The following is a 144,179-nucleotide window of genomic DNA, read 5'->3' as shown; positions in this document are numbered from 1 at the left end:
CATGTCTTGATGAGACAGTGGTTGCTTTGACATGCATTGTGTTAACTTTAGTTTAGTTTAGTGAGAATTTGCAGAACATACACTATATGGACAAAAGTATTGAGACACCCCTTCAAATTATTGTATCTGTTTCAGCCACAACAAAACATAAAGGAAATTATATGCTTCCAACTTTGCAGCAACAATTTAGGGTAGGCCCTTTCCTGTTCCTGACTGTACCCCTGTGCATGAAGTAGGGTCTACTGTATAAAGACGTAAAGAAAAGCTTGGTTTGAAGAAATCTCAGCTCCACTAAACGGCTTTGGAATGAACTGGAATATCAATTGAGGCTTTCTTGACCAACTTCAGTGCCCAGCCATACAAATGCTCTTTTGACTGTCTTGTTAGGAGCATTCTCAGATGAGTGGTGGTTGTTATAGCTGAATATACACATAAAAGTTCATATATTAATGCCATTTGTTTTTGAAATAGGATGTCCAACAAGCTCATGGTTTTACCAAAGCTAGAGTTTTTGGGGTAGGTCTCCAGATGCTAAACTACAGAGAATACCCTACATTACTACGGCCATCAAGTGCTTGACCTTCTAAACTAAAATAAATCAGTTTAAAGCTTCTTTTTGGTGTTGGGTTAAAACATACTTTAGACCTTGTCTGTTTTGCTCTTGTCTAGACTGGGGGGGTTAAACTCAATGCCTAGGGTTGTTGTTTGTTTGTTAATTAGGATTTTAACATCATGTTTTACACTTCGGTTACATTCATGTCAGGAACTGTAGTTACTCATTACACAAGATTCATCAGGTCACAAGGTTATATCAAACAGTCATGGACAATTTAGTGTCTCCAATTCACCTCACTTGCATGTCTTTGCACTGTGGGAGGAAACCGGAGCTCGCATAGGAAACCCACACAGACACATGGAAAACATGCAAACTCCACACAGAAAGGACCTGGAGCGTTCCACCTGGGGATCAAACCCAGAACCTTCTTGCTGTGAGGCGACAGTGCTGCCGTACTTAGCCACCGTGCCGCCCGCCTAGGGTTGTTGAGGTGCACACATCAGGAAATGGCTACAAGACAATAGGTAAGAGGTTGACAATATCAGGAAAATGATGAAAGCAAGTAAAGATGGGACAGGATAGGTTTTTTGAAATTAACAAAGAGTCTTAAAGGACCTCATTCCCACTGTGAAGCATGGTGGTGTAGCTGATGAGAAGACTCACAAGCACGACCTGCATGATGGATTGGTTTCAGATGGCTTAATGAGATTAAGTCATTAAGCATTATGGAAGAAGACTGGGCTTAGCAAGGTAGGATGCACAGCCTAATTAATTGTGGCTGCCATATAATTATAGAAATTATTTTAATAAGATGTTTTTCTTTCAGTTAGTGTATTTGTAATAAGGCAGAACTCTTTTGCAAGAATATTTTGCATGAAAGATCAAAAGGATAAGCAATAAATAATATTTTGCAGCCCATATTGTTCACATGGGCTATTGTTATGTACTACAACTCAGTCACAGAATACGTACAGGCCATCAGAATGCTAAACAATGCATAATAATAACTCAGCCCTTTTCAGTTACTCATCAACACTCACATTTCATAACACTCACACTTTGGGCATGTGCAATATTAATATTAATATTAATACCACATTACTTCAAAACATGATGTGGCAATCTGGACTTCAATCTATCCTGCAATATTATTATTATTATCATCAGTATTTCTATTATTACTATTATTAGCATTATTAACAGCCATTATTAATCTTGTCTGTGAAATATCCATAACGCCTGCAATGTCTACTATGGTTCAATGGTTACATTTCCTGCAATGTCTACTATGGTTCAATGGTTACATTTCCTGCAATGTCTACTATGGTTCTACGTATGTATACATTTACTGCAATTTTCACTTTGTTTACAATGCAAATTTGCACTTTAACTGCAATTGTTGTTACATATATTTTTCTATATTTTTCTTCCTTGTTTATATTTTATATACTTTTAAAAGACTGTTTATTATATTGTTATCTTATTTGTAATTTTATTATAGCACACTGGTAGAGTTCCCGAGCCTCCCAACCAGGGCCGGCGCTAGGGGGGGACTGAGGGGGGCATTGCCCCCCCAAATTGTGTCTTTGCCCCCCCAAGCACAATGCAAGCAACGGCTATTTTTAAAATGATCTCTGAACCAATCACAAAAATGCATTTTGTTTTACAGTGTGAAGATATTTCCTTGCTTATTCCTGATTGGCTCTTTGAGTCATATAAAAATCGGCAGACTGCCCCAAACAGTTCAGTTCGGCAGTATATGTTCTGTTAGTGTGAGCGAGAGGCAGGTATACTGGTAAACACTCTTCTGAGTTTAAACTGACTTCCACATGGTAATATTTGCTTAACTGTGGTTTTTCGTTGCTTTAATGTTACTTACCTCTTACATAGGTGTTGCTTAAATTATTTTATTAGCCGTTAGCGGTTAGGCTAATGAACTAATGGCAATTTAATTAAGGGGGCGTATTAAAATGAAATACAATTAGATAATCTTTTTTCTCCATTTACATAATCAACATGTATTTTTTAATCATTGGGTTTTAAGTTTAAGTTCGAAAACATGCATTTTTATTTCTTTACCTCATACATCACTTTAAGCCAGTATCAATAGCTTGGCTGTCATCATTCATGCACAAATCAAGCCTTGAATATATTTCTGGCTTCAAAAACATGACTATCAACATGCCCCCTCATTAGGTTTTACTGCCCCCCCAAGCAAAGCAGTCCAGAACCGGGGCTGCTCCCAACACACATTTCAATGTACAACTGCTGCTAACATTTGTACAAATGACAAATAAACTTGAAACTTAAAAACGTGTATTTGGGTCGTAACTGACGGCGCGAGCCTAGGTGTGCAGCGTCAACCCACCTGCTGCGCAACACCGCGCGCGCATCCGTCAAATAAGCGCAACCTGCAGGCGCACAATGTCTCATCCGATGCAATGATCGTGCGTGATTGATGTCTGATTAATGTCACTACTTGTTGGCAATATCAGCTGTTATCTGAACGTCAGCCAAGAGGAAAATGCATGAGGTCAGAGAGGAAACTTTTGCAGGATTCTTTAGCGTCACTGCTGCTGTTTGAAAATTCGAACTATGTGACAATGAAAGAAAACAGTTTTCCTAAACAGGAAGTAGGCTAGCTCAGATAACAATTCCGACCAATTACATGGTCAACACTAAGAAAAAAAATAAGTGCGAACTCAGTTCCGTAAAAGCGCTTCGGTGGAAATTAATGGCCAATAGTCGGGACCGTGGGCGAAGACACGAGGAACCTGCCAGGGACTATGCTGATTCTGAGATGGAGACACCCCGTGAGTAAACTGAAGCACGTTGGCTTTTTGTGTGAGGGTTAACATTCCCTACAGATCACAGATTTGGATTCCTGGAGCTGTGCCACCGATGTGTAGCCGCCTGACCTAATGAGAGCTTTATCAGTGCTGGAGGTAAAGGTCAGTGCGCTGCTGCCAGCAGCAGCAGCAGCAGTAGTCACAGCAGGGTGATGAATAGATAGAACGAGCAGAAGCTCCTGCAGATCCGAGCAGTACTTGTTAGTGCTGCACGCTTCCCACTACTGTCTTACTGCACAGGAGCTGGAACAGTGATCGGCACCACACTTTTTTTTTTCCATGCAGTTAATATTTGCTGATGGTTTTACACGAGATTTGTTTTTCATCATGTATTTGAAAAATGCCGGGCCGCCTTTCGAATGTTTCACTGCACAGGTAAGATTGCGATACTGGCTATCATATAGGTTATTTATGTTTTATATACGTATTTTAAAATAGTACATCAGTGATGAACACGTGGCTAGTATCTTGTTCTGATTTTGAAGGTTATAGCAAACTTTCCTCTATATACGACATGAGTATATTATGATCTTGTGTGACTTTGAGCATGGTGAACATGTGGCCTGTGAGTTGTTCTGGAATATCGACTGTCTGGTTAACTCACATCATTTGCAATGCATGTGAGAATTCTTTTAAAGCTGAATTATAAAAGACTTTGTTTCAGTAAGAGTACATGCTGTGGTGTTCTTGTTTGCTGTCTATTAATTTAAAATCTGTAACTCTCAAAACTCTTGCAAATCTGAAAAATCTGTGTATTTGTGGCATTTAGCAGACACTTTTATCCAAAGCAACTTACAATAATGTGACAGTATACGTATTGTCTAAGCAATGGAGGGTTAAGGACCTTGCTCAAGGGCCCAACAGTGGCAACCTGGCAGAGGTGGGGCTTGAACCAGCAACCTTTCGATTACTAGTCCAGTACCTTAACCGCTAGGCTACAACTGCCCTTAGGCCTAAATGCAGACTAAATGCAATTCAAGCAGTTGAGGGTTAAGGGCTTTGCTCAGGTGCCCAACAGTGGCAACTTGGTGGCAGTGGGGATTAAACCAGTAACCAGCTACCTTAACCAGTAAGCTACCACAGCCACTGTTACTTGCAACCACAAGTTGGCACAACTGGCACTGCTGTACATTTTCCCCTTCTTTTTTTTTTACAAAGATTTCCTATATTTTCACTGATTAACTTCATTGTAGTTTGGTGCATATGAGAATTCTTTTAAAGCTGTAGTATAAAACGTTTTGTTTCAGTAAGAGTACATGCTGTGGTGTTCTTGTTTGCTGTCTACTAATTTAAAACCTGTAACTCTCAAATCTCAAAACTTGCAAATCTGAAAAATCTGTGTATTTGTGGCATTTAGCATACACTTTTATCCAAAGTGACTTACATTCAGGACTAAATGCAATTCAAACAGTTGAGGGTTAAGGGCTTTGCTCAGGTGCCCAACAGTGGCAGCTGGGTGGCAGTGGGGCTTGAACCAGCAACCAGCTACCTTAACCACTAAGCTACCACAGCCACTGTTACTTGCAACCACAAGTTGGCACAACTGGCACTGCTGTACATTTTCCCCATTTGTTTTACAAAGATTTCCTATATTTTCACTGATTAACATCATTGTAGTTTGTAATTATAAACACATTTAGAATTTGATCCCTGGAACACACTGAAAAATGCCTGGACAGGTGCAGTGATCCATCAGCTTTCCTGTTAATTAAAGGTTTTAATGATTTGGTTACTGAGGACACTAATTGTTGCAGTGGTTTTTTTTCTTCATTCTTTCTTGAAAAGAGACTTCAGTTGCTCAGCAGTCCATGGTTGCTGTTGTCTGATTCTCCACTTCATGATGCACCATATATTTTCTATAGGAAACAGAACTGGACTGCAGGCAGGCCAGTCAAGTACATGCACTCTGTGTCTGTGAAGCCACACTGTTGTCGAGCCTGCAGAATAAGACATGGTATTGTTTTGTTGAGATAATCACAGGCTTTCTGGGAAAATATGTCAACTTGATGGCAGCTCATCTCTCTAAAATCAGTATATATTGATATGTTGATATATTGATATACACTTTCACATCAATGGTTCATTCACACATATGCAAGTCACCTATGCCAGACTTTTAGGTTGCATTTCTTGATATAGTGTCAAAGTGTGTTAAGTGTCAACAGTTTTCTGAAGTATTCCAGAGCCCATGCAGCTATATTCATCACAGTAGCATCATGACATTGTCATGCAATGTCATCTGAGGACTTGAAGGTCACGCACATTCAGTAGTGGTTTTGTTCTTGCTTTACACAGACTGGGCTTTCTCCAAATTCCCAGAATCTTTTCACAATATTATGTAAGGTATATGATGAAAGATTTAAACCAATGTTCTTTTTGAACTGATTGTCAATTCTCTCCTGAACTATGGAACACATTGGTGAGCTTCGACTCATCATTTCCTGTACAGGCCTGGTGGATCCTCCTTTTATGTCCAATCATAAATACCCCACCTGTTACCAATTCACCTGCTTGTTGTGAAATGTTTTAAAACACTGTACCTTCAATATTCTATAAATTTTTTATGCGTATTTTGCCTCTTTACCAAATTTCTTGTAGTGTTGCAGACATCAAATTCTAAATGTGTTTTTATTTACAAAATACAATAAAGCTGATCAGTGAAAACATTGTTTTACTACATTTGTCAGTTAAATAGAAATTCAAGACAATGAAAAAATCACAGATTTTCACTTTATTGTACTGCATTTTACAAAATGTCTCAACTTTTCTGGACATGGGGTTTATAGCAGAGAATTGTGGACCACACCTCCATGTGTTATTGAATGAATCAAATCCAGAAGATGCTTGCAGTAACATATTTTTTTTATTAATAGGAAATTATCACTCAGTCATTTTAATACCCACATTAATGGCTAAAAGACCATTCATAAAATGGTTTCATGGGAAAAACTAATGGTTTTACTGAGGCATTACTCATTGAAAAGCACTGAACCAGTTCCACATTCCATTATTTCCAATTATATCAGTTAGCTTAATTTTTTCTGCATGTTCTGTGAATTCGTGTAAATGATGTAAGTTCATATCCTATAATATTTAAATATGCATTTGGTTGTGCTTCATAAAGCATGTTTTAGTTAAAAAAAAAAAACTGTTACTTCTTGTAGCCTGAAGGAGAATTACATAAGGTTTTACATAAAGATACTGTATAGCAGAACCTGAAATTCTTGAATGACTGGGCAATCTTTAAACATGATTTACTAGAAATAGAAACTGCTGACTCATGACTTCATATAGATTGCTAAATCATAAAAATTGCACAGATTAGAAGTTAAAGAGTGACTAAGCAGAAACTAAGTCAGATGGGTGATTGGGAGTTCACTCGCTTAATGGAAATGTGATGTGCACACTATATGATTCCCCTACAGAGGGTTGCATCATCTCTGCTCTAAGATCAGAATGTTATTTGTTTTTGTATCATGTTACATAGTATTATTCATTAATGAAGTGTTGACATTGTTTTATTATGTATTTTAGATAAATATAAATACTTTCCTAGCTTTGCTATCTCAAGGACTTTCAGATTGCTAATATTAGTACTTGTCAGTACTCCAGATATCACTCATCCAAGGGAGAAAATAGAAATTATGCTGGCACACTCTCTGTTACCTTTAACATTGGCTAAGGTACTAACTTTGCAAGTACAGGCACTCAGCATGTGGTTTGTCACTCTGCCTAACAATATTTATTGATAGGACTACTGCTGCTGCTCTGTCTTTCTGTTTCAGTCATTGATAAAGAAGCAGGTCAAGTGGGTGTGCGTGTCAGGAAGGGTATGAAGGAAAAGCTCATGCTCCATTGAAGATTAGGTGTTTCTAAAATGTTTTTGTTTAAAACATTTTAAGTTTCCTGCAAATAGCTACTTTAGGATTTTTTAACATGCTGGTTGGGATTCTAGATTGGTAGTTAGGAAGCAGAGGTGAATTCTGTGAAAATGACAGTGTTGTGACTTGAAAGGCATAAGAAAGAGATTTTAGTGGCTTTTAGTAGATCAAAATTGTCCCAGTACAATACTCTACCAGGGACAACAGAAGCTCAGCAGTAGTGGTATTTAATTAGAGGTAGCTCAGCAGTGGTAGCTCAACAATTACAGTAATGGACTTGAATTTCAAAAGGTCACTGGTTTAAGCATTATCAAATTGCGTTTATTAGGCCCTTGAACAAGGTCTCTAACCGTGATCTGCTTGTATTATATTTTATCACAATTATAATTCACTTTGTAAATAAAAATAACATGGTAATTAAATTGTACTTACATCCCAAACACCACTGAACCAACATCTGGTGTTACTAGGGTTTCCTTGGATGAATCATTCTGGGGAAAACATCCAATGGACTTAACAACAATAAAGTAGTTGTTCTCATATTCCATCTAACTTTGTTATTGATGTGCCCTTAAGTGTTTGCTGACATGCACCTCAGTATCAATAGAACTTGAATCTTAATGGAACGTGGCCTGATCAGTTGTGCTTGGTATCTTAAGTGCGTCATCATTTAGCTGGTGCTGAAAGAGCACATTGACAATGTAACAGCTTACAGAAGTTCCCATGACCAAGCTGGAGGGATCACTTATTCACAGCTTCCACATACATTTAAAGGAAGGAAAATATTCCTTATATTTAATATTCTTTGTGAGTGTTAATGTGTTTATCTGCAAAATATGCTCACATAAATGTATTTTCGTCCAAAAAGGATATTTTAGAAATTAATTAAAATGTTCTATTTCAACTTGTATAACTGTGTACTGTATTACTTGTATGTCAGTGGTTTGTTAAAGACATGCCGGTTTTTGGGCAAGTTTGAAAACTTAGAATTTACCTGAAGTTATTAGTAATCATAAGGTTAAGGTTGTATTGTTATTAATATACATTTACTGCCCACTTTGATAGGAACACTATACTTATGCTGGATAGGGTCCCATTTGCTATCAGAATAGCCAGTATTCTGTGTTTAATGTGTTGGAAAATTTTTGACTTTTGAGGTACACAGTGTAATGATTGCATCACATTATTGCAGCATATTTGTCATATACTCATTCATGCTGCAAATATACCATTTTACCACATCCCAGGTGTGTTTTAGAATTTAGATCCATTGACTGGGGAGGCAGTTGATCTACATTTTACTTACTGTCATGTCCATGGTTTTAGTTTAAGAAGACATGGTGCATTTCTATGCTGATCATAAATTGTGGCCATACAAAAGATGTAAATTATCAGCAACAATATTAAGATAGGTGTTGGCCTTTACTCAATTGATATTAGTGTGCCAAAAACATTACTCACACTATTACAAAATCACCAGCCTGATCTACTAATACAAAGCAGATATGTCAAATTCTTAGCCTACTATAAGAACTAAAAGTATATTTTACTTCTGTCTTGAATATTTAAAAGCTATTTAAACTTTAGCTTTGGAATCTTGTTTTAGACTGACAGTTATGGAAATCAAAGTGGCCCTTTTGTTTAATATGCTGTGCATTCTGAGATGCTATTCTGCTAACCCCATTGTGAAGACTCTTTTTTAAGTTTGATAGATAGATAGATAGATAGATAGATAGATAGATAGATAGATAGATAGATAGATAGATAGATAGATAGATAGACAGACAGACAGACAGACAGACAGACAGACAGACAGATACTTTATTTATCCAGAGGGAAATTATTGGTCTCCAGTAGTTTAACAACCAAAAGAAGAGAAACTAATACAAATAAAGTAAGTAAGTAGGGTGTGGCGAATGTACAACATGCATATATACAATATATGGTATGCAAAAAAACAGTATGTGCAAATTGTGCATCTGGTACATGTAATAGAAGCAGTAGTGTATCTCTTCTTATAAACAATATATACAGATATGTAAGAATAAATATAGAAATAAAGATATTGTTACAACCTTGGCAAACCAGCTTGGCAGTTTTTCTCTGGCCATTCTAATCAACAAGGCATTTTTGCCTGTGTAACTGCCACACACTGGAAGTATTTTGTGTAAACCTAGCTGCAACAGTGGCCAAAAGCCGCTTTTTTAGGCTGCACATATTAACATGCATTAACGTATGGGAATAGCTAGCTGATAGCATAGTGGTGCGGGCCGCACTACCGTGTGTTGTGGGCCGCAGAATGAGAACCCCTGCTCTTGAGACTGCTGTGTGTAAAATCCCAGTATATCAGACTGGCACCGGCAACCATACTACATTTACATTCATTCCCATTCAAATGTTTGATGTATACATAAACTGAAGCTCTTAACATGTGTCTCTATGATTTTTGCATTGTGCTGAAGTCACCTACTTCTGATTGATAAGGGGTTCATCGTGATTAGTGTTTTACCCGGGAACATTGGGTGCAAGGCAGAGTTACCTCCTGAACCAGGTGCCAATCTATCACAGGGCATTACAAGCCCAAGTTTATGTACTCCTACTACTGGCATTTATAGTAGCCAATTTACCTATCTGGCAGTTTTTTTCTGTATTGCTTGTCTTTATCTAGCCACTAAACATACCTCCTTTTTACTTTGTGTTAGGTTTGACATGTATGACCACAATAGTTGTTCATTTTCATCAACCTCTTTATCCTGGTCATGGTTGTGGCGAGTCCAGTTTCAGGAGCAAAAGAGTTGACAATGGTTTGACAATGGTTGCTGCATTCTTGAAAACATTGTTTAGCACTTTAGGTCAGAACGTGCAGATTTCTATTGGCTGATGTTGTGAAGTGGGACGTCATATAAATTAATAAATAAATAATAAACAAAAAATGAACATTAATAAACAATTAAAAGTACATATGTTAAACGTTTGGCTCTTGTGGTAACGAGGGATACTACAGCAGCAGTGCTTTTCCCCCCAACCAGAGTATCATAGATGCTAGCCATTTAGCATTAGATGTGTTCTTCTGATACTTCTGATATAAATTGAAAGATTGCTGTTATTAAATGTCACATTTTTTGTTGAATAATGAGACAGATTAGTGATAAGGTTAATATGATGTTTGGAACTCGGTAATTAAAAAAAAAAATTCTGTACAAAGTTATACTAGCGGAATTTCGTATAAGAATAGTTCAATGTAACGTTTAATTCAATGTAGCTGTATTACTCCCCCTGGTGGCTAGTCTCTGTTAATGTTGATTGACAAAACTTGTACACTATATTGCTCAACTGATGATATTTAGCAGACGCTTTAATCCAAAACGATTTACAGCTACGACTGAATACAATTTGAGCAATTGGGGATATAGGGCCTTGCTCAGGAGTCCAACAGTGGCTAATTGGTATTGGTAGGGCTTTTACCAACAACCTTTTAATTACAAGTCCAGTGACTTAACTGAGGAGCTACCACTGCCACAAATAAGTTAATAATTTGATTTGTGCCTATTTAGTCAAAATAGCATTTGCAAGGTTGGACAAACTCATACTGGACAAATGGTGGACAAATGGGGACAGTCATGCTGGAACAGGAAATTGTGGCATCATTTGTAAACAATGTAGTTTATGTATCTGTTAATAGTTGGCATGACTGAGCTCAATAATTAGTAAGGTTTTCCACATATGTATGTCTATATAGGGTATTTTACACCTTGTCATAAGTAAAGTCCCAGATAAAGGATGGATAAACTGTATAGTCTTTATCTTTGAATAAGTGAAAGCATGGGTCAGACCGAATGTCTTGTACTGTGTCTGTTTTAGGACTCTTTGCCTTGCTGCTAATTGTGCTGGAGTGGACTCGGCCTGGCCTGCCCTCCCCACTGCGGCCCATCTGTGACCTGCGTGTCCTCGACCACTTTATTAAACATGCGCGGGATGCTGAGGCTGCAATGGTAAGATACATTTCCACAACTCAAAAACACAATATTAAAGTTTAATGTCCTAATATATTTGCCCAACCTTTAATCACAGCAAGGAGTTATTTAACTTTTTCAGCGGCAATGACTCATAATTGCTGATTAAATACTCAGATAAGATAAAAAAAAATAGCCAGTTGTGTCTGTTGGATGCCTAGCCAGGTCAGGAGCGCAGCTGAGATTTGAACTATAAGTTTCAGCAGTGGTGGGCTGTCACATTAGACCACTGTGCCACACAAGCACTTCTGGAATGAGATTAACATTGCTAGCAAGCTGACTTTTAAACACTAGCTGGTAGGTTACATACTGGGAGCAAATATGTAATACCCCAATGCCCACACTGGCCACCTCTCTGGTTTATAACGATATTTTTAGAAAAACAGACAACACAGCTGCCTGATCATGTACAAGACATTATATTTATAGCATATTTATAATTTAAGCCATTACTGTCCAATAAAATATGTCTTGGTATATTTCTGTGTAGTCGGTGCTTACTGGGATACACTAAAATCTGTATAGGTATATAAAGGTGCCTTTAGATATTTTGGACCTTCCAAATGAGACTTTAACTTGCATCTACAGTGGGGCCAAAAAGTATTTAGTCAGCCACTGATTGTGCAAGTTCTCCTACTTAGAAAGATGAGAGAGGTCTGTAATTTTCATCATAGGTACACTTCAACTATGAGAGACAAAATGAGAAAAAAAAAAAAAATGGAAATCACATTGTAGGATTTTTAAAGAATTTATTTGTAAATTATGGTGGAAAATAAGTATTTGGTCAATAACAAACAAGCAAGATTTCTGGCTCTCACAGACCTGTAACTTCTTCTTTAAGAAGCTCTTCTGTCCTCCACTCGTTACCTGTATTAATGGCACCTGTTTGACCTCGTTATCTGTATAAAAGACACCTGTCCACAGCCTCAAATAGTCAGACTCCAAACTCAACCATGGCCAAGACCAAAGAGCTGTCGAAGGACACCAGGAAGAAAATTGTAGACCTGCACCAGGCTGGGAAGAGTGAATCTACAATAGGCAAGCAGGTTGGTGTGAATAAATCAACTGTGGGAGCAATTTAAGAAAATCTGTGTTAAGGGAAGAATGAACGGGGCCATGTACCGTGAGATTTTAAGCCAAAACCTCCTTTCATCAGTGAGAGCATTGAAGATGGAACGTGGCTGGGTCTTCCAGCATGACAATGATCCCAAACACACCGCTCGGGCAACGAAGGAGTGGCTCCGTAAAAAGCATTTCAAGGTCCTGGAGTGGCCTAGCCAGTCTCCAGACCTCAACCCCATAGAAAATTTGTGGAGGGAGTTGAAAGTCCGTGTTGCCCAGCGACAGCCCCAAAACATCACTGCTCTAGAGGAGGAATGGGCCAAAATACCAGCTACAGTGTGTGCAAACCTGGTGAAGACTTACAGGAAACGTTTGACCTCTGTCATTGCCAACAAAGGTTATGTTACAGAGTATTGAGTTAAACTTTTGTTATGACCAAATACTTATTTTACACCATAATGTACAAATAAATTCTTTAAAAATCCTACAATGTGATTTCCTGGATTTTTTTTTCTCATTTTGTCTCTCATAGTTGAAGTGTACCTATGATGAAAATTACAGACCTCTCTCATCTTTCTAAGTAGGAGAACTTGCACAATCAGTGGCTGACTAAATACTTTTTGGCCCCACTGTATTTATGGCCATGCTGTCACAGTCAACCTAGGTAGTTGGAAACAGGTGCAGTAATGGCATTTTGTAATCTGCATGTAAAAAAATATGTGCATAATTGGCATGTTTTTGCTAAACATATGGACAATTAAACACCTTTACTAAACTGATTTCCTGTCTTGGTATTTTAGAGGGTTTGTAAAGAGGAATGCAACACTGGTGTACCTCTGACAGTTCCTCTGACCAGAGTGGATTTTGTTGTGTGGGAAAAGAAAAACGTGAGTAATTTACTTTTCCTTCCTTGGGTTGTAGACTATATTTTTTCCTTGTTTAATTGTCCACGCTCAGAATTTGTTTATGAAAAACTTAAAAACAACAACAACAACTTGTTTTCACAGTTAGAGGAGCAGGCTCGGGAGGTCCAGATGGGACTATGGCTGCTAAACATGGCCATCAGCTCATTAAGTTCATCAATCAGCAACTCTGCACTGCACTCACACATAGATGCCAGCATCAGAAACATTGCCAGCATTAGACAGGTTCTGCGCAGCCTTAGCATACAGGTGAGTCAGATTGGATTCCACACGGTCAATCATGGCATTATGGCCTAGGTATCTCATTAATGTCACAATATTTTAGCAAACCACTATTCCTAGCCATTGGGGGAACACATAGCCTGGATAAGTAGGAGGGTTGTGTCAGGACAGGGCATCCAGCATAAACAATGTGCCAAATTAAATATGCGGACGAATGATCCGCTGTGGCGACCGATCGTTCATTTTAACAAACCATCATTACACCATTACAACGACTGAGGAAAATCCTTGTTGCCAATTGGCTGACAGCTGTAAATCAATTCTGCTTAACAAGCCAACTTTAAAAAATTTAATCACAGTTTAAAAACAATGCTTTGAAAAGAACTATGATGTGGTGTTATAGTATACTTTATAGTAAAAATTGTAAAGTGTCAAAATAGCTGGTACATGCCAGTGAAGCCAGGAATCAGCTAGGTATCAAGTATCAGTAATATGCCGGTTATACTAGACCTGTAATTACATATGCAACCATACCCCGAAGTTACAAATTAATTTAAATAAGCTAGTTTGACCAGCTCTGAGACCTCAGCCCTTTTGTTCTTGCAACCATGAGGTGTGTCTCATGATCATGACAGATGAGTCAGGTTGAACAAAGTTCAGAAAAGTTTAACAAAACTAGACTTTTTGCGTACAGGAATTTTGCTTAAAAGTTTATTAATCATCTTAAATTTTAAGTTTTACCAGCAAAAAAACGCTCAGATTAACTATACAGACTATACAAAGATTTCAAATCAATAATACAATTATTGATGTTGATAATCGGTCTGATTATCAACATCAATAATTGTATTATTGATTTGAAATCTTTGTATAGTCTGATTTTAATAAATCACTTTACCAAGATTTAAATATTCTTTGCTATAATTTTATACATTTATATAAAAATGTAATGTGTAAAATGCCAACTTGGCTGTGTTCGATGATCAAGAGAGATCAAGTCAGAAAGGTCGTAAAAGTTCAGGAAAGTTGACATTACCTTTAAATAAAGTTCAGCCTGCAATTTCTTGTGCAAATCACTGCAGTTTAGTTACAGTTATTTTAATTTAGCTTGCCAAATGTTAGTGCATGTGAAATTTTGCTTCGTTTTGTATGGTAGTGTATGTGCAATTTTGCCCCATGAGTATGAGAGATGAGACAGAAAAGTCTACAAAATTTAACTTTACATTAAGTTTCACTTGCAAGGTCCTTTCCACTGGAAATTTACTCATTAAAACTAGTAATTCAGGAGTATTCTGTTAAAATAAGTGTAATATTTCTTGAAAATTTGCACTGACAAAAGAACTGTGTGACTGTGGTTAAATGATACGAAAGACAAATATTTTATGCACTTTAAAACTTAAACCCTTAGCCCTTTTCTATATTTTTAAATGTCACACGTATTAAATCATTTGAATCACACCTATATTTGTATAAACCCAATTCAAAAGAAATGTCTAGGCGGCCAAGACGTATAGTCTATAATCATGAGGGACGAGTCAGAAAGGTCATGTAGTGCAGTGCACCTAAGTTTGAAGAATAAATATCTACTAATTACCATTCAACTTCAACAGCTACAGTTCTGTTTCTGTGCATTAATAATGGTAACTAGAATAAAACAGTGTGTGTACAAACTTTCACAAACTGGGGTTCATCGGGTTGGTATGCGTACGTGTAAAGGAAAGGGTAAAGACAAGCATGTTGGATTCCACTGTATCAACGACTGATATGTTTGTGAGGAACACACATTCACAGAGTTCCTGGAAAGTCTGTGTTGTATCAGCATATTCAGGGAATGCCATAAGACAGTCTAAGTTTGCAGTCATTCAGTTACTAAAGCAAATATTAAATAAGCGTAACCTTTCATATCCCATGCCAGTGCTGATAATGTGCTTTAAAAATACAGCTGCCCCAGAATTATTGACAGCCTGGGTAAAAAATGCCCCTGTGTTTAATTAACCACCGATTATCCTATTCACGGTTGCGGTGGGTACAATTCACTGGACGAATGATTGGAAACACGCCAGAAAGGTCAACAGTTCACAGGGTTTATACACACACACACACACACACCAATTAACCTGACTGCATGTCTTTCGACTGTGGGAATAAACCAGAGCACCCGGAGGAAACCCACACAAACATGGGAAGAACATACAAACTCCACACAAAAAGAGACAGACCGCTCCACCTGGGAATCAAATCCAGGACCTTCTTTTATTATTATAATTAGTTATTTAATTTAATTTTTAATTTGTGTTTCTATCTGTATCATTTCTGTCTTTCAGGATTATGTTCCTACAGCTGGTAGTATAGATGTCCAGGATACATGGAGAGTGTCCTCTGCGTCAGAACTCTTCCAGGTCCATGTCAACTTCCTGCGTGGAAAAGTGCGTCTTTTGTTGGCCAACGCACCCGTATGCCAGCATAACACCAGCTGATTGGAGCACTACATACAAGGACCCATTCGTTTTGTCTGGTCTATGATAGATGGCAGAGCACTGTACCATGGGCACTTATTAGGACTGTTAAGGACTGAAGGATGTCAGGACTTATAGCACTTTGAAAGTTCTCATGACGGGGGACAAGAGGGGCAAAATATTTAACTTTATTGACTAGCTGCCCTTAGGGTGTAGTTCTCTTCACTGCTGCCACGGCCAGCACTGTACACTTTCTGTATGTGACGCAGCTAGTCACTCTCGTCTTCCCAACTGACTGACACGGTTTTATCACAGATGTGTTCGAGGCATGCCTTATCTGTCACCACTCTTGCTTTGTCAAGGTTTTTTAGGATTTCACTGTATTTGTATACATTTTATGATGTTTAGTATTTATATTGACGTGTATTACTATTCGGTCTTTGGCAGGTTTCTTGCTAAAAGTTGGATAAATTATGAGGAAGCCACCTGCTTTCTGTCTGAGCCTTTTTAGTAATGCACTGCTGCTTTTATATGGTATATATTGTGTGTGAATGAGTGAGTGAATGTGTGAGCGGTTTGTGGAAAGTTTGCGTGTAAGAGAGAAGATATCAGTGGACACACTGTTTACAGGTCATTTCTGATGATAAGAAGAGAGACCAAAAAGTTGTATTTTTTGGTTGTGGGGGAATGTTGGGGGAGGGGGGTATTGTAAGGACTAAAGAGAGTATAAGTGTCTGCGCTGGACTCACGTGTGAACGAGCAGCTCTGTACAGATAACTAGCAGAAAAATGTTGCGTCACTGCCAGGAAAAATATTGATTGGATGCATGAAGAACATCCTGTCTGACTCATGTTCTGTTCACAGTCCGGTGTTATGGCCTGGGAAACTTTAGTTTCTCTCTTTTGTGCCAGGCTCAGACTGGTCTTTTTTTATTTGTTTTTTGACATTGTTTTTGTTATGGTGTTCTTTTTGGGGATTTGTCACTCAATGTGTAAGTCTAAAGAAGGATGTTTGTCCATGAGTTTTCCTGTTTGTTAATTTGTTTGCTTGTTTTTACCTTTTCTTATTAAAATGCTAAATATTACGCTGAGGAAAAATAGATGAGAGAAAACAAGGATGCAGTATGTCATCTGTTTGTGTGACAAAGACTTCGTCATCCGTTCATCTTAGTGCTTTCCTCACCTTCTTGAAGCATGTTTGGGCACAATAAATTAGCCATGGTCCACTAAACTGCAGAACAACGTGTCCAAAGTTAAGAATTTTTATGATTTTAGCAACTGTTCTTTATCTGTGACTACATGATTGAAACTCATTTATTTGCCTAAAGATTTATACATTTATTGTGCATTTCTTGAAAAATATATGTTAGATTATGAATTGCGTGGCAGCAAATGTTTTCTCATGTCATGTAACTTTATGGCATGGCATCATTACATTCTGTTAGTGTTTTTAATCACCTTCAAATGGTGAGCTCTGTGTACCCATATGAATGGTGCTATGCACCCAATAAGGAAGTACATGGAACAGTGCTCATAACAAACTTAAGAAGAAACGGAGGAAAATTGTCTGGATGGTCAGAGATTACAAGACAAAAAGCCCCAGTTATTTTGTTTGTTTTATTTATTTGTGTGTTGTCTAATCCCATGGCAATGTTAAGCTGGCTTGACTGTGGACATTGTCATTCATGTGCCAGTGAATTCTAATAACAGACCAGTTACGATGGTTACGACTGCTTTTAGCATGAGATGACAATTTGTGTTTTCTTCCTAAAGTTGAAATGAATAATTTCACCATGCAACAAAGTTTAGTAACATTGTAAAACTTTCTACACCAATATTTTCAGCAAAAAACCAACAATACTGTATACTGAGTATGAACAGTATGTTCCTGTTATTCAGTCACATAAAAAACAGTTGCAAAAATCACTGGAATTCCAACACTGTCTTGACATGCATGCATTCTTTACACATGTGTGTAAACTTGTAATGTTAATTTAAAATAAAAATAAAAAAACTTTTAACAGACTGACCACATTCTTCTGACTGCTCATCTAAAGTTAATCCCCTTGCTGCTTGATCATAGAAAATAACTGTCATAAATTGTCTTAATGTTACAAATGCACTTGTTGCAAATACTATGCATCATTATGCAAATATTATGTTTTTTTTACTAACCATATTTCTGGTTAAGGTCACAATGGGTTCAGCTCCACACAAAAACATTATTATACAACATTAATTAAAGCTGCAATCCATTTTTTAATGTTTTAGGTGACACAGGGGTTAGCACTTTAATGTCACAGCAAGAAAGGCCCGTGTTTGATTCCGGGGTCCTTTCTGTGTGAATTTTGTATGTTCTCCTTGTGTCTCAGTGGGTTTCCTCCTGGTGCTTAGGATTCCTCCTACAAGTCCAAAGACATGCAGTCAGGCCAATTGAAGGTACTAGAAATTGCCTTAAGTATGAGTATGTGTGTTTGTTCGCCTTGTGATGGATTGGCGACCTGTTTGGGGTGTTTCCTACCATTCGTCCAGTGATTTAGACAGTAAATTATTATTAAAATCTTAAAACTTTAAAAACTTCTAAATAAACAATCATTCTTAACAGAAACTAACACAGCGAAGTACTAGTACTTAGTCTTGTTTTTTTAGGTTTACTTCGGCTGTCATTGTCTGATGTAAGTGTGTAAGTGATAAGTGGTACATTTAGTTTGAATACCTGTATTAAACAATTGTAACATTTTAATTGGAAAAATAGAACAAAGGGCACGGTGAATACTTGTTTTCTTTCATTGGGTGTCACAAATACAGGTGACCCTGAATTTACTGTTGCGCAGCCACTCGTTAATTGTTCAGGGTCTACTCATATAATGCTAGATGGGATTGGAAAATACAGACCAACAATTGTAAAAGTGCATAATCTTTATTGTGGACTCAGCCAATAGGGTTTGGTTTTAGTTTCTTGACAGCCATGGACTCGGTCATAGGCGGCAAGGTGGCTAAGTGGGTAGCACTGTTGCCTCACAGCAAGACGTTAAAATCCTAATAAACAAACTCATAGTCATAGTCAAGTTAAAACGCGTTTTCATGCCAACATTAAAAAATGTAACGCTTCAATGCAATTTTAATTAAGCTTACTGTATTTTTAAGTCTTGTGACCATGCAGATCACATGTGATACAATTAAGGACATCAGTGAACTTCACAGAACATTAAATCTAAGGTCAGTGAGAATAGCCTTCACAGCTCCAGACAGGTCAGACATGACTAGAAAATTATATACAGTACATGGTATAAAAAATGGTATACACTGCCCTCAAGTGGACGCCTGGGCTTACTAACAAGGTTTCATCCAAAGCAGTTAACAGCAGTCAATATGCAATCAAGGCAGCTAAATTGCTCAAAAGCCAGTTGATGCTTGTTTGGTAGTAGTAAAAGTAAAAGAGCAGTTGTAGCCTAGCGGTTAAAGTACTGGACTAGTAATCAAAGAGTCGCTGGTTCAAGCCTCACCACTGCCAGGTTGCCACTGTTGGGCCCTTGAGCAAGGCCCTTAACCCTCAATTACTAATACAATATACTGTTACAGTACTGTACGTTGCTTTGGGAAAAAAGCATCTGCTAAATACAGAAAATGGAAATGAGTAAGACTTAACCATCACCTTAACCATCGAGACACCACTAACCAGAAAAACATCAGCAGGGGAAGAAAAATAGCTCGCAAACAAATAGTAATATTTAATAACGTTTGCACAAATATACAACACAAATGTCTTCAACAACAATATCAAAAACATGCACACTAATATGCAGAACGCTGGTGACATACATAAATGCACAGCAAATAAAATATATAACTCAGAAGTACAAACAAGTGTTTTATATACATGTTTTACAGACAAATTGCTGTTTATTCTTCCATAATTTATCCAAACTAAAAAGTGAGTGGACAACTTGCACTCTAATCAAAAATAAATGACACTTTCTCTGCCACTTTCACCTGTAAACAACCAAGCTGTGTAGATGCAGTAGTACCATTCATATAATACAGTTCTATCAGCACAACGTCATCTGTTGGCACTGTAAAGTAATGGTCACAATAGAAGCTTACTCTATCAGTTGTGTGAGAAATGGGCCTGGCCAAGCTAGATCTGAGATGGAAGTAGTCCACCATTGTGGTGCGGTTACCAATTAAGAAGTGATTGAGACTAATTACTAAGTAATTTAAATAATTTGGCTGTTTTTTTCCGTGCAAACCTGTCCGAGCTGGTTGACATTTGAACCATTCAGTCCGGCCTCCTCATTGGCTGAATGAAATAATTAAGTCTCGTTAGGTCATAATGTTAAGAATAATCTGTTCAAAATGTGTTAATTACATCATTGTATTTCCATTCAGCAATGAAACTCAGGAATACATTTTCAGCTCAAATTAAAAAAAATTGAACATTACACAATATTTCTGGGGCAATATTATTCAGTAGCCAACGTTTTCCCACCACATTGCACATTTGCTTCTGTATGTGCTGTTTGTTTGGACAGACTGCATCCATCTGAATAAATTCAATGCATCAAGGCCACTAATCTATATACAGCTGGGTTTGCTCAACTTTCGCTGTGGAAGGTTTAGCGCATCCAAATGAACACATACAGCAAATTCCATTAATTATTGTTGATTTGCTTTCAAAACAAAACAAGTGACCACAACTTAACATGTTTCAACTTATCCAACACCAGTCAGCTTATCCTTGTATCATAGATGTACCATGTGGACAAAGGACAGTAGGATATTTTAATCTTTGTAGTGGAATTGGGACTGATTTTTCTTCACACACTGGGGTAAAACACTTTGATGTGGATGGCCGAGTTGTTGCGTGTGCGTGTCAGGGACTCTCCTGCTTCATCCGGGTCCTCAGGTTCCAAGTCATCTACCAGCTCTACAGTGGAGGTGTTGGCTGACAGTTGCAGTGCCCCCTGGCTAAAGGCCTGCAGCTGCAAAGCGATGTTGATGGCTCGATTGATTGCTAGTCCCAGGCCGTGAATGCAGATCTCCCTGTGACCTGCACCACTGTCCAGCAGCTTCTGACACCTGGCCAGCTGAGCCTTAAAGTCGGTCTTCATGTTGATGTACACGTCATTACGTCGCTTGGGCAGCTTTCTCGGCAGGCGTTTGCGAAGGGTGTATTCCACCGGGTCCATCTCAGTCACTGCAGCCTCCGAGGATGAAAACCCCAATGGCTTCTGGGATATGGATGATGAGACCTGATTTCGCTGCTCTGCCATGTCAGAGCTTTTGATGAGTAAGAGTGTGTAGATGTTCTGAGGACTGAAACATACACTTATTAATTCTTCTGTACTGTCACCCTGGTGCAACTAAAATACAGGGGTATGACAGAGAACTTTTGAGAGTATTAAATCCAATATTATATGACCCAGTCTAGATCATTTGAAAAACACACACCAAAAGGCACACATACATAGAGAATGTAAATACGGGGGTTCATCAAAAACTTCAGCACTTTTTTTAACTCTATTTATTAAGAAACAAACACAAATTACATCATTTTTCTACAGTCACCTTCCTTTGGTGGAAAAGGTGGAAATCATATGGTGCTAAATCCGGACTATAAACATCTCTCAGACATGACCAATTACTACTCCTCCCGCCCACACCATTTCAAACCAAAATAGAAAAGTGCGGAATCTTTTTGAAGATCCCTCATATATGTGTAGAAGAAGGTAAAAATTTATCCAATGAGTCTTATAGAACATTCTGTGGTACATCTACATATAACAATCCTCCTTATTCTCAAAAGGTGTGTTATTTTTGCAAGATAATTACTAATATAATCATTTTTGTCTATGACGAAAATGATCAGTTGCCAAATTGTACAAAAAATGAAAGGAGTGCGACACCCTGATTATAGACAAAGGCGCAGAGCTTGGTGGTTCTAGGTCATAGAAACTTGTGGTAATCAGGGATGTTGGGTTGCTGTCGTTCTGCCTCTCGTGTTTGATCACTCAGGTTTGATGACGGTGGGGGAGGTGGGCGCTGACGTCTTGTGAAAGCCTTAATGACTTTGTTAGCTGTTCGCTCTCCCTTTTAGTTATGTTGTTTTAATTAGGGGTGCCGGAGTGTCATGCTACTCTCTGCAAAACTGACATTTTACTCTTAACGATTTCACATTTTAACTACATTTTCTGTTCTTTTACTTTGAGGTGGTTCTGACGGAAACCTGTTTACCCACCCGAGGTTGAAGTCTGCAAGTTGATACTGCCGTGCCAACAATGCTGCTCCTGCTAGATGTGACAGTCCCTGGCAAGTTGGCACCACAAATGTCCAGAACTCACTACAGACTTTATCACAGACTGGACTGAACAATGAAGAACTCCAATTATTCTTTTGCTAGTTATAACGTTTAGTTAAATTTAATTTTGTGTTTGTATGATTTGTGTAAATCCTATTTATTCAAATTATCCACCAGGCCACCCAATGAGGATGGAGGTCCCTACTGAGTCTGATTCCTTCAGGTAATTTTATGGGAGTTTTTCCTTGCCACCAGTGTTGCCAACTTATATTTAGCGAGTTTTCAGACCCATCTAGCGACTTTTTCTGGTGATATCGGAGACTTTTGGAGACTCTGACGTGAAAGCACATATCGCTCTGCAGTTACTGTCCTCAGCGAGCAGCGGGTGCTGCCGTGAGCTCCTCCCTCGCCCCAAAGCACTCACAAGGCGGTCAGCCTCACAGGCGTTTCCACCAGTGTTTGGAAACCAAGCCTGTGTCATCAACGTTGGGCGTTACACAACGAAAGTAAAGAGCAGTGATGTGATGGTGGAGCGTGTAGATTACCTGTGGGGATTTGTGCTGTTCTTACAGATGTTCATTTTGATGCAAAAAGCATCGAGCTATAATATCAGTGATGAGAAGACGTGTTTGTCTCAGTTGTTGTTTTCTTTAGTTCATGGACGTGAGAAGCGATTACTGTGTGATATGAGACAGTAAAAGGGACCCAGACAGAACAAAAAACGCTTAACGTGAAAAATAAAGCGTAACGTGGCTTGTCGTCATTTAGCGACTTCTAGCGACTTTTAGGACAGCCAATAGCTACTTTCCTTACTAAGGAGTTGGCAACATTGCTTGCCACTGTTGCCCTCAGCTTGCTCAACAGGGGTTTTTGGTCTGTTGGTCCTGGATTCTGTAAAGTCTGTAATAAATTTGACTTGACTTAGGAATGTAGTTAAGTACATGGTTTACATAGAATGAACAGTATGTGTAATAAACCCTACACACATTTTCATTCCATTATAAGTATAAATAAAACTTTTCGGTATATATTTAAGATTAAAAAAGTACAAACATATAATTCAAGCTATTCAGAATTAATTTAGTAATGTGACTTTCGGTAACTAGTCCACCACAGTACCACAGTTCTGAAACCACTGCTCTGTTTTTATTTGAGTAACTGCTGAAGACTGGAAGCACTAACCACTGGAGCAGATTATATGTTTTAACCAGTTAAATTACAACACAGAACGGATTTATTTGAGCTATCAAAGAAACTGTGGTCATTTCTAAAGAAAATACACACAAGTAACTATTATTAACAGTCTTTATATGCAACATTGAACACAACAGTGCTGGCTAACGCGAGTATAAATTATATCTTAAAAAACGTAAATGCAGATAAAGCTCTTCATATGTTATATAATATTTGTGAGGAGTATTTATTAATGTAAAGTATGGTGTTAAATTAATTTAAATATTATATACCAGCATTACCTGTTTAAATTCTGAAGCACCGTCACCTCTCTTCTCTGCAACCGGGCTGCAATAACAAAACCGACTTCCTGTCACGTCAGGCCACATTTCACAATAAAAGTCCATATAAACATTAAACATTAAATAAAACCGTGGAGACAAAAACGTCAAACATGGCCCGTGTAACAAATTCTATAACAGAATTTGACTGTGGGTGGTATTGACTAGAAGCATACTGGTTGAAGTTACACCAGTACCAAGTTCTCACTGTTGGGCCCCTAAACAAGGCCCTTAACTCTTAGCTGCTTGTACTGTATTCATTCACAATTGTAATTCGTCTGCTAAATGTCATATATGTAAATGTAATGCATGACAAAAAATAAAATACACTCTGCAGTTTTTAATATAGGGCGGCTCGGTGGGTAGCACTGTCGCCTTACAGCAAGAAGGTCCTGGGTTCGATCCCCAGGCGGGGCCGTCTGGGTCCTTTCTGTGCGGAGTTTGCATGTTCTCCCCGTGTCTACGTGGGTTTCCTCTGGGAGCTCCGGTTTCCTCCTTGTGTGTGTGTGTGTGTGTGTGTGTGTGTGTGTGTGTGTGTGTGTGTGTGTGTGTGTGTGTGTGTGTGTGTGTGTGTGTGTGTGTCTGCAATGGACCCTGGTGTTACTGTGTGCCTTGTGCCCATTAAAAAGCTGGTATAGGCTCCAGCACCCCTGCGACCCTAATTGGATAAGCGGTTAAGAAAGTGAGTGAGTTTTTAATATATCCATTAGTTGCCAGCTGCTTCTTGCAGCTAGTAACTAACTAACTACTGTTATAAAACGGATAGTTCCGGTCCTAAAATCTGATTGGCTGAGCCGCGTTCGAAGCCGTTGTAAAATCCCCGATATACGCACACCTATGACCACCTCACATCCCATATTAATACGCCACTGAAAAGAAAAAGTACAAACTTAGTTAAACACTATTTTAAGTCATGTACTATACATGGAAATGTCCAGATTAATATAAACAGTAATCCTAATCATTAAGCGGGTGTTTCGTCCAAGAAATAGTGTAATAGTGTTTGTGGAGGAATCTTTATCGTGAATGTTATGTTCGCCCTCATGTTGCCTAGCAACACTGTTAACGGACTACCTGATTTCACGGAAGAATGCTTTTTGTAAGTGTTTTTGTAAATAAAAACATTTATAAATTGAACATTGTTGTATTCTATTATATTTTATGTTGACCGCCGTTTTATAAAAGCAATAAGCCACTCAAGACCGTGCGTTACTGCTATGATTTTATCACAGGGAAAGACGTTTATGCCAAGTTCACACTACACGATTTCTGGCCAGATTTCGCTCGGCGACTGGTCGGGTCGGGAGCAACTCGGCGTTCGCTCTGCGATCAAAACTCGGCACTCAGTCGCCATGTGTGAACTACTCAACAACTCCATCCGACCGGCTCGCCGAGCGCTCGGCGACCGGATTGAGATTTCTAGCATGTCAGATATTTGATCTCAGTTGCACGTCTGGCAATGAGTGCTGTGTCGAACAGCCAATGAGAATGCAAGATACGGTGTGAGGGGAAACGCAGGAGAGGAGTGTAAACAGGTAGGACAGGGGGATAATATAGTTTATATCAGAATACATCGGCACACACACGTTTTACAGTATTTCTGACTTGATCGTTCTCTACAAAACACCAACGTTGCATTGCAAAAATATTTATTAACCTCCAACTTACTATAGAACAATCCATACTGTACGTGTTGCCAAAACCCCCTATCGCCGATCAGTCGTGTAGTGTGAAAAATACACCGACTGAAAGACTCCCGAGTGCAAAAGATTCAGTCGTGTAGTGTGAACTGTACAGCGACCCGGCAAATCAGAAAGTCGTGTAGTGTCCATTTGGCATTAGGTACTCCGCTTCGCGTCGTGCCAAAACAACCTTCCCCGTGATAAAATCGCAGTAACGCACAGTCTCTCGTGGCTTATTGCTTTATTTTAGGATAGTGGAAAATTACAATTTTGTAGGGTACCAGTTCTTTTTTTGTAGATACTGCACTGTCCTTATATATTTCATACAAATAAACGCCCAATGTGTTAATATACAGATAACACTAATATAAAGATACTACAGTTTCTTTTTTACGTTTTGTAAGAAACAAATTTGAACCTCAGAAAATAATTTTGGACCAGATTCTCTGTGGCGACTCCTACCTCAAAAACAAAGCAACCGAACATGTTTTCAATTCTTAAATTTAATCAGTTATCTATGGTTTCCATTCAGGCTCATTTGGCGCCTCCACGTGGTAATATTTGGTACTGCGGGTCTTTCATTTCTATGTGTCAAATAAAGCAATAAGCCACGAGAGAACTGTGCCAGGTCTGATATTTGGACCAGATTCTCTGTGACGACCCCTAAAAAAACAAAGCAACTGAAAGAAAAAAAAATGTTTTTAAATTATTGAATTCTGAGAACGTTACCTATGTTTCCCATTTAGGCTTATTTGGCGCCTCTACGTGGTGATATTGGGTACTGCGGGTCTTTCATTTCTATGTGGCAAATAATCTTTTTTAGTTTGATGGCTGTAATCATGGCTCGCCTTCGGCTCGTGCCTGCCACCAAATCACAGCCGTGATGTTATTCGCGATAACACACTCCCTCTCGTGTTCTATTGCTTAATTATTATACAAATAACACTAATATAAAGATACTACAGTATCTTTTTTCTTTTATTTTTTTGATTGGTTTTTTCCCCTATTCAGGTTATTTGGCGCCACCGCGTGGTAATATTGGGTACTGCGGGTCTTTAATTTCAGCGTGGCAAGTCATCTTTTTCAGTTTGTTTCAGTTTGTTTCAGTTTGTTTCAGTTTGTTTCAGTTTGTTTCAGTTTGTTTCAGTTTGTTTCAGTTTGTTTCAGTTTGTTTCAGTTGTCCTTGAGGCAAGTTGCAGTGTGCATGATTTTACACAGTCCTCTATTTGCGTTCAAGTCTGGGGGAAAATATACATGTTTGTTCATAAAATATTAAAACTGAAGTGAAGTTTATAGTCTGTAGAGATATAAAAATTAAGATTTACATTGTTAGGGTAGCAGTTATTTTAGTTTTAGGCTGTAATTCAAAGGTAACTTTATTGGCATGACAAATATGGACATTCGTATTGCCAAAGCTTAGTTACAGATTTAATAAACAGAATAAAAAGTAAACAATACTACTAATAATAATACAATATATAAAAATAGGTACTGATATATTAAAAACAGTGCAAATAGTAACAATAAAATAATAATGACAGTAACATTAATAAGACTATATGTAATAGTAATCAATATATAAAATGTTGTGTGTGCATGTCTGTACACTGTATAGATATGCTCTCTCTGCTTCCCCAGTAGGTGGGGCAGTTTGTCAGGGTATAAGAGGAAGTTAAAAGTTGGGGATGATGGTGTTGCATCTGGGGAAGAATTGGGTCCAAATGTGGTGGCGTTTGGTGCATTTGGTGAGGACGTGCAGATCTGTCTCTGCTGTATTGAGAGTGCAGTGCTGTCCCAGACTCTCCTGTTAGGGTAGCCAGAAACAGGTCCAGTGTTTTATCAGAAACAGATCCAGTGTTTCCAAGCATGAACACAACACAACTAAATAGGAAAGAGGTTTTTTCAAGCATGACCAGAACCCAAATGAATTAGAAGAATTCAAAGTATTCAAAGCATGAACAGAACACAACTGAATCAGAAGTCTTGTGTGTGTCTGGCATGGTCACCCACTGTCTGTATACTGTAGATATGCTCTCTGTGTGCTTCCCCAATAGGTGGGCAGTTTGTCAGGATATGGGAGGGAGTTAAAAGTTGGAGATGATGGTGTTGAATCTGGGGAAGAATTGGGTCCAAATTTGGTGGTATTTGGTGCATTTGGTGAGGACGTGCAGCTCTGCCTCTGCTGTACTGAGAGTGCAGTGCTGTCCCAGACAGCCAGAAACAGGTCCAGTGTTTTATCAGAAACAGATCCAGTGTTTCCAAGTATGAACACAACACAACTAAACTTCAAGCATGACCAGAACCCAAATTAATTAATAGAAAAACAGTATTCAAAGCATGAACAGAACACAGCTAAATCTGTGTGTGTGTGTGTGAGAGAGAGAGAGGGAGAGAGGGAGAGAGAGAGAGAGACATAGTCACCCACTGTCTGTATACTGTAGATATGCTCTCTCTGTGCTTCCCCAGTAGGTATGTCCCCAGTCAGGGTATGGGAGGGAGTTAAAAGTTGAGGGACGATGGTGTTGAATCTGGGGAACAATTGGGTCCAAATGTGGTGGTATTTGGTGCATTTGCAGCTCTGTCTCTGCTGTACTGAGAGTGCAGTGATGTCCCAGACTCTCCTCTCAGAGCAGCCTGGATCGGGTGTGTTGCCCCGTCTCCATGGCCAGGTTGTGCGCTCCCAGTCTGTTCCTCGTCAAGGTGTTTCTTAATTTAGGGGAGGGTACTGTGCTCGGATAATCAAGCTGGTCCAGGTCTTGTGTGTATGTGGTCGTGTAATTGGCCTGTAACTTGTTGTAATTGTGTAGCTGGATTGTTATTTATTATTGTTTTTACAATAACTACAGCGAATTATTTACATGGATAAAACAACTCATAATCTAAAGATCAACAATGTTAACCCTTTGATGCACAAGCTAAGAAAACCCCTTTTTTTACTGTCTTAGCTAATAAAAGCTATCTATACTAGAATATGTAGCTTGCAAGCAAATAGTATTGGACATATTCAAGATTCAAGGGCCTAATCTTTGGTTGTCTTTCAAAAAATCAGTAAATATGTTTTGACTACAAACACTTACAAATGTCAGTAGTTCCTGTCAAATTCCATAGTAAATACATAAGGGTCATTTTTGACCCATGTTGTGCATTAGAAGGGTAGTGATACAAAAATGTTTTTTATTAAAAAAGTAAAAAATATAAAACTGAAATAAGGATTTGTGATGATCAAAAACAAGTTGATTGAGGAATTCATGGAAGCTTGAATGACAAAATTAATTTATTGCAAAGATATAGAAAATAAAAACTCAGTTGGGTCACTTTTGACCCAGGTTGTGCATCAAAGGGTTAAAGCAGTTATGTGTTTTCTTATTGCATGTACACATTGTGAAAATGCATTTGTTTTGTTTTGCAGTTTTAATAAGGAATAATCAAAGCAATGAACAGAGGTGTGGATACAATGATTTTACTGTTAGCTATCTAGATTTACTCAAACACGCATCTAACAGTGCATTACATTACTACTGTCCATATGGCGACATTTTTCCACACTCATATTCATACAAATCCCACCGTTTGTGCTGATTGGCTAGACACACGAGGCGAGATCCTTCTAGCGAATCCAAGCACGAGGGGCGCGACACTGTCGGCCAATCTCAGCGCAGGATAGGTGATTTGTTAAAACGGGTGGGATCAATAAAGACCGTGGTAAAGAAGCAAGTATTTCTAGCGGTACTGAGGTCGCATGGTGGAGACTGTTACAGGTACTAAGTTTTCAAGCATAAACAGAGCACAGGTGTAACAGAAACAGAACCAGTGTTTTTAAGCATAAACATGACACTAATGTATCAGAAACAGATCCAGTGTTTCCAAGCACAAACAGAACACTACTGTATCAGAAACAGATCCAGTTATTTATCAGATCCAGTGTTTCCAAGCACAAATAAAACTAAACTATCAGAAACAGATCCAGTGTTTCCAAGCACACACAGAACACAGATTTAATAAACAGTTTTGGTGTTTTTTTTTTCACAAAACACTCCTGTATTATTTTATTTATTTTATCAGAAACAGATCCAGTGTCCCCAAGCATGAACAGAACACTACTGTATCAGAAACAGATCCAGTTATTTATCAGATCCAGTGTTTCCAAGCACAAATAAAACTAAACTATCAGAAACAGATCCAGTGTTTCCAAGCACACACAGAACACAGATTTAATAAACAGTTTTGGTGGTTTTTTTTCACAAAACACTCCTGTATTATTTTATTTATTTTATCAGAAACAGATCCAGTGTCCCCAAGCATGAACAGAACACTACTGTATCAGAAACAGATCCAGTTATTTATCAGATCCAGTGTTTCCAAGCACAAATAAAACTGAACTGTATCAGAAACAGATCCAGTGTTTTATCAGAAACAGATCCAGTGTCCCCAAGCATGAACAGAACACTACTGTATCAGAAACAGATCCAGTGATGTATCAGAATCAGGTCCAGTGTTTCCAAGCACAAGTACAACTCAACTGTATCAGAAACAGATCCAGTGTTTCCAAGCATGAACAAAACACATATGTAGCAGAAACAGAACCAGTGTTTTTAAGCATAAACACAACACTACTGTATCAGAAACAGATCCAGTTATTTATCAGATCCAGTGTTTCCAAGCACAGATCCAGTGTTTTATCAGAAACAGATCCAGTGTCCCCAAGCATGAACAGAACACTACTGTATCAGAAACAGATCCAGTGATGTATCAGAATCAGATCCAGTGTTTCCAAGCACGAATAAAACTCAACTGTATCAGAAACAGATCCAGTGTTTTCAAGCATTAACAGAACACAGATGTAACAAACAGTTTCAGTGTTTTCAAGCATGTACAAAACACTACTGTATCAGAAATAGATCAAGTGTTTTATCTGAAACAGATCCAGTGTTTCCAAGCATGATCAGAACACAACTGTTAGAAATACATCCAGTGTTTCCAGGCTTTAACAAAACAGAACTAAATCAGAAACACATGCAATGTCTCTAAGCATAATCAAGACATAACTGTATTAGAAACTTATCCAGTGTTTCCAAGCATAAACACAACACAACTAAAAAAGAAAAAGATACAGTGTTTTAAGTATGACCAGAACACAACTTAATTAGAAGAAAAACAGTATTTAAAGCATAAACAGAACACAACTGAAGCAGATCCAGTGTTTTAAACATGATCAGAATGCAAGCTTATCAGAAAATGATCCAGTGTTACTTGTGAGGCATAAACAGAACACAGCTGTATCAAAAAAGATCCAGAATTGCAAACATCAATAAAACATAGCTGTATCAGAAAATGACTTAGTGTTTCAAGCATTTACACAGCTGTATCAAAAGCATATTCAAGCATTAACTGATCACAACTGAATCAGAAACAGATACACCTATAGACCAACTGTATCTGAAATAGATTCAGAGTTTCGAAGCATTAACAGAACATCACTGTTACAAAAAATACTGTTTTAAAGCATTAAAAGAATACAATTGTATTAGAAACATATTTGACACAGAACATATTTAAAAAGCGCGGGGGGGGGGGGGGGCGCGCAAGGTGGCTCAGTGGGTAGCACTGTCGCCTCACAGCAAGAAGGTCCTGGGTTCGATCCCCAGGTGGAGCGGTCCGGGTCCTTTCTGTGTGGAGTTTGCATGTTCTCCCCGTGTCTGTGTCGGTTTCCTCCCACAGTCCAAAGACGTGCAAATGAGGTAAATTGGAGATACAAAAGTGTCCATGACTGTGTTTGACATTGAACTTGTTGTGAACGGATGAATATTGTATAACCAGTAACTACCGCTTCTGTCATGAATGTAAACAAAGAGTGTAAAACACGACGTTAAAATACTAACACATAAAAATTGTGCGTTTCAGGACTTGGAAATTATTTTTTTAATTTTAAGATCAGGTGATCAGTAGTTTCCGACATACTTAATCTAGCGTAAATGGCACGACTGAGTTAAAGCTCTTTTGGGGTCGTTTTGGCTCGTTCGACACATGACCGGCATGTTGAACGTTGAAATAAACGAGCAGGTGTGCAGTTGTTCCTAATAAAGTGGACAGTAAGTGTGTTTAAAAGCGCACGCGCCTGGATTGGTATTTAACACTAGAGGCAGTGCGCACTGTTTTTGTATTTGAATTCCCCCAGTCGGTGGCCCCGGAGTCACGTGGTACAGCGGCCATCTTCCTCAAACACAAACAAGAGCAGCGAGCAGACAAGAGCTGTTAACGCACAGCGACAGTCGGACAGAGCAAACGTCATTTATGTACTTATTAGCCACAATTTCATGAGGATTATAACGCCGTTTTAAGGACATACACGTTGGCAGCCTGACACCGCAGTCTAATGCAGGAAATACGAGGCGTGTCGGAGTAAAAGGCATTTGTAGCTACAGAGACACGGTGAGCAAACAGCGTCTCCTTCAGTGTTGTGGTGGCGTGATCTGAATGTACTTACAAACATCAATTAGAATGGTTTTGTTTGCGTTATAATATGACATTTAAGTCTCATTGTGTTTTAACAAGGCTTTAAAGGTATTGGGTTAATGAAAAAGTAGCACATTAAGTGGGTCGGGGGTTTATTTATATTTTGGGGAGAATGTTGTGGCCATATTAGAAGGCCACGGTCAAAGGAGGAGGAGGTGCCCTGTGTACATGCATCTGCCATTAAAACAGCACACTACCGTACTAATGAGTATGCAGCCAATAGACACAACAAACAAACAATACTATTTACTATGTAGTGTTTTAGTATGTAGTACGCAAGTTAGAGCTAAACGCACACGAACGGTTTTTTACCTGATATGCTTTGCTTAATGTCCTCACTTTTTCATGAACTTACGTACTAACGACTTTGTTTTTGTGTATAATGTAATAAGAATCTATTTTCTTTAGTAATTGGTTAAGCCTGCAAATAACTTTATTTTAGTAATGATTTTATCATTTTCTTTAGTAATGAGAATGTCATCAGCTAGATGTACACTTTATTTTTAGTTTAATAATACTGCCATTAAATACATGTAAATAACATAACTGACTGAATGATTGGAACGTATTTCTCTGCCAAAAATGCTTTTATGAATGTGTGACTGACATATAAGCTTTCTTCAGTAATTGTTTAAGCCTACAAATAACTATGGAATTTGAAAATATGGTTATCTTTACTGTTGAGAATGGCATCAGTTAGCTGTACACTTCATTAATAGTACTGCATTTTATGGCAGTGACTGAATGATTGGAACATGTATTTCTCTGTCCAAAATGCTATTATGAATATGAGACTTACACTTACAAGTTTGGTTTATATATGAGGTTTTTTAAAAATTATACCAGCAGGAAAACTTGGGTTATTTATTTTTCTTGATTTGGCGGTTTATGTAGAAAGTTGTATAATGTCATTTTACTTTGTGGCATGGCTTCCTAATTTATTCTTAATGTACATCAGCTGTTGACCTAAATGTGCTCATATAAATAAGACTAGTTTGGCTAAACTCATTAGAAAAATTACATTTACATTTACATTTTCAGCATTTGGCCGACGCTTTTATCCAAAGCGACTTACAGTTATGACTGAACACAATTTTTGAGCAATTGAGGGTTAAGGGCCTTGCTCAGGGGCCCAACAGTGGCAACTTGGCGGTGGCGGGGCTTGAACCGGCAACCTTTAGATTACAAGTCCAGTACCTTAACCACTGAGCTATCACTGCCCTACATTAAATTACATTAATTACATTAAACAGAGGACATTTTTTTTTATCTCCAAAAAAACAGATGGTCTGACTATGAGGAGATTTGTCTGAATGTCCACTTGCGTTTTAAAAACCATGAAACGTACCTGACTTGACTCGTTAAAATTGACTTCTTAAGGCTTAACTAAATGTTAGTGCTTATTGCATAAACAAAATAAAAGTAGGGCAAGGGTAAACCCCACCCCCCAAAAAAACTGGTCAAGTCTTGCAACGCCCCCCTAACCTACTGATTTGACAGCATTCTGTCATGGCTAACCTCTTTCAAGCAGTAACTACACCACATAATGGAGAACAGAAGCTAAGACTTTATTTTTGACAAGAAGTGCAATGCAACAATAAAAAGAAATATAGACTTTAGAGCAGCCAATGTGTGTAGGGATTGAAAGGGTAAGGGGAGGAAATGTGTGCATCCACACATTTTTGCATCTTCTATGCAAGACGTTCAGGTTTCTTTCACTGAAATAACGGATGTCTTGTTTCAAGATGCCTCTTTATTTCAACTGGTTTTAAACTCTTATTTGCCAGAACATCACAGCAAAGAATACATTGTTGGGTGGTCCATTCCATTATAACGTTGCAGTGTTGATTTGTCATATGTAATCATCATAGAATCGTGAGACATAGTTTTTAAGAAGTTTAGTGATATACTTTAAAAACAAAAAATATTGAGCTGCTTTTGGTCAGCTGGTGAGGTAAAAGCTGTCTACATTATGTGATCATAAGAGGAAGTGCAAAGTGCAGAGTCCAGCATTAAAAATGAGAATGTTTTAAACAATTTTGCACATAATCCAATACATGAAGCACCAGAGTTCAGCAAAATGCTGCCATGAAGCAACCAAAAACCCTGTTGACACTATGCATAAATTGCATTGTTCTTGTCATAGATTTCTGTAGCTATGTCACCGTCAGATAATTATCTGTATTGATGCTTGTTAATGGGGTCAGATTTAAAAGAGCAGTCTCCCTATCCAGGAAATGTAAGTGTGGGTTATTTTTAGGGTCACTGTGATAGAAGACGGTGCCCTTCATGCATGTAGGCTGCCTCCAAAACATTGCACCAGCATAATAACATGTATGAATGCACTGTAAAAAAGGCAGATTTTCTCCAAACATACAGTTTATTGTGGCTTGTCTGTGTTGCAGTTTTGTATTGTAAATAACTTGTGCTGCATTTGAATGTTGTTGGCACACCTGTTCCGAAACGCCATCTGTTTGGAAAATATATCAGGGTTTGTAAAGAGGATGCCAATCTGTAATGTCGTCTGCATTTAAAAATGACTATTGTAAAGATTTGATTAGAAAGGTAAAGGCTTGTCATTTTAGCCAACAATTTTAATTACTTTTAATATTCACTTGGTGCTTTAATATGCGGTCAGAAACACAGCACACATGCATTATTTTGTTGAGACTGCCCTCACTTCCTTATCAACTATGGTCTCTGAGCCTTGATTACATAAAGGCTGTCTCTATACGGAGGTTCTTATCATTTCAGTAAGCTTAAGGTTGTACGGCTTATGTCTCATAAATTACTTTTGCCTGATAGTCCGGAGTTTAAGTCGAAACTGATCTAATCAAACAGATTTAGTGCTTACTCCAAGTTTGTAAAAACTTCATCTAAAGCAGAAAAAACTGTCTACAAACTTCATTAATTTGTATGTGCAGATATATACTTGGGCAGTGTGCCAGAAAAGCAGGTAGCGGTTGCAATATGGAGCCACATCAGGACTAACACTTGAGCTGAGCTCTGTGAGAACCGTGTAAAGTTAGTTTAATATTCAACATTTGTTTGACATTTAGCATTGTTGTCTCTCATTCATAGAAATAACATGTAATACCTACTTATTTTACAATTGAATAGGCTGATGAAAATTGTCAACACGGTACAATCATAATTTTATGTAAAATCAAATTGAAAATGGCTGTTTAAGCTCCCATTGCTGCTAACAAGTTAGGTACAGCCATAAAATTAACAGAATCAATGCAGGACTATTCATAACCTGTGCAGTGCAAAGTGCAGCACAGAAAATTTCAGTCAGATAAGCCAGATAACCAAAGTGAGGCAGTTTTATGTTGAACACACAAGGAGATCTAATTAATTGGAAAAAAACAGTTATGCTTGAAGAGTTAAAAGAGAGAGGATGGCCAACATCCTTACATAATTTTCAGTTTGATTGAAAGTCCTCTATTTCTCTTAATGAATGTTTTTGTGCTCTGTTATTTAATCCCCAGGATCAGTACTTGGTGGAACATCATTTTGCCTTGATAATCTCTAATAAGTGATTCTGGCTTCTGACACCACTCCTGTGGAATCCTCACACATAATTCTCATGCAAAAGCTTCCAGCTCATTGAAGTTTCAATTATATGGCGCCATGGTTCCAAACTTGTTGGACATGCGCCTTCTTCTGTGTGCCGACCCTGAACTTGCCCCCCCCCCCCCCCCCCCCCCCATTAACCCTAGCCCAGAAACCATTGCGAAAGCTCTTGACAAGCTAAAATAATACAATTAATGTTGTGCACATCATACTTCTGATGCAATTTTGCTGATTTAAATAGTAGGTTTAGGTAGAGGCACAAAGTACATCAATTGCTAATTTTGCCAGTTCAGGATACTCTGCTTTGTCTGAGAGCCAAAACTATTGATGTAGATCGCTTATCGATGCTATCGGAATGGATGGCCTCGCTAGTGGTGTCCTCGGCTGAAACAGTGCAATCATTGTTTTGTCACCGAATTATCTTCACTGTTAGCCCTGGTTTTAAATTTTGCTAGCCAACGGTCCTTTTTTTCAGACTTAACTGGATAACATTAGATGAATAGTGGGTGTGGTCAGCGATACTAAATATGCCTCCTGTGGGTGAAAAATGAATTGCTTTAGTAATCTCTTAATGTCACGCCCCCCCTGGACAAGTACTCTGTGCGCCCCACAGGTTGAAAACCCCTGGTGTAGTCCAGCCATCCAAGTCATTAAGTGTTAAGTGATCTTTTGCTTTCTATTGACACATTTGTCCCAAACTTCACCACGTCATCCTGTAACTCTTTTGCTATAACGGGTTTTCTTCATTGTTTTGATGTGCTCATACTTCTGCTCCTTTTTTGTGATAAAAGCTTCTCCTGTGAGCTTTTTTGACAACAACTCAGTTCACCATGTTTGCAACACTTCTTGAACACTTGAATTTGGGTGTTCGGGTTAAATATTTTTAATTGCAACTGTGGGAAATTGGCAGTTTGGCAGATGCCACGTAGGGATGTGAATTTATCAAATTTCATTTTAAACTGGTAACTGTAGCCACAAGGCCTATGGATTGACCCCAACTCAATAAACTAAAAATAAACTGTAAAAGAAAGTATTGATCCCTAACTCAATAAAAGAAAATAAACTGTAACCTCAACCATCTATCTCAAGTCCACCAAAGCCCTGTCTCCACCTGGGACCTCCAAGACACCGATATCTATAAACAAAAAGGAAAATAATAATAATAACAACACTTTAAAGAAATCAGAAATAGACTAATCACATACATTCTTATGCTGCCACAGCAAATGGCCTGTATGGCATTGGAGATTAGATACCAAACCAATGCTCTGTTTTCACTGCAGAAGCACAAGCCATACAGCTAGCCTTGAAACACATACAGACTCAAAACCCTGCCTTCAGAACCATGCATCTCAATTCCACTTATTCATGTAATATTACTTGAAAGTTGAAGCAACTAAAACACATGGACACAAAATAAAGTTTTGCTGAGTTCCAGGTCACTGTGGCCTTAAAGGCAATGAGCAAGCAGATCTGGCAGCAAAACAAGCTATATCATCTAAAATTCTGCAATGCCATTACCCTACTTCTGACCTTATACCAGTCCCCAGAGCTTACACCACTGTAATGTGGTGGAAAGAATGGAAAATATACTTTACCAGTAAACCGTAGGAGATCCATCCCATCTTAGCAATAGAGACTCTACCATCTTAAAAACCACTGGAGATAATCCACATATCTGAGATGCCGTATTGTCTGCAATTAATGGGCACAGTGCGGTAACATTCCCTAGACTGAATGCCATTGTAGGGGCTTGGCCACAAACCCAGACATAGCCAATCGTTATTATTACAATAGACATTATTATAATTAATAAACATACAATTTGTATATTAAAAATTAGTTAGACGTTAGTGTCGTTATTATAAGCAGAGTTTTACTTTTACACTGAGACATGATGCAAAATATCATCATTTCTGAAAAAAAAACATTAATCGAAGGAATTTAAATGGTTTTTTAACCGAAAGCAATAATCAATCATTTTCAAGTGTTTAATCAGTGATCTCTACAGAGATCATGTACAGATATGCTCACTCACTCACTCACATTCATGTACAGATATGCTCACTCACTCACATTCATGTACAGATATGCTCACTCACTCACATTCATGTACAGATATGCTCACTCACTCACTCACTCACTCACATTCATGTACAGATATGCTCACTCACTCACATTCATGTACAGATATGCTCACTCACTCACTCACATTCATGTACAGATATGCTCACTCACTCACTCACTCACTCACTCACATTCATGTACAGATATGCTCACTCACTCACTCACTCACATTCATGTACAGATATGCTCACTCACTCACTCACATTCATGTACAGATATGCTCATTCACTCACTCACATTCATGTACAGATATACTCATTCACTCACTCACATTCATGTACAGATATGCTCACTCACTCACTCACATTCATGTACAGATATGCTCATTCACTCACTCACATTCATGTACAGATATACTCATTCACTCACTCACATTCATGTACAGATATGCTCACTCACTCACTTACATCCATGTACAGATATACTCATTCACTCACTCACATTCATGTACAGATATGCTCACTCACTCACTCACTCACATTCATGTACAGATATGCTCACTCACTCACTCACATTCATGTACAGATATGCTCATTCACTCACTCACATTCATATACAGATATACTCATTCACTCACTCACATTCATGTACAGATATGCTCACTCACTCACTCACATTCATGTACAGATATGCTCATTCACTCACTCACATTCATGTACAGATATACTCACTCACTCACTCACATGCATGTACAGATATGCTCACTCACTCACTCACATTCATGTACAGATATGCTCACTCACTCACTCACTCACATTCATGTACAGATATGCTCACTCACTCACTCACATTCATGTACAGATATACTCATTCACTCACTCACATTCATGTACAGATATGCTCACTCACTCACTCACATTCATGTACAGATATACTCATTCACTCACTCACATTCATGTACAGATATGCTCATTCACTCACTCACATTCATGTACAGATATGCTCACTCACTCACTCACATCCATGTACAGATATGCTCACTCACTCACTCACATTCATGTACAGATATGCTCACTCACTCACTCACATCCATGTACAGATATGCTCACTCACTCACTCACTCACATTCATGTACAGATATGCTCATTCACTCACTCACATTCATGTACAGATATGCTCACTCACTCACTCACTCACATTCATGTACAGATATGCTCGCTCACTCACTCACATTCATGTACAGATATACTCATTCACTCACTCACATTCATGTACAGATATGCTCACTCACTCACTCACATTCATGTACAGATATACTCATTCACTCACTCACATTCATGTACAGATATGCTCATTCACTCACTCACATTCATGTACAGATATGCTCACTCACTCACTCACATCCATGTACAGATATGCTCACTCACTCACTCACATTCATGTACAGATATGCTCACTCACTCACTCACATCCATGTACAGATATGCTCACTCACTCACTCACTCACATTCATGTACAGATATGCTCATTCACTCACTCACATTCATGTACAGATATGCTCACTCACTCACTCACATTCATGTACAGATATGCTCATTCACTCACTCACATTCATGTACAGATATGCTCACTCACTCACTCACATCCATGTACAGATATGCTCACTCACTCACTCACATTCATGTACAGATATGCTCACTCACTCACTCACATCCATGTACAGATATGCTCACTCACTCACTCACATTCATGTACAGATATGCTCACTCACTCACTCACATCCATGTACAGATATGCTCACTCACTCACTCACTCACATCCATGTACAGATATGCTCACTCACTCACATTCATGTACAGATATGCTCATTCACTCACTCACATTCATGTACAGATATGCTCACTCACTCACTCACTCACTCACATCCATGTACAGATATGCTCACTCACTCACTCACTCACATCCATGTACAGATATGCTCACTCACTCACTCACTCACATCCATGTACAGATATGCTCACTCACTTACTCACTCACATTCATGTACAGATATGCTCATTCACTCACTCACATTCATGTACAGATATGCTCACTCACTCACTCATATTCATGTACAGATATGCTCACTCACATTCATGTACAGATATGCTCACTCACATTCATGTACAGATATGCTCACTCACATTCATGTACAGATATGCTCACTCACTCACTCACATCCATGTACAGATATGCTCACTCACTCACTCACTCACATCCATGTACAGATATGCTCACTCACTCACATTCATGTACAGATATGCTCATTCACTCACTCACATTCATGTACAGATATGCTCACTCACTCACTCACTCACTCACATCCATGTACAGATATGCTCACTCACTCACTCACTCACATCCATGTACAGATATGCTCACTCACTCACTCACTCACATCCATGTACAGATATGCTCACTCACTTACTCACTCACATTCATGTACAGATATGCTCATTCACTCACTCACATTCATGTACAGATATGCTCACTCACTCACTCATATTCATGTACAGATATGCTCACTCACATTCATGTACAGATATGCTCACTCACATTCATGTACAGATATGCTCACTCACATTCATGTACAGATATGCTCATTCACTCACTCACATTCATGTACAGATATACTCACTCACTCACTCACATGGATGTACAGATATGCTCACTCACTCACTCACTCACATCCATGTACAGATATTCTCACTCACTCACTCACATTCATTTACAGATATACTCACTCACTCACTCACATGCATGTACAGATATGCTCACTCACTCACTCACATCCATGTACAGATATTCTCACTCACTCACTCACATTCATGTACAGATATGCTCACTCACATTCATGTACAGATATGCTCACTCACTCACTCACATCCATGTACAGATATGCTCACTCACTCACTCATATTCATGTACAGATATGCTCACTCACTCACTCACATCCATGTACAGATATGCTCACTCACTCACTCATATTCATGTACAGATATTCTCACTCACTCACTCACATTCATGTACAAATATGCTCACTCACTCACTCACATTCATGTACAGATATACTCATTCACTCACTCACATTCATGTACAGATATGCTCACTCACTCACTCATATTCATGTACAGATATTCTCACTCACTCACTCACATTCATGTACAAATATGCTCACTCATATCAGGGCTCTAGAGTGCGACCAATTTGGTCGCACATGCGACCTAATTTCTCAATGGTGCGACTAAAAAAAATCTCAGGTCGCACCGGTGCGACCAGGCGTCCGAGGGGAAAAAAAACCAGACACACATTAGGCCAATAACATGGTCTAAACCAGAGCGGTAGAGAGAACAGAGTGGCGACACTCCCATAGGGAACCGTTGGAAAGGGGGCGGGACATTTTTTCTGCCCAGCTTCCGGGTTGTGGAGCTCTGTATAGTTCCAAACAACCCATAGAGCCCCATTCATTTCCACTACTTATCAAACATTTTTAGCTGTATGTTGCTTTGTTTTAAAAAAATTATGAATTTAATGTCATTAATATACTTAATACTGTTATTGTTTAGCATTTGCTCAGCACTAAATGTTACATGTTTATCTTAATTAATAGGTATAACCCAATTTAGCTTAGTCAGTTAAGCTTAATTAATGACACACGAGTCTTTTCACCTAAAATGAGTTGATTAATCAAGAGTCTTGTTACAGAAATGATCATAAAACATTAGAACCACAATAAATCATTATACTTTTACTTTCATACTTAAGTACATTTGAAGGTAAATTTAGTTTAGTACTTTAGTGGAGGTAAAGAGTATTTTTACTTTTACTACTACTTTTACTGGAGTAATATGTTACCTTGGATATCTCTACTTTAACTCAACTACATGGTTTGTCTACCTTGTCCACCACTTACATTAGACAAAATGAACTAGTGCATATTCATAATGAATTCATTAATGTATTACATGTAGGAATCAATTATTAATCACTCATGAAATAAGAGATGAATGAATGCTTTTTCATGTACCTGCACTATAATGTTTTTGGTACGGTAATGTGTTTATCAATCTGTTCATTCAGTGCAGGTAAACCTTATGAATCCAGCACATGACTTAGTGTTTAGCAAAAATGATTATTATTATGAATCCTCAGGAAAGTGAAGGGAGATTAGTTTATGCAAAAAACAAAACATAAAAAACTTTAATGTCTATACTGTATATTGTCTCTACTACTTAAGGATATCGCATTATGTAATGTATGCTAATATAATGTACTGTGTGTTAACAAGAACGACCTATTAACAAGTCATTATAAACATCAATCTTCCACTTTATATACCAAATTGACATTAAAGCAGATGCAGTAAATGTAAACGCAGTTGAAAATACCCAGAAATTGTACAAATGTTTATTATTTGCCGTTTAATATTTCATTTACTGCTGCCTGTCCCATTTGAGAACATGACAGCGCCGGGTTTGTTTGGAACTATTGAGGGTTACATGAACCACGTGACCGCGTAGCGGCGAGATCAAGGAGTGTCGCAACTCTCTCTATCTACGGCTCTGGTCTAAACCAATCAGAGATAGCGAAGGGCGGGACAATATTGTAGCGGTGATATGTGAGCGACATTCAGCTCAGCCAATCAGAATGCAGCACCAGGTTTATACATGTTCGGATGTTCTGCAGTTAGTTTAGTTTTGTATATGAGACTCGCCGGATGTTCCAGAATGGAAGTTCGGGTTCTGGAGCTCGGCGGTGTAAAGTGTTGTAACGCTCACTTAAGTCCTGACTAAACAGTTAAAGTGACTCGACCCTGTCGTGTGCCTTTATTCCCACACCTCCACCACCGCACAGCAAAAGACCCGCAGCATCCCCACCGGACAGCGGCTAGGTGAGCCGACCCTCTACAGTAGCAAGGGGCTAATGCTAGCGGTAAAGTGCCGCGATAGTGAAAGTAAAAACACGACAATATTTTCGTTAAGTAAAATATAAAAATAACTAAAAGACCAAAATATATTACAATACATGTAGTCAAAATACGCAGTGAGTGCACCGCAAGCGATTTTGGGAATCTGTGTAAAAGATACAGTAAAGCCGATAATATAATGCACTGCATTTAAGATTACACTAACACTCTAGAGCCCCATACACACACACACACACACACACACACACACACACACACACACACAAACATATACATATCATTTTAAATATACACACACATATACATACACATTTACTCTATTATTATTTTTATAATTTTTATAAGTGTGCTATAATTAGTCTATAATACTATAATTAACTGTATTAACTGTATAATTACTACAGTATATTAACTGTAAAGAGCATGGGAAGACCATGGCCGGCAATAGTATATTTGTGACTGGTTCTAATACATTTCGAATTGAAAGGCTGAAAAAGCCCAATGCATCTATAAAACACATTACATGCCGCGATAAATGCACTGCCCGAGTGTCCCCCTCTCCCCACTGCCTTTCAGTGGCAGGCAGCAGCAAACAGATCATCAGACAAGGCCATGTTGACCAGATTGTTAGTTATTTACAAGTCAATATTGCCTGTGTGGACAGTGATTTAAAAAAAAAAAGTGAACCTGTAAAACTGCGGTGTTAAATGCGATGCGGTCGAAAATTTGGGTGCACCTAACTTTTGTGCTGGTGCACCTAAGAAAAAAAGTTAGGCGCACCAGTGCAACCAGTGCAAAAAGTTAGTCTAGAGCCCTGCATATTCATGTACAGATATGCTCACTCACTCACTCACATCCATGTACAGATATACTCACTCACATTCATGTACAAATATGCTCACTCACTCACTCACTCACATCCATGTACAGATATTCTCACTCACTCACTCACATTCATGTACAGATATGCTCACTCACTCACTCACTCACATCCATGTACAGATATACTCACTCACTCACTCACATTCATGTACAAATATGCTCACTCACTCACTCACTCATATTCATGTACAGATATGCTCACTCACTCACTCACATCCATGTACAGATATTCTCACTCACTCACTTACATTCATGTACAGATATGCTCACTCACATTCATGTACAGATATGCTCACTCACTCACTTACATTCATGTACAGATATGCTCACTCACATTCATGTACAGATATGCTCACTCACTCACTCACATCCATGTACAGATATTCTCACTCACTCACTTACATTCATGTACAGATATGCTCACTCACATTCATGTACAGATATGCTCACTCACTCACTCACATCCATGTACAGATATTCTCACTCACATTCATGTACAGATATGCTCACTCACTCACTCACATTCATGTACAGATATGCTCACTCACTCACTCACTCACTCATATTCATGTACAGATATGCTCACTCACTCACTCACATTCATGTACAGATATGCTCACTCACTCACATTCATGTACAGATATGCTCACTCACTCACTCACATTCATGTACAGATATGCTCATTCACTCACTCACATTCATGTACAGATATACTCATTCACTCACTCACATTCATGTACAGATATGCTCATTCACTCACTCACATTCATGTACAGATATGCTCACTCACTCACTCACATCCATGTACAGATATGCTCACTCACTCACTCACTCACATTCATGTACAGATATGCTCACTCACTCACTCACATCCATGTACAGATATGCTCACTCACTCACTCACATTCATGTACAGATATGCTCATTCACTCACTCACATCCATGTACAGATATGCTCACTCACTCACTCACATCCATGTACAGATATGCTCACTCACTCACTCACTCACATTCATGTACAGATATGCTCATTCACTCACTCACATTCATGTACAGATATGCTCATTCACTCACTCACATTCATGTACAGATATGCTCACTCACTCACTTACATCCATGTACAGATATGCTCACTCACTCACATTCATGTACAGATATGCTCATTCACTCACTCACATTCATGTACAGATATGCTCACTCACTCACTCACATCCATGTACAGATATGCTCACTCACTCACTCACTCACATTCATGTACAGATATGCTCACTCACTCACTCACATCCATGTACAGATATGCTCACTCACTCACTCACATTCATGTACAGATATGCTCATTCACTCACTCACATTCATGTACAGATATGCTCACTCACTCACTCACATCCATGTACAGATATGCTCACTCACTCACTCACTCACATTCATGTACAGATATGCTCACTCACTCACTCACTCACATCCATGTACAGATATGCTCATTCACTCACTCACATTCATGTACAGATATGCTCACTCACTCACTCACATCCATGTACAGATATGCTCACTCACTCACTCACTCACATCCATGTACAGATATGCTCACTCACTCACTCACATTCATGTACAGATATGCTCATTCACTCACTCACATTCATGTACAGATATGCTCACTCACTAGCTCACTCACTCACATCCATGTACAGATATGCTCACTCACTCACTCACTCACATCCATGTACAGATATGCTCACTCACTCACTCACATTCATGTACAGATATGCTCACTCACTCACTCATATTCATGTACAGATATGCTCACTCACATCCATGTACAGATATGCTCACTCACATTCATGTACAGATATGCTCACTCACTCACTCATATTCATGTACAGATATGCTCACTCACATCCATGTACAGATATGCTCACTCACATTCATGTACAGATATGCTCACTCACTCACTCATATTCATGTACAGATATGCTCACTCACATCCATGTACAGATATGCTCACTCACTCACTCACATTCATGTACAGATATGCTCATTCACTCACTCACATTCATGTACAGATATGCTCACTCACTCACTCACATTCATGTACAGATATGCTCACTCACATTCATGTACAGATATGCTCACTCACATTCATGTACAGATATGCTCACTCACTCATATTCATGTACAGATATGCTCACTCACTCACTCACATCCATGTACAGATATGCTCACTCACTCACTCACTCACATTCATGTACAGATATGCTCATTCACTCACTCACATGCATGTACAGATATGCTCACTCACTCACTCACATCCATGTACAGATATTCTCACTCACTCACTCACATTCATTTACAGATATGCTCACTCACATTCATGTACAGATATGCTCACTCACTCACTCACATCCATGTACAGATATTCTCACTCACTCACTCACATTCATGTACAAATATGCTCACTCACTCACTCATATTCATGTACAGATATGCTCACTCACTCACTCACATCCATGTACAAATATGCTCACTCACTCACTCACTCATATTCATGTACAGATATGCTCACTCACTCACTCACATCCATGTACAGATATTCTCACTCACTCACTTACATTCATGTACAGATATGCTCACTCACATTCATGTACAGATATGCTCACTCACTCACATCCATGTACAGATATTCTCACTCACTCACTTACATTCATGTACAGATATGCTCACTCACATTCATGTACAGATATGCTCACTCACTCACTCACATTCATGTACAGATATGCTCACTCACTCACTCACTCACTCATATTCATGTACAGATATGCTCACTCACTCACTCACTCACTCACATTCATGTACAGATATGCTCACTCACTCACTCACATTCATGTACAGATATGCTCACTCACTCACTCACATTCATGTACAGATATACTCATTCACTCACTCACATTCATGTACAGATATGCTCATTCACTCACTCACATTCATGTACAGATATGCTCACTCACTCACTCACATCCATGTACAGATATGCTCACTCACTCACTCACTCACATTCATGTACAGATATGCTCACTCACTCACTCACATCCATGTACAGATATGCTCACTCACTCACTCACTCACATCCATGTACAGATATGCTCACTCACTCACTCACTCACATCCATGTACAGATATGCTCACTCACTCACTCACTCACATTCATGTACAGATATGCTCATTCACTCACTCACATTCATGTACAGATATGCTCACTCACTCACTCACATCCATGTACAGATATGCTCACTCACTCACTCACTCACATTCATGTACAGATATGCTCATTCACTCACTCACATTCATGTACAGATATGCTCACTCACTCACATCCATGTACAGATATGCTCACTCACTCACTCACTCACATTCATGTACAGATATGCTCATTCACTCACTCACATTCATGTACAGATATGCTCATTCACTCACTCACATTCATGTACAGATATGCTCACTCACTCACATTCATGTACAGATATACTCATTCACTCACTCATATTCATGTACAGATATACTCATTCACTCACTCACATTCATGTACAGATATGCTCACTCACTCACTCACTCACTCACATCCATGTACAGATATGCTCACTCACTCATATTCATGTACAGATATGCTCACTCACATTCATGTACAGATATGCTCACTCACTCACTCATATTCATGTACAGATATGCTCACTCACTCACTCACATCCATGTACAGATATGCTCACTCACTCACTCACTCATATTCATGTACAGATATACTCATTCACTCACTCACATCCATGTACAGATATGCTCACTCACTCACTCACTCACATTCATGTACAGATATGCTCATTCACTCACATTCATGTACAGATATACTCACTCACTCACTCACATGCATGTACAGATATGCTCACTCACTCACTCACATCCATGTACAGATATTCTCACTTACTCACTCACATTCATTTACAGATATGCTCCCTCACATTCATGTACAGATATGCTCACTCACTCACTCACATCCATGTACAGATATTCTCACTCACTCACTCACATTCATGTACAGATATACTCACTCACTCACTCACATTCATGTACAAATATACTCACTCACTCACTCATATTCATGTACAGATATGCTCACTCACTCACTCACATCCATGTACAGATATTCTCACTCACTCACTTACATTCATGTACAGATATGCTCACTCACATTCATGTACAGATATCAGAGCTCTAGAGTGCGACCAATTTGGTCGCACATGCGACCTAATTTCTCAATGGTGCGACTAAAAAAAATCTCAGGTCGCACCGGTGCGACCAGGCTTCCGAAGGAAAAAACACAGACACACATTAGGCCAATAACATGGTCTAAACCAATCAGAGATAGTGAAGGGCGGGACAATATTCTAGCGGCGATATGTAAGCAACATTCAGCTCAGCCAATCAGAATGCAGCATCAGGTTTATACATGTGCGTTCGGATGTTCTGCAGTAAGTTTAGTTTTGTATATGAGACTCGCCGGATGTCCCCAGCATGGAAGTTCGGATTCTGGAGCTCGGCAGTCTAAAGTGTTGTAACGCTCACTTAAGTCCTGACTAAACAGTTAAAGTGACTCTACCCTGTTGTGTGCCTTTATTCCCACACCTCCACCACCGCACAGCAAAAGACCCGCAGCATCCCCACCGGACAGCGGCTAGGTGAGCCGACCCTCTAGTAGCAAGTGGCTAATGCTAGCGAGTAAAAGTAAAAACACAATATTTTCGTTAATAAAATATAAAAATAACTAAAAGACCATAATATATTAGAATACATGTAGTCAAAATACACAGTGAGTGCACCGCAAGCGATTTTGGGAATCTGTGTAAAAGATTCAGTAAAGCAGATAATATAATGCACTGCATTTAAGATTACACTAACACTCTAGAGCCCCATACACACACACACACACACAAACCCACACATATATATATATACATAAAATTTTAAATATACACTCGCACATAAATAGATATACTCACATACATACACATTTACTCTATTATTATAATTTTTATAAAAAATAATTGCTATAATTAGACTATAATACTATAATTAACTGTAAAGAGCATGGGAAGACCATGGCCGGCAATAGTGTATTTGTGACTGGTTCTAATACATTTTGAATTGAAAGGCTGAAAAAACCCAATGCATCTATAAAACACATTACATGCGGCGATAAATGCACTGCCCGAGTGTCCCCCTCTCCCCACTGCCTTTCAGCGGCAGGCAGCAGCAAACAGATCATCAGACGAGGCCATGTTGACCAGATTGTTAGTTAATTACAAGTCAATATTGCCTGTATGGACAGTGATTAAAAAAAAAAAAAAAAAAAAAAAGTGAACCTGTAAAACTGCGGTGTTAAATGCGATGCAGTCGAAAATTTGGGTGCACCTAACTTTTGTGCTGGTGCACCTAAGAAAAAAAGTTAGGCGCACCAGTGCAACCAGTGCAAAAAGTTAGTCTAGAGCCCTGAGATATGCTCACTCACTCACTCACATCCATGTACAGATATTCTCACTCACTCACTCACATTCATGTACAGATATGCTCACTTACTCATTCACTCACTCACATTCATGTACAGATATATTCTCACTCACTCACATTCATGTACAGATATGCTCACTCACTCACTCACATCCATGTACAGATATGCTCACTCACTCACATTCATGTACAGATATGCTCACTCACTCACTCACATTCATGTACAGATATGCTCACTCACTCACTCACATCCATGTACAGATATGCTCACTCACTCACTTGCATGTACAGATATGCTCACTCACTCACTTGCATGTACAGATATTCTCACTCACTCACATTCATGTACAGATATGCTCACTCACTCACTCACATTCATGTACAGATATGCTCATTCACTCACTCACATTCATGTACAGATATGCTCACTCACTCACTTACATCCATGTACAGATATGCTCACTCACTCACTCACATTCATGTACAGATATGCTCATTCACTCATTCACTCACTCACATTCATGTACAGATATACTCTCACTCACTCACTTTCATGTACAGATATGCTCACACATTCATTCACTCACTCACATCCATGTACAGATATATTCTCACTCACTCACATTCATGTACAGATATGCTCACTCACTCACTCACATCCATGTACAGATATGCTCACTCACTCACATTCATGTACAGATATGCTCACTCACTCACTCACTTGCATGTACAGATATGCTCACTCACTCACTTGCATGTACAGATATTCTCACTCACTCACATTCATGTACAGATATGCTCACTCACTCACTCACATTCATGTACAGATATTCACTCACTCACTTGCATGTACAGATATGCTCACTCACTCACTCACTCACTCACTCACTCACATGCATGTACAGATATGCTCATTCACTCACTCACATTCATGTACAGATATTCTCATTCACTCACTCACATTCATGTACAGATATGCTCACTCACTCACTCACATTCATGTACAGATATGCTCACTCACTCACTTACATCCATGTACATATATGCCAGATATATATATATATATATTTATATATATAAAGCTTCTTTTGAGTTTGAGTTTGAGATATGCTCACTCACTCACATTCATGTACAGATATGCTCACTCACTCACTCACTCACTCACATTCATGTACAGATATGCTCACTCAAACTCAAACTCAAAACTCAAAAGAAGCTTTGTTGGCATGACAAATAAGGACATTCGTATTGCCAAAGCAAGTTACAGGGAAATATAAAAATAAAAATAAGAAAAAACAAAAATATACAGAACAGTTACATGTGCAAAAAATATTATAAAATAGAATAAAATATTAATAAAAACAGTGCAAAAATAATAACAATAAAAATTATAATATTTACAATAATGAGGTAGAAAAACGATCAGTTTGTGTGTGCGTGTGTGTGTGTGTATGTGTGTATGAGACATGGTCACCCACTGTCCCTCACCTGGTGGCAGGTGTGTGTATAGAGTGCTGCTAGTGTGCAGCTCTCTCTGTGCTCCCCCAGTAGGTGGGGCAGTTTGTTGGGGTCCGGGAGGGAGGTAAAGTTGGGGATGATGTTATTAAATTTAGGGAAGAATTGGGAGCGGACGTGGTGGTACTTGGTACACCGGGTGAGGAAGTGCAGCTCCGTCTCTACTGTACTGAGAGTGCAGTACTGACACAACCTCTCCTCCCGGGGCAGCCAGGACCGGGTGTGTCGCCCCGTCTCCACGGCCAGGTCGTGTGCGCTCAGTCTGTACCTCGTCAGGTTGTTTCTTAATTTAGGGTCGGATACTGTGCTCAGATAATCTGCTGCACTGTAGTGTCTGTTTAGGGCCAAATAACACTGCATTTTACTTTGAGTTTTAGTTTCAGTTTCCCAATAATTCAGATATTTAGTTCTGAGTTTTTGTGTAATTTGGTTTATTCTAATTGGGTTTACAGATTTCTCCTGTTCCTGAGTCTTTATTGTGTCTGTGTGTGTTAGTGGTGTATCGGTGTGTGTTAGTGGTGTATCTGTGTGTGTTAGTAGTCACATTCATGTACAGATATGCTCACTCACTCACTTACATTCATGTACAGATATGCTCACTCACATTCATGTACGGAAATGCTCACTCACTCACTCACATTCATGTACAGATATGCTCACTCACTCACTCGCTCACATTCATGTACAGATATGCTCTTACTCACTCACACACACACATTCATGTACAAATATGCTCACTCACACACATGCACATACAAATATGCTCACTCACATAGATGTGCACATGTTTGTGTAGTTACACTCTTTCACCTACTCACACCCACTCACTCGACACACACATACAGTGTATCACAAAAGTGAGTACACCCCTCACATTTCTGCAAATATTTTATTATATCTTTTCATGGGACAACACTATAGACATGAAACTTGGATATAACTTAGAGTAGTCAGTGTACAACTTGTATAGCAGTGTAGATTTACTGTCTTCTGAAAATAACTCAACACACAGCCATTAATGTCTAAATAGCTGGCAACATAAGTGAGTACACCCCACAGTGAACATGTCCAAATTGTGCCCAAATGTGTCGTTGTCCCTCCCTGGTGTCATGTGTCAAGGTCCCAGGTGTAAATGGGGAGCAGGGCTGTTAAATTTGGTGTTTTGGGTACAATTCTCTCATACTGGCCACTGGATATTCAACATGGCACCTCATGGCAAAGAACTCTCTGAGGATGTGAGAAATAGAATTGTTGCTCTCCACAAAGATGGCCTGGGCTATAAGAAGATTGCCAACACCCTGAAACTGAGCTACAGCATGGTGGCCAAGGTCATACAGCGGTTTTCCAGGACAGGTTCCACTCGGAACAGGCTTCGCCAGGGTCGACCAAAGAAGTTGAGTCCACGTGTTCGGCGTCATATCCAGAGGTTGGCTTTAAAAAATAGACACATGAGTGCTGCCAGCGTTGCTGCAGAGGTTGAAGACGTGGGAGGTCAGCCTGTCAGTGCTCAGACCATACGCCGCACACTGCATCAACTCGGTCTGCATGGTCGTCATCCCAGAAGGAAGCTGACGCACAAGAAAGCCCGCAAACAGTTTGCTGAAAACAAGCAGTCCAAGAACATGGATTACTGGAATGCCCTGTGGTCTGATGAGACCAAGATAAACTTGTTTGGCTCAGATGGTGTCCAGCATGTGTGGCGGCGCCCTGGTGAGAAGTACCAAGACAACTGTATCTTGCCTACAGTCAAGCATGGTGGTGGTAGCATCATGGTCTTGGGCTGCATGAGTGTTGCTGGCACTGGGGAGCTGCAGTTCATTGAGGGAAACATGAATTCCAACATGTACTGTGACATTCTGAAACAGAGCATGATCCCCTCCCTTCGAAAACTGGGCCTCATGGCAGTTTTCCAACAGGATAACGACCCCAAACACAACCTCCAAGATGACAACTGCCTTGCTGAGGAAGCTGAAGGTGATGGACTAAACCCAATTGAGCACCTATGGCGCATCCTCAAGTGGAAGGTGGAGGAGTTCAAGGTGTCTAACATCCACCAGCTCCGTGATGTCATCATGGAGGAGTGGAAGAGGATTCCAGTAGCAACCTGTGCAGCTCTGGTGAATTCCATGCCCAGGAGGGTTAAGGCAGTGCTGGATAATAATGGTGGTCACACAAAATATTGACACTTTGGGCACAATTTGGACATGTTCACTGTGGGGTGTACTCACTTATGTTGCCAGCCATATATATATATATATATACAGTGTATCACAAAAGTGAGTACACCCCTCACATTTCTGCAAATATTTTATTATATCTTTTCATGGGACAACACTATAGACATGAAACTTGGATATAACTTAGAGTAGTCAGTGTACAACTTGTATAGCAGTGTAGATTTACTGTCTTCTGAAAATAACTCAACACACAGCCATTAATGTCTAAATGGCTGGCAACATAAGTGAGTACACCCCACAGTGAACATGTCCAAATTGTGCCCAAAGTGTCAATATTTTGTGTGACCACCATTATTATCCAGCACTGCCTTAACCCTCCTGGGCATGGAATTCACCAGAGCTGCACAGGTTGCTACTGGAATCCTCTTCCACTCCTCCATGATGACATCACGGAGCTGGTGGATGTTAGACACCTTGAACTCCTCCACCTTCCACTTGAGGATGCGCCACAGGTGCTCAATTGGGTTTAGTCCATCACCTTTACCTTCAGCTTCCTCAGCAAGGCAGTTGTCATCTTGGAGGTTGTGTTTGGGGTCGTTATCCTGTTGGAAAACTGCCATGAGGCCCAGTTTTCGAAGGGAGGGGATCATGCTCTGTTTCAGAATGTCACAGTACATGTTGGAATTCATGTTTCCCTCAATGAACTGCAGCTCCCCAGTGCCAGCAACACTCATGCAGCCCAAGACCATGATGCTACCACCACCATGCTTGACTGTAGGCAAGATACAGTTGTCTTGGTACTTCTCACCAGGGCGCCGCCACACATGCTGGACACCATCTGAGCCAAACAAGTTTATCTTGGTCACGTCAGACCACAGGGCATTCCAGTAATCCATGTTCTTGGACTGCTTGTCTTCAGCAAACTGTTTGCGGGCTTTCTTGTGCGTCAGCTTCCTTCTGGGATGACGACCATGCAGACCGAGTTGATGCAGTGTGCGGCGTATGGTCTGAGCACTGACAGGCTGACCTCCCACGTCTTCAACCTCTGCAGCAATGCTGGCAGCACTCATGTGTCTATTTTTTAAAGCCAACCTCTGGATTTGACGCCGAACACGTGGACTCAACTTCTTTGGTCAACCCTGGCGAAGCCTGTTCCGAGTGGAACCTGTCCTGGAAAACCGCTGTATGACCTTGGCCACCATGCTGTAGCTCAGTTTCAGGGTGTTAGCAATCTTCTTATAGCCCAGGCCATCTTTGTGGAGAGCAACAATTCTATTTCTCACATCCTCAGAGAGTTCTTTGCCATGAGGTGCCATGTTGAATATCCAGTGGCCAGTATGAGAGAATTGTACCCAAAACACCAAATTTAACAGCCCTGCTCCCCATTTACACCTGGGACCTTGACACATGACACCAGGGAGGGACAACGACACATTTGGGCACAATTTGGACATGTTCACTGTGGGGTGTACTCACTTATGTTGCCAGCTATTTAGACATTAATGGCTGTGTGTTGAGTTATTTTCAGAAGACAGTAAATCTACACTGCTATACAAGCTGTACACTGACTACTCTAAGTTATATCCAAGTTTCATGTCTATAGTGTTGTCCCATGAAAAGATATAATGAAATATTTGCAGAAATGTGAGGGGTGTACTCACTTTTGTGATACACTGTATATGTATATATATGTATATATATATGTATATATATATGTATGTATTTGTGTGTGTGTGTGTGAGATACATATGGGTTTTTCACTAAAGTGTAAAAGATGTTCTCACTTATGTTAATAAATGTTTATGCTGCAATTTCGCACAACACTCTGAGTCTCTTTCTGAATTCAACAAATATGTAAGAGACCTAAAGCTGAAAGAGGACACTAGTGCATTTGGCCCCCACACACAGTCAGGAACTTGTTCAGAAAAGCAAATATTTCCTCAGAGATTACGGCTGTAGGAATTTGAGGTCTCCAGTCTATTAAACACAAATCCCTTATTCTCTGTCCTAGCGCTACATATGCATATGTGTCATGTTTTCCAGTTTTTATGATCATAGTGAAACTGCATTAACAGAAATGTTCTGCAAATAGCTTATAAAGGTTTAAATGTTTTCACAAAAAAGTAAGAACCCTGACCTAAACTTTCAAAGGGTTCAGTCAAATCAGCATGTTTCTAGCTAAATACATGCAAAGTAAAAGGGCTTTGCGCCCTGCTAGATGGGTGTCGCACAGCAACATGGATGCGAAGAATCATACAATGCATACAATTGCCAATTTAATTTGAATAATTTTCATTTTATTTGGTAAAATATCTGTTTAATTGTATTGTAAAGCAAACCTAAACAATATACAATGGTACAAAATACAATAAATCAAATATAAATAGGTCAATTTAAAATCCTAAACATAAGGACCATCAGTCTAATACGCAGTCAAACAGTTTTTACCCACAGACAGTGACAGGGACTCCACAAGAGATACACTAAATGGCCAAAAGTATTTGGACACCTGACCATGAGCTTGTTGGACATCTCATATCAAAAACAAATGCTTGTAAAATAGATTGACATTTTTAGTTATAACATCCACTCTTCTGAGAAGGCTTTGCACATTACTTTGAAGTGTGTTTGTGGGATTTTGTATGGCTGATCACCGATGTTTATCAAGAAAGCCAATATTGATTCCAGTTTATTTAAAGCTGTTTAGTCAGGTTGAGGTCAGGGTTGTGTGCAGGCCACTAGAGGTTCTTTAAACCAAGATATTTTTCATGTCTTTATATTTTTTTTGTGCACAGGGGCGCAGTCATGCTGGAACAGGAAAGTGCCTTCACTAAACTGTTGCTGCGAAAATGGAAACTGTTGCTGCAAAAAATTCCTTTATATAACTGTTATATATTTTATTAAACTTGGAGCTGTCGCGCTAACCGCAATTTTGAAATATCGTGGTATAGTGCAGCCAACCGCAGGGCATGCCAAGCAACCGCATCACCGCAATATTCACGTTTTTTCTTTCTTCCTTCTCTTTTTTTTTTTTTGCAGGGTCCATCTTGTTTTACGCTTACATTCGGGCGTAATAAATGTTAAATAAATTCATAATGAAAATGAACGAAGAGCGTCATTTTCACGCAACCTGTTCTCATGCGTTGCTGCTGAGTGTCAGGCTTTGTGTTTTAAATTGTAAACAATGGCAACAGGAATTATAGGCAAGTTTATTAATGATTAAATTGAGTTCTCACTCAATAAAATACTTGTAATTTAGACTATATTCAAACAGCCTTGGTGTACTAAAACACTTAATGACGGTTAATATGGCATTGCAGCCTGCAAATATTCTCTTGCTCGTTTGCTGGAATGATTTAAATGTATTTTTTTGTTGAATAAAAATGTATTGAAACGAATAATAACTTAAAATGTAGTATATATTGTTATGTTAATTATACCTAATAAATAGATAGTTATAACCAGGCTAGATTTGCTCTGCTCTGTGTATTACTGTAACGTCGGGAACATCGCTACCCCACTCAGATCCTCTATAAACCACATCAGGTGAACATGTTGGTTCTTCTAGCGCGCACGATAACGCAGGTTTAAGGTCTTACAGACTTTATTCTTTATTCTATTTTTTTTTTTTTTTTTTTTTTTTTTTTTACCATTTTTTGATTAGATGTGCGTTTTTAGCTTAAACACTTTTTTTTTCGTTTCACAGTGTATATCTAGCCTAGGCTAGAAGCTTAATTTAAACCCTTTTTTAATAGAGAAAAGACGCACATTCCTGCTCTGTTCTGTATTTAACATTAAACACGCATTTCATTGGTCTTAAAGCTGTCTCATCTTTGTCATTATAAAGCAATAATATACCGAATTATAGCCTAACAATAAAGCTTGTTTATATAGCTCTAAAATCCAGATCAATTAAGTAATTTTCAAAAACAAAAAAAATGGCGATATTCAGTGAAGGTCAGTTACTCTAATCTGACTGCATTTTTCAGTAACGAGTAATCTAACGCGTTACTATTTCCAATCCAGTAATCAGATTAAAGTTACTTATCCAAGTTACTGTGCGTTACTATTTTTGTCATTTTCCTTAGTAAAAAGATATATATTTGCTTTCTTCTTGCGTCTCGGGGAGTGACGTCTGGCCTATGCGACAGTTAGAATAGAATAGAATAGAATGCCTTTATTGTCATTGCACAGTGCACAACGAAATTTTTTGAGCATCTCCTTGACGGTACATGTATGTACACACAGACATATATATACACATGTATTTACAAAATAAACATATACACATCTAGATACAGAAATAAACGTGTGGTTTTAAGAACTTTCCAGAAAAGAAAAGAAGAAGAAGGTTATTGCACGGTCTCTATAAATTGCACATTATTTCCTAGGATGTAAAGTTTGATAGTTTAGTGTTTTTATGGCGGAGGGGTAAAAGCTTTTCAGGAGTCTGGAAGTACGGGCCTTGATACTCCTATAGCGCCTACCAGAGGGCAACAAGGAGAACAGGTTGCAACAAGGGTGAAATGAGTCCTTTATGATGTTTGTGGCCCGACGCAGGCATCGGGTTTTGTAAATGTTCTCTAGTGAAGGCAGCTCAGTGTTGATGGTTCTCTGAGCTGATTTGATTACCCTCTGAAGAGCCTTCTTGTCAGCCTCAGAGCAGCTGGCATACCACACCAGAATGCCATGGGTGAGTATGCTTTCCACCGTGCTGCGATAGAAGGACACCAGTAGCTGCTTGGACAGGTTGGCCTTTCTTAGTGTCCTTAAAAAGTAGAGCCGCTTCTGTGCTTTTTTCACTAGAGAGGTGGTGTTGGTGGTCCATGTGAGGTCCTGGGAGATGTGTGTGCCTAGGAATTTGAAATTAGACACTCTCTCTACTGTGTTTCCTCCGATGTCTAAGGGTGTAGGTTCCTCTCTCTGTCTCCTGAAGCTGATGACCATTTCTTTTGTTTTAGAGGTGTTGAGTGCCAGGTTGTTAATGGAGCACCATTCAAACAGTTTGAGGACTTCTTCCCTGTAGGCAGACTCATCTCCATTCTGTATTAATCCAATTACAGTGGTGTCATCTGCAAACTTGATGATTGAGTTTGTGCTGTGGGTTGGTGTACAGTCATGGGTGTAGAGGGAAGTTAAGTTAAGTTAAGTTAAGTCACGGGCTGCGTCTGGAATCGGTTACTTACAGAGTGTGCACTACATTGGAGGAAGTGTGCACTACTCGGCCAACGCCGAGTGATGACGTAATATCACCATGGTTACAGACTCATTACAAATCCCACTCGCCAAAATGTAGGATATTTATCGTCTTTTTGTTATTTATTTGTCTTTAAAAATGTTATTTTATTTATCTTACTTACACTTGTGAACAGAGGACTCCTCTCCAGGACTCCAGAGGTTTTCCACGTCTTTCTTGTTTCTTATTCCGCTTCAATCGCAGCTCCAGTTGCATTATGGGATACATTAGCGGACCGCATTATATAACTAATAAAGTAACTTGTAATCTAACTTAGTTACTTTTAAAATCAAGTAATCCATAAAGTAACTAAGTTACTTTTTAAAGGAGTAATCAGTAATCAGATTACTTTTTCAAGGTAACTATGCCATCACTGGCGATATTACCGCATACCGTGATATTGAGACAGGCTGAATATTGCAAGGGGAAATTCTCTCACCGCGACAGCCCTACTAGCAACTGTTTTGTAAAAGTTTTGCTAAGTGCCCTTATATGGATAGATATCTGTAAAAATACAAATACAGAAAGTGCATTTGTAAATTGTTTTAAAAACGTGTGCGCATAAGAAAAATGTCAGTGACCTCTGGCTAACATTTGATGTGGCTCTTATGATCAATTATGCATGTCTGGTTGAAACACTGATAATTTTTAAGTTTTATAATGCAAATACCTGGATGACAACAAAGAATTGTGTCAATAAAACCCTTTTTTTTTTTTGTTGCTGGTCCTTTTCACCTGCAGACTAGGTACATATTTATATTTAATTATTTTTCTTTCCAAGCTCTGCTCTTTCTCTCTGTTGCTGGGAGATCTCTATTGCCATGACGTGTGTATGTGCTATATCTCAACCCCCAGGATATTTTTTCCCACATCTTTGTAATTGGTTTACTTCTCAATATTCAAGTCATTTTACTTAAAGCCAGTTTACTTCAATGGCCAATCCTGGAGCAAAATAAATCTAGTTCAGGATTTTAGCTTTTAATATTAAGCTGTACCCTGTGTCCTGGAGTCTTTAGCAGGACTAAATTTAACAGACCTGGGTATCTGTGTTGATCCATGTAGCAAGTGATAGACTAAGGTAATACTTGTTGGTAACCGTGCATACAAAAGGGTCGCTGCCATGTCTTTTCTAAATTTTATTTGACACTGTACATCACAGTACAGGCGGCACGGTGGCTAGGTGGGTAGCACTGTCGCCTCACAGCAAGAAGGTCCTGGGTTCGATCCCCAGGTGGGGTGGTCCAGGTCTTTTCTGTTTGGAGTTTGCATGTTCTCCCCATGTCTGCAAGTGTGGTGAATTGGAGACACTAAATTGTCCAAGACTGTGTTTGATGTAACTTTGTAAGCTGGTGAACCTTGTGTAATAAGTAACCGTTCATGTCATGATTGTAACCAGAGAGTCAAACATGATGTTAAAATCCTAATAAACAAACAAAACAAACTTCACAGTACCTAATTTTAAAAATTAGCTCCTACATCATTTAAGACTTTAACTATTTATAAGCTGGTCTTTTAAATTAAATAAACACGCCCTAAAGCACTTGGGTGGTGCAACAGTCTTATATGCTAACCCTTCGCATAGAAAGTTGGAGCCTCTGGCTTTTGGCCTGATGCTAAACAGACAACAAGCATGTCTGAAAGGCTGAAGGCCAGATAGATCTTTAAAATGATCAAATCTGTGCCAAAAATATGTAAACAATGATGGCACTTTACTGACTTTAATCTAATGCAGTTGTGTTCTTCCGGTGTGCATGCTATCATATATAAATCAGAAATAAGTATTAAGTATATACTAGAGATGCATGAGTACGGATACTAGTATTGGGTATTAGCCCGATACCGCGCTCATTAACTCGTACTCGTACTCGCAAACGAGGCTCCGATACTAAACATCCGATACCTTGTACCTAGTGCACGTTGCTGCGTTAACGCAGGGATTTTCAACCTGTGGGGCGCGAGTGCCTGACCGGGGGGCGTGACATTGCGAGATTTTTTTACTTCTAAAACTAAAGCAATTCATTTTTCACCCACGGGAGACAGATTTAATTATTCTCACTGACCACGCTCACACGCACGTTTAATGTTATTTAGTTCCGTTTGACAAAAAAAAACAAAAAACTTCAAAATAGAGCTAACAGCGAAGATAACCGGTTACAAAAGCAGCGACCGCTGTTATAGGACGTGTTTGTGTTCAATACTCTGTTCAGTGTCGATACAAGTGATTCAGGAGTCGACTCATTTTAAGCTTCTTTTCTCAGTCATCTCTCCGTGTTTACTGTTATAATGAATGATGCGGTTGTAAATAAACACCAACTACTACAGAACATTTTGTGTGACTCGCTTACATTATAAAGCTCAGGCTTAATTATACTGGTTATTACCACAGCGGGAGCCGACTCAGAGTCGTTTACGATTTACCGAGGTGAACCACGAATGTATGTGCTGATAGAATCGGCTCAGATGGGATCGGACTGTATTATCCTTTTAAAGTAAATATTTCAATCAGCAGAATCGCATCGCATGTATGATGTGCACAGCGTTAATTACGTGCGTTTATTAATGAACGTTAACGTTAGCTTGTCAGAAGCTTTCTCAATGATGTCTGTGCAGTGTTTTTTTTTTTTTTTTTTTTTTTTTTTTTTTTTTTTTTTTTTTTTTTTTTTTTTTAACAATTAGTGATGGCAACCCAAGCAACTGTTCCACTGCACTATTTTACACTAAAAACTACACTATTCCATAATGCTCCAGATTGCATCATTCTAAATAGGTGTCGGTATCGGTATCGGCGAGTACTAAAATACATGTACTTGTACTCGGTTGGGAAAAAATGGTATCGATGCATCCCTAGTATATACGTATTACTTATTCCTGATTTAAAAACTACACCCTGAAGTAGGGCTGGGCGATATATCGAGATTTTATAATATATCGATATATTTTCATACGCGATATAAGATAAGACAATATCGCGTATATCGATATAGATGTTGCGTTCCAGTTAGATCCGACAGTTCGTCTTTCTCTTCTCCCAGTTTGTCTCTGCACATGTTCACCTGCCCCGCCTCTCTCCCTCACTGAACACAACTCGCCCCTCCCTCCCCACCACGTGAGTCCCCCGCAGGGCATGTTCTAAACAGCTCTAGTGACTACAGAGCTCCGTCTAAAAATGATATTTTCGTTGTTGATCTCTTTGAATCTATAACACTTGCATTGATGTAGATTTGAAAATGACAATACTGAATATAACATTTCAAGAACAGAACTGTTTATATGAGCTTTAATCTGGTCTGGGTGCGGAGTTTTATATCGGGCGCAGAACGCTGAGACGAGCGAGCGCAGCTACTATGGGGAGCGAGATGCGGGTTTTACCCCGAAAAAATAATAATGAAAACACACACAAGAAAAGCAAAAGAGAACTTAATATTTTCACAATGATTGGGAGGAAAAGTGTTTCATTCGCGGGACGACGACAGAGAGCGGCACAATGTGGAGAGAGGCTTCAGTACGTGTCACAGAAACGTCCATTTAAATCGTAGCTTTTTAAAAATCTTACTTAACTGATAATTTGTACAAACATGGGACAGAGTTCGTGATTTGTCCTAAAACAAAAGTAGTGATCAGTACAAACGGGATCAGTACAAACGAGACATTATTTGAAGATGGGACTGTTAATGATTTCCTAAAAAAAATGCTACAGAAGTCATAATTTGTAAAAATACATAAATAAAAATTGTGTGATTTTGATTAAAATGCTACAAATGTGCTCATTCATACAAAACTGTCAGGAACAATATTTACAAAAATATCAGATGGGATCGCGCTGACTTTCAAATATTGAAACTGATTGAGATGAACAGAAATAATGTTACATGTTTAAATATGTCTGTGTTTCCTGCCATGGTAAATCATTGTTAATAATTATTGCAAGAAATAATTAACATGTTATCAGACAGTCTCTTCACATATGAATATTTATTATTATTATTATTATTATTAATCATAATATTATCATTAAAGGTGAACCATGCAACTTTGTTATTCAGGAAGTTTGTCCTTTGGCTTACTCAGCACCCTTAAAGTAGCCCTCTGTTTCAAAAAGGTTGGTGACCCCTGATTTAATATATGCCAATAGTTTATTTTTGAGGAATTTCTCATGTTTATCTACAGCTGAATGTTAAAAAAAGTGCCTGTATAACATTTGGAACATGTACTTTGTCTCAGAAGTGTCTTTTTGTTATTACCTTATGGGATGAAAAAATATCGAGATATATATCGTATATCGCCGTTCAGCTAAAATATATCGAGATATTATTTTTGATCCATATCGCCCAGCCCTACCCTGAAGCACTCTGGTGGCTCAGCAGTCTTATACGCTAATCGCCACAACGGGCCATGTCTGAAAGGGCTGAAGGCCAGATAGGATTTCTCAACATTGCCACTTTAACAAGACCATCTACTGACTGGTTGATGTGCCTGCATAAAAAGTGGAGAAACACACAGACAGGCCAAAGCGTAACTCTCCAAACATGGCCCAGAGCTTCAGTGACTTCAGACATGTCAGAAGGAACTGCAGCCAGTCTGGAGTTTAAACGGGGGTGTCCTAAAGTCTGTATATTGGGTATGCTTCTAATGATTGCTTTATTAAAGAAAGTAAAATGGTCATTTAGTAAGTCATTTTAGAAAGTTAGAAATATACACATTCTAATTACATAAATGACTTCCAAAAATATGAAAAAAATTAATTCTGAATTTGGAAATAAATATAATAATCTAGCCCTTCATCCAAGTTTAGATAATATCAGAACATTTTTTTTTGTTAACTGTGGTTGTTCTAAAATTTTCTCTGAATATTTGAGTTTGTCCCCAAGATTTATTTTGAAAATGTTTGGGAAAGAGATTACCATGTCTCATATGTCCATCACAGTGTACTGGTAGCTCAGCAGCCAAGCTACTGGCTTTGCAACCATAAGGTTGCTGGTTTAAGTAGCACCAGTGCCAAGGTGCCACTGTTGGGCTCCTGAGCAAGACATTTCACCCACAGTTGCTTTCTTTGTATTCAGTCTCAAAGTGTCTGCTATATTCCATAAATGTAAATGTACAACTCAAATGTGCAGGGAAGCTGCAATTTCCTTTGGGATCTATAAAGTCTTATCTTATCTTATCTTTGGAAAATAAGAGATGAGAGAAAGTTAAACCTCATATTTTATTACTGGTCATATTGTTGAATGATTGATTATTTATTTGGTGCTTTTTCACTTTGCTCACCACAGATCAGCTGTTCAGGTGAATCATTTCAGTTAAAGCTATGTGTTTTTATGTGTGAAACTACTGAGATGTAGTTACATTAGATTCATTTCGAGCTAATAACGTTACACTGTTCTCTGATCGTTTTCACACACTGCACTCAAGCTCGCAGTAATTGAAACCCAGATTAAGTGGACCCACATTGGGGAACAGAAATTAGTACCTGGAAACAGACCTGTGTCCAGAAACTGCTTTCTCACATGCCCAAATGTACTGGTCTCTGGCTCAAAACAAAAGCTCAGTTGTGAACGCTGTTAGGTCTGTATGTTTATGTTTAAGTGGAAGATTAACTGGGTGCACTTACATTTCTTGGCCTGAATGAGCAATGATGTAAAAATGGGCTTCATTCCTCATGTTGCATTTTCACAAGTGCCTTAAACGCTACATTTAATTTGAATTAATTTGCTTATGATGCTTTTATTTTTTAAATAAAAATGTATTACTGCCAAATAAATGGTTGTAGATCAACAATTAGCTTAACATAAACCTGTTACTGGGTGGTGATAATTTCTAAAAGATATTGATTTAGTACAAAAATACAACAAAACATGTAAACTTGCCATATTTGGCTCCTGAGCCAGCTTTATTTTTATTTTCCCTGTCACAATGGCCTTAATTTCTCTTATATATTTGTATTTGGGAAATTAGTTACAGTAGCTCTGCATGGTTTGGTTGAAAAGGAATTACTACAGTGCCTTACCTAAGTTGCTTCTGTCTATGTACAAATATTAACAATTTATAATAATAATAGTAAAATCATGAGGTAACTTAGTATACTGTTGTGCTTCCATGAGCCAGAAAAGAACTTCAGTCTTTGAAACTGTACTAGATAGATGAAACACTATTCTACCAACACTCATTACCTCAACTCGTGTCTAAATATTGATGACGCACCAACACGATATTTTAAAATAGTGGGTGAGATTTGTTTACTGTAAGCACCTTATTATTTACATAATAGTCCTCTAACCATGCCATGACATCTCAAGCCCTGTATATGAGGGCTGCTGTTCGTCAGGTGGTCATGTAACCTACTTTTAGGGGCGGCAGGGTGGCTAAGTGGGTAGCACTTTCGCCTCACAGCAAGAAGGTCCTGGGTTTGATCCCCAGGTGGAGTGGTCCGGGTCCTTTCTGTGTGGAGTTTGCATGTTCTCCCCGTGTCTGCGTGGGTTTCCCCCGGGTGCTCCGGTTTCCTCCCCCAGTCCAAAGACATGCAAGTGAGGTGAATTGGAGAAACTAAATTGTCCATGACTGTGTTCAATATAACCTTGAGAAGTGATGAACCTTGTGTAACGAGTAACTACCGTGTGTCTGTTATGAATGTAACCAAAGAGTGTAAAACATGACGTTAAAATCCAAATAAACAAACAAACCTACTTTTAAACAGTTAATTAACTGTGATTTAAACCCAAAACATTTCTGCGAGATGTTCCTCCGAAGCCTAACAGATCCACTGCCCCCAAACTTTTTGGTTCAAGCAGTTAGGCCTGTATCATTATTTTGGTGTATGCAACACATAAATTTACCCTTAAGTCAGAAATGTGTTGGAGTATGATTTATCTTAGCATATGTTTTTTTATAAGTATTATATAATAACTAGGGCTGTCGAAGTTAACGCGATAATAACGCATTAACGCATTCTCAATTTAACGCGATTAAAAAAAATTAGTGCCATTAACGCAAATTCTAGTTCATGTTGAGACTTGACTGGTAGAACAAACGTTTTAATGTCGGACTTGCCACCGTTTTTTATTTGCGGTTTGTTAACATAATGTTACCGAGCGTGGTAGTGTCGTAGTAATGCACTTGCATAATAAAGAAGCTGCCAGTCCTCCATTCACGTAACGCTAGGACGGACACTTCAAAATCCTCCTTTTGGAGTGAACTGGTTTCATTTTTGATCAATATTATTTACCATTGGCTCAGGTACATGTCAAAACAAATGCTTTGTATTTCATTGGTTTAACAGCCTCATTTCACTGCTTACAGCGCTACCACTGGCCAATCGGAGAAGGTCCGCCCTCTAAATGCTAGTCTGTGATTGGGTGGTTGAATTTCGCCCGCCCTCTCTGTTTTGTAAACACCGCGCTACCTGAGTCAATCACTCAGCTCTCATGATCAGGAACGCGGTGAAAATGCCAAAAAGTAAACTTTTGAGGCAGCGATGAACGGACCTAAATATGAAAAGACACAACATTTAGTGAGTAAAACAGTCATTTGTTATATAATTCTTGCTTAAATTGGTCAAAAACTCTGTTATATGGGTTCTGGATTCATTCTGTGTGTTGCAGTAGCATGTCCCCCTGTTCCTAATAAGATGTCCGGCTTTTTGGGGTGTAATGTCCTCCTTTTTGTTACTATGAATCTGGCCACCCTAGTCTAAACACACTCAGTTCGTGTAGAAACGTCCATTAAACCACTGGATAGTATTACTGCCTAGTATGTGAGTGAATAAAACAGTTTTCTCTTGTCCCAGCAGTTTTTAACATCAGTACATTTAGCATAAAATGTGTTCACCATTGTAATTGTAACATTTCACTTAAAAATCCTTGTTTTCTATAACATTTACACAGATTTTTTTTAATGCGATTAATCGCGATTAACTATATGAAATTCTGAGATTAATCGCGATTAAAAATTTTAATCGTTTGACAGCCCTAATAATAACTACACTAATGGTATCATGAAGAACATGAAGAGATATTTGAGCATCTCTCAGTTGTTCATCGTCTAGTATTGAATAATACTAAGCTGGTTCTACACGCTATGTTTAAGATGTTTTCATCATTCTTATTTTGTTCTTACTGGTTCTTTATTACTGCCATGTTCACCACGTATTGCTGTTTTCTGTAATTAATAAAGCATGAATAATATTTATGTTAATGACACTCACTGATGTGTTATATTTTAATAGGCTGCTCAGAGCTTGTTGAACTAATGACTGTCAGTTATCGTTGAAAGAAATTGGCAACATTTTCTTATTTATTTAGTTTTTGTTCCCTATATAATCTGACCTGTCTGAGTTAGTGAGTCTTCAACATTAGTCAGGCATAAATCCAGTATTTATTTTTGTCTTGCTCTCTTTTTTCCACAGAGGTGGGAGAAGAATCATCGGCCTGTGGGGTTGACTGGCGGGGCCTGGTCATAAGGAGTTTGAACTGGAGGGAGAGGGGGAAGAACGAGGGAGAGAAGAGGAGAAAAGACTGAAACAAAGTGTCACGTTCACCTGCTTTAGACTGCTGCAGTGCCAGCTGGTCTGATTTTGCTTTAGGTTCATTGCGTTCGATTTCTGCAGCTGTACTTCGATTTTTATCATCAGTATCAAAATTATCACAGAATTACTGTTAGTATTTTATTTTTTCAGCATTTTTCTGACTATATTTTGGTATGTTTTTATTTGTTTGAGTTTTTTTGGGCTGTAAACAGGTTTTCACATCAGATTTGAACTGACATTTTTTCCTCCTGTATTATAAGGATATATTATCCACGCCCATTATAAGGCAGCTACTACCTATTATTTTCAAGTTTGGAAATCTTAAAATACACACACAACTCACACACTCTTACACACCTCTCAGCCTTCTCATCCGAGCCTGGTCCAGCCTGGTCTTGCCTGCTCCACTCCCCTGGACAGGGTAAGAGCTCATAAAATTAAACACACATATTTTTGCAGAGCTTGGTTTATACACGCTGTAGAGCCACAGTCACACTTGTTTTTTCAACAAAATTATATTATTTTTAAATAAAATTTGCATGTTCTTTTCCGTTTTGGATAACCGTTCTCAGTCATAACCGAAACGTAAATCTTTAACTTCTGTAATCTTATTTTACAAATTTACATTTGCTAAGTTAAGTAATTATTAAGTAATTATTATTCAATTAACCAATTAATATGAATACTTACCCATAGGGCTGTCGCGGTGACAGAATTTCCCCTTGCGGTATTCAGCCTGTCTCAATATCGCGGTATGCGGTTATATCGCCATTTTTTTGTTGTTTTTGAAAATTACTTAATTGATCTGGATTTTAGAGCTATATAAACAAGCTTTATTGTTAGGCTATGATTCGATATATTATTGCTTTATAATGACAAAGATGAGACGGCTTTAAGACCAATGAAATGCGTGTTTAGGCTATTGTTAAATACAGAACAGAGCAGGGATGCGCGTCTTTTCTCTATTAAAAAAGGTTTAAATAAGCTTCTAGCCTAGGTTAGATATACACTGTGAAACAAAAAAAAAGTGTTTAGGCTAAATATTTTAAATGCACATCTAATCAAAATATGGTAAAAAAAATAGAATAAAGAATAAAGTCTGTAAGAGTTTAAACCTGCGTTATCATGCGCGCTAGACGAACCAACATGTTCACCTGATGTGTTTTAGAGAGGATCTGAGTGGGGTAGCGATGTTCCCCTCGGTACTAAAACCCTCTCTGATGGTGCTCGTTGCATTAATACACTGTAGATGTACTGAACCTGCATGCGACTTTAGAGATCAGAGAAAGTCTAGCCTGGTTATCGCGCCACTATTAACCATCTATTTAGTAGGTATAATTAACATAACAATATATACTACGTTTCAAGTTATTATTCGTTTCAATACATTTTTATTCAACGAAAAAATGCATTTAAATCATTCCAGCAAGCCAGCAAGAGAGAATCTGCAGGCTGCAATGCCATATTAACCGTCATTAAGTGTTTTAGTTCGCCAAGGCTGTTTAAATATAGTCTAAATAACAAGTATTTATTGAGTGTGAACTCAATTTAATCATTAATAAACTTGCCTATAATTCCTGTTGCGATTGTTTACATTTTAAAACACAAAGCCTGACACTCAGCAGCAACGCATGAGAACAGGTTGCGGGAAAATGTCGCTCCTAGCTCATTTTCATTATGAATTTATTTAACATTTATTACGCACGAATGTAAGCGTATAAAACAAGATGGACCCTGCAACAATAAAAAAAAGGAGAAGAAAGAAAGAAAAAACGTGAATATCGCGGTGTTGCGGTTGTCCAGCATGCCCTGCGGTTGGCTGGTCTATACCGCGATATTTCAAAATTGCGGTTAGCGCGACAGCCCTACTTACCCATTCATATGGGTAATTATTTTTGTGAGTTTACTCATTTGTAAGTAGTATGTAGGATAGTATGTAGACTAGTGGTTAAGGTGCTGGACTGGTAATCAAAAGTTTGCTGGTTCAAGCCCCACCACTGCCAGGTTGCTACTGTTGGGCCCTTGAGCAAGGCCCTTAACCCTCAATTGCTTAGACAAAATACTGTCACAGTACTGTTAGTGGCTTTGCGTAAGAGCGACTGCTAATTGCCGAAAATGTAAAGTGTTGAATTGATCACTGTGCAGACAAAAGGAAACATTAGTTACCTTATTCCATGTGTCACCTTGTTCTATATTGACGGTGAATTATTTACTGTAATATGTGTTTTATCTAATAATAAACAAGCTACATGGTGCACAGTATTATTTTGATTACAAATCCAAGATAAATTTACCACAACAAGATCAGTTATAGCTACAGCAAAACACTACAGCTGCGTCCGGAATCGCATACTTAGAGTACGTACTAGATTGGAGGAAGTATGCACTACTCGGCCGGTAAAAAAGTACATACTTTCAGTACAGAAGTATGCAGTATGCACACATGACCGCTACGTACTACATCCGCTATCTTACTAACATCGAGTGATGACGTAAGGACGTGGGGACGAAATATCACCATAGTTACAGACTCATTACAAACCCCACTCGACAAAATTTTGGGTATTTATCGTCTTTTTGTTATTTATTCGTCTTAAAATTTTTTTAGTTTATTTATCTCACTTACACTTTCCGTTTTCCGCTATCTTTATTGTTTCTTATTCCGCTTCGATCGCCTACGCAGCTCCAGTTGCATTATGGGATACATTAGCGGACCGCAAGTGTGCATCGCTTGCATACTCAAACATGGCTGCCCAATAAGTAGGTCATCCGGGTACTTCTCGCGTACCTCTTTATTTATACTATGTATTCGGACATACTAACCGCTCTCGCGTCCTCATTTCGCGTACTATTGAGTATGGAAGTATGCGATTCCGGACGCAGCTTATGTCACAAAGTCGAAGCTAAATAGCTGACAGCACTTCAGTCGAAGATTTTTTTTTTCTTCTGCTAATCTCTTGGTCCCATATTGGCCAGACCTATTTTACTACAGATATGTAAACTTAACAGAAATTTATGGTGTAACTGTGGCTTGCCAGTGTCTAGACAGTTTATCTGATCGTTTTAGGCAACAAGGAATTAGCACTGCATGTTGACACTGCATGTCAAGTATTTATTATTATTATTTTTTTAACTCCCATAGATTCAGCTCCCAGACGAAAGGAGGAATATGACAGCTGAGACACTTAACTTCGGCCCAGAATGGTAATCATGGTGTTCATTAACCAGATTCTTACAGTCTTACTCTTACAGTCTGTCTTGCTATTTCTCTCATTTGTTTTATCAACACTTTTTTCTTTCAGTTTGTGCTCACACCTTCTGTACATTTATTCTTTCTTTTTAGGCTCTGGTCCATTTAAGAGTTGTTTACTTTAGAAGCATTTGTCAATTAAACACCATCTTTCTCTCCCTGGCACTCAGTAAATGTTTTTACAGAGATTAGACAGTAAGGTGTGGCTTGTTTTTGCTGCTACTAGGGCATCCCTAATGAGCCAAGGGCTGCTGTGTGCATAGCTGGTCAGCAGCCAGCCAACACAAGATTATTCCTGGTTCTGCCAAGTGCAGTGCAGTTAGCATGTTTTTTTAAATGCTGCTATCTTTGCCTGAAGCCATCTGGAAAGGACGTGTATATATATATATATATTTAGCCCTGGACAGCCTCGACAGATAATAAAAGAACATACTTGGCACCGATAACTGAAAAAAATGCTCAATTAACATTCCAGATATATTTACTCAGAATTTAAACATCAGATTCATGTATGAATTTTGTTCTTACTTGTCTGTATTCCTTTCTCCTTTTTTTCTTTCTCTGTGCTGTCAGGCTCCGTGCACTTTCCAGTGGAGGCAGCGTGACTTCCCCTCCTCCCTCTCCTGCTATGCCAAAGTACAAGCTGGCCGAATATCGCTATGGCCGAGAGGAGATGTTAGCACTTTATGTCAAAGACGACAAGGTGAGAAACAACTCCAAATCCTCCTATTTGTCCAGGGATGTTTAGAAGCGTACATTTGTGAAAGGCTTTTCTTATTGGCTGAAGCCTTTGCTACTGAAATCTCTGTCAGCAATGGTGCACCTTGTAGCAACTATAACGAATTGTAATGTCTATTAAGCAAATTATTATTTGCTTTTCTGTGTTTATATTTCTGCTATTATATTATTTTATACTTAATCTATGTTTATTATTTGCTTGTCTGACGTTGAGGGAACGTTGAGGGAACGTTGGAGGGAAACGTTGAGGGAACGTTTGTGTGGAAACGTTCGTGAAGGAACAGTGAGGGAACTTTCGGGGGGAATGTTGGGGGAACGTTTGTGAAGGAACGTTGAGGGAACGTTCGTGGGGAAACGTTGGGGGAACGTTCGTGAAGGAACGTTGGGGGAACGTTCGTGAAGGAACGTTGGGGGAACGTTCGTGAAGGAACGTTGAGGGAACGTTCGTGGGGAAACGTTGGGGGAACGTTCGTGGGGAAACGTTGGGGGAACGTTCGTGGAGAAACGTTGGGGGAACGTTTGTGAAGGAACGTTGAGGGAACGTTTGGGGGGGGGGGGGGAACGTTCGTGAAGGAACGTTGAGGGAACGTTTGGGGGGGGGACGTTCGTGAAGGAACGTTGAGGGAACGTTCGTGTGGGAACGTTCATGGGGAATCGTTGGGGGGAACGTTTTTGTGGGAACGTTCGGGGAAACGTTGGGGGAACGTTGAGGGAACGTTCGGGGGGAACGTTGAAGGAACGTGGGGGGGAACGTTGAGTGAACCTTTGGGTAGATTGTTGGGAATGGTTGGGTAAATTGTTGAGGTAATGGTTGGGTGGGTGGATCGTTGGGTCAACAATTCACCCAAATGTTCCCTCAACAATTCACCCAAATGTTCCCTCAACAATTCACCCAAACATTCCCTTAACAATTCACCCAAATGTTCCCTTAACAATTCACCCAAATGTTCCCTTAACAATTCACCCAAATGTTCCCTCAACAATTCACCCAAACATTCCCTTAACAATTCACCCAAACATTCCCTTAACAATTCACCCAAACATTCCCTTAACAATTCACCCAAATGTTCCCTTAACAATTCACCCAAATGTTCCCTTAACAATCCACCCAAATGTTCCCTCAACAATTCACCCAAACATTCCCTTAACAATTCACCCAAACGTTCCCTTAACAATCCACCCAAATGTTCCCTCAACAATCCACCCAAACGTTCCCTCAACAATCCACCCAAATGTTCCCTTAACAATCCACCCAAACGTTCCCTCAACATTTCACCCAAACATTCCCTTAACAATTCACCCAAACGTTCCCTTAACAATCCACCCAAATGTTCCCTCAACAATCCACCCAAACGTTCCCTCAACAATTCACCCAAACGTTCCCTCAACAATTCACCCAAACGTTCCCTCAACAATTCACCCAAACGTTCCCTCAACAATTCACCCAAATGTTCCCTCAACAATTCACCCAAATGTTCCCTCAACAATTCACCCAAACATTCCCTTAACAATCCACCCAAATGTTCCCTCAACATTTCACCCAAACATTCCCTCAACAATTCACCCAAACGTTCCCTCAATAAAATTTTTACACCAAAACTGCATTACTCCGCTGACGTGTTGCTAGGGCTGGGCGATATATCGAGATTTTTTAAAATATCGATATATTTTCATTCGCGATATAAGATAACACAATATCGTCTATATCGATATAGATGTTGCGTTCCATGGCTCAATTATTTGGAGATGGTTCAGATTCAAAGTGTCAGATGAGCAGCAGAATAATGTATTCTATAGAGAATGCCGAAAACAAGTCCAGTCAAAAGGTTCCAGTTTCGTGTACCTTTGGTCATTCGTTTTTCACTTCAAATCCCAAAGTTGAAAAACAAGAAAACGAGTTGTTATTCGTTTCAAAAACCAATATTGGAAAACGGAAATACATACAAGCGCATGCACGCGCTGACATGAACGTATTTACTTCATATATAAACAGTGTAAATCAAGCACAAGTGTTATAAACAGTAGGGCTGCACGATATTGGAAAAAACTGACATTGCGATATTTTTTTTTCCTGCGATTATATTGCGATATTAAAAAAATGCAGGAATAATATTAATAATGCATGTATCTTACTCTAAATAAGGGGCTCATCTGTGAAAAAGGGTGGTGCCTACAAGGGATACAAAAGATTATGTCAAGCTACATCTTTGTACTCGGTTGAAACTGAGCATTAAACTAAGAAAGCTTCAATATCACATGATAGAATTAACAGGATTGACAAAATGGGTCATTTAATATTTTATTTCACAATCAAAAACTCTTCAAGTAGTCAACATTATTTTAAAAAAACTATACAAACAAAAGAGCAGCTATACACCTGTTCCAAATCCGAGATTTCTTAGTTACTTAGATGCCTTAGTTACTAAGCACAATGCTGAGGCAGAACGAGTGAGACTCGAAAGCGTCCTTAGTGATGAAGTCAATCCCAGAATACACTGCGGCATCTCTTCTCTCAAACGTAAATAAAGGGAACGTTGGAGGGGGGGAGCGTTGAGGAAACATTAAGGGGGAACGTTGAGGGAACGTTTGTGTGGAAACGTTCGTGAAGGAACATTTAGGGAACGTTCGTTGGGGAACGTTTGTGAATGAACGTTGGGGGTACGTTTGTGAAGGAACGTTGGTGGAACGTTTGTGAAGGAACGTTGGTGGAACGTTTGTGAAGGAACGTTGGGTAAAGTTCGTGAAGGAATGTTCGTGAAGGAACGTTGGGGGAACGTTTGTGAAGGAACGTTGAGGGAACGTTTGTGTGGAAACGTTGGGGGAACGTTCGTGAAGGAACGTTGAGGGAACGTTTGTGGGGGAACGTTCGGGGAACGTACGTGAAGGAACGTTGAGGGAACATTCGGGGGGAACGTTGAAGGAACGTGAGGGGGGGAACGTAAGGGGGGAACGTTGAGGGAACGTTTGGGTAGATTGTTGGGAATGGTTGGGTAAATTGTTGAGGTAATGGTTGGGTGGGTGGATCATTGAGAAAACGTTTGGGTTTTCAACAATTCTCCCAACCATTCCCTTAACAATCCACCCAAACGTTCCCTCAAAAATTCCCTCAACTGTTGAGAAAACGTTTGGGTGGATTTTTGAAAAAACGTTTACATTACACGACAGGAGATACCTTAGAAACAACTTTCTTTTTCTTAGAATAGCTCTTTTTTTTTAAGTAAAAATAGTTCTTGTGTGAAGCTTCCCCAGCATGAATTTTAATAAAAGTGCCTGTAAAAAAATTGGAACATGTAGCTTTGTCTCAGAAGTGTCTTTTTGTTATTACCTTATGGGATAAAAAAATATTGAGATATATATCGTATATCGCCGTTCAGCGAAAAAATATCGAGATATTATTTTTGATCCATATCGCCCAGCCCTACGTGTTGCCAAGTAACAAGTGACGTATTGCCAAAAAAACGACAGCATACAGAGATCAGTTGTTTAATATTTATGCTTATACAAAACAACCAATTGCTTAAATGAATGACTTTTAAAAGACATTTGACCTGCCGCCTGTTTGACCAGTGTGATTGCAGGCGTATAATCTGTTATTAAACAGAAAACTGTTAGGTTGACTGCAGTGGCGGCCAAACAACTGAACACACTAAATCAGCTAAATACAAACAGAATACAAACAAATACAAACAGATTTGCATTATACAGATTATTATAATTATAATAACCTTAATAAAGAACTCAGTTTTCTTTTAATTCTTTTGAATTGTATTTGTACCATGCTCTGCATCATTATTTGTAGTGTACTGTGTTTAGGCAGGGTTGAGAATTGTTAACGTTGCATAGCATTAACATTGCAGAGGTATTGTCAGTATTTAAGCTTAGCCATTCTGAAATTCAGGCTTATTTGATATGGAAATTACAAAAATTACACGTGTGTTAATGAAGGATTTTGACTGTTCCTTATTTGTAATATGAATAAAGAGAATGGCCATTGTTTCTTATCATTTAAGTATTAATGATGATGGTTTTAGCCATTGTTGTGCAACAATGGCTCTTATGTAAGTGTTTTTTATGGAATGCACGAAACCCAGAAAAGGCCTGATGCTCGTCACATACCAATTGGTGTAAAGCCCTAACACATCCAGGTACAATTACAGTCAGAAATATTCAACCCTTTCTCACTTTAAAAGCTATTATGGTGATGTGAATAAAATTAAAGAAAATAATCAACAGAAAGTCTAAGTGAACATAAAATAGATTTGTATGTTTAATAATGGATATTGTAATATCTATATTTATTGATATATATTAGCAATCTTAATAAGGTACATAATTTTGAGTTAAAATGAAAAACGTCTAGTTCTCTTGACAAATGTCCATGTGCACCATTATTCAACCCCAAGCCTCAGTACTTAGTGGAACATCATTTTGCCTTGATAACCTCAAATAAATGATTTGGTAAGTGCTAGCAAGCTTCTGACTCCTTTCTTGTGGAATCTTTATCCATTCATCTTATGCAAAAGCTTCCAGCTCATTGAGGTTTGATGGCTTTCTTCAATCAGTTCCAATTTTAATTTGTTACTGTATATACCATACTGTACATACTGTAGACACTGTACATATCCCAGCCTTCCTGGACTTCTTGGTCGAAAGTAGTGTGAATTGTGGAGCCCAGCCATGAAGTAATTAGTTGTTAAATGATCTTATGGTTGCCACTGACACTTTTGTCCAAGCCTTCATCAGGTCCTGTAAGTCTATTGCAGTAACGTAGGTTTTTTTTTTTAAATTAGTGTCATGATGAGATTGCTAAGGCAAAATGAAATTTTGGGTTTTCTCCCACAACCAGGTACATTTGGATTTTAGACAATACTTCTAGTTGTAGTAGTTTCTAGGAATGTTCAAGGTCTTGTAAATCATATTTGTTGCTTTTGTAACAGCTTCTTAGTTTTTACTACTACTGTAACACACCTTGAACACTTGAATCTCTGGGTGGTGTTTATATAACACGTCATATCTGAAGGAAAGTAAGGCTTGTTATTTCTAATTGCAATTGCATCTGTCTTTTCACAGTATTTTTAATGAGCTTTGGCATGTTTTTTCATGTTGACATAAGTTTGCTTGTACCAGCTGAGCATTCAGTGCATACTACACATTCTAAACATTTTATAGTAGACAGTTTCTTTGTTGTAACATATTTAAAGCTGTCCTGAAAACAGTATGCCGTGCGTTATGCGAGATCTGTATTTTGTATTGTTGTTTTGTATCCTAAGAGAGTTCTGGTTGAATTAAATGGGCATTTTGATTGAATCAGCTCTGATCATGTTTCTTGTGTTTGTGTATAGATTCCAGAGGACATGCAGGATAAGGCTTTTGCTGCTATTCTGCAGGATGAGTCTCAGCAGCCTCTGGCACTGGTGCCCCTTACTGAAGAGGAGCAGGTTAGACACACACACACACACCTTTGTATAGTCTCCTTTTTATAGAAAGAAGTAAACATACTGGTTAGGTCACAATTTAAAGATGCTTATTCACCAAATACAGAAGTGTACTTTACAAAGGTAATTTCCATAAGGATGGGTCATTTTGTAAAATCCAGTAAGAACTACCATCTGTGATATTTATAATTTTCTTGAATCTTTAACAGACAAATGTACAAAAAAATCTGTTTTTAATAAACAACTTCATTGTATATATTTTTTTTCATTATTAACAAATTTAACATTTGTTTGCTGCAACACTGAAACATGCCTCCGTTTCAAACTTTTAAAATGTGTTGCAGGTGTCCAGTTATTTGTTTACATTTACAAATTTGCAATGATCAGTGAAAACACTGGAAATCTGTGTACTTTATCAGTTTCAAGCGAATGAACAAGTCAATGATTCTTGTTTTTACTGGACTTTTCTGGAAATAGGGTTTGTAGTTTATAAATAAAGCATTGTCTTATTCTTTACATTTTGGAATTTTGGTATCATGCAAATGTATTAGCTTATAAAGAAGTGTATCCATGTATCCATTGTGCTACAGTGACAATATTAGTAGTCATTTACATTAAAAAGGCAGATATTGCATATTTGATGATGTGCTACATTTAGTATATTATATAGAATATAAAAATGCAAATTGTCAAACTAATAGCAGTTGTTTCATTACATTTTGTCATTGACCCGTGTACAGCATAACATGTGATCTGCCTTAGTTGTTTTCAGAATTAAATGACAACAGTCTTTGCTTAGATTTAAACGTGCTGGAATTGCTGTATTTCTGTACTGTTGCTTATAACCATGTGTCTGTCTCTGCATTTCCTTACAGCGGAATTTCTCCTTGTCCGTCAACAGTGTAGCTGTTCTGAGGCTAATGGGTAAAGGGGGTGGGGCCATTCCTGCTGGCATTGCTCGTGGCAGAGGCAGCGTGAGAGGTGGCCGAGGTAGGCGGACCAGGGAAAACCCAGATTGTCTATTAACAGACTAGTTTTATTCTCTAGCAGTTTAAAGTTCACACAGTACAATAAAAACATACCTGTTTGATAACGAGTTATCACAAACGTTAGTTGTAGTTGTAACTGCCAAGAATGCTCTGCATTTCAGTAATAGGTTTTCTATGCTGTTCATGTCAATTAATGACTATATGTGTTAGTGTTATCAAGTCATGCAATTGCTTTACTGGCAATTGTTGTCCAGCGCTGTTGTAAAAGCAATAACAGTATCGTAATGATGACTACCTAATAAAATATTGGGCAGTGACGCTTTTGGAAAGACTGTTTCCTACAATCAATTTAAATCTATTTTATTATCTGTAAGTGAGACACATTTCCCAATAGACAAACACACCCACACACTTATCAGTGCAATGATCGTGTGTTTATTGTGTGTGTAGGCAGAGGCCGTGGTGAAGGTGGGTTCTACCAAAGAAGTCCTGAAGAAGAAGTGGGATTTAGCAGAAATGTTAGAGAGATCCACCGTAGCCAAAGCTGGGATGACCGGTATCAAGATCATTTTCTTTCTTCATGCAGCCAACATAAACAGTCTCATTTTGATCTTGTAGCATTTATTTGTTTGCTTTCAGTGTTTGCTTATTATTGGGAAAGGGCGTTGTAATAAAACAGCATAAATTCATGATCCCGAATCTGTCTCAGCAGTAAAGTGTTTGCACTACTGTTTAAAGGTTAGTAATTTGAGCCCTTATCAGAAGCTGATTGGCCCTGCTCTCTGTCGAAGAATGACATGCCATGCTGGTATAAATGGGGATGATATCAGTTGGTGCCTTATTCAAGTACGATAATTTGCAGAATGACATGGAACAGACAAGCTAGTGTAAAAAACGAGTAAAAAAGTGGAAAAATAAAATTGAGACCTTCAAAGTAGTCAACTGAGGTAAATAATTTACTTGTTTGTGCTCCACAGCAATGTTCCATGGTTTGCAACATGGATTTTCCCAACTTTGATGTAAAACATCAAAGAATTATTATACGTGTCTGCCATACGTGTTTATATGAAATATTCACTGGCCAACCAGTGAATATAAAAGCATTTTCTGGCCATCCTGTTTTAATTTGCAAACACACGTTTCTAAAAGATAATGAATCATAGTTTAATGTTTTTAGTTTCTAATTTCAGCACATCTGTACAGATTTAACAGTACTACACAATATTTATAATGTCCCAAAGACTTAAGTCACTTTAATGTCACTCCTCTCTTTCTTTGTGGTTAGGGGTGAGAGGCGTTTTGAGAAGCCCCTGCGTAGAGAGGGGTTACGTGTTGGTTTTGAGGAGGTGAGCTCCGTGGTAAGAAAGGAGTTCATGCGCTCTGACAGTGATAACTGGCGCACACTGAGAGAGGAGCATGAGCAGGAGGAAGAGGGCGACACCGGCGGAAGCTGGAGACTGGCTGGCTCACGTCGAGATGGTACGTGTGCACACACAAGCACTCAGTATAATACACACTTCATTAACTGATTGATAAATATTTAAATAAATAGTTTCTGTTTTACTGTCATGGGAAAAACAAAGTACACTCTCCTTCACTTTTATCTTTATAAAGGTCTAATTGAATATTGTGTTCTGCTCGCGAACTTGTGTGAACAAACAAGCTCAGGTAGCCAAAAAAAAACTTTTTCAGTTGTAAGTACACACTTCTTTTTTCCACAGTCATTAAAGTAATTAGCACCCAGCTGTTACTAATTAAATGCACAAAATTAAGAAGTGTGACTACCGCTACCAATAGTTCTGTTTTCATAATATGGTGTTCTTAAACACTCCTATAAGGGTCTATATTATGCCAAGAAAACAGGACACCAGCAATAATCCCAGAAGCAATTGTTGCTACTCACCAATCTGGGAAGTGTTATGAGGTAATTTCCAAACACCCTTCTACAGTGAGTATTGTTAGCAACTGAAGACTGTTTGATAATCCCCTGGGAGTGGGTGTTCCAGCAAATCCAGTTCAAAACCAAACTGTTTAAATGCTCAAAGATTTAAAGGGTAACATAAGAGCTACGTCACATGACCTACAGGCGTCTGTAAGCACATTAAAGTTTTCTCTCCATGACTGCTCAAGTCTAAACAAATAGGGCTTTCATGGAGGGATGACTAGTAAAAGCCCCCTCTCTCCAAAAATAATATGACCAACATGGCTTAGGTTTGCAAAATCTGATCTGAACCAACAACAGAAATTCAGAAACAGTATTGTTTAGTGGGACGAGACCAATCTGGTGTTTGTTGTGATATACAGTGTTTGGTCATTATGCACAGTGTCACGTTTGGCAGAAACCAAACACCTCATACTAGCTGGCAGGCACAATGATGGAGTGTTGATTTGGCTATTGTTTTACAGCCACAGTATGTACATTTTATATCTGAATATTCATTAGACACATATAATGGCATTTGTCCAGCATTTTAAGCTAGACCGATATGGGTCATACAGTCTGCACAAATCGACAGCTGTATAGCCAAAGAATGGTCTGAGATGCTGTGATGGGATATTAATGAGAGTTATTGATAAGAGCTGTGCATATGTAAATGCCCTTTAACAACAATGACTAAAGGAATGTTGTTGAAGAAGAGTGAGCCAACATTCTTCTAAAAATATCAACAACCTTTTTTTTGCCTGAGGTGGTACTTATCTTTTTCCCTTCTGGTTTGTAAATTCATTTTGTTTATGTCAGTGATTGTTCTTTCAGCCTTGATGCTTCCAAAAAATGTGACCGCTCTGAAACGTATTTATGCTGGGACTGACAGCTGACAAGCTTTTAACATCTCATGCTGTTTTCTGTTTAATGAATACAGTGGGGTCAAAAAGTATTTAGTCAGCCACTGATTGTGCAAGTTCTCCTACTTAGAAAGATGAGAGAGGTCTGTAATTTTCATCATAGGTACACTTCAACTATGAGAGACAAAATGAGAAAAAAAAATCCAGGAAATCACATTGTAGGATTTTTAAAGAATTTATTCGTAAATGATGGTGGAAAATAAGTATTTGGTCAATAACAAACAAGCAAGATTTCTGGCTCTCACAGACCTGTAACTTCTACTTTAAGAAGCTCTTCTGTCCTCCACTCGTTACCTGTATTAATAGCACCTGTTTGACATCGTTATCTGTATAAAAGACACCTGTCCACAGCCTCAAACAGTCAGACTCCAAACTCAACCATGGCCAAGACCAAAGAGCTGTCGAAGGACACCAGGAAGAAAATTGTAGACCTGCACCAGGCTGGGAAGAGTGAATCTAGGCAATGAATAAACAAGGTGTGAATAAACCAACTGTGGGAGCAATTGTAAGAAAATGGAAGACATACAAGACCATTGATAATCTCCCTTGGGGTCAAGATCTCATCCCGTGGGGTCAAAATAATCATGAGAACGGTGAGCAAAAATCCCAGAACTACACGGAGGGACCTGATGAATGACCTGCAGAGAGCTGGGACCAAAGTACCAAGGCTACCATCAGTAACACACTACGTCGAGAGGGACTCAAATCCTGCAGTGCCAGGCGTGTCCCCCTGCTTAAGCCAGTACATGTCCAGGCCCGTCTGATGTTTGCCAGAGAGCTTATGGATGATCCAGAAGAGGATTGGGAGAATATCATGTGGTCAGATGAAACCAAAATGGAACTTTTTGGTAAAAACTCAACTCGTCGTGTTTGGAGGAAGAAGAATGCTGAGTAAACACCATACCTACTGTAAAGCATGGGGGTGGAAACATCATGCTTTGGGGCTGTTTTTCTGCAAAGGGGACAGGACGACTGATCCGTGTTAAGGGAAGAATGAACGGGGCCATGTATCGTGAGATTTTAAGCCAAAACCTCCTTCCATCAGTGAGAGCATTGAAGATGGAACGTGGCTGGGTCTTCCAGCATGACAATGATCCCAAACACACCGCTCGGGCAACGAAGGAGTGGCTCCGTAAAAAGCATTTCAAGGTCCTGGAGTGGCCTAGCCAGTCTCCAGACCTCAACCCCATAGAACATTTGTGGAGTCCCTGTTGCCCAGCGACAGCCCCAAAACATCACTGCTCTAGAGGAGATCTGCATGGAGGAATGGGCCAAAATACCAGCTACAGTGTGTGCAAACCTGGTGAAGACTTACAGGAAACGTTTGACCTCTGTCATTGCCAACAAAAGTTATGTTACAAAGTATTGAGTTGAACTTTTGTTATTGACCAAATACTTATTTTCCACCATAATTTACAAATAAATTCTTTAAAAATCCTACAATGTGATTTCCTGGATTTTTTTTTCTCATTTAGTCTCTCATAGTTGAAGTGTACCTATGATGAAAATTACAGACCTCTCTCATCTTTCTAAGTAGGAGAACTTGCACAATCAGTGGCTGACTAAATACTTTTTGGCCCCACTGTATGTGAATAACGTGGTGAATGTTGCAGAAACCCAGCTGTCAGAGGTATTGTATGTGTAGAGATCTGTAACTCCACTCTCAGTTCAAAGCGGCACCTGTTGGAAATAAATTTGAATGACATTTGAACTGACAACATTAATCAAACAAAAACTCTGTTGCTGGTTATTAGTTAATTATTAACATTCCTAGCTGGGACTTTCTGCTGGGAAAATTTTTCTGGTTATGTTGTTTTAATGCTATACTGCTTTAGCACATTTAATTGCTTCATAAGACCATAAGAAATCCTCCCTTTTCTCATTACATTAAGCTTATATGACAGTACAATTATGTTTTTGCTCTTTGAATGAATTTAATAGCTGCAGAAAATATGGTTGCATAACATTTTTGCCTATTTAGTGTATTCGAATAAGACAATGTGGGTAATATTTTTTTTTAGTATATTTTAAAAGGCTTATTATATACAATATTTCACTCAGTAACTTTAGTAACTGTAACATGAAATAGAAGGTTGGTATGAAATGTAGCAGTATTAAATGTAACAGCACAAAGCTTTTAAAAAAACTTATTTACTCATATTTTACCCTGTTTCATTATCTCATCCCTTTTTTTCCTCAAAGATGGTGGTCCTCGCTCAGCAGGCTGGCGGGAGCATGGCGAGACTCGCCGCAGGAAGTTTGACTTTGACTTCCGGGATGGAGGGAGTGAAGGGGGCAGAAGAAGGACAGGAAGTGAAGGTGCTGAGGAAGAAAGAGATGGGTTACCTGAGTGGTGCACAGATGAAGAGGATGGGGAAATGGGCACCTTTGACTCCTCTGGTGCTTTCATGTCATTTAAGGTTTGTTCGGGTGTACGTGGCGATGCATGCTTGTGTTTGTGGGTGGCGTGCCTGAGGCCTTATGAAGTTTAAAGTGTGTGGGTGTAAAAGCTGTGTGTACATGTGTGTTGGTGGGTGTAAAAGTGGGGGTGTGTGTGAGATGAATGATGTTTAATATAGCAGATATTTATTTGTCTCGCTGCCATTTATTTCTTATGCATTCTGTTACTTCTATTACTTTCATAAACTTTGACCAGAAGGGCCCCAAGGACCCTATTCCAGAAGAGGAGTTTGATTTCCAGGGTGTAGAAGATGAGGATGAGTTTGGTACAGAAGCAGAGAGGAAAAACGGCAGTGTTGGAGAGAAAACCGACAGCGGTGAGCGAAGAATTGCTGCATGTATATACTGATGTATTAATTTGCACTGAATCTACTAGTAAAGCTTACATCTAATAGCAGTGTAACTCTTTGTTGTTTGAGTATATTGGTGATGGGAGGTGTTTATACTTTGTTGCTTGCTGGTCGAACGATCCCTTTGATGTTAAAGGTCATCATTTGTGTGAATAATTTTTCATACTAAACTGTGGTTGTGTAGTTCTTGAGTTCATAGATGAAACCCTTCTTTCTCCAGCCATAACAAGCTAAATTCTTGCACAAAAATGTGACTTTGGTTTGGTTTGATCTGTTTTGTCAGAGTGTCTTCTTCCAAGTGTTTTGATTGTACTAAATTGTGCACAAATTCCACTTGGAAATTATAAAATCTGTTGTACTGACAGTGATGTCTGAGTTGTTTGCTGTGGCTGAATGCTCTTATTTATTCATTTTGGCACTGATAATTTAAGGAGACCCCTGTACCTTCACCACGATTGCTATTTGTTGTGTGAAGTTTACTTAATTTCCTTGTGCCATCTTGCAACCTTTGCTGGTTGCATTACAGCCTCAGTGGCCATAGAGCACCCCAAGCAAGGACATGACCGACTTGTAGAGCAGTTGGCCACATCTTATATTAAAACTAATTCCTTATTAGACACACAGTGCACATATTATCATGTTCACTTTTCCAACAGTATTAACATTTTCTGTCTCCTTTGTGATTAGATGAGACTGATTTGGCAGCTGTGTCTGAGGTAGAGGTAAAGTCTCTCCCTCCCTCCTCTCCTTCTCCTCCTCCGTTCCTCACTGCTCTTCAGGCCGAGCCCACTCCCTCTGTTGCCCCCACAGCTCCGGAGGATCCTCAGCCTTTGCCTGCCATAGCCAGCAAGATGCCAAGTGAAGGTATTTAGCCTTTCTGCTGTGTTTGTCCACTCTTAACCTCAGATTCTCTGTAAAGTACTGCCACTTTAGCTGTGTCTATGCCTCAGTCAGGTACTTCTTTAGTAATCTTTGAATGGTGCAATAACAGCATAGACTGTGGGTCCAGTATAACAAACAGATTTATGTCGTTATTAAAAATCTTTATGCTGCGCAGCACACACATCTGAATGGAATTGGGCACTCAGTGGTGCAACTGTTATGTCCCACCCACTGATGCCCTTTACGCAATCCGATCACTTTGCAAAAACACATGGCAAGAGGAATGGAATCGCAACACAGCCAACAAACTTTATGAAATCAAGCCACAACTTGACAGAACCCCTACCCATTATCCAATGAGAAGACACGACCAAACGGTTTTAACAAGATGCCGTATAGGACATTCAGCCTTGACGCACAGACACCTTCTCTTGGGGGAAGATGCGCCAAACTGCCAGTACTGTGGATCACAGTTATCAATAAAACATATCCTGACAGAATGCCAAGCCATCGACAATAGCAGAAAAACATATTACAAAGACACTAATATGAAAGATCTCTTCCAACACACTAATCCACAAAAAATACTTAATTTCTTGAATTATCTAAAAATAAAAAACCAAATATAATACATTAATTTTGATTTAACTTAAACTTGGTTTTTGAACCCACATATAATGCCATGTACATTGCCAAATTGAGCTGGAATGGCAATAAACAAAAACAAACAAACAGTGGTGCAACTGTAGAACACTGAGATAGCTGAGTTCTCAAGTTCGCTGGCTGTTCCATTATTTCCTGTGGAGTTAGGCGGTGCTACTTTGCCACTGTGCTTCCCTGATTTGCCATGCTTTTACCTGATTTGCCCTGCTGCGCTCAAAGTTCAGTATGATTAAACTTTGACCAAGTTTGTCAAGTTTTTTCAAAACGCTGCCAATGAGAATAATTGTTTGCAGACAATTCATGCAGACAGAAGCAAATCACAAACGTGGTGGAGCGGAACTGATCCTTACCGTTTCACAAAACCCTGAACTGTTCAACATAAAAGAGAAAATACAGCATGGCGACTAGTAAACTGTGAAATAGGGAGAAATGTTTCCGTTTTTAGCTTCTCATGTCTCCAAATGACGACCATTGCAGAGCCTTGTTTTAAATTAAAAAACATTCCATACAAAACTGCATGTAAATGAACTGCCAATAATGTCAGTCAATATTATATAATGTATTTAAGCTAGTCACTCTGTGGCACAGTCAGCAGTATCATATGAAAGGCTTAAACACTCCAGTAAGCAGCTATATGCACCCAAACAGAGTGAACAAAGTTCAAAAGGCTTATCATGTAAATGCATGGCCCTGGATTACTATTTGCAAGGTGGTGTGTGTAAATCCTGACTTGCTTAGCTGCCACTATGGGTCTCTTGAGCTAAGCCCGTCACTTCTGTGTGACTAATATTTTACATTTACATTACCATTTTCAGCGTTTAGCAGAAGCTCTCTTATCCAGAGCGACTTACAGAAGTGCTTTGACAGTAAACACTCTACTCTAAACTACTCTAGTTTAAGTAGAGAACAGTCCAAGGATACAAATCTGCTGAAACCCTGTTGGAACAAAGTTTTTTTTTTTTTTGAGAAATAAATAAGAGCTTTAGTAAGTACATTAGCACTCAGCTTAAGTGCTTAATAAAAAAGTGGGTTTTTAATTGTCTTTTAAAGACAGTGAGAGACTCAGACGTTCAAACAGACAGGGAAAGTTTGCTCCACCATTATGGTTCTAGTACAGAAAAGAGCTTTGATGCTCATCTTCCCTGAGTTCTGGTTTGGAGGATCAAGGTGAACGAGACTAGTGGCTCGGAGGTCGCATGGTGCAGAGCTGGGTGTGATGAGTTCTCTAAGGTAGACTGGAGCTGGTCCAGGAGGGAGTTGCAATTTCATATTGATATTTTATATTTTCTAACTGAAATTGCATAAATTAATTTAAATACTTCCAATCAGACAGGAAATGAAGTTCAATGTTCATTTAATGATTAGCTTAATTGTAAGTTGCTTTAGAAAACCTACTTGCCAAAAGTAGTGCAAAAAGAACTGTTCGTGACCTATACGTGGTGGTGTCTGTCTGTATGTATGTGTAGTAGTGTTACCAGAACCTGTGTCCGAGCTGAGCCCGAGTGCCTCCTCCAGTCTGCCTTCATCCCCTCCTTCATCTTCCTCTGCTGCTACTGATCTCCCACTAACGGGGGGTGACCCTGAGGATGATGAGGGATTGAAGCACCTGCAGCAGGTAACAGGACATTACTAATGCATTCTGAAACAAAAAACATTGAAAGGTCATCACCGGAGAGAGAAATAAAGCTTGAATATTTCACACGTGATAAGCCTGGGGGTTTACTGCTGCGCTGTCTGTCAATATGTATGACTGAGAGATTAAAACTCCATATGTCACTGTTTTTGTGTGTGCAGGAGGCAGAGAAAATGGTTGCAGCTCTTCAGGACACATCTCCGGAAGAAGAGTGTTTTACCCAGACACTGCACGAAAGCAGAAACACTGCAGCTGCCCTGCCTCTCTCCCATGATTCTGCCATGAAGTGGTTCTACAAAGACCCACAGGGAGAGATCCAGGGTGGGTCATAAGTCTCTAAAATCTTTAATATTGAAACATAGCACAAATAGAGTAAACATTGAGACAATATCCTTAATTCACAGTAGTGTAAATCTTACTGATTTTATACTGCTGTTTTTTAAGATATAGTTGCAATCAGAAATATTTAACCCTCGAGGAAAACAAGAATTTATAACTAATTTTCTGCACATTTAGATAAAGCTTTCAATGCAGTCTTTATCAGTTGAATGATGCAGCAAATAAACAATAAAACTGGTTGGTGTAGCATATAGAGCAACAGGATATTTTGATAATGCTGCCATGACACAGTTATTTAACCCTACATATCACTGCGATCTTAAAATCTACCACTAGTCAACTAGTAAGTTGGTTTACAACACAATTAACCTATTAAGAACACAATAACAACCCCTCAATTTGTTGCTGTGATGTGTTATATGAACACCACCCAGAGATTCAAGTGTGCAAGGTGTCTAAGGAACTGTCACAAAAAGCTAAGTAAGGAAATTTTTTCATTACCCCAAATGGGGAAGAAGTTTTCCAAAACATTGAACATTTGTAAAGACACCACTGGTAGTATTGTCCAGACGAATCAAAACTGGAACTATTTGGCCATATAGATCCCCACGGTCAAGCATGGAGTTGATCAGTGATGTGGGTTTGAGGATGTTTTTATCTGCTGCAAGAACTGGCAGTTTTGACCATGTGACTGGCATCATGAATTTACAGAAATACCATGGCATTCTGATAAATCCTTGGTGATAATTGGATCTTTCAGCAAGACAATGATTCCAAGCACACTTCTAAATCAATTAAAGCTTGCTTAAAGAAATCAGTTCTGGAGTGGCCCTCTCAGTCTTCAGATTTTAGTCCTATAGAAAATATTTGGTGGGATGTAAAGAAAGCAGTTGCAACATAAAAGCCATCAAACCTGAGTGAGCTGGAAGCTTTCGCACAAAATGAATGGATAAAGATTTCATAAGAGAGGTGTCAAGAGCTTGTTAGCACTAACCAAGATCACTTATTAGAGGTTATCAAAGCAAAAGGATGTTTTACCAAGTACTGAAACTGGGGCTTTAACATGGACATTCATTAAAAGAACTAGATGTTTTTCTTTTCAGCTCAGTTATGTATCTTATTAAAATTGCTTGCCTGTATCAATACATATTATTAATCTCTTTAGTGAGACTTTTTGTGTATTTTCATTTAATTCTATACACATTAACATAATTTCTTATAAGGTGAGGGGTGTGGAATATTTCTCATGGCTAATGTAACTGTTTCTGAAGTGTGTATTAATAATGAGACCATCATGTGCCGTTTTGTTGCCTGCTAGCTTTTAAGGTTCCCTCTAAAGGTTTTTGGAATCTGTGGGAGTGGGAATGTTTGTGGGAGTGAAGACATAGCTAGTTACTGTGTAATAACTGTGTTTTACGCTCACTCTCCCGCAGGCCCTTTTAGCACTGTGGAGATGTGCGAGTGGTTTCAGGCAGGCTACTTTAGCATGTCTCTGCTGGTGAAGCGGGGCTGTGACGAGGGCTTCCAGCCTCTGGGGGATGTCATTAAAATGTGGGGCCGTGTACCCTTCGCCCCCGGGCCCTCCCCACCACCGCTGCTGGTGAGTGCACACACACACACACACTCAAAAACATAGTTAGAGAAACTTCTGTTAATGTATTTTAGTTTGCTGATTGCTATGCTACACTGAGGCATTTTGGTTTGGTGCTTGCCACACTGAAGCATTTAGGTTTTATGATTGCTACACTGCAGCATTTTAATGTGGTGATTGTTATGCTACACTGAAGCATTTAGGTTTTATGATTGCTACACTGCAGCATTTTAATGTAGTGATTGCTATACAGAAGCATTTTAGTCTGATTGCTACACTAAAGCACTTTAGTTTAATGATTTGGTGAAAATGAATTGCCCCCTTAACTACTAAATCAACCAGTTAACCAAATTTAGAGAGCAGTTGGGTTCAGTTTTATAAGCCTCACCCAGGCAAGATTATTGCTAGTCCTGTTGAATCTTAACATCCCTTAAATAGAACCTGTCTGGCAATGTGACGTGGGCTAGAAGGCCTCCATCAGCAGCATGTGATACCACATTCTAATGTTCATTCAAGGTCATTGAAACATTAAAATCTGTGGTCTCCTTGAAAGTGGTCTCCTAAAAGTGGTTTGTTGGGACTCCACTGAACCACAGTGGGAGCCGTAATCCACAAATGGAGACAACTGCTTTAAATAACTTGACTAGTATTTCTTTACTCACTGATGTATTAGACACTCTTTTCCCTATAATTGTACTAGAATCTCACCTGGCAAATTGCTTTGTCGCATTACTGGTTATTAAGGCTCTGGTATACAATGGTTAATACTGGGACATGTGTGTAAGGGAGCTAAAGTGAGGTTTAAGTGATTTCATGCAATTTCTGACTCCTACCTGATTTTCTTTTACTGAATTTGAGTCCAAACATTAATGTGTGTCTTTGTCTTTGCTCCTTAGTGTAATCTAGATCAGGATAGGCTGAAGAAGCAGCAGGAGTTAGCTGCGGCTGCAGCACTCTACCAGCAACTGCAACAGCAACAGCAGCAGCAGCAGCAGCAGCAGCTATTTCAGCTCATTAACAGGTATGTAGATTATAAATGACTCTGCTAACATTAATTTAAATGCTCATAAAATAGAAATCCTTACTTTGGTTGTCAATAATTGTTGTGATATTTGCAAACAAATTGAAAGTGTTCGCTCATCCATGTGTACAGCTAAAATCCTTCATTGTTTAATTTTTACCATGTGAAGCCTGTCGGTCACGTGTTACTAAAAAATATTAAAGCAAATCCTGATTGAGTCCCAAGATAATAACAAAAAAAGACGAAGATTATAGATCGAATACATATACATAAGACAGACCCTGGTAAAAACATAAAAAAACGCTCTTGCTGTAAATATCACAGTGATGTGCAAACACAGCATTAAAAACAAACAAAGCATTGATAAATTGGTATTTAATTCATGGTTAATTTAAGTTGTATAACAAATTGTTCAAAATGTAGCATTGATGCTTCATAGCTCCACTGATTCCTTTCTTTACAGGTTTCTGTATTCAGCTTATCACAGATCGTTTGCATCATCACTATTAATAACACCCAGTGTTGGTTATTTTAACATGCTACTGTCAGTACACAAATAATTACACATTTGCATTTGCATATTTTACAGTTTATTATAAGCAAACCTTGTTGGCAATGGGGTGGTAAGATTTTGACACTGTACTCTGACCGTTTAGAGCAGAGCTAATACACTTACACTAATAAACTTTTATAAGAATCTGACTTTTTATCCTCCCGTTTTCTTACCAGCTAGCTGTTTAGATCAAATTTTACTTTTTCAGGCTGTACTAGTCATAAAAATTTAAATATAAAAAGCCCAAATTATAAAGACAAAATAAAAAAGCATACAGAAACATAATACCTATCTTGCCAAAAAATGACACATACATGTTAAACATGGCATTGAAACCAAAATAAATACATTAATTCAGGCTATACTAGAAGAAAGTGGATTAAAAAAACAGCAAAATACAAGCTGTGTGCTGTCATTCATTTATTATGATTTAGCATTTAATAATTGCTATTGCATTGAGTAATGTGTGTTTATTTACCAAAACAATCTATAACGTAATCTGTGCAAGCATAACTGTTTTAGGTAAAGTTATTACTCAAGTTATTTCTGCTGGCGGCTGAAAAAACTTTCTCTCTAGCGAGCATAATTGGCACATCACGCTCCGACTTCTTCACTCTAATAACAGTATACATACTAAACCAGTGGCAATCAGAATGGAATTCACAAACCAATAATAAACTGCATGAAATCTGTCCTGATATAACGACTCATCAAACAACATTTCTGGAAAAACGGACAGAACAAACCTTATACACAATATGCCGTATCGGACACACCCAACTCACACATTCATATTTGATAAGAAGAGAGGAGCCCCCTGTATGCAACCTATGTCAAGCCATCATTACTATAAAACACATTTTCATAGAATGTGTTAAATATAACAGAGAGAGAGAGAGAGAGAGAGAGACTGAAAACAACTGACTCTATAAGCAATATCTTTACCAGAAACAATGCAAACATGATCATAAACTTTCTTACAAATACAAACTTGAGGACTTTTTTAAAAACGCAATAAATTCCTGCTCCAAATAACTGGTTCTGCCTTGAAATAACTCAACAGAGTAAACAAGGTGTTAGAAAAACCAAATAAACAAACAAACAAATTGGCATAACGGCAGACACGTTTCTGCTAGGGCGGGATGACCGGACTATGTGCATGGGGTCTTCAAATGCTGCGAAAGCAGATAGGAAGGCGCCTGTGCGGGGAATGCATGTGTGGAAAAGGGTTCGGCTAAGGCCTGCATGCGGGTCGGAGGAGGCGCAAGCAGCAATATACCCACCTTGACTGCAATCAGGGATCCCCCAGCAGCGGAAGACAAATTGAATACGCTGAATTGGGAAAAAATGGGAGAAAATGCAGAAAGAAAAGAATTTTTTTTTTTTTTTTTCTGCTTAAATTGTACATCCTTCAGCTGAATAAAAAAAAAAACTGATTATGGGAAACTGTGAATTCCGGTAAAGCTAATTTTCAATTTTTTATCACCCCTAGCCAGTTAAGATATTAATTTGTTTGAATCTGAGGAACAACTAATGTTTTTTGGAAATCTGCCAGCATAGTTTTTATTTGCAGGCATCATTTGAGTAGATGTTTGGCATATCTGTGTTAATTAATAATTTAGAGCTCTTCACTATCTTTGTATTGCTTATCTTTTAGCTGCACTTGGATAGATTTGCTGAGTCAGAACAAGTAGGCGTGAGGATTCCGCTGGTCCTGTCCACTTGTGCAATGTTTAACAACTTCATACGTTTGCCTTATCACTTTGTGCATAAAATAAAGTTCACTTTTGCTTGTAGTTATTATCCAGGGCTTTTTTGAGATAAGGCATATATTTTTCAGGATCAGCGGTGGGGAAAGGGGCTTCTCAACAAAACGGCTTTTCACATTATTTGCAGTAAATTCCCAACCACACATAAAAAACACATCATCTCCAAGTGCTGTACAAAACATGTGCAGTTAAACAACTTTAAATGTCTTAAACAGTACTATATATCTAAATCTGTTTGGCCTTGTAAAGGTGTCTTGCTGCTGCTTTAGCAAAACTTTAGCAAACACAACAAACCCCAAAAGCCCAAAATGAAAGATTCTTGTATGAATAAGACACTACCATTTACATCTCATTTAAAATAAAAGAATTGTCTAATTGTTAGCTTTGCCCTTTATTCAATACCCCTCTTTCCACACACCTAAGAAAGTTTGTTACTTTTTCCCACTTGCTTGTGTAGGTGCGGAGAGCAGGGTATGATGCCTTCGATGAACAGATCAATATCAGTGCCAGATACAGGGTCCATGTGGGACATGCATACCTCAGCCTCACAGCCAACAGGTATGCACACACATGTACACATATGCATACATACATACACACACATTCTCTCTAAACATTTCTCCCATCAATCCACTTTCATTTTCAAACACTGTATTAGAATGTAAATGACAGAACATTTTTCATCATTCAAATTGTACCTGGTGTCATTATAAAAGACATTTCCAGTGCTGATAATTCCACACATCATGTGGCAAACATGTGCTGGATTTCATTTCACAAGGTCTCTAAGCAATGCCTTTGTATTTCCTACACTATTAGTCACGTGATACCAGTGAACTTCATCTGGTTGAATTCCTTTTTTCGAAATGCCCCTTACTTTCTACTAGCATTGACACAGCACTATTGAACCACAGCCATGTATTATATTGTGTGGGAATAAATGTAATTTTATGGTTATTTTATGTGTTATATATCTCGTGATTGGCTATGTAAAAGTTAACACCCAAAAGTTGTTCACATTCTGTTGGATTTTGCAGCATATTTGGACATTTGCTGAATACTTTTACATTGTTGGTCATTTTTTAGCAAAGATTAAAGTAACATTAGTGTGACGTAGCCCCCCTTGTACCATTTGCTGCTTTCATATAATGCACCATTATTGATGGGTAAACTTTACTGTCAGCTTCATGTATAATAATAATAATAATAATACATTTTATTTATATAGCGCTTTTCAAGATACTCAAAGACGCTTTACATAAGACAAATAATCAAAACAAATACGTACACCATACAAATCATAGTACAGAATCGAAATAGTACATCAACATCAAGAATAATTAAGATAAAAACAAAGAGAGCAGCATAAGACAGTTCATTAAAAATTAGCTAAATTATGAGAGAGAACAACAAATATAGAACAATTTCTTAAAATTAGACAGAAACAGGACAGATTCACATGCAATCAGGAAACTGAAAACTTTACAAGTTTTAGGATCTAGGACTTCACATTTCTGTCGTGATCTAAGTATAAAAACTATTAAAAAGAATAGCAAAAATAAAAGCATTTATTTTGTGTTGTTACAAGTTAAATGCCACACTTCTTTTAATAAACTTGAATTATTGGCATACTTTACTTTGCTTAACTTATATGATGCTTTGGAATAAATTCTTGACACAAAGTTGTTCCAAAGTGTCCTGATTTGTCTACATATTTATTTGTACATTATGGCCCTGTTGAATGATTATTGTTTGGTGAAACTGCTGTTCCTGCTGCCTTCAGGTCAATCAGCATCATTTTTATTATGAAATTAGGTGCAAAACGTATGCTGTACGTATAGTGATAAACCGTTACTCATGACTCCCTACGCAGTTTTAAGTTACCTTCAAACTGAACACTTTCCCTATGGTTTGGAATGTCACTTAAAATGTCTGGAATAGTCCCCTTCACAGGGAGCTACTGGAGTGATTTGAATGCACTTATGGTGAGGGTAAAGGAGCTTCATAAGCTTCATTTAAATACAGAGCAAAATATTCTTAAACGCCATCAAGTTTATGGATCACAAGTAATTGTTCCTGGCGTTATGCAACACACAAAACTACTAAAGAAAAAAGCACAGCACAGAGGAGAACGTCTAAAATTTGCACATGACCTTTTGGAAAAGTCAAAACACTTTAGGAACAACGCACTCTGGTGGCTTGAATCAAAAAATAGAACTCTTAGGTAGTAATTTAGCTTGTCATGTTTAAAGAAAATGAGTGTTGTGTATGATTCAGCATTCTTACACTGAATCATACACTAGCAATTGAAGTACTGGCCTGATTGAAAGGTCACATGTAAATTGACATTGACATATGCACACCTAGTGTCTATTATAAGGAGGGCTGCAAAATATACAGACGAATGATCTGCTGTGGCAACCTCTAATGGGAAAAGGAATCAATAATTCACATTCGTAATCAAAAGAATAATCAAACTAAATTTGAAGGTCAGATCACAAATTATTTACTATTGCCCAGCCACAAACAAACAGTTGAAACTTGTCTAGTTGAAACTAGTTTTAGTAAATATAATTTTAGCTGAAATGCTGTGACCTTGCCATTAACATTTGCCAACACTTTGCTCAAGTTTGTTAGTATTAATTGTCATAGCAGGATTTACATTTTAGTATGATCTATAATACGTTTTCTGTCTCTCAGGTGGTGAGGCCATTCTATGGGACTTACCAATGAATTCTTCAACTCAGGGTCCAATTCTTGAACAGCTTCAGAAGGTGAGTACAGTGCCTCCCGTTTGCCTGAGGTTGAGGCACCATTGTAATTAAGTGGGTACTACGTTACACCTTCACACTAATTGTCTCTGAAAAACTATGCTTTGTCTGTTTTGCAGCTCCAGGAGAGACGAGAGGCTGAACTCAGGGCGAAGGAGGAAGAGCGAAAACGAAGAGACGAAAAAAGGAGGCAGCAAGAAGAACAGAAGAGGAGAGAAGAGGAAGAACTCTTTAGGCGCAAACAGGCAAAGAATAATCATTTCTATGTCCTTGCTTATTAACTGCATAAAGCATAGAGCTGTACGTATGTGGTTTTTACTTCACGTCTTTTTGGCTGTTTCTGTCTTTTAACAGGAGCTGCTGGTGAAGCTGCTGCAGCAAGCTCCGCGTCAGGGTGCTTCAGGCTCAGGATGGAGCGGAGGCCCCGTGCCTGGACTGGGAAAGCAGAACAAGCCCATGAATGTGATGGATCTTCAACAGGAGGCAGAAAGGGTCTACAAACAACAGCATAGAGCCCAGCAGCAACAAAGAGTAAAGCACACTTTTGTTTAAATTAACAAAGAAAATTAGACAGACATTGTATATACGTACATTTTATGACAAATATGTGCACCCTAAACCCCATGGAGTTTGCATGTTCTTCCCATAGCTGTGTGGGTTTCTTTCGGGAGCTCCGGTTTTCTCCCACGGTCCAAAGACACGCAAGTGAGGTGAATTGGAGATACAAAATTGTTAAGATTGAACTTATGAATCTTGTGTAACAAGTAACTACCTGTTCTGTCATGAATGTAACCAAAGTGTGTAAAACATGACGTTAAAATCCTAATAAATAAATAAAAATATTGGGCTGATGGTAGTTACTCATAGTTTATGTGTTGAATACATTAAATATAATGAGGCATAAAGATCTGGGTGACTTTAATTAAGGATGAAATCATTATGGCGTGATGACCAGCAAAAGGGTGCTCTGGTGAGTACCCAGCAATAGAGGTTTGAGGAAAGACAAGCCAAGACTTATTGATGCCAGAGGACGTGAAGGCTATGGCATCTGGTACAGACCAACAGAAGGGCTACTGTGGCTCAAATTATGTATGGGGCTGCATAGTCACAGGTCAGTGTCTATGGTAGAGCTGTTTTGCAGCGTATTTGGTGAGTGGTCCTAATGTTTAGGCTCATCAGCATATACTGTATCAAATAAAACACTTTTGCAAACTCAAACAATAAAGTGTTTGCACAAATATATGTACCTTCAGTCTTCTTCATGCAGCATTTTTTCTTTCTCCAAAGTGGGCTCCTGATGGTGTGGGTTCTCTGTGGGCATCTGGTGGCATGGATGGGAAGGCACCAGGGGGAAGCAGTCCCTCAGGAGGGAGCATGGGTGTTTGGGACGAGGCTCTTAAGAACCAGAGTGCCATTCGCAGCAACATGGGCCTGAAGAACAGTCGCAGCAGCCCATCGCTCAGGTACATGCAAACCTCTCAGAAAGTGTTTAAGGTTATTCTTGAATGCATTGCACTAGTGGGTTTGTATAAAAAAATGTGTATCTGCCTTTCTGTTAGTAGTACAGACCCATACATGATGATCAACCGACGCAAGCGGACAGAGGACGAAGAGCGCTTGCTGAAGCTTCTGCAGGGGATGAAGACTCAGGATGGCTTTACCACATGGTGTGAGCAGATGCTGCATGCTCTTAATACCTCTGCCAACAACTCCAACTCCTCCCTGGATGGTAAACACAGTTTATTTTTCTTTCTGTTTTATGTAATAGGCTTATATGCACAATAATAATAGTCATCTGACAGTCTAAAGGTCAGCCATATATTCAGGTTAACATTTTGGTAGCGTACTATGGTATTTTACCTTTGCTAAGTGGTGTTATCTGTTAAATAAATTAAAGCCCAGTTCCCTATTGTTATATGTGCAGAATTGGACAGAAAGTAATCATGGCTAAATGCTGGCTTTTTGTTAAAAAACATTAAAAAGGGCACTCAGGTGGTGCAGTGGTCTAACGCGCCAGCCCACCACAGTTTAAATCCCGACTGTGCTATCAGTTGGCTGGGCACTTACACAGACACACGATTGGCTGTGTGTCTGTTGGGGAGAGGGACAATGGTCAAAGCAGGGTCCCAGTTCCTTGTCGCTGCTGCCTTTACAACCTCTGCCAGCCGGTCACGGCGCCTGCACGGTGGATGACCAATTACAGATGGAGGTGCTTGGCTCTCCAAACGCAATACTGCGCTCTGTGAGGCCTTGCACCTGACAATGAAAAGAAGCAATCAGCCACTGCACATGTGTCAGCTGGGTGGACTTGTGATAGCCACGGCTCTCCTTAGTCGAAGGTGGGAGTGCTGGCAGCAATAAGAGAAAGAGAGGCTCCAGACATGACTTAAATGGGTGGGAAAAAAATCATTAAAAAGACTATATCATTATATCTTAAGAATAAACTTTGAAAAACCACATGTAAAATCCCTAAGTAGTGCTTGTATTTAGTGTTAATGAAATGGGAGTGAGGTTCCAAAGAATAGACCTACAAATATCAACTTGCTGTGGCTGCTAAATATGAAGTTTTATTACTGTATCAGTTTCTCCAACACACACAAATTGTGAGTGGAATGAAATAGTCATATTTCACTGGAGTGCCTTTTCTAACCAATAGAGCAGATGGCCTCATATTAGTCTAATAAAAGCTTTGGCAATATAAAGCATACAAGCAGTATTAAGTAATGCAGTTATCCTAAATAGTTCATTAACCAATGAAATAAGAATCTGTCATATTAGAATATATATTGTTATAGCACAAATGAAGTCATTTTCTAATAAACGCCATGATTTATAACATTCAGGTTTAGATTGGGAATTGTCAAGCATGTGCATGTAAAAACCATATTCTCATGTAATATTATAATACAAATGTCAAATGTACAAATTCTGTGCATTAAAGGGTGCATGGCAGAAAACCTTGTGTTGAGTGCTGTCAGTCATCATGTATACAGATATATGTTTTGAGTGGTATTTATATTCATCATATAAAAAAAAAGAAAAAAGCAGTTGTATCCTAAATACTGTAAGTGCATCTTGGGTGGAATACAGGTACTGTGCTTACTCTGTGCTTAATGCATGATGAATAGTAAATCCAATATTTGTTTTTCTTACTCTTATACAATTTTCTTACTATTTTAAATACAACCATTTAAAAAAATACTCCAGACGCAGTAAATCCTTCAACATTTCTGCAACATTTTTTATTTTTAAACCATAAATACATAGAAATATTTTATCAGTAAAGCCACTTTAGAGCAAACACATTGTCAGCCAACAGCCTTGAGCCACTTGTGTGTCTCCATTTAACTGATAACAATATAATACAAGTACAGATGAAAATGTACATAGCTGCTTGTTTTTCTAGTTTCTGCAGAATGGTAGTAATAATTTGCTCCTGTTTTTTTACTGGTCTTTCATGGGCAGCTGTAAGTGACTTGCAATTCTAAATGAATTTGGCAGTGGTGGGGCCTGAAGCAGTGACCAGTACTTTATTTCACTAATCCAATACTTTAACCACGGAGACATCTAACTATAATGTTTGTAGTGTGCTAATAATATTTTTTAGCTTAGTTGGGGGCTGGTTGGAATGTATCTCCAGACTCTGAGTATCATTATACAGGAGAAATTGCCCTATGGAAGTTTTTTTAAAACTGAGCATTAAAATCTATAACACCTTCCCTTGTACTTTATTTTCTCGACTCTGTGACAGTGGCCACCATTGTAGCCTATTTAAAGGAGGTGGAGTCACCGTATGAGGTCCTGGACTTTATTCGCTCCTACCTGGGGGACACTGTGGAAGCCAAAGAGTTTGCCAAGCAGTTCCTGGAGCGCCGTGCCAAACAGAAAGCCAACCACCAGAGACAGCAGCAGGTGTGTAAGGCTTATGTATATCATTTCATGATTCATCATTTTGTATAGGAGATAAGTCTGGACTGCAGGCAGTCCAGTCAAGCACACGCACACTGTGTATATGAAACCACACTGTTGTAGCGTTTGCACAATGAGGTCTGGCGTTGCCTTGCTAAAATAACCATGGATTTCCTAGGAAAATGTGTCAGGTTGATGCGTTATATGTCTCCTAAATCATGTATATGCCTGCCCATCAGTGGTACCTTTGACCATGCTGTGGGCACTGATGCAGCCCTGTCAATGACATTGTTAGCGCTTGCACCTTTTACTGATAACGGCCTGAATGGTCCTTTTCTTATTTGGCATGGATAACTCTGCATCAGTTTTTCTCCAAAACAAGCTTAAACATGAACTCATATGATCACAGGGCACATTTTTACTGTCTTGATCCACCTGACATGAGCTCAGCCCCAGAGAACTCTATGGCATTTCTGCATAGAACTAGTGCATGGCTTTTAGGTTTCAGATTGCATTATCTGATGGCTTTAAGGTATTGGTTGGGAGCCTTATATTTACAACAAAACTCTGTTTTGAGGGTTGTGTGTGTTCGTGTTTTGCTTAGCTTTAACCCAATATCCTTTCTTCTTTGTATTTACCAGCTCTCTAAAGATGTTGGTGGGCTTACCATGAACAACTTTGCTCTGCAGGTAAAACAATTAACCTAATTAACATTTAACCTGCCCTGTACTCTTTATTCTGAGATATCTGCAGTTGGCTAGTGTTCTTCTGGCTTACAAAGGCTTTCTGTATTACCTATTTCTATATCACCCAGCCAGCTAATAATCTCGGTGACTCCCTGCTTTGTATGGCTGAGGTATTACGGCCTTAAAATGTGTGGGTTTTTATTCATTTTGGACACCCCTAGCTCCCAATCTTGTCAATTTCAATTCTCAATGGTGAATCTGCTGCTTTTTGAACAACTCCCGGTCTGATTAAAGAGATCTGGATCATCCCCCTCCGACATGTGTCCATTCTGCATCCGCTTCTTATCATCCACCGGTGCTGGGTTTCCACACAGAGCCATATTGTCTACCTTCAACACCCTCCTCCTTCTTCCCAATTGCGAAAGTGCTTAGACCAGTCTCGAAGATTGAGTACTGCAGTGGCAGTGGGAAGAGACCGTGTCCAACTTTCCATCCCATAAACACGGCCAGTCGTGTTTGTGTTGGAACCCAGCCATGTCTTGCAAGTTAAAAAACTCCACAATGGCGTACTAGCATAGTGTTCTACCGCTGTGCCACCCAAGCACCCTAAAATGTAAGATGGGCCATTTTTGGGCCCAAATGCCCATCGCAGATATAGATTATTGTTTGTAATTAGGTATGTCATCTAAACATCATTGTTCCATCCTCAATGTTTTTTTTTTTTTCCTCTCTCATTAGGATTCTATGAGGGGGATGAACCCAGCCACTCTGCAGTCCGTGTTCCAGGCAGTGCATTCTGGGAAGGGAGGCATGGGCTATGACCAGGCAGGAAAACTGAAGAAGAAACAACCCATGATGCTTCACTCTGATCCAAGCATTTTAGGTATCCTTTTTTTATTTTGCTTTTGCTCTAACACTTTACTTCTTTTGATGTGTCTGTTTCTCTTTATTTCTACTGTTTCTTATTGGAATAATAATTGTGTACTGACATTAGTGGTGGGCAACAAAGCACATATACATGTGCCTAATGTGGACATTTTAATTACAACTGACATTGTGGTTAAAGGTGTTATGTATGATAGAGTTGAGTGATTTCTGTGACTGACTGATAGGAACGCATCTTCGTCTAAAATGCTTTAATAAACTAGATTTTTGTGGGTTTATGAAAATATGACAATTTGCTGCATCAAAAATACACAAAAAGCACACCTAGTATTGACAGCCCCAAATCAGTAAGATTTGTGACAGTCTTTTCTACATTTACTGTGACTTATTTCATTGTGGACAATATGAACACAAGATATTTCATTTATTAAGATGCATCCATTTCTGCATTTCATTTTTTTTATTTGCATTTTCCATACTGTCCCAGCTTTTATCTTTGTTTATCTCGTTTATTTTAAAAAAAAATTGCCTGTGTCTGACTAGTAGTTAGAAGGTTGCTGGTTCAAGCCCCACCACTACCAGGTTGCCACTGTTGAGCAAGACTTTAAATTAAAAAGAGAATGTAGTTTAGTTTTTACTCATGCAAGCCTTCATTCTTCATTCATTGTGTAGTACAAAGTCAAAGGTGGCTAAGTAAGGAAAAAGAACTGTTACAGAAGTCATTAAAATACATGTCTCTTATATTCACATGCCATACAAATGTTTGTAGCCTTTTCAACTTAAACTGTATATAGTGTTGTAACAATATATAATTAGAATAGATAACAGATGTAAAGAGAAATGTTCATTGAGTTTTTTATTTTTTGCTCTTATTTACTAAGCATTTAAACTGAGCAATAAAATAAGCTTACCTTTTTATAGCATAAAACAAAACTTCTAACAGAGTTTCAACAGATTTGTATGCTTGGACTGTTGTCTACTTGAACTAGAGTGAAATGTTTACTGTGGGAGCACTTCTGGAAGTCGCTCTGGATAAGAGCTAAATGCCAAATGCGCAAAATGTAAATGCTTGATAATATACTATGCACTATACTATGTGGTGCCTTCAGATTCTCATACCTGGGTTGTGTGTGTGTGTGTGTGTGTGTGTGTGTGTGTGTGTCTAGGATACTCATTCCATGGTGCAGGGGATCGGATGAGCCTGAGCGAGATGGAGATGGTGGAGGATTACTGAGTCCACAGCAATAGCTACCTGAGGCCTTTTATCCGCGGGTCCAACTAATCAGACTCCGCAAGTTCAATGTGCACTGCTGGGGTTCGGGTGGGGCGGGAGGGGTGGGAGGGAGAGCCAGTATATACAGAGAGGGGTGTGTGTGTATGAGGTAGAAGGAGGAGAATAAGAGGAGACTGTATTTGAAGTAGAAATGGGTAAAATGTTATTGGAGCAGTCATCCTCCTTTACTCCCATTAGAGCTTCAGGCTCCCACAGTGCCCGACTGATCAGGAGGTAGAGTGATGGGGAACGGGGTGATTGGGTTTTGTGGGGGTGAATAAACTTCTGGCACTTAAACCAATAAGCACCTTACTTATACTAATGCACTTTATAAAGGCGGTATACGGATAGGGGTGGTTGTGTTTTGTTTTTTTTTAGTTTTTTTTTTCTTTTAAAGATTTTACATGTATAAGTATGTGGTATGGATTCAGAACTATTCCCACATAAATATATATACTATGTGTGTATAGTGTTAGAACTGGATAATGCAAGAGCAGTGGTAGAGAATCATGAGGGACCGTCCTTTTTGTTCAAACCGTATCAGAAAAAGACAAATTTCTCTTTAAAGACAAACACTGTTTTTTTTTTTTATTAAAAAAAGTTTATATAAAAAGCTATATAAAATAACATTTTGCTCAAAACTTGAAATTTGCACTTGTATAAAAAAATGAGAAAAAAAAAAAAAAAAAATGGTTTAGTATATATGTAATGGAGATTAATATTTTTGTGCGAGTCAGTGAGCGTATGAGTGTGTGTTTCAAGCATAACAGTCTGCACAATTTTTTTCGCATTGCTTATCAAGATACCAAGATGTGTGAAATGACACAAACGGCCATTCAGTGAGTTTTCAAGCAAATCACAGTTTTGTATTTCATGAGAATGTGAGTGGTGAAAATTTATGTCGTGAGAACGTGTGAGTTTTGTAGATTCGCAGAATGTTAAATTGATCGAGGGGGACAGAGGGCAGTGGCACAACCCATCCTTTCTTTATTGCTCGTTTCCTCATCCCCTGATTTAAAAGCTGTAGATGCAACCAGTGGAAAGCTTTAGCTTCTTTTACATATTTTTGCATGCATTTTTCCCTTTCCTTTTTCACTCATACCAGTGCCTCTAGTAGGCTCATGGGCCAAGTACTGAGGGTTATCGTGTATGTCTGCAGCTGAGCGAGTGCGTGTGTAGTACATGGAAGTGTGTTTGTGTGCGCTTGTTTCTGTCCACACATGTGCCTAGGAACTTAAAGGGCGAGTGGTTGGAGTTCATTGCTGCCATTAAGACATTATTTTCAGGGGTGTGTGCTTATACATGGACACCACTCTCCCATGCTTATAAACAAAGAGCTTTGTGCACTACGCGCACCATTCTCTGTAGTTTTTCTAGTGTAGCCTAGAGACAGTCCATAATGGGTTGTCCACTATTCGGGGATGTGGCTTACATTGCCTTTTTTGTCCACTCTCTTACTCCTAAATGAGTGACTGACTGGCTTAAATAGATCCCATCAAACTGTGCAAGTGCACCAAACTGTGCACAAAAATGTTCATATGTTACTTGTTTGTTATTGTTGTTAATGATGACTTTATGGCGAATATGAAACTAATATACACATGTAATACAGACAAAAGTATTTGGACTATAAACGAGCACTTGGGGCTGCTACATTTTTTTTTTTTCAATTTAATGGTTTTCCTTTAGTTTATAGTTTCATTGCCACCATGTGAAGTGTGTTATGTCTTTCTTAAGTAAAACAATGAATGTATTCCAAAAAAGGTGAAAAACTAAAAAGCCGGATTTTTATTCAACGCAGAAACGGAGGCCTAGTCGGACTTTGAGAACAAAGAAAAGACACGGTCGTCTTTTTGCTCAGTAAGCTGATGGAACGGCTATGGCTAGAAGACACTGCCTTTACAATCCTGTTCATACAGACATTCTGACTATGAAAGTGAAAAAGTAAAAGAAATATTCCATACTGGAGTTTCGGTTGTTTACAGAAAAACACTTGGACTTTTCTGGGTGCATTTTTTTTCTCATTTCGGAGAAACTCAGAAATGGTCAGCTCAGAAACATTTGAGGAGGCGGGGCTGTAGTAATCACATAACAGCACATCCCTTCCTCCTGTAGTGAAATATGTGTTGCATAAAGAATGATTGTGTCTCCAAATTTGTGACTTTGTGACGAATTTGTGGGGATTGGGTGCTGGAGTCATTACAGAGTTGACCATGTTTGTTTACTGAATTTGTTTTTGTTTGTTTGTTTGTTTACTTTTTTGCCTGTTTTTTTTCCCTTTTTTTCCAGTGGATTTATATGTTTTTTATTCAGTGAGAAGTGGTTCTTGATCATGGAAAAGAGCAAAATCAAAAGCAGCACAGACCATTTTTGGTACTTAAATGCACGATTGCCATTGTTGATGCTTTAACGGTTTTCTTCCCCAGAGTAGCTAGAACTGGAGTCTAGATTTTATTTCCTGTTTGCTATCGAAAAAATGGATTTTTGTCTAAGATTTAAAAAGTACAGACACAAATGAAAGAAAATTTGGCATATGTGTGTAAAACCTCAGCGTCTACTCTTTTTTTGGTTTTGTTTTTTGGACTGTAAATAGCCTTTCTGTTTCCACATGGGTAATGGGAGTGTCACGGCAGTTGATTTGTGATCCTTATGAAGATAACGAATAAACGCAAACTGCCTCGATGTTCTCACTCACTATGCACTTTTCACATGCTCGAAACTGTGAGGACCCTGTGGGGACATGAAGAGGAACACAACGGAACTGTGGGTATTGTTGAATTATGACTGGACACTTAGGATCAGCAAAAAAAAAAACAGGATTTTCACTCCCTGTGTGCATGTACATAGAGGATTTTGACTGGACACATGCTTGATTACACACCAATGAAGTAGGCTAATAAGACATCAGACATTGTGAATGTTGTTTAAGGACTTAAAATTCTACTCCGTCTTCGGCATTGTTAACTAAACCCTGGTTCTCTAGAGATTTCCTTCGAACAATGGACATGCTCATGATGCCGGACTGCCCATCCAGAAGGAACATCTATTAACTGCTCGATTCTGGGTGCAGGCTGACAAACAGAAATCAGAGGCCTGGATTTTTGGATATTTGTGGATTGTATATTCAGGTGAATTAAAAAAAGACTAAAAAAAGAAGTAGAGTACAAGAAGAATGGAGGACATGAATCAGGCTGCTGTCCAGCTGTGGATTTGTGGTATTAAATGGAGTTGCCTGTCACTGCACCAACAGAACTGTCAAGTAAGTACCTCATTTTATTTTAGTTTCTTAGTTTGCATTAGTATTTTAGTTTTTTTTTTTAATTCTGGGCTGGGCGATAAGTCATTGGTTATATAATCTAGCTATTACATTTAAGTGCATTTATTTAACTATAAATGTTCTCACAAGACAGTTTAGATTACAGATGACCCGAGTAAAGTTTGTACCATCAGGGTTTTTTTTAGCTCAGTTATTTGATATTGTTAATTTAAATTAATTAGTTTTTGCTCTCCCATTTACTTTTACATTTGGTATAATTTCAAGTATTTAATATGTATTTTTTTAAAAATCTGAAACTACAATCAAAGATGTGATCTAACGCTTTGGTATTTGACTGGCTGGCTGTATTTATGGCATTTTCAGTGTATTATACTACACAGTGTGTAACTAAACCATAATGCAATAATAAGACTGTTTAGTACAGAGGTGTGAGATTTGGGACATGTTCTGCTTGAGTTGTAGTTTGTAACTTTGAGCTATGCTATTAGGCACTGTAAAATTCACTTCCCTACTTAAAATCTGCTGCACCTGCAGTTGTTGCGTTCAACTTAGTTAATTGGCTTTCTATAATGAATTTGTATTGTGATAACAGCAATCCTGCATTATTATTATCATTATTATTGCAGTAGTTCAAAAGATATCTACCAAATACAGTGATATTTATTTAGCCTGCACAACCGGAAAAGTGGGTGTCACCTGTCTTGCGGTTCCACCTTGTAATACATAAACGTGAGGAGTTCTCATAGGTTTGCTCTGGGTACTCCGGTTTCCACCATTCCAAGTATATATAGCAGTTGAATTAATTGCACTAAATGACTTGGTGTTAGGGATGTAACGATACACTCTACCTACGATGCGATTCACGATACTGGGTTCACGTTACCATTTTTTCCTGATTTTTTTTTTTACTGAAATTGAAGACAAATGTTGACAAAGTTTCCTTCTGTTATTTCTCTTAAAAAAATATAATAAAATACTGTATTTGTGATACTTTTATATATCTAAATAATGAATGCCCTTTTATTTCTGAGGTAGGTACAAACTATGCAAAACAATTTTGAATTAAGCCCAATTTGGCTGAAAAACCCCGAATTTGGCAACCAGGCGTATAGCGCCAGTGACGTCATCAAGGCGAGGTGTATAGCGCCAGTGCCCTCTGATGTTTAAAGTGAATATCGATTCATTTTACGATTTGAATCGTGGAATTTTTGAATCTGTATTGTGGTGAATCGTTACATCCCTACTTGGTGTAGATAAACAAGTGAGTAAACGCGTGTCATTCTGTGATGAATTGGCAGTCTCTGTCCAGAGGGTGATTTGGCCTTGATTTTAGTCTTTTTTTGGATAGCACCGAACCATCACGCTGAATTAAAATAATTTGGATAAATCATGACATGCTTTTGTCATGTTTCAATTTCGTTTAAGAAAAATAGTGGGAAAACTGCTGCAGTTTGTCCAGAGCTGATTACCTCCATATTAAAACATGTATCCTTTGACATATTGATTTTGGCATATCGCCCAAATGTATGTTTTCTTGTCAATTTTAAACTTATTAAATTTTAATTCTGCTGTATTCATTTTCTTTCTTATTGTAGACCAGTATTCCAGACATTTTGAAGAGGATTGTGGTCAGTTCTTTTTTTTTTTTTCTTCTCTTTCTTCCTTCTCTTTCTTCCATCTCATCGTTTTCCTCTGCTGTCTGACCACTAAAGCTACATGCCACCTGACGTCCACTTCTTCGCAGAACCCTGTACAATGACTGAACTGTGGAAAGAAGAGAGGTGTGCAGATCTACCCTTCATTTTTTTTGCTGGCCTTCATCGCAGGTGCCTAAAAAAAAGGGAGAGCCGAATGCAGAAAACACTGGATACTGGAACTTTGGAACAGCTGAAACTTGTACAGACTAGCAGCCCTACATACATGGCTAACCCACACACCTGCTGAGACATGCACGGCACACGTTCAGCAACACCGGTGTAAATTTAGCTTCCAGCAACTGCAGTCTTAATTAAACCATATTCAACCATACAAAGACTTTGTTGCTTTGGCAATGGGCTGCTCTATAATTGGTGCAAATGGGATTACTGCTTTTCTTTGTGGTTGTGAGATTTCCTAAGTTCTTTCCTTAATGACATGCCTTAACTGTACAGACAAGCCCATGTTTGATCTGATCAGGTTTTGTTAATGGAATTTTACATAAATATTAATCCTTAAACTAATCAAGTCATGAACTAGATCAAAAGCTTTGGTTTAGGATTAGGTGTAATGTATGTTTCTGGAAAAAAACACAGTCAATGAGCCCTTCATTTTAACCAGATTGAAGAATCTGGCCATTTGTTTTTAAATTTCATTTTCTCCCAATGTAGTCACTAATGTCAGCTACCAATCTGGTAGGATAAGGGGTAGCTCATAGACACATGAAGCCAACCATCACCTCTTTTTGAGCTGCAGCTCATGCATCATTATTAGGCACAAGATCGTGCTTGGGTAGTTTAATTGATAGCAAGGATGGATGCCATCCCTGATCTCATGGACTCCCAAACACCAAGTGCTTAAGCATTGTTTGGGATTGTTGTTATTGTCTGTCACCAGGTCTGTCTGAATAGTAAGTGGTTTCATTATGACCGACACTTTAACTGGGCATGTTGAAACTGATTAGTGATTTGTGATGGTACTGAAACAAAATCTACACAAGTTTGCTTGACAGACTTGCCTTATTTATCAGCACTTGCCTTGTAGCAGCAGTGTAAAATTTAAGAAGCATTTACATTTGCGGCATTTAGCAGACACTTTATCCAAAGCAACTTATTTGTGGGTAAAGGGCCCAGTATTGGCAACTTTTGAAGTTGTGTAACTTGAACCAGTGACCTACCAATTAATGGTCCAGTACCTTAACCGCAAAAGCTTAGACTGCCCACCAGAAACAAATGGTGAAAACCAAGCTTGGCTGCTTGACTACATTTTGACTGAAATGAGAAGATTGTACATTAGACCCTATTCAACCCCCCTCCCAGTCTCCCCACTATTGTAAACCCTTTTCACTCTGTAATGTCCACCTATCCTATTAGTATCTCCATTTATTCAAGACAAGCGCCAGTTACTAAGATTTGAGCTGCATTACGGTTATACGTTGTGGCATTGCTCATAAATTAAAACGCCTTTTCTTTATTGAGCTATTAAAAATGGCATTGCTTTGTAGTTTGGCTTCAAAGGCTGCAGATTGTATTCTAGGTTTTATGCTCTCTTGTGGTGGTGATAGGTTGGTGGATTATCTTCGTTGAGGGGCTCTGTTAAGAATATATCTGCAAGACTGCAAGAAAAAGGATAAATGCAGGCTGCACTAACTATATTGGCATTGAGTTTTAATCATAAATTAACCATTTAAAGCCACACTGAATAATAGTTACAGGGACGTCAGAACCTTTTAGGATTTCTTAAGTATGTCTTAAGTCTTGGTCTTTGGATAAAGCGAGAAAACAAAATCAGTATTTCAGAGTTCGAATCAACTCTTTTTGCCATGCCATTTGCATGTAAAGGCCTTATTGGTGCAGACGAGACAATGTTATTTTTGGCTTTTCATTCTGGATGTCGGATTTGCCCTGTACATAAAATGAGATAACATTGAAATCATAAACTGATAACGTCCTGATTAATCTGACTGTAAATAGTTTGGGTTTTTGTTTGTTTGAGAAGATAAATACTAAATAAACTCAATATTAAGAGTGTTGACTGGTGTTTTAATGTTTTACATTTTAACTAATTGTGATTATTAGTTCTTCAGTAAATAGTTAGGAAATATACTGCAGTGATTAATGTTTTTTAATGTATTTATTTATTAGGATTTTAACGTCATGTTTTACACTCGGTTACATTCATGACAAATGGTATGTACTCATTACACAAGATTCATCAGTTCAATGAGTTTAATGTCAAACACAGTCATGGACAATTTTGTATCTTCAATTCACCTCACCGTGCAGGAGGAAACCGGAGCTCCCGGAGGAAACCCACGCAGACATGGGGAGAACATGCAAACTCCACACAAAAAGGACCCTGCCCCACCTGGGGATCGAACCTAGGACCTTCTTGCTGTGAGGTGACGGTGCCGTCCGATTGTTTTAAAAGCTCAAAGGAATCTAGGCTTAAGCTGTGACAGCTAATAATCTTACTTTTGTACCTGACCATCAGCTACGAATTAAGCGTTAATATGGTGAGAAACAGCTTTTATAAAAACTCTTTGTAGAATTGATTGCAAGACAGCAAAGTGATAAGAATAAGACATTCAATACATTACTAGCTGTCATGGTTAATAAAATATCATGGGGTCATGCTCACAGGCTTTTTAACCTGATCCATCTCTGGAACACCTCTTACTCATGGTTGAAAGCACAGTATTTAGCACCAATGCACAGAAATTCAGTCTTACCTCCAGTGCAGAGGTTTTTTTAATGTTGGAGTACATTTTAAAGATAACATTTGTTATTGATTTCTACTGCTACGAGTTGTCATGTTGTTAGTGAAAAATGCACCCGGTGTGCTAGTGTGTAACTACTGTATACTATTAAAAGTGCACTATTTGAGAGACTATTTAAAACAGTAGTATGTACTTCAACCCTTGTAGTTATTTTGAGACCCATCGTCATTAGGTGTTCTTTGTATTTCCCCCCCCCCCCCCCCATTCCTTGTTTAAGCCAACATATCTTTCACAAGGTTTTGTATATATCTCAGTAGAGATAAATTAGCCCTAAATTAGACTAGTTCTTTTTAAACTGTATATATGCTTTCAAAGTACATCATGCTTTTCATATCATTGCTAAAAGTTTCATGATTTTTAAAAGTATTGCACTATTGGGAATGCATAAAGACTGGAGTGAGTTTGATAAGGGCCAAATAATTATGGCCACACGACTGGGTTAAAGTAACTTAGTCCAGTAACAGGTGACAGCCTGGGGAAGAGAGTTCCAGGCATTTAAAAACAACCATATCAACAACTGATGGGAACACTGACAAACCCTAACATTATGCAAAGCTTGTAAGTGAAATATGGTTATTCAAAATTCATAATACATCAGTATATTGAGGGGTACATATTAAGCATATCTAAATTTTGAAAGGGGCCGGCCGCCCTCCCTCCCTGTATATTGTCATTACAGCTTTGACTTGCTCCCTATATCTCACAATAAAGCAACGCTATCAACAAAACTATGGACTTAATCAAAATGGCTGTTACCTAATAACCAAACCCTAACTGCACGGCAGCAATGTCATACATCATCTGGATCATAGGGTTTTTTATTTGCCGTGTGGGTTGTTGAAATCTGGCAACCTTTGGGTGAAATATGTACTGTAAGTATTTCCCATAAAATTTCTGTATCAGGCTGCCCTTGGAGCAGAAGACTGATTAAACAAGTTTTCAAAAAGAAAAGTATATGTATCAATGATTTTATATAGTTAAAGAAATAAAATAAATATTGCATGTGCAAACGTTGGGTGTTTGCTGTAGCAGATGTTTTTTAAATTTTTTTTTTTACTTAAACCGTACCTGTGTTGTTAATCTGAAATAGTTCCTTGTTTAACGAGAACAGTTTTGTTTAGTTAATTTTCATGATAAAACTGTGAAATATCAGAGCTTAAAATGCCTAAAACTATGAAAAAACTACACCATGGCAACACTATTTTCAGTAAGTCATGACACGTGTTAATATAAGCGCACGAAGGAGGACGAACTAGAACGATAAGGTACGAACGATCACGAAGATGCACGAAGAAGCACAGACACGCACGAAAATGCACGAAGATGCACGAAGAAGCTCAGACACGCACGAAAATGCACGAAGATGCACGAAGAAGCACAGACACGCACGAAAATGCACGAAGATGCACGAAGAAGCTCAGACACGCACGAAAATGCACGAAGATGCACGAAGAAGCACAGACACGCACGAAAATGCACGAAGATGCATGATAGCGCACGAAGGCGATCTAAGACAACGAAAACTAACGAAGACGCACAAACTTGCACGAAGGCACCCAAATCCATATAAAAACGCACAATGACACCAACAGCAGAACGCTATTTTTGTTTGGATTTTGTTATTTTAATATTCAAAACTCTTTATCAGGCTTCAAATACGGCAGAGAGGACGCTGCTTTAGCTGACAACCTGAGGGGCTGATGGGGCTGCATAGTCACAGGCCAGTCACAGTGCCTATGGCAACTTCTGTCCATCCTCGAAAGTCTCTACAATGGCCACCCACTGTGTTTACTTAAAAATGCAATACATAGCATTACACTTACTATATTAAATACAACTTCTAGAAGTTCTAGATTACGTTGGTTGTTAAGCCTTTATTTGTAAAGCGCTTGTGGACCGAGCTGTTTTTCTGCGCTCTGCTGGTTGTTTTAAGAACTGCGTAAATGTTTTGAACACCGCGAAATCTCGCGAGAGTTTGGAGATATGGCGGCTTCCTGCGAGTGTAAACATGCAGCATGGACTTTACAGTTTTCTGTCGTACTTTAATAAGACAAAAACACAGTAAATATGCGTATAAAACAACTGCTGGAGGAATACCGAACTGCGGAGATCACGATCTGACATTGTCCAACAACATGTGGTACTGCATGTTTTATTATTATTGGATAACTTTTACTGCCCATAATATCATCACATCACGCATGCCAGTGTATGTATTTTTATTATTGGTGTTATTTGTGCACTTTGTAATTTTGCACCGACCTGGATCTGTGTGTATATAAATCTATACATAATACAGTTAATACAGTGTGTTCAGCATTATTATGCATCCATGTATTTTTGATACATGTCAATATATCCTGTTATTAATTAGCTCGGCTGCTCTTGAGTTAGTGTCACAATAGTTACCTAACTTGCTTGCTGTTTTAGCAAACCAATTCATTTTGTTTGCAAAGCTACAAAAAAACTGCTTAAAGCAAAGCTTAAAATGAGCAAAAAGAGATATTGCATCAGGAAAATAGGAGATAGTAAAATCTGTATCTGAAACTACCTAAACTGAAAATATTCAAGTTAGTTCAACGTGATCATCACACACTGAAGAAGTTAATGAATGAATCAAAAGTTGTACAATGCAAATGGCACAGATGATATCAAGCGAAAAAGTGTTAACCATGTTAACCAGCATCCCTTATACAGGCGTAGAGGCCATTCTTGCAGCAGCAGTGAGGAACCTCTTCAACCTGGGTTTGGCAAATGCTACAGTTGTGTATTAAAATTCCAACTGTAAAGTTTGATGGAAAAGGAATAATAAGCCTTAATAATACAGTACACGGGCAGCTGATAATAATAGGGCAGTGGTAGCTTAGTGATAAAGGTACAGGACTAGTAATCAGAGGGTTGGCAGTTCAATCCCCAACATTGCCAGGTTGCCACATTGGAACTCTGAGCAAGACCCTTAATTCTTAGTTGCATCTGCTAAATTCCATAAATGTTACTGGGGCTCTCTTGATGCATGCTCAATAATCCAGGTGCACAAATCCACGAAGTTCATCTGGACACAAGTTTGTTGTAGAGATACGTTTCGCTACTCAATTCAAGTGACTTCTTCAGCTGGTTGTGAACTAACTAAGGCTGTTTTTGGTAGCCTGATGTTATCTGAGTTTGGGCAGTAAAGTTAAAAATTAATGATTTAAAAAATTTGAGGCAGAGTGAATGTGACTGTTTGAGTGAATGTGAGTTTTCTTACACTTTTTTTCCTTCCTGTACTTTTCTTTAGCATTTACTTGTATGCTGTTTCTGAAGCCTGACCCCACCAACTCCCACTTGGCATCTGTCACAGAAGAAGCTTCACAAGGACTTCACAAGCTTCACTTTCTTTCACACAAACTCATTAACTGAAAAGACAGCAAATAAGACTACATACTAAAATACAGACAGTTATGTCAGATACTGGGCCATGTAGTGAAGCAGGAGGTCTGGGAGGAGCAGGTCAGGAGACAGAAGCTGATGTAGAGCCTCATCAGTGTGCACCTTCTTCATCCTGCATCGGAGACCAAGACGAGGCACAACCCGCTGTCAAACTGCCACGTTTAAGTGAAGGAGTGGAGCAGGACATTAATTATGTGGAGACCAGCACAGAGACAGTGTCAGAAGTTAATAATGATCAGAACCTTGTTGGGATTGCAGACAAAGGTAACATAATTTAGACATCTTTCTATAACAGTACCACAACTGTTCATCTGTCCTTTCTATAAATTGTATTGGGTAAATATAAAATGTATGTTTTACACAATTGTTTAACTTTTCTGGAGTGTACAGTGTACAATACAAATTTTTAAAGCATTAGGAAAAAGAATCAGCAGTCCCTCCCATTCTATTCTGTATTTAGTTTAATTTAGTGCAAGCTTCATGTGCATTTAAAGAATTCCGTTGAACAATGCAAATGGCTGTAGTCATTATGGCAACAAATAATGTAAACAGGATTCTTGCAGATTTAAATTAATATCACATGGGTTAAAATGGTATTTAGTTCATAATCAAATGTTGCTGCTTTAAGTAAAGCCACCAGATCTCACTTCCATGTATTAAATGTGCCCGAGAGAAAATTTACCATGGAAAGTGAGTAAGTATGGTGATTCAAATGGTAAGATGCTGAGCTGCCTTTGGTATATTGTAAAACTTGAGTTAATCCTGGGGTAAAACCTGCTGTAAGGTTGGGATATGGTAGTTATATAAGCTGAATGACAGAATTATCTGCTAGCCTCAACCACATTTCCCCTAATACAAATGGCAAAACCAGAACGGTACAGACTATAGAATTAACAACTAATTTAAATCTAATTATGAGAGTGATCATCATTATAACAATAATAATCAGCATCAATCATTAGCTAAGCTAGGTGCTTGTCTGATTTTTCCCAAAGGTTTTCAGTGACATTGAAGTCAGGGCTTTGCACAGGCCGTTGAAGTTCCTCCAAACATGTCAAACAATGTCTTTATGGACCTTGCTTTGTGCACAGGGACATGCTGGATAAAGAACAGGTTTAACTCGACCTGTTGCCTCAATGTTGTAGGCATATAATTGATTTTGTGTCTGTTTGCAAGCAGCAGCATTTAGAAGTACCTGAAGTGTATTGTAGAATCAGCATGGCTGTAGCTCACTTGCTGGCTTTGAATTTGCAGTAGTCCAACCTGGAGCTTCTAAAAAGCATTTTCTGGTTGCTTAGTATTTTTTGGGTAGCACTGTAGCCTCACAGCAAGAAGGTCCTGGGTTTGTATCCCAGTTGGAGCGGTCTGGGTCCTTTCTTGTGGAGTTTTGTTGTGTGGGTCCAAAGACATGCAGTCAAGCCAATTGGAGATACTAATTTGCCCTGGGTGTGGGTGAATGTGTGTGTGTTTGCCTATGTGATGGACTAGTGACCTGTCTGGATTGTTTCCTGCATTTCGCCCAATGAATCGTACCCACTGTGACCCTGAATTTGATACAGCGGTGGTAAAACTCATAATGACTGAATGAATAATATATTTATTGACGTACCTTTAAACATACTGGATTTATGTGCATATGACAATATATTCGGATGTGTAGCTTCAGTCATTTTCAGTCTAATCACCTCTATCTTGCATGTCACACAGTGCTTAGTCAACCAGGGGACGTTGAAGAGAGAACTACAGAACCTGCCCAAAAAGAGGACGAATGCCATAAGAGTGGAAGAGGGAATGAAGAAGTATTTAGAGAGACTGAGGGAGGAGAGGATGAAGGACATAATAACATGGAAAACACCAGTCCAGAGCACCGTGAATACCAGCAGCAGTAGTAAGTGGATTGTGACATTAATTCAGATCTGTATTACATGTTGCTGACCGGGAACTTACTTTTGTTGTGTATTATGTTGGTACACATATAGCCTGGGCCTGGATTTCAGTCAGAACCCTCGAATGTTGACGGGTTCATGGGCAGAATACACCCACTCTCCTGAAAACTACCTCAAAGGCTGCAAATGGTAGGATTAATGATTTATACATATTTTAACACAAGCTTGTACTCAACAGACACTGTTTTGCTCTTGGCCAAAAACACTTGGTCATGGACATCATACATCATACATAAATAATGTCTTTCGTACCAGCGCACACAATCCTATTTATAAGAAAATTCACATCTGAAACAGATCCCTAAATGCATCATCATCTTTTTAAAGCTTTTTCCAGGATCCTTGCAGGATCAATTTATAAAAACAAAGCACCTCATGGACTTGACTTGGTAATCACTCACATTCTGCAGGCTAATGCTTCTCCACCAGGGGGAACTATTAGCCAAGTACCTAATGTTCACATCGTTGAACTAGATAAAACTGGTATAAACCCACCAGCATAATCTGACAGATGCACATTCATCTGCTATCACAGATAATAAAGTAGCTACACAATGCTTAATTAATTTACATTTTTAAACAAATGCTGCACATGGAGACAGAATACACTTGCTTAGATCATTTTAAAGTCGTTTCATTCCATCCTAACAACAGATTTGAAAATTTCCAGGCATGTAGCCATTGTCAGATTTATGATATCAACACACAAATTCCATGTGCTTAAAAGCTTCCTTACTGTAATGAATGAATAAGGAAATAATATACACTGATCAGCCATAACATTAAAACCACCTTGTTTCTACACACACTGTACATTTTATCAGCTCCACTTACCATATAGAAGCACTTTGTCGTTCTACAATTACTGACTGTAGTCCATCTGTAACTCTACATACTTTTTTAACCTGCTTTCACCCTGTTCTTCAATGGTCAGGACCCCCACAGGACCACCACAGAGCAGGTATTATTTAGGTGGTGGATCATTCTCAGCACTGCAGTGACACTGACATGGTGGTGGTGTGTTAGTGTGTTATGCTGGTATGAGTGGACCTGACACTGCAGCGCTGCTGGAGTTTTTAAATACAGTGTCCACTCACTGTCCACTCTATTAGACACTCCTACCTAGTTGTCACCTTGTAAATGTAAAGTCAGAGATGATCGCTCATCTATTGCTGCTGTTTGAGTTGGTCATCTTCTAGACCTTCATCAGTGGTCACAGGACGCTGCCCACTGGGCGCTGTTGGATGGATATTTTTGATTGGTGGACTATTCTCAGTCCAGCAGTTACAGTGAGGTGTTTAAAAACTCCAGCAGCACTGCTGTGTCTGATCCACTCATACCAGCACAACACACACTAACACACCACCACCATGTCAGTGTCACTGCAGTGCTGAGAATGATCCGCCACCTAAATAATACCTACTCTGTCGTGGTCCTGGGAGAGTCCTGACCATTGAAGAACAGGGTGAAAGCAGGTTAAAAAGATATGTAGAGAAAAAGATGGACTACAGTCAGTAATTGTAGAACTACAAAATGCTTCTATATGGTAAGTGGAGCTGATAAAATGGACAGTGAGTGTAAAAACAAGGAGGTGGTTTTAATGTTATGGCTGATCAGTGTATATACGTCTGTTAACCACAATGGGTGGCACTGTGGGTTCGATTCCCAGGTGAAGCGGTCCAGGTCCTTTCTGTGTGGAGTTTGCATGTTCTCCTTGTATTTGTGTGGGTTTCCTCCGGGAGCTCCAGTTTCCTCTCACAGTCCAGTGACATGCAAGTGAGGTGAACTGGAGATACAAAGTTATCCATGACTGTGTTTGACATTAAACTTAAACTGATGAATCTTGTGTAACCAGTAACTACCTGTCATGGGTGTAACCAAGGTGTGTAAAACATGACGTTAAACTCTTAATGCAGAAATATAACAGCACTTTACACTTTATGTAGTAATTGTTGCACTTTAATTATAATCATTTAGTTTTAAGCATTAAGTTTTATTGTTTTGTGCAATTCTGTTCGACATTTAGACTAATTTAAAATGTTATTGAAAACATAAGTGTCTGTATGAGAGAGATCTGCTCATATAAACAGCAGGTGTAAATCTAAAATAAATTTCTTTTTTCCATGTCTTTCTATCTCAGGGCTCCAGATGGTTCGTGTATCCTGACGAACAGTGCGGATAATGTGCTGCGTGTGTATAATCTCCCGTCTGAGCTCTACACCAACAGCTGGGATCTGCTCTCAGAGATGGTTAGAACTATTTCTGCCCTTTTTTAGGCTTTTGCTTTGTTTCACCTTAAACTTATGATGAATTGGTTCGTCAGCATTAAAAAAAATTTTTTTAATTAAATTGTCATATTAAATGTACTTTTAAGAAGGGATTTTTACAGATTTTTTTGTGTAAGAAGCAGAATCCAAATGGATGTTTACCTGTAGTGCTTGTGTGAGATCTGTCCAGTTCAGGGGTGTCCAGAATTTTCTTGTTTGGGTACAGATGTAGAAACAATATGCACTAATGGTACATAGACCCTGTGTAATAAAATAAATAAAAAAATAATAGGCCTGCTTGGTTACTATCAACAACACAGCCTGTTTATTTAAGTGACTAACTTTAATCTGTCTTTGACAGTGTTGTATAAACTTAAGTTTTTTTCTTACCAGTGAATAATCCTAATGGAAACATTAATAAACTGTCATTACAGCAGCTGTTTCCTGATCAATTAAAACAATTAAAACATTAAACATACACACTTCCCCTGAAAACAGTGAAAAAGTGAGGTTTTTTGGAGTAGGACTTTCTTTAAAGGCACCATGTCTAGCCAGAAGTTCAGGAAAGTTAGTGTAGGTGTAACGTTGTTTTTTGAGTTGGGGCAAGAAGATGGGGAGCATTTTAGACTGTTTTCTCATTAAAATCCTGCTCAATAGTGGCCAACTTTAGTTTAATTTCTAAAATACCTCAATGCTGTTTCAAAAATTGTAACATGGGCGGTAGTTTGGACACACCTGATCTAGGTAATGAATATTAGTACATGAGCAGACTGTTAAATCAGACTTTCCTAATGTGCTATTTTTATTAAATCATAAATATATCATTATTATTAACACTATTATACTATCACAAAGATATTAATATTAACACTATATAAACATGTAGCAGCATATTAAAATACAATATAGATTCGTTTACATATATACTTTGTAAAAAATCACTTGCTCTCTGCAGTTTTGCACCCATTAACCAATAAAAAGGGATCAACAGGGCTATAATAGATCCCCAAATTTTTTTTCTATTAATTTTTATTATTATTATTTTCCCCCTTTTATTCTCCTCTGCTGAAATACATGACAACCATGCTGGTCAAGGCTGGCGCCTTAACTAGACAGGCGGAGTTGCTGTTGCAGCGTCAAGGTGACTTCCTGTCTGGCCTTTCCTTCCTCATATAAGGCTGATTGTGTCTGTAGAGGCTGAGACTCAAAGCATGGTCTGTGTGTTATTGGTGCTAATGTATTGGACTGATGTGTCCCTGAGTGCGTCTTTGTTTTTAGTTTTTCTTTTTAGCCCGATTTATATTCAGTCAGATTATGTTTTTTTTTATTTTTAGTATTTGTTTTACTGTAAAATGTGTGATTAAAGTATTTGACAAGAGACTTAATATTCAAATAGTTATACAGAACCACTCATGGTTTTAGATTTGGGCATTGAGTGGATTTATAACCACTGAGTAATTTAATTTTGTTAGTGTTGGCCTTTAGATTTTACAGTTAATCAGATTTGTTTAAAAAAAATTTTGTTTTATAATTACCGTAGTATATGATTTCACTGTTCATTTTTTGAAAGTTTTATTTAAAATCATAATCCTGCATAGGGCCACATCTGATGTGATATTTGAGATTATTCTCAACACAGCAGCAGCCTGGCACGATACTGTGTGTGATCTGGTATGAATGTTAGCATTGGAGTTGCTGGGGTGTTTAAACAGTGTAACTGCTAAATTTAGTATTGAGAAATACATGAATAAGGTGGGAGCTGACAGTGACGGGCTGTAAGAGAATTAATTTACACTGTTAATGAAGAAATTTCTGTAGTGTCTGACTGCGGTTGTCTAAAGTTTGCCTCTTGTTAGTTTAAATACTGGTAATGCTAAATAACATATGGTGCCTTAATATATACTGTATATATACAGTGTATCACAAAAGTGAGTACACCCCTCACATTTCTGCAAATATTTCATTATATCTTTTCATGGGACAACACTATAGACATGAAACTTGGATATAACTTAGAGTAGTCAGTGTACAGCTTGTATAGCAGTGTAGATTTACTGTCTTCTGAAAATAACTCAACACACAGCCATTAATGTCTAAATAGCTGGCAACATAAGTGAGTACACCCCACAGTGAACATGTCCAAATTGTGCCCAAATGTGTCGTTGTCCCTCCCTGGTGTCATGTGTCAAGGTCCCAGGTGTAAATGGGGAGCAGGGCTGTTAAATTTGGTGTTTTGGGTACAATTCTCTCATACTGGCCACTGGATATTCAACATGGCACCTCATGGCAAAGAACTCTGAGGATGTGAGAAATAGAATTGTTGCTCTCCACAAAGATGGCCTGGGCTATAAGAAGATTGCTAACACCCTGAAACTGAGCTACAGCATGGTGGCCAAGGTCATACAGCGGTTTTCCAGGACAGGTTCCACTCGGAACAGGCTTCGCCAGGGTCGACCAAAGAAGTTGAGTCCACGTGTTCGGCGTCATATCCAGAGGTTGGCTTTAAAAAATAGACACATGAGTGCTGCCAGCATTGCTGCAGAGGTTGAAGACGTGGGAGGTCAGCCTGTCAGTGCTCAGACCATACGCCGCACACTGCATCAACTCGGTCTGCATGGTCGTCATCCCAGAAGGAAGCTGACGCACAAGAAAGCCCGCAAACAGTTTGCTGAAGACAAGCAGTCCAAGAACATGGATTACTGGAATGCCCTGTGGTCTAACGAGACCAAGATAAACTTGTTTGGCTCAGATGGTGTCCAGCGTGTGTGGCGGCGCCCTGGTGAGAAGTACCAAGACAACTGTATCTTGCCTACAGTCAAGCATGGTGGTGGTAGCATCATGGTCTTGGGCTGCATGAGTGTTGCTGGCACTGGGGAGCTGCAGTTCATTGAGGGAAACATGAATTCCAACATGTACTGTGACATTCTGAAACAGAGCATGATCCCCTCCCTTCGAAAACTGGGCCTCATGGCAGTTTTCCAACAGGATAACGACCCCAAACACAACCTCCAAGATGACAACTGCCTTGCTGAGGAAGCTGAAGGTAAAGGTGATGGACTAAACCCAATTGAGCACCTGTGGCGCATCCTCAAGTGGAAGGTGGAGGAGTTCAAGGTGTCTAACATCCACCAGCTCCGTGATGTCATCATGGAGGAGTGGAAGAGGATTCCAGTAGCAACCTGTGCAGCTCTGGTGAATTCCATGCCCAGGAGGGTTAAGGCAGTGCTGGATAATAATGGTGGTCACACAAAATATTGACACTTTGGGCACAATTTGGACATGTTCACTGTGGGGTGTACTCACTTATGTTGCCAGCCATTTAGACATTAATGGCTGTGTGTTGAGTTATTTTCAGAAGACAGTAAATCTACACTGCTATACAAGTTGTACACTGACTACTCTAAGTTATATCCAAGTTTTATTTCTATAGTGTTGTCCCATGAAAAGATATAATAAAATATTTGCAGAAATGTGAGGGGTGTACTCACTTCTGTGATACACTGTATATATATACAGTGTATCACAAAAGTGAGTACACCCCTCACATTTCTGCAGATATTTAAGTATATCTTTTCATGGGACAACACTGACAAAATGACACTTTGACACAATGAAAAGTAGTCTGTGTGCAGCTTATATAACAGTGTAAATTTATTCTTCCCTCAAAATAACTCAATATACAGCCATTAATGTCTAAACCACCGGCAACAAAAGTGAGTACACCCCTTAGTGAAAGTTCTTGAAGTGTCAATATTTTGTGTGGCCACCATTATTTCCCAGAACTGCCTTAACTCTCCTGGGCATGGAGTTTATCAGAGCTTCACAGGTTGCCACTGGAATGCTTTTCCACTCCTCCATGACGACATCACGGAGCTGGCGGATATTCGAGACTTTGCGCTCCTCTACCTTCCGCTTGAGGATGCCCCAAAGATGTTCTATTGGGTTTAGGTCTGGAGACATGCTTGGCCAGTCCATCACCTTTACCCTCAGCCTCTTCAATAAAGCAGTGGTCATCTTAGAGGTGTGTTTGGGGTCATTATCATGCTGGAACACTGCCCTGCGACCCAGTTTTCGGAGGGAGGGGATCATGCTCTGCTTCAGTATTTCACAGTACATATTGGAGTTCATGTGTCCCTCAATGAAATGTAACTCCCCAACACCTGCTGCACTCATGCAGCCCCAGACCATGGCATTCCCACCACCATGCTGGACTGTAGGCATGACACACTTATCTTTGTACTCCTCACCTGATTGCCTCCACACATGCTTGAGACCATCTGAACCAAACAAATTAATCTTGGTCTCATCAGACCATAGGACATAGTTCCAGTAATCCATGTCCTTTGTTGACATGTCTTCAGCAAACTGTTTGCGGGCTTTCTTGTGTAGAGACTTCAGAAGAGGCTTCCTTCTGGGGTGACAGCCATGTAGACCAATTTGATGTAGTGTGCGGCGTATGGTCTGAGCACTGACAGGCTGACCCCCCACCTTTTCAATCTCTGCAGCAATGCTGACAGCACTCCTGCGCCTATCTTTCAAAGACAGCAGTTGGATGTGACGCTGAGCACGTGCACTCAGCTTCTTTGGACGACCAACGCGAGGTCTGTTCTGAGTGGACCCTGCTCTTTTAAAACGCTGGATGATCTTGGCCACTGTGCTGCTGCTCAGTTTCAGGGTGTTGGCAATCTTCTTGTAGCTTTGGCCATCTTCATGTAGCGCAACAATTCGTCTTTTAAGATCCTCAGAGAGTTCTTTGCCATGAGGTGCCATGTTGGAACTTTCAGTGACCAGTATGAGAGAGTGTGAGAGCTGTACTACTAAATTGAACACACCTGCTCCTTATGCACACCTGAGACCTAGTAACACTAACAAATCACATGACATTTTGGAGGGAAAATGACAAGCAGTGCTCAATTTGGACATTTAGGGGTGTAGTCTCTTAGGGGTGTACTCACTTTTGTTGCCGGTGGTTTAGACATTAATGGCTGTATATTGAGTTATTTTGAGGGAAGAATAAATTTACACTGTTATATAAGCTGCACACAGACTACTTTTCATTGTGTCAAAGTGTCATTTTGTCAGTGTTGTCCCATGAAAAGATATACTTAAATATCTGCAGAAATGTGAGGGGTGTACTCACTTTTGTGATACACTGTGTATATATATATATATATATATATATATGTATATATATATACAGTATACAGTGGCAAGAAAAAGTATGTGAACCTCTTGGAATTTTATGGTTTTCTGCATTAATTTGTCATAAAATGTTATCTGATCCTCATCCAAGTCAAGCATATCGACAAACATAATGTGCCTAAAATAATAACACACAAACATTTTGATACTTCATGTCTTCATTGAGAACAACCATAAAAACATCATAGTGCTAGTGGATAAAGTATGTGAACCCTTGAGTTAATGATCTCAAAAAAGCTAATTGGAGTCAGGTGTTAGCATACCTGGAGTCTTGTTAAGAAAATGAGTTTGGAGGTGTGGACTAGAGCTACTTTGACTGATAAAAAACCACTTAGACTTTTTGAGTTTGCTCCACACAAGAAGGATGCGCGTATGTAAGCCATGCCTCGCCAAAAAGAGCTTTCAGAGGATCTACGATCAAAAATTGTTGATTTACATGAAGCTGGAAAGGGTTACAAAGTCATTTCAAAGACTTTAGAAATTCACCAGTCTACAGTAAGGCAAACAATCTACAAATGGAGACAATTTGGGACTGTGGCTACTCTGCCAAGAAGTGGGCGCCCAGTCAAAATGACCCCAAGAGCACAACGGAGACTCATCAATGAGGTGAAGAAACAACCCCGAGTGACAGCCAAAGATTTGAAGGCGGCATTGGTACAGGCTAACATCTTCATGTTCATGAGTCTACAGTTCGTAAAACCTTGAACAAGCAGGGTGTCTATGGCAGGACACCACGAAGGAAGCCGCTGCTTACTAAAAAGAACATTGCTGCATGCCTGAAGTTTGCGAAAGAGCACATTGACACTTCACAACGGTACTGGCAAAATGTTTTGTGGACAGATGAAACTAAGATTGAACTATTTGGAAAGAACACGCAGCGATACATCTGGCGTAAAAAAGGCACTGCACATCATCATGAAAATATCATCCCAACCGTCAAGTATGGTGGAGGGAACATCATGATTTGGGCCTGCTTTGCTGCATCAGGGCCTGGCCAGCTTACAGTCATTGAGGGGAAGATGAATTCCCAAGTGTATAAAAAAATTCTACAGGATAATGTGAGAGTGTCTGTTCGCCAGCTGAAACTCTGTAGAAGTTGGGTGATGCAACAGGACAATGACCCAAAACACCGGAGCAAGTCCACAACAGAATGGCTTATGAAAAACAAAATCCGCCTTTTGGAGTGGCCAAGTCAGAGCCCAGATCTCAACCCTATAGAAATGCTATGGATTGACTTGAAGAGAGCCGTACACATGAGGCGTCCAAGGAACATGACGGAGCTAAAGCAGTTCTGCCAGGAAGAATGGGCTAAAATTCCTCCTGAACGATGTGCAGGTCTGATCCACAGCTACAGGAAGCGCCTGGTTGAGGTTATTGCTGCCAAGGGGGGTCAACCAGCTATTAATTCCAAGGGTTCACTTACTTTTCCACTACCACTTTGAATGTTGAATGAGTGTGTTCAATAAAGACCTGAAAGAAAATTAATTTTTTTGTGTTATTATTTTGGGCACATTATGTTTGTCAATACGCTTGACTTGGATGAGGATCAGATAACATTTTATGACAAATTAATGCAGAAAACCATAAAATTCCAAAAGGTTCACATACTTTTTCTTGCCACTGTATATATAGTATAAAGTCAAGTGTAGGAACTTTTTCCCCATGTACAATTGTAGTGCCTTAAAAATGCAAACCCTTTTAAAAACATAACTAGGAACTTTAATTCTCATTGAAAAAATATATAAATTATTATTATTAAATACAGTTTTAACAGACCGATTTATATTGTTTACCTCATGCATCATCATCTCATTGTTGAGGGATTATTTAAGGAGCAGCACCCTCTTTTCATGCAAAACCGACTCGATAAGAATATTGATTTTGTTGAACTAGGTTGTTTATGGAAAGATCCCTGTGGAAAAGCGTATTGACGCATGAGGCCGGTGGTGTTCTGCCCTGAGTGATTGAAGAACGGATAATGTCTTAAAGCCTATAATAATTGATTTCCTCTGTTTATCTACATCTAGAGTCCAGTGCTGAGGATGACTGAGGGAGACACTATTTACGACTACTGCTGGTTTCCTAAAATGAGCTCTTTGGATGCAGACACCTGTTTGTAAGTGCTTGTTCTTATTTATTAGCTCTGCAGTGAGACATATACATATTGACTCTAAAGCCACAGAAAATCAACTGGTGGCCAATGTGTGATTGATTTAAACTAGTGATGTGGTGACCCTGTTTTTCCTGGTTTGAATTTGATACTAAAAAATTTATCTTTACAGTAGCCTGGCTGAGCCTCTTCAGTTATTAAAAAAGGATATCTTTGGTCCTATTTTCACACTGCTATGTCATGTTATTCAACCTCTGAGACATTCACTGTACTGTTTAATTCGATTGGATACTGATACAGCAATTTCGACCAGTATTGGCGCCATTACCTATACTATGTATACCTATGTTATTAATCAGAAATCTGGGGTATGAGTAACATTGGTGATATGCTAAGCACCCAAGGTGGTGTGACAAATGACCTTGTTGAAATTGCTGTTTTAAAATTCAGAAAGTACACGAAAGGCTTTCATATTTTTTTTTTTATTTAAAGTTACCTGAATACTTTGTTGTACATCATTTCTCTTATCTCAAGTCTGCAGAGACTTTCACATATCCAATAATAAAACAACCTTGTTAAAATATGCTAAAATAGAACATTATGTCACGTCTCATAGGATCAGCCGTACTGGTTGACAATAAGGAGGTTGGACAGTGAGTGCATTGGTACATAGGTTTCACATGCAGCATCATTTAATCTTGACACAGACAACAATGCTACTGTAAACAAGTGTCAAAACAGGGGGTAGAAAATAGAAATCCACTCTGCACAGGGTACTTTACCGGGCATCATATGTTCAGAATTATGTTGTTAACATATAGCTGGACATGCAGTCAATGGAAAGCCATTTAACATTCAGCGTCGCTTGGATCAATGAGGTAAAATGAAGCTAAAACTCAGGTACATAAAAACGTTGCTGGGTTTCAATAATTTAAAAAGAATCTGTAAGTACATTTTATGACCATCTTGTGTTTAACATGCATCCTAATCTTACTAAAAAGTGACATTTCAAAATGGAAAAAAGCTGACAATCACTACACTGTGAACCCAGTCATACCAAAGTCTTACTGTTACCTAATGGGTAATTTAAGACTTCATTCTGGTTTTTCAGGCTTCATAAATGCTATTTAAAATTGAAAGTTTGTTTGCAATCTGTCTTCCCTGTCTGCATTGCTGTAAGCTGGCTAAGCTACACTTCAATAGAAAAGCTACAATGCCCTGCCCCTTCCCAATTTCTTTTATATTTGCATATTTGTCTCACTTATTGTTTCAGATTATCAAGATAGTTTTAATATAAGAAATAACTCAAGTAAACACAAAGGGCTTTTTCTTTCATAATCCTCATGATTTCAGTTATTGAAGGAAAAAATGCTGTTTGGCACTACCTGACACTATAACTATTTGTGCCTTTCTTGGCATTAACAAATGCAATCAAACATTTGTGATACCTTGCAGTGAGTCTTTTGCATCACTGTGAAAGTTATTTGGCTTTCTACAAATCTTTACATTGAAGATATAGGTTTTAAATAAATCTTTATTTTTAATAATGAAATGGTTGTTTATAAGCTGCGTTTTGTGTTTAATCATATTGTCTTTATCTTATATTTAAATTAGTTTGAAGATCTGAAACATTTAAATGTGACAAATTGGCAAAAATACAAGTAATAAAAACAATCGAAAACAGTATAGTAAACAATAAAAACATAACCATAAAAAACGTGTACACATTCAAACTGATGTAATTTAGCCTCCCCACATTTTTTTTGAAATAATTTGTATTCATGTTGTAATGTTACAAGTAATGTTGTATTATATCTTAGGCGAAGCACTTACTATTGTGGTTGTACTAGCTGTTTTGGATCAACTGTGTAATAATGTAAAGCACCTTCCCTACAGATGTAATCACATCAGAGCAGTTGTGCTATTGAAGAAGAATGTCTTTATACACATGTACAGTACAATGAAATACTTTTCCCACATATCCCGTCTTGTTTGGAAGCTGGGGTCAGAGCGCAGGATCAGCTATTGTATGGCACCTCTGCAGTAGACTTGCTTAAGGGCTCAACAGTGGCTGCATAGCAGAGCCTTGAACTGACAATTTTCCAATTGATAGCCCAAAGCTCTACCCATACCACAGGCTACCACAGTCCTAAGACCCTACTGGTTTGGAATTGGTTACATGCCACAGTGACTTGTGTGTTGCAGCAAAGCCCATTGAATTGAATGTAATTTTGTGTGTGGAATTTTCCCAATGTTTGGTCTGACCAGGCCTTACCATTGAATAATAATAATAATAATACATTTTATTTATATAGCGCTTTTCAAGATACTCAAAGACGCTTAGTTGCACTGCTGCACATACTGTATATGTCCATGTTTGATCATTTTGGTACCTGAACAAAAATGTAATGAAAAATTCAGCATTAGTACTGGGGTACAGGACTGGTCACAGATTTAAAACATACCATACTTTCTGGTGAAAAACAGTATGAAATAAAATGTGCCTTCCATTTTTAAAGAGTCAGAAAATATTCTGCTTTTTATGGCTGAAAACTGTTAATCAAAGGTATGAGTTTATCAAAGATACTTTTCTGTGGAAGCAAGGGGAATTGTTTCAATCTGAACATTATTCTCACATTGCAGGACTTCTGATGTTCTCAGGCTCTGTGGATAAAATATGAAGCACAATTTTGAGTAAAAGTCTGGAATTCATGACACTTTTATCAGCCCTGTTGGCCAACTCATCTCTCCCTTGGCTGCCCTCTTTTTACCTCTGTCTTTGAAATGCCACATCCCACGAGAGAGAGAGAAAAAGAGAGAGACATTTCATCAGTAATATAATATCTTTTTGCATCACTGTGAATGTTTGTGTGTGCGCACCAGGCAGTGTTGCTGGAAGTGTTTAGGGAATGCCTGAGCTGTCTCTTATCTTTGCTCTTCAGCCATTTCCATCACCCTTGGACTCATACAAAATGGCCTGTTTTTTATTTTTTATTGAGCACTGTTATTGTGCACAAATAAGTATCCCAACAGCCTCATTATTTATTTGAATGCAGGCTGGCCAACATCAATGCCGTCCAGCCGTCTCCAAGGAGATTCCTGTTGTCACAGGCGGCGGCTGGGATGCTGCTGTGGGCTGCTCGTTAACTGCTTTTTGCACATAAACACTCACAAATGCGCACACACACACAGTCTGTTTAGACACACTAAGAACAATCACCCCGCGGCAACAAAACTGGGGTGACGAGGTCAAGGATGAAATCCCAGACAGGAGGAAGATGTAACGATGAAGAGGAGAGAGGGAGGACAAGGCATTCAAAGGAAGAGACCAGCAGAGATCAAACCAGAGCAACGAGCCTCTCAAAACAAAGCCGTGCTTCTGAAGTGTGTTGGAGCTGGTAGCGGGATTTTGAGAGAGGAAAACCGCTGGAAACATCTAGACCGTGCCTGCGAGTTCAGGGGAGCGCTAACCGTTTCTCAATGCTTAAACGTTTTGAGAATTGTAATCTGAGGTGGGACTTGTCATTAACATATGCCTGTAGAATTTACTAAACCTTGCAGGGAAACTCCATGAAAATTTATTTTTCTTCCTTCAAGTTTGGCTGCAGGACTGTGATCTCAGTGTTATGTTCAGAAAGCAAAGAATGTACCGTATCTCTCCCTCAGAGACGATCAAGCAGATCTGCTTTTCAGAGCCTTTGTTTTGCTTTCTGGGAAGCGTTCCAGCCTAAACTGCAAAAAAATGCCCTGCCATAATTGTTTCTTTTTCCCTTTAGAGAGAATAAAAGGATTGATGAGAGCAGAAAAAATGGTTTCTCGCATTGACGGCTGTGTAATTAGGCGATCATCTTTAAAGCTTCCTTATTTCTGACTACCTAGAGCTCTGTATCTGAACTGAATGAAACAGTATAAAGCGCACTGGAACAGAATGGATTTAAATGTCCGAGCACATTTGAAATATAAATTCGGTCTCGGACTTAGAGGTTACAATAGCGGCACAATTGAATCTTTGCGCACGTTGACTTTGAATTACATTGAGGGCATTCGTTTCTTTTCTATTCGTGACCTTACCCACTTAGTTTCTTATATTAATCATGCATTTCTTTTTCTGTTCCAGTATTGCCAGCAGTAGCCGTGACAACCCAGTCCACATATGGGATGCCTTCTATGGCGACGTCCGCGCAACCTTTCGACCCTACAACCATCTGGATGAGCTGACGGCCGCCCACTCTCTGTGTTTTTCCCCCGACGGCTCACAGCTGTACTGCGGGTTTGATAAGACGGTCAGGGTGTTTTATACAGAGCGGCCAGGAAGAGACTGTGAACAGAGGCCCACCGTCGGTAAGAGAACAGATTACGATCTCATTAATGATCTTGTTAATTGGGACAGTGGTAGCCTAGTGGGTAGAGTCTTGGGCTATCAATTGGAAGGTTGAGAGTTTGAATCCCTGCTCTGCCAAACAGCCACTGTTGGGCCCTTGAGCAAGGCTTGTAACCCTCTCAGCTCTAGGGGCGCCGTACTATGGCTGACCCTGCGCTCTGACCCCAGCTTCCAAACAAGCTTACATTTACATTTTTGACATTTAGCTGACGCTTTTATCCAAAGCGACTTACAGTACTGTGTCAGTATATTATCTAAGCAATTGAGGGTTAAGGGCCTTGCTCAGGGGCCCAACAGTGGCAACCTGACAGTGGTGGGGCTTGAACCAGCGACCTTTCAATTACTAGTCCAGTGCCCTACTAGTCCAGTACCTTAACCACTAGGCTACAACCGCCCACCACTCAATGCTTTTTTGACCACCAAAAGTCAATGCTTAGCCAGCAAAGTTGGTTCTGTTTCAGTACTAAAACCAGTATTGTCAGAGCTTGAGAATGGCATCATTTAGTCAAATCAGCCTTCTTTAATTGAAGCATAATTGCTCCACGTATTTGCTCCTGCATTCTAATATACTAGCCCACTGTCCCGGCCAAGCACCCATCAATATTGGTCGTGTCTGATAGAGGTAAATCTGGATGGGGAATCACCTTCTTGCCCTGGAACAGTGACTTCTACTGTCTTATCAGGATCCTGGCTCTGGCATGCATTGGAGAATATAGCGTGAGTGGAACGGTTACAATTGTGTGCTAATCTGCTGCTCTCCCTACATCACCCGAGTTCACACGAGGAAAAAATATAAAAACGATTGTGGGAAGGAGGTTTGAAGGCTATCCATGACATATCAGCAAAGGCACTAGCACGAATGGAAATCATTTGTCTGAAAATAGAAAACATTACACTTAATAAAATGTGCAAACCATGTGTTTTTTGAGGCACTAGTAAGAGGCACTAAGTCGGGTGCATATTTTTAAATGATTTTTAAGCACCAGTTAGCAATGTTTGTTGCTGAAATGCTTTTGTACTTAATAATAATGGGAAGTCCATATACTTTTGGCCATTTGGTGTTTACTTGCAACTGTTCTTTTTCTGTGACTGAATAATAAGAACACATTTTCTTCTGAACAAATGAGACGACTGTAAGCCTTTTAACACATTACTGCATAAATATACCCTGTCACTGAATAAAACATTTACAAGGTATAAAATGGTCTACCAGTGCGCCCAGGTGGCACAGCAGGATATTCCACTAGTTCATCAGCACTGGGATTCTGACTTCGAATCTAGGCTCTGCTACTGGTCGGCTGGGCGCTCTCTAACAGGCACAACTGGCAGTGCCTGCAGCAGGCAAAATTGGCCACTAGTCTGATGGACGAAAAAAAAGGGTAAGGTCTTCAACGCTGTGTAAGGACGGTGGTTAGTAGTCGAGGCCCCGTACAGAAGTAGAAGAACACAGGGATCAGTGCGTGACTATTCATGTGCAAGACTGGTCTCACGCTTTAACCCACCAAAGTATGGGCGAGTAAGAAGGAGTCGTGCGACACGTCGGAGGGAGCGTGCGTTAGGCAGATCGAGCCCAGGACATTCTTGCTGTAAGGCGACAATGCTACCCACCGAGCCACTGTGCTGCCATTATTGTTCCTAATACCGTATTTTTAAATCAATAATTTATAATACATCTGCACAAGTTCTATTTTTAAAAGAGCTTTTGCTTACTCTAGTATTTCACCATCAAGCCTGTGAAACTGAACTACTATGCAGCAAATTGTATAACATGCTGATCTGGTTTCATTAATCCTTTTATTTCTTCTTCTTTTTTCTTACCTTCTATAACTCTCTTTCTCCGTCCTAACCTTCTGCCACCTCTTTATTTTCTGTCCTTATTCCAGTGAAGAAGCAGGGTCAGAGTGGTATAATCTCATGTATAGCCTTCAGTCCGGCTCAGGCTGTGTATGCATGTGGGTCATACTCGCGCACTGTGGGACTGTACTCCTGTGACGATGGATCAATGTTGGCACTACTGCCCCAACGCCACCACGGAGGAGTCACCCACCTGCTGTTTTCACCTGATGGAAACTATCTGTACACAGGAGCACGCAAGGTGAGTTACTTGCTTGTATCCACACGTGGAAAGTTGGCAAATTTACCAATGATAAATGTGCGGAATATGCAGGGATTAGTAGTTGCTACGTAAACGAGAAACATATTTAAGTCGATTGATAAGTTATGATTGATAGAAAAGCATATATTAATGTTGCTGTATTGGTCCAAATATAAGTCTATGTGTTTTTCAAAGTATCAAAAATATAGAGATTTCTGAAATTAACAGTACAGACTTCTGCATTCATTATACATTTACAGCAGTACAGGGAGACAGCCAGGTTTATTTAAAGATTAGTTTCATGTAATTGCAATGCAACCTTAGATCCGACCTATAAGATATTTCTTTCTTTTTTTTTTTTATACATTTTCTCTACATTTTCCTCCCGATTTAGCGCATTCAATTTGTCTTCCGCTGCTGAGGGCTACCTGATTGCATCCAAGGAGAGCATACCCCTCTTCCGACACGTGCACAGCCCTTCTGTTCTCGCCCCTGCATTCTGCACAGGCGTCTCCAGGAGTCCTTACACAGCGTATAAAGATCCCACCCAGACATAGTCCAGTCCCCACCCTGCAGACACGGTGGCCAATTAGTATCTGCTGCAGGCACTGGCAATTATGCCCGCCAGATGGCGCCCAGCCGACCGGTGGCACCACCAAGTTTCGAACCGAGAAGTTCAGAATCTCGGCGCTGGTGTGCTAGTGGGATATCCCCCTATTAGATATTTCTAAACAGTTACCACAGTGCCCATGATTCTGTAAGACCTGTCAAGTTACTGTTAAGAAAAAACTAAAAATGACTTTAAATTTTAAGTACATTTTGGTTTCACATTAAACCAGACAGTAGTATTGCTGTTGCCATTGTTATGCTGTAGTCTTGCATTTTACTACACTTAACCAATTTAGAATTTTAATATGCAATGGGGGACTCGGGTGGTGCAGTGGTAAAGCACGCCAGCACACCAGTACTGGCATCTCTAACTCGCAAATTTCAATCTCAGCTCTGCTAACAGCTGGCCGGGTGCCTATACAAACAAGTTCTGACCTCTGCTGAGAATCGATGGTGTCTGCACAGAGACGGGGGATAACTGAGATCAGTGCATAACTCCATATGAAGCTGATTGTCTATGTGTGTCAGAGGGTGTGTGTGTTTGTTACGACCCTCCTCTGTCAGAGGGGGAGGTCTGCAGCAGTGAAATGCTAGTGAAAGGCAAATTTTTATTAGTTATTATTACTTTAAAAAAAAAAAAATTTGATTTAGATTCAAAACCATAGTGCAGGATATACAATTATATCTTTAGTGTGTTGTGTTAAATGGTAAAACCTAAATTACATTTGCTGTTAATAATAGTAATAATTAGGGCTGGCACCCGATACTCTGTATCGGTCCGATATTGGCCCAAATTACTGGATCGAATATCGGAGGGAAAAAAACGTGTAATCCGATCCGATACTCTTGCTTAATGTAAATAACACTTAATGTAAATAACACTTAATGTAAATAAGGCCATTGTTTGTGTGTAAAGCAAATAACACACGAAGATACGTTTCAACAGTGTTGTAAAATAATTAAATGTTCAAACATTCAAGTGGGGTTTTTCACGAGAACGCTACTTTAATGTCACACACGCTCAGTGCAAACACAGAACAACATAGCACAGCCAGAGACCATCATTTTCTAATCTCTTCCCTACACACTCGCTCCAGTCCCTATACCCTAGCATTGTACACTTAACATTCTTAAAGGGCCAGACAATATATATGTAATTCACATTACATGACAAGTGTTGTTTATTTCCACTCACGCTTGATGATTATTAACATGTGCCACTGATCTACAACTCATCCACAACAGCCATTCAGAAATTAAAACACACTGATCTACTTAAACTTTTAGCATTTTAACAAATCATCTACTACTGCCACATCTAAAAACACTGTTTATACACAGTAAAAATCGCTTTATAAATGATAAATCGAACTTGGATAAATCGGTCTTGTCCCGGCTTGGAGATCTCTCACATCCTCAACAATTAATCCATTAGTGTTATAAAATAAAACAAACTACACCATTTTCCGTTTTCCTCTTCAAAATCCAGCAGGGTAATAATAAGCATGCTTTGGTTTTTAATAATCTAAAATGTGACAGAATTTGTAGGGAAAATGTCAACTCTGCGGCAATTCTAATTGGTCCATCGCGTTTGATTGACATCCACATCTTCCAATTGTAGACACTTTTGTTAAACAAGCCAAAAATGCTGCTAAATGTTCTGTGTGTAAAAGTGAAAATAAAAACAGCAGTTTAGTATAAGTGTGATGTTGTAGGTTCTGTATTTATTCCTTTAGAATATTTGTTTCACAGTCTGAGCATTGTTATTTAGATAGCTAGTTTAAACATGGTGCATTGAGACATGTATTATTACTGCTTAGTTGTTTGAGAGGAGAAATGTCAGTATCGTATTGGTATCGGTATCGGCAGATACTCAATTTGCAGTATCGGTATCGGACACAAAAAAGTGGTATCGAGCCAGCCCTAGTAATAATAGTAGTAGTAGAAATAATAATCATTTATATTAACATACTTTTTCATTTATTTAATTTAAACTGATTTTTGGTTCCTGGTGGGGCTTATACTCTAACTGTTTATAATAATAGCAATAAGGCAACAGATTGTTTACTTGGCCCAAACATAATCACTCCACTATCCCAGACATCCAAGTAACAGAACAATATCGTTGACAAACCCACACACACTCATATACACGAACAAGAATGGTAAACATTAAACATTTCAGACTAATTTAGGACAGATTTAAACAATTTAACATGTACGCAGCCCTTTGGGTTTATAAATAATAGGATGAATTTGTATTACAAAATGTTAGCATTAATATAAACCATTGAATTAAACTGTGTATGTTTGTAGGATCCAGAGATCCTTTGCTGGGATCTGAGAGAGCCATGTCGAGTTCTTTTCTCAATGCCCAGAACTGTAAGCACTAACCAGCGCATCTACTTTGACCTTGATCCGTAAGTTACACTGCAGTGTGATCAGCTGTTTATTAGAGTACACCACACGCCTAAATAGCTCCTGTTATATTTGACACTGCTGGGTTCTGGATGTGTTGTGCAGGACAGGTCGGTACCTGGTGAGTGGTGACACAGGGGGAATGATGTCAGTATGGGACACGCTCACAGCACATCCTGATGGGAATGAAGAGGTCCTCGGGCCCCTACTGCAGTTTCAATCTCATACAGACTGCACCAATGGCATCAGGTAACACCAGATCTGTACAAACTACTAACCACTTTAACTATCACTAATTAAAGAGAACATTGCAGCAGAACATTGCCCAAAGCATTACACTGCATTCGCCGGCTTGCCTTCTTCACATAGTGCATCCTGGTGCCATGTGTTCCCCGGGTATGCGACGCACACGCACCCGGCCATCCACGTGATGTAAAAGAAAACGTGATTCATCAGACCAGGCCACCTTCTTCTGTTGTTCTGTGGTCCAGTTCCGATGCTCACGTGCCCATTGTTGCTGCTTTAGGGGGTGGACAGGGGTCAGCATGGGCACCCTGACTGGTCTGTGGCTATGCAGCTCCATATGCAACAAACTGCGATGCACTGTGTATTCCGACACTTTCTATCAGAACCAGCATTAACTTCTTCAGCAATTTGAGCTACAGGCCAGCCTTCTCTCCCCACGTGCATCAGTGAGCCTTGGCTGCCCATGACCCTATCGCCGGTTTACCACTGTTCCTTCCTTGGACCACTTTTGATAGATACTGACCACTGCAGACCCCACAAGAGCTGCAGTTTTGGAGATGCTCTGACCCATTCGTCTAGCCGTCACAATTTGGCCCTTGTCAAACCCACTCAAATCCTTAAGCTTGTCCATTTTCATGCTTCTAACACAACAACTTTGAGGATAAACTGTTCACTTGCTGTCTAATACACTCCTGATCAAAATCTTAAGACCAGTTAAAAAATTGCAAGAATTTGCATTTTGCACTACTGGATCTTAAGAAGGTTCTAAGTAGAGCTTCACAATGCTAAAAGAAGAAATGGGCGCAAGAGACAAAAACTTTTGAGCAGGCAATTTATTAAAAACAACAATTTAACTGAAATAGGCTGTTCATCAGCTGATCAAAAGTTTAAGACCATAGCTCAAAAAAACCCGAAAACCCCCTCAAAACAGAAATCAAAGTGTCAAAAAAAGGACTCAGTAATGAGTAGCCCCACCATTCTTGTTGATCACTTCAAACAATCGTTTAGGCATGCTTGATGCAAGTGTTTTCAGGAGGCTAGTGGGAACGTTGCTCCAAGTGTTGAAGATGGCTTCACAAAGGGCATCCACTGTCTGGAACTGATGTCCATTTTTGTAAACTTCCCTTGCCATCCATCCCCAAATGTTCTCATTCAGATTTAGATCAGGGGAACACGCAGGATGGTCCAAAAGAGTGACGTTATTCTCTTGGAAGGCGGGTATTGTGAACTACAGCATTGTCCTGTTGAAAAACCCAGTCATTACCACACAGACGAGGGCCCTCAGTCATGAGGGATGCCCGCTGCAACATCTCCACAAAGCCAGCTGCTGTTTGATGCCCCTGCACAACCTGAAGCTCCATTGTTCCATTGAAGGAAAAAGCACCCCAAATCATGATGGCGCCCCCCCACTGTGCCGCGTAGAAAACATCTCAGGTGGGATCTCCTTGTCATGCCAGTAACGTTGGAAGCCATCAGGACTGTCAAGGTAAAAATTTTTCTCATCAGAGAATAAAACTTTCTTCCACCTTTCAATGTCCCATGTTTGGTGCTCCCTTGCAAAGTCCAAACGGGCAATTTTGTGGCGTTGAAGAAGACGTGGCCTTTGAAGACGTTTTTTGTTTCTGAAGCCCTTCCCTCGCAGATGCCGTCTGATGGTTATTGAGCTGCAGTCAGCACCAGTAATGGCCTTAATTTGGGTCGAGGATTGTCCCGTGTCTTGACGGACAGCCAATCGGATCCTGCGACTCAGCGCTGGTGAAATGTTTTTGGGTCTACCACTTGACTTTTTTGTTCCATAACCCTCAGGGTCTTTTAATAAATGCAAAATGACTGTCTTACTGCATCCAATCTCAGCAGCGATGGCACGTTGTGAGAGGCCTTGCTTATGAAGCTCAACAATCCTACCACGTTCAAAGTCAGTGAGCTTTTTTGCTTTTGCCATCAGGAGGTCTTGACAGTGTAAATACTTGACAGAAAATGACATGGAATCCAAATTTCTGTGCACATTTTGGCTTTTAAAGGCTGTGGTCTTAAACTTTTGATCAGCTGAAAAAAGCATGTTTGAGTGTAAATGCAGTTTTCAATAAATTGGCTGCTTAAAAGTTTTTGTCTCTTGCACCCATTTCTTCTTTTAGCATTGTGAAGCTCTACTTGGAACCTTCTTAAGATCCAATAGTGCAAAATGCAAATTCTTTCAATTTTTTAACTGGTCTTAAGATTTTGATCAGGAGTGTATATCCCACCCACTAACAGGTGTCGTGATGAAGAGATAATCAGTGTTATTCACTTTATCTGTCAGTGGTCATAATGCCTGGTAGGTCCATAGCCCTCCTATTTGGCTTTCCACTCTTCCTCCTGCCTGGTGGCTCTATCCTCAGCACCCTCCTCCCTGTAATACTCTTATCCCTCCTCTGCACATGCCCAAACCATCCCAATCCCACCTCTACCTGTGTCTCCAAAACATCTTACCAACGCTGTCCCTCTGATTAACTCGTTCCTAATCCTGTTTATCCTCTTCACTCTAAGACTCTACTACACAAAAAACAGAAGCCATACAACAACTAGAAAAGATGCCAACTTTTATACCAATGCAAAGAGAAAATGTTTGCTGTGATCTGAAAATTTCTCCTTTTGAATTGTTGGTAATAACAGATGTTGAGATTCTGTCATGCCAGGGTCTGTCATGGTGTGTAGGGGTGTTAGTGCCTATAGCATGGGAAACTTGCTCATCTGTGAAATCATCTTTAATGTTGAATGGTATAAACACATTTGGGAGCATTATATACTTTTATCTACATCATTGTTGTATGTTTTATGTACTTTTTCTACTGTTTTTGGTATTGGGTTTTTGAGAAACAGCACTGCATCCTGTAAACAAAATAGATGTACTGGATTGTAGCAAATAACAGGTTTACTAAGATACAGGTCATGTGGAGCTTTAGATGTTAGCAGGTAGTAGAAAACACTAGGTGCTAGTGTCTGTAACAGTGTTTGTCTCTTTTTCCCCCAGTGTCCATCCCTTCATGCCATTAGTGGCGTCCTGCAGTGGGCAGCGCCAGTTCCCTTGGCCTCAAGACAGCGATGACTCAGACTCAGATGAGGACAGGGTAATGTCATCAAGCCATGTAAGAGAGGACAACGCTCTCGTTTTGTGGTGGTCTGGGCCACTGGGTTCAACCCATGAAGAAGGGCAGCAGGTGGAGACAACAGGGCTGGCGAACTAGCTAAAATGTCTTTAATATAATTATTAAATCTCTCTTCTAAACAGGACCAAGATCTTTAAACTGCCTGTTTTACGGTGATGACTGTTAGAAGGAAGAGTACAGAGACGCATAATAGCTCCTTTAGAAATAAAAAAAAGTCAGTCAACTGAAGTCTAACTTGTGTTGGTTATAGAAACCTTCAGCTCATTCTCTGAAGTTCTTAGACTTTTATAGCAGCAGAAGGAAATGTGTGAGATAAAAGACGTCAGAGATCCAACCAAGGTCCAACCAGCCATTTCACTGTCTGTATTCTCTTGGTTGATTTCATTCAAGGAGGATTTTCAAAACCAGGATTCAGATTACTGTCAGTTCTTTTGTTGTGTAGGTTCAATATTCCTCAGTATTATTAATGGCAGATTTTATATCGTCACACAGCATTTTAACTCTTGACGCGCTAATAATCATCTTTTGGCTGCTCCTGTTCGGGGTTGCCACAGAGAATAATTCGTCTTCATCTTGCTCTGTCCTGAACATGCATCAGTGTCAAACCAACCACCTCGAATCATACAGTTGCAAAATAGGTTTGGGGATTGCATTTTAATTGAATTTCTGCATTAATTGCTCAAAAAATGTGGTTGAATTTTCATCTAGGTCACAATAATATGCAAACACATTCTGACTGAGCTAATCACTTAAACAAATGTGCCTGTTATCTTTGTTTAATAGGCTTACTATTATTATTCAGTTGAACTCCAGGATAAAGCGTATATAGGTTCAACTGTTTGCTTACTTAGATCTTAATTTATTAGCGTTAACATTCTTGGTCATTACATCTACTGTAAGATTAAGGTTCAGGTAATGGACCCTGATGACTTTCTGTAACATTTCCTAATTTAGTCTTGAATGTTTTATTTCTGCTGTAACTGCAAGCTGTCCTGGTCCTGAGGCAGCACAGCAGTCCCAGACTATAATGCTATTTACAAATGCTTTAAAGAGTCTTGGGTGCTGTCATTGTGAATTTCTGTCTTATCTGTTCATGCAATATTTTTCCAGAAGTGTTGTAAAAATTTTATTTCACATAAATACAGTATGTGCAGCAATATTTTAATACTGAATACTACTATTATTACTACTACTAGTATTATCAAATTTACTGTGGTATCCCCTGATGGACAGCAGTTTGTTTAGTGTTGTTACAGTGGACTCACAAACAAGACTTTAGAAAGATTTACATCAATGGTTTACATCACCGCCATGCGTCGCAGGCTGCGAAAAGGCCACAGGCTTCAGTAAATTTTTTGCCCTTTTAAGCATTCTAATACCCATACAGTTTATTTAGACTTTGGAGAATGTTGAGGTGTCCTGCTCTAAACAAAGGCACACAATCACGTCAATTAAAGTGCAGAGGTTCAAAAATTGTATAAATTGTTATAATTTCATGTGTTAAGGCATGGACTGACTTGCAAAAGACTGACATGCAAAAGCAGTTCTTTTATTTTTTTAAGATTAATAATACATTGTCTTGAATATAAAGGTTTTTTCTTTAGTGGTTTTGTGGTGATAAGAAAGCGCTGATATAAATCTCAGGTCTGGAAAAGAACAATGACCGAATCAGCACAGTTTATTTTCTCACTATTGTTTTTCTTACTGCTCTATCCATTTGCTTCTGCTGCTCCTGTGAGACGCAGCTACATTTATTACACGTGTCGTAAGACTGCAGTGTGAATCTGTAAATCGTGTATTTTTATGGCAACGATAAATGTACTGTTCCTCAGTTTCTTACAAACCCAGTGATACATCTTAACATGTATATAGAGGTGTGTGGCTAAATGAGTACAGTCACTTTGTGATTTAATTTCTGTATTTTTGTACATTACTCTTGAGGTAAGGAGTGAACCTGTAAGTATAAAACAGTGCTAAACATGCTGTTTACAAGGTGTGCATTGTGTCTTTATATAAAAAGTGCTTTATTAAAGCTTTTTGTACAGCTCTGACTTTGCTTTGGGTATTTTGTTTTACTCATAAAATATACTCGGTATAGTACTGCATACTAAATATACTTAAATTACTGAGTAAAATGTTTTTGTTAACAATTTGCAAATCCAAATTGAAGTGTAGGGACAGTTAGTTTACTGGTAATTTAATTGAAAACACAAATAATAGATACTTGATGTCCTACCTTATGGGCTTTATTAATTTTAATTCATTGTAAATACACTGATCAGCCATAACATTAAAACCACCTCTACACTCACTGTCCATGTTATCAGCTCCACTTACCATATAGAAGCACTTTGTAGTTCTACAATAACTGTAGTCCATTTATTTCTCTATATACTTTTTTAACCTGCTTTCATCCTGTTCTTCAATGGTCAGGACCCCCACAGGACCTCCACAGAGCAGGTATTATTTAGGTGGTGGATGATTCTCAGCACTGCAGTGACACTGACATGGTGGTGGTGTGTTAGTGTGTTGTGCTGGTATGAGTGGATCAGACACAGCAGCGCTGATGGAGTTTTTAAATACTGTGTCCACTCACGGTCCACTCTATTAGACACTCCTACCTAGTTGGTCCACATTGTAGATGTAAAGTCAGATGACGATCGCTCATCTTTTGCTGTTTGAGTTGGTCATCTTCTAGATCTTCATCAGTGGTCACAGGATGCTGCCCACTGGGCGTTGTTGGCTGGATATATTTGGTTGGTGGACTATTCTCAGCAGTGACACTGAGGTGTTTTAAAAACTCCATTAGTGCTGCTGTGTCTGATCCACTCATACCAGCACAACACACACTAACACACCGCCACCATGTCAGTGTCACTGTAGTGCTGAGAATGATCCACCACCCAAATAATACCTACTCTGTGGTGGTCCTAGGAGAGTCCTGACCCTTGAAGAGCAGCATGAAAGGGGGCTAACAAAGCATGCAGAGAAACAGATGGACTACAGTCAGTAAATGTAGAACTACAAAGTGCTTCTATATGGTAAGTGGAGCTGATAAAATGGACAGTGAATGTAGAAACAAGTAGGTGGTTTAATGTTATGGCTGATCGGTGTATGCTAATTCCTGATTCAAGGGCTTAAAAACTTGCCCAGCTCACATCTAAAACTTAATCCCAGCAAGACAGAGCTGTTACTCATTCCTAGAGATCAATCTCCAACCCAGGACCTAGTCATCTCTCTTGATGACTCCCAGATCAGACCATCTGATAATGTAAGAAGCCTTGGTGTTGACCTGGATAACCAGCTGACCTTCTCTCCGTGTGTAGCCAACATGACAAGATCGTGCCGGTTCCACCTCTACATCATCAGGAAGATTCGGCCATTTCTCTCCAGGGAAGCTACTCAGATTCTGGTCCAGTCACTTGTAATCTCACGGCTTGACTACTGCAACTCCCTCCTGGCAGGAGCTCCCATGTCTACTACTAAACCCTTGCAGCTCATTCAAAATGCAGCTGCTCGCCTGGTCTTTAACCAACCTAAACACTGCCACATCACCTTACTGCTGCGTTCTCTTCACTGGCTTCCTGTAGCTGCACGCATTCAGTTTAAAACACTGATGCTCACCTACAAAGCCAAAAATGGACCAGCCCCAAGCTACCTTTGTGGTCTAATCAAACCCCGCTCTGTACCATGCAACCTCCGAGCCACTAGTCTAGCTGGACTTGATCCTCCACCCAGGACTAGAGGAAGACAAGCATCAAGGCTCTTCTCTGTTCTGGCACCCAAGTGGTGGAATGAACTTCCTCTGTCTGTCCGAACATCTGAGTCTCTTGCTGTCTTTAAAAAACGATTAAAAACCCACCTTTTTACTAAACACTTAAGCTGACTTTTACTTACTAACACTCTATTTTCTTTAAAAAAAAAAACTTTGGTTCTTACAGTTTTAGCAGATTTGTGTTTTTGGACTGTTTACTTAAACTAGAGTAAGGTAATGTTTACTATGGAAGCACTTCTGTAAGTCGCTCTGGATAAGATCGTCTGCTAAATGCCGAAAATGTAAATGTCCAAATTGAGACAATAAATAAATAAATAAGATGACATCCAAGATCTTGAACAGTCTTTTGGGAGTATTGTCCAGAAGTTAAACTTATGGCACATCAGCCCAAAATTTCTTCCAGAGGCCTTAGCAATCCCATCAGGACAATGAAAAAACCCATGTTACTTCAAAAGACTTACAGAATGAACTGATGAAGGCTGGGACAAATGTGTCTGTTGCAACCATCAGAAGATCACTGAACAATCAGAACCATCATGGCTGGACTCCATGATGCATGCCATTTTTGAACAAGAAGCAAAAGAAGGCTTAACTAGAATATGACAGAAGGAATTTGGATAGGCCTGCAGAGTTCTGGGACACAGTTCTATCAAGTGATGAATCAAAACGAAATGTTCGGCCAGATGGATCAGCATTTGGATCTGGCTTATGACCAGAAGAATTCTATCCCCACAGATGCAGAAGCATGGAGTTGATCAGTGATGATGTGGGGATGTTTTTTTCTGCTGCGGAAACTGGCAGTCTTGACCATGTTACTGGCATCATGGATTTACAGAAATACCAAGGTATTCAGACTTTTTAGCGCATCCAATTTTTACACAATTGCGTTCTGCTTTCTCTCTACTGGTGCTGATCGAGAGCGAGACTGTCACATGCCTCCTCCGACACCAGCCGATTTCATATGCGAATCAGCCCTGTGCACGGAGAACCACACCCTGATCAGCATTATTCCCCTACTCTGTGCAGACGCCATCAACCAGCCAGCAGAGGTTGTAATTGCATCAGTTATGAGATCCCTATCGGACTCCCTAACCCTGTATGAACAACAGCTAAACGTTGTTTATATAGTCGCCCAGCCCAGATGGATGGCAGAGCTGAGATTCGATACGATGTATTTGAAATCCCAGCTCTGGTGTTCTAGGGTATTTTACCGCTGCGCCACCTGAGCGGCCACCCAAGGACACTTCTAATTCAACCAAAGCTTGATTAAGGAATCAGTCCTGGAATATCCTGAAGTGGTCCTTTCAGTGTAAAATTTAGTAGTATTTAAAGAAAGCAGTTGCAGCATGAAAGTCATCAAACCTCAACGAGCTGGAAGCGCTTTTTTTTTTATCCTCTCTGCATAGTTCATGGTTTGTAGTTTATATTATCATTTGTTATTATCTTACATTTTTGGCAGTAATGTTTTGTTAGAATATTTTATGTCAGTGCTTGTTGAATGTGATTACATTAGGAATAGTTCTTAGTACAAACACAGAGACAAAGCATGTTGAATATCCAGCACTGTGGGAGGTAAGTCATTAAACATTCTAACATACACGCTTCAGTAATCAAACACACAATGGCATCAGGTCTTGCATCTGGTGGTCCAGTTTGTTCTTCAGTGCTAAACAGGGGCAGTCTTTGGTTGTGTTGGACAAGTTGCCTAGAGACCAGTCTCAGAAAGACAGTACATAGAAGTACAGTACATAGAACGTCTAGAGGTTCACATTTTTGTCTGGATCTGATTCTGGTTTAAAAGTTCAAACTACCAGAAGGTTTCAAACATGTAATTTAACGTGCTTATTTTTGATTATAAGGAACATTTTAGTTTAGTCTGATAACAATCGGCAGGAATAAAATGATGAATAAAAACTTTGATAAATATCATTAAGGCAAGACCCAAACCATTAAATCTTTTATTTAGTCTGGTAGTAAATTAGTCCTTGTAAGGTACTTTCTTAGCTAAAGTAAACAGTACTGAAAATGGAACTGGCTCCCACACACTTAAATGTAATCATATTTCATGACCTCTTCCTTCAGGGAGAAAAATACATCCGAAACCCTGCCAACAATGTTTTTTCACCACTGAACTCCTAAATGTGCACTGCAACACTACTAAAATATCCCATTTTTTCTTTTTCCCTACTTTCACCCAATCTAGTTGTGTCCAATTTCAACCTTGCACCTTCTGCTGCCACGCCCCACCTCAGACTGAGGAAGGCTGTAGACTGTCACACGCCCCCTTCAACATCCATGCTGCAACTGCTACTTTTCACCTGCCTGATGTGCACTTTTGCATACGGAGAGTCACTCACTGCCATCCGCGATCAACCACCTCTTGTATTCTTACGTTTCTTCCTTTTTATACATTTATTTTGGGCAGTAAAACTAGAATCTTTGATGTATTAATTCTCTTAAACCTTTATTTAACTGACAAAAGTACCAAGAAAATGCTTTTAATGTTTTGGCCGACCAACTTACATTTACATTTTCATTTTCTGCATTTAGCAGATGCTCTTATCCAGAGCGACGTACAGAAGTGCTTCCATAGTAAACATTACCTTACTCTAGGTTAATTAGACAACAGTCCAAGAACACAAATCTGCTAAAACCTGTTAGAACCAGTGTTTTTTTTGTTTTGTTTTTTTGCAAGAAATGAATTAGTATTAGTGAGTGTTAGTAATACATGTCAGCTTAAGTGCTTAGTAAAGAGGTGGGTTTTTTGTTTTTATTTATATTTTTTCCCCTCTATTTCCCCCCAGTTTTCCCCCCTAATCTAGTCGTGTCCAATTACCCTGAATGCGTCCTCTATACTGATTCGACCCTTCACCGCTGACTGAGAACGCCTCTCAACTGACTTGCGCCCCCTCCGGTATGCACAGTCAGTATAGATAGTGCATTTTTCACCTGCACGAGCCGAGTTCATACACTTGACGGGTACTGTGCATGGAGGGCCACATCAGCATTATTCCTCAGCCCTGTACAGGCGCCATCAGTCAGCCAGCAGGGGCCGCAGTCGCACCAGTTATAAGGACCTATGATCCGACTTTCTTACCCTCTAACCCTGAACAACAGCCAATCGTTTGTTCATACAGCCGCTCAGCCTAGTCGGAAAGGCAGAGCTGAGATTCGATATGATGTATTCGAAACCCCAACTCTGATGAGCTAGCGTACTTTACCGCTGCGCCAGCTGAGCGGCTAAGAAGTGGGTTTTTAATCGTTTTTTAAAGACAGCAAGAGACTCAAAAGTTCGACAGACAGCCTTGATTCTTGCATTTTGTAAATGTAAACCAATTTTAAATTCATGTCTGCAGCACACTCATAAAACAGTTGGTATGGGGCAATATAGGAATGATTTGGGTATTATAAGTGGGTGTAAAATGAGGATTATAAAACGAATAGTTCCGGTCCTAAAATCTGATTGGCTGAGCCGCGTTCTAAGCCCTTGTAAAATCCCCGATATATGCACACCTATGACCACCTCACATCATTCCATATTAATACGCCACTGAAAAGAAAAAGTGAATGTTGTGTTTGCCCGCATGTTGTCTAGCAACATTGTTAATGGACTACCTGATTTTGCGGAAGAATGCTTTTTGTAAATAAAAACATTTATAAATTGAACATTGTTGCATTTTATTATATTTTATGTTGACCGCCGTTTTATAAAAGCAATAAGCCACTCGAGACTGTGCGTTACTGCTATGATTTAATAACGGTGAAAGAAGTTTTAGGCACTCCGCTTTGCATCGTGCCAAAACATCCTTCCCCGTGATAAAATCGCAGGAACGTACGGCCTCTCGTGGCTTATTGCTTTATCCAACAAAGGCTCCGTCTTTTCAATTAGTTCAAAAAGAACATTTCTCAATGTAAGGTCTTGAACAATCTACCATAAATAATCTGGAGAAATATCAGTCCTTGTAGAGCCAGTCAGAAACCACCACTAAAGGTGTGTGACCTTTGAGCCCTTAGATGGCATAAGAAATCTTCATGCTACTGAGATAAATATAGCCACAAGGGCTCGGGAGTACTTCAGAAAACCATTGTAATTTAACACAGTTCCCTGCTGCATCAAAATACTGAAACTTTATTATGCAAAGACAAAGCCAGACATCAATTCTATGCAGGAAATCTGTCAAGTGCTCATCTTAGATAGACTGAAAGACAGAGAAGATGTGTGCTGTGGTCAGATGAGTCCATTGTCAGCTTGATTTCATGCCAAAGTCAAAAAGGACTATCCAAAAGCCAACATCTGTCTTGGTATGG

General features: G+C 39.0%; 4 protein-coding genes across 9 annotated transcripts; 3 read left to right on the top strand and 1 right to left on the bottom strand.

Moving 5' to 3' along the window:
* The first annotated feature begins 3,325 nt into the window (after window positions 1-3,325).
* Window positions 3,326-16,677, top strand: epoa (erythropoietin a). The gene is made up of 5 exons (XM_062993310.1): window positions 3,326-3,369; window positions 11,148-11,278; window positions 13,162-13,248; window positions 13,369-13,533; window positions 15,831-16,677. Exons 1-5 carry the CDS (start codon window positions 3,357-3,359, stop codon window positions 15,981-15,983), a joined length of 549 nt encoding a protein of 182 aa, XP_062849380.1. The 5' UTR covers window positions 3,326-3,356; the 3' UTR covers window positions 15,984-16,677.
* A 2,185-nt stretch (window positions 16,678-18,862) lies between these two features.
* pop7 (POP7 homolog, ribonuclease P/MRP subunit) lies at window positions 18,863-23,771 on the bottom strand. Its single transcript, XM_062993309.1, has 2 exons — window positions 23,735-23,771; window positions 18,863-21,277 (listed from the first exon to the last, which is right to left on the bottom strand). Exon 2 carries the CDS (start codon window positions 21,232-21,234, stop codon window positions 20,779-20,781), a length of 456 nt encoding a protein of 151 aa, XP_062849379.1. The 5' UTR covers window positions 21,235-21,277; window positions 23,735-23,771; the 3' UTR covers window positions 18,863-20,778.
* A 42,881-nt stretch (window positions 23,772-66,652) lies between these two features.
* Window positions 66,653-107,495, top strand: gigyf1a (GRB10 interacting GYF protein 1a). Of its 6 annotated transcripts, XM_062994290.1 has the most exons (26): window positions 66,653-66,876; window positions 69,598-69,659; window positions 70,279-70,408; window positions 75,786-75,881; window positions 76,754-76,868; window positions 77,318-77,423; window positions 78,153-78,346; window positions 81,914-82,131; window positions 82,368-82,488; window positions 83,209-83,385; window positions 85,533-85,681; window positions 85,861-86,020; window positions 87,472-87,638; window positions 88,526-88,650; window positions 91,430-91,530; window positions 93,673-93,746; window positions 93,863-93,988; window positions 94,098-94,274; window positions 95,031-95,206; window positions 95,303-95,472; window positions 97,495-97,655; window positions 98,294-98,341; window positions 99,077-99,221; window positions 100,390-103,755; window positions 105,369-105,401; window positions 105,518-107,495. In XM_062994290.1, the coding sequence occupies exons 2-24, from the start codon at window positions 69,625-69,627 to the stop codon at window positions 100,455-100,457; spliced, it is 3,039 nt and encodes a 1,012-aa protein (XP_062850360.1). In that variant the 5' UTR covers window positions 66,653-66,876; window positions 69,598-69,624; the 3' UTR covers window positions 100,458-103,755; window positions 105,369-105,401; window positions 105,518-107,495. The 6 variants fall into 6 exon arrangements, with proteins under 6 accessions (XP_062850360.1, XP_062850362.1, XP_062850361.1 ...); XM_062994292.1 differs by having other exon boundaries at window positions 82,371-82,488; window positions 105,369-107,495; XM_062994291.1 differs by having other exon boundaries at window positions 95,306-95,472; window positions 105,369-107,495.
* A 2,809-nt stretch (window positions 107,496-110,304) lies between these two features.
* Window positions 110,305-138,147, top strand: wrap53 (WD repeat containing, antisense to TP53). Its single transcript, XM_062993308.1, has 11 exons — window positions 110,305-110,387; window positions 111,525-111,940; window positions 113,384-113,564; window positions 113,656-113,751; window positions 115,763-115,871; window positions 123,119-123,207; window positions 127,319-127,542; window positions 129,466-129,677; window positions 132,603-132,706; window positions 132,810-132,953; window positions 135,961-138,147. Exons 2-11 carry the CDS (start codon window positions 111,688-111,690, stop codon window positions 136,172-136,174), a joined length of 1,626 nt encoding a protein of 541 aa, XP_062849378.1. The 5' UTR covers window positions 110,305-110,387; window positions 111,525-111,687; the 3' UTR covers window positions 136,175-138,147.
* The last annotated feature ends 6,032 nt before the right edge of the window (window positions 138,148-144,179 follow it).

This window comes from Trichomycterus rosablanca, chromosome 4, assembly GCF_030014385.1.
Source record: "Trichomycterus rosablanca isolate fTriRos1 chromosome 4, fTriRos1.hap1, whole genome shotgun sequence".
Classification (NCBI taxonomy): Eukaryota; Metazoa; Chordata; class Actinopteri; order Siluriformes; family Trichomycteridae; genus Trichomycterus; species Trichomycterus rosablanca.
This window is presented reverse-complemented; position numbering and strand designations above follow the sequence as displayed.

Excerpts from the sequence above, each read along its gene's own strand:
- epoa (XM_062993310.1), top strand. Across the intron at positions 11,279-13,161 it reads GGGATGCTGAGGCTGCAATG|AGGGTTTGTAAAGAGGAATG; the intron begins GTAAGATACATT and ends TTGGTATTTTAG. Across the intron at positions 13,249-13,368 it reads TTGTGTGGGAAAAGAAAAAC|TTAGAGGAGCAGGCTCGGGA; the intron begins GTGAGTAATTTA and ends TTGTTTTCACAG.
- pop7 (XM_062993309.1), bottom strand. The coding sequence starts at position 21,234 with ATGGCAGAGCAGCGAAATCAGGTCTCATCATCCATATCCCAGAAGCCA.
- gigyf1a (XM_062994290.1), top strand. The coding sequence starts at position 69,625 with ATGACAGCTGAGACACTTAACTTCGGCCCAGAATG. Across the intron at positions 87,639-88,525 it reads CCTCCCCACCACCGCTGCTG|TGTAATCTAGATCAGGATAG; the intron begins GTGAGTGCACAC and ends TTTGCTCCTTAG. Across the intron at positions 91,531-93,672 it reads CTCAGCCTCACAGCCAACAG|GTGGTGAGGCCATTCTATGG; the intron begins GTATGCACACAC and ends TCTGTCTCTCAG.
- wrap53 (XM_062993308.1), top strand. The coding sequence starts at position 111,688 with ATGTCAGATACTGGGCCATGTAGTGAAGCAGGAGGTCTGGGAGGAGCA. Across the intron at positions 113,565-113,655 it reads CGTGAATACCAGCAGCAGTA|CCTGGGCCTGGATTTCAGTC; the intron begins GTAAGTGGATTG and ends GTACACATATAG. Across the intron at positions 123,208-127,318 it reads TTGGATGCAGACACCTGTTT|TATTGCCAGCAGTAGCCGTG; the intron begins GTAAGTGCTTGT and ends TTTCTGTTCCAG.